This window comes from Lissotriton vulgaris, chromosome 11, assembly GCF_964263255.1.
Source record: "Lissotriton vulgaris chromosome 11, aLisVul1.2, whole genome shotgun sequence".
Taxonomy (NCBI): domain Eukaryota; kingdom Metazoa; phylum Chordata; class Amphibia; order Caudata; family Salamandridae; genus Lissotriton; species Lissotriton vulgaris.
This window is the reverse complement of record NC_141699.1, coordinates 1,015,111,345-1,015,255,523: the sequence shown is the minus strand read 5'-3', so window position 1 is coordinate 1,015,255,523 and position 144,179 is coordinate 1,015,111,345.

Here is a 144,179-nt window from a genome sequence, read left to right as displayed (position 1 = left end):
AAAATAATATTATTTACCAACTAATGATTCATTAATTTAAAATAAATTACTTCCCACCCTTTACCCCTATAAACCTTAGAACCCACGCCTACAAATAATTACACAATTTCCATATTTAATTTTCAATTAAATAATTAATATTATTTAACAACTAATGATTAATTAATATAAAATAAAATACTTCCTACCCTTTACCACTATAAACCCCACAACGCACACCTAAACATTACTTACACAATTTCCATATTTAATTTTCAATTAATGAATTAATAATAATTAACAACAAATTATTAATTAATTAAAAATAAATAACTTCCCACAATTAACACTATAAAATCTCAATTAAATAAATATTATTAAATACAATAATCTTTAATTTAGTATCATTAAATTACTTCCCACCCTATTCCCCTATAAACCCACAATCCACCACGGGACTAAAAAATGCGAATTGTAATTAAAGCAAAATTAATAATACAGTAAGCATAACCCACTTGATTTGAAGTACTATCCGAAATGTCCTTATGTTACCATGACAAAGGGCCTCAATTATACTTTGGTGGACAAGATTTACTCCATGAGAGTAATGCACTTCATCACAATGAGGGAGCACTTACCTGTCAAATCTAGAGGTGTCCATTGGCCCAGCGGGCATCTCTTGCATTGGCAGGGACTGCCTGCATGGTGATTCCAGTCAATGCATTGAAAATTTGACATGAAAGCAATTATGATTTAAGAATACGAATTGCGCTGAGATACCCCTCCGGGGGTGATTCAAACGCATTATAAAACTATAAATAAATGAAACAAATTGTTTTACCTTTATTGTGTGAGGCTCACTAACTGACTCACTTACTATAAGCTCTGTTATAATGAATGTAATTGCTTACTGCCAGTACTCGCCTTTTAAGGACCGCTACTGCACAAATCAGATAAGTGGCACCATGCTGGTTATACATGATCATGTTCACACGTACATGTGCACTCATGTGCATTTTGAGTGAGTGGAACTAGTACTTAACTCATTCCCATATCTGCAAACAGACAGCCTGTTGCAGATGAGACATTATTAAGTTGGGTATGGCCTTTACAGGCCTTTACATTTAATTGGGGATCCATAAAGAAATAACCAAATTGCTTTTTACTATAGCGTGAGCCGGTAGTGCTGTACTGGAAGTCTATAGTGCTTCACCGGAATATTAACTTCACATTTGCTCAACCTAGAGAAAAAAAATATCTCTCTTTCTAAAGGTTGTAAAAGTTCTTGAGGGGAAATATTAAGTTTGCTGTATATGCCATCTTTGTGCTCAGTCATGTACTTTGGTTATTGCAGTCCCCTCCTGGGATTTGGGATTTGAATTACCCCGTTTTGCCTATTTACACAATGAGAGAAGAAATATGCATGACCCATTTAACCCACAATAGTTGAAACGATTGGACATTCCCATATCCCGAGAAACAAAGGGAGGCAGACAGAGCTCTTACAGTGCTCAAATAAGGGATTCCCCTTGGTAAATTTGGAGGGGAGAGACCAGCTTACTGTGTCTGTTAGGTGTTCAGCTAAAACCTCACAATGGACTGTGTGTGCCATTTTGAAAATTTCATCATGCTATAAGGGGGGGGGGGGGTTCAGGGGTGGATGGGTGATGTGGCACAAGGGAACATCTATGAGAAACCATCAAACCTGCAGAAGACAAAGACAGAAGGACCTCAGTATGATGAAATCCTGAATGGAGTAAAGGGACACTGTGGATTTGTACTTACTTGGTCTGACTTGGTCTCTTTTCAACCTGTGTCTCCATCTCTAGTGGCACTGACCCCCTCACTCCCTCTTGAGGACAGCAGTGGGTGGGCTCGCAGGGAACGTTGAAGGACAGCATTCCCTTATAATATCTGTGGACTGTCCTTGTGAAAGGTGCCTCTTGACTGGGGCTTTCAAACTCCTCATAGACTTCTGGGTATTCTGCAAGTAGCCAGCCAGGCGGGGCTGAGCTGTACAGGCAGTCAGTATATCCTACACAAAAAAAGCCCCTATTGTGCACTATACATCACATCAATATTTCTGGGGTCGACTTCTTTTAGTGGGAAAGGGTCTAGTCTCTACTTATAAGCCCTCCCATATGTATATGTAAAAACAGAAACAGGTCCTATTCTCAAGGGGGCTTCCCACATGTGTTCAAAAAGTGTGTGTTTAGTAAGTGCCTCGCATAAGCAACCACCAAGGAGCGATTGGCAGGTTCTTGTACTACTTGACCAATCTCTCCTCATCAGCATGTTCCTAAAAAGTAACAAACACCAACGCCCATAACTTGAGTGAAAAAGAAATCTTCACTTCAATGTTTTCATTCATGACCTCCATTTGCATTGAGTTCTGCTACCAGTGATCTGACATGGGGTTTCAAGCTTTTCCTATAGTGCATGTGGTATTCTTTACATCTCTCTTTACAACTCATCCTTTTATTGATCTGTAGAGCAGGATACTATTCTGGAGAAAGAAGCACTGCAACTTGATGAGCTAAACTACGTAAACAGTAACCTGGGGGATAAAGACTCAGAGTGGAACCCTATTCTCAGGTTCCTTACTCTCAGTACAATGGGTGGATCCTTGCCATAAAAAATGTTCTCTTTTACAATTTTCTTTACTCCCCATGAATGCTATCTAAACCATTTATTAGGTGAGATCCCACTCGTGTGGACAGGTGGATCCTGATATAGTATGTCTCTTCTTTAATAATAATTTTTCAAAAAAGTTTGTATGTGTTGAATATTACAAAATGTATTGACATATGGAACTCTATATCATACAAGTTCTGCCAGTTGGAGGGGTGCTGATTCTAATGCCTCAAGATTCACAAAGGCTATCACACTCAAGTTAATATCCTAGTGTGTTTTTAGGTATGAAATGGATGTATAACCAATAGCTATGCAGTTCCGTGATTTGTAAGGTTTTATAACTCCTATAGTCATTCAGACAAATTCTGAATGTCTCTGTTTTTTCCAAGGTGGGGGACAATTCAGAACTAAGTGGGAGAAAACTGAAAAATTCTAACTCTATTGTTACCTATGATGGCCTGTGTTACATTTTCAGAAGTTGTTTACAAGAGAAAATGTTTGTTTCTAGTTGTGTGTCCTTTCTCGTGTGCAGGTTCAGTGCCCTTGGAGCTCTTACTCTTTTCTTTGTCACGCACATATGAAGAAAAAGCTAAGGCTCGTAGCCTATTGCTAGTAAAACAGAGAAACTTGAGAAATTAGGGAGTTGAATTATTTGCATAAAGTATTATTATTATTATTGATACCAGTTTTTATTATAGGCACTATTTATTTTGAAATGTTTTAAGCACTCACATGCAAACATGAGAGAAGAAACTTAAAATATAAATGTGTGGGTAATTGATGTGGAGCAGATATTTAGGTACTTAGAAGAAGTAAATGACACAAGATGAAGTATACATTGACTAAGAGAAAGATGTTAATGGATCTATCTATTTAGCACTTCCATAGCAAGAACATAGCCAAAAGGCAGCAGACAAGCAGCAGATCAAATAATGATGGAAGAGGAGTATTGGCAGTGGATAGTAATGTATTGTGATGTTGTCTTTAACTGTTTCATAAATTGTACAGGGATGTTGATCCAGATGTGTAGTAATGCATTCTTAGCATGTTTATATGACTGCTGGTTCACAGAAAGAACTCTGAGGTGTATGGTCTATCAGACGTTGTGGAACTCCATATCAAGGAAGTGTGTTTTAAGAGTGGTTTTGAAAATGGATAGGAAAGGTATGGTGTGCCAGTTGGATAACATAATAAAAATGTGTGTAATGTTTCTCTCCTCAAATTTCTGTAATTCAATTGTAAGTCAGTGGACACGTGAATTTTAAGTGCTAACTGAACACAGACACATTAACGTTAAGCCAACATCAAATAAGCTGCTACAGTGAAGCATACCAATACTAATATGTGCATGTCAGGGTGAGTTTCAGTGTTCAGACAGATACATTTGGACTTTTTACATCATAGGATACTGATTAGTAAACTATTTTGGAGCCAGTCTTGTGTATGGATACAAGCCTTGCAAGCAATGTTGATGCTTCTTATGGTTTGATAAGCATTGTTGCTAACAAGGTGGGCTCATTCTGTGTGTTTGACTCAATATTTAACCATGAACAATAGACAACTTCAAGAATGCACAATAAGGATATGTTTTATGATTTGTATGATTTCATTAAAATCAGCTCCATATCCTAGTACATAACATGTGTATCTATGTAACTATAAAAATGAATAAAACAGTTGCAATAAAAACACTTAATAAACAGTATAATAAAATTGATTTCAGCATTTTAACACAGTTTAAAATTCTGAATTCTCTTACAGAAAAATATTCAGTCTATCTCTGCAAACCACACTCTCTCTTTTTGCTGTAACTAAGTTGTCTTATCACCAGAAGGGCCTGCACATTTTTCTAACATGGCCTCTCATCTGCATACTTTAGTTGAACAATAGACATGTTATTCTATGAGACGGAGTTAATTGTCTATCCCTGCTTGGTAGCTATGGCCTTCTAGTGAGTTGATAAGGAAGCTTTAATACATCTTGTCATTCTGAAATGGTCAGGCCGCTAATTGAATGAGATCAAAAGCAGGAACTAACACCTGCACCTTCACTTAAATCACTAAACAAATATCTATCATGTGAATACATTTATGAATTATTTCTGAAATATCAAACTATAATACAGCAAATGTTAATGCTATGCACATGTAAACAATACTAAAATCACATGTATTTACAAATAGGAAATTTGCACTCAAATAAATTCATATATGAAATACAATGGGAGAACCATAGAATAAAATAAGAAGATTACATTACTGGCTCTGATATTGGCCGAACACGGATTAGCCATGGTTTCGAAAGCCAAGTACACATCTCTCATTAATACATGGCTTGAAAGCCAATGGCACATCTCTCATTAATTCATGGGTACTTGATTTTAAAAAATGGGCCATAACAGATAATGAAACCATCATGATTTAAAATGTAAATGTAAATGTATAGGCATTTATATAGCGCACTACTTACCCAGAGGGTCCCAAGGCGCTTCGACCGCTGCGAAACCCTTCCTGGCTTCCCTGAGAGATGGTCCCTTAATGGGTATCTCCAGGGTGAGACCAGGCATCCCCAGCGGTCTGGTGGGGCCGTTAGTGAAGATGAGGCAAGCTAATGCCCAGAGTTGCCGAGTGTGAACGCTGATCAGAGTGGGCACCGAGGCGAGAGAATTATCGAGTCCGCTGACCCTGGTCCAGAAACCTGCCGCGCCGGGAATCGAACCCTGGTCCCGGGCCGTCCTCTGCTCTCGGGTCTGCCGCCTCTAACCAGTGAGCCACACTACTTCACTGAAGAAACTGAAAGACAGAGGGGTCAGACACAATGATTGATTGGCACAGCATCATAGCAGCTCTAGAAGCAAACACGAAACCACATGAGGACCTAAATAAATGGAGCAAAAATTGGGACTAGAATATTACGGCAAATCACTAAAAAGCAGACTATGTACGCATATAATACCAAGGAAAATTAGGCGGCGAAAACTGTCATGCTTGCTAGAGAATCAGAGGCGAAAGCATAGGATAAAAAACTCCACCACCTGTCTCCTAAGTATAAATTATTAAAAGGATTGTCACCACACCAGCGACAAAACATAGGCAAAAAAAGAAGCACACATTCTGACAGTTGCCTCTCCCCACCCGTCCTTAGCGCTACGAGGCCTCAGGGCAGAAGTGCGCTTTATAAAACCCCATTACATTACAAGCACAGTTTAAAAAATAATATTGTTAGAAGTGTTTTCCAACAAAATGACTCATGAATAAGTTTATGCAATGATGTTAAGAAAAAACGAACAGCAGATAAAGATTATTAAAAAGCCAATGACTGACAGCAATTGTGATGGACCAGGTACATTTTAAGCAATCACAATAACACGATGGACGTAGCAATAAACCTTTTCAGATCACTCACTCCCAGTCACTATTAGACCTGGGTTGAATCCATCATCGTTCTTACCTCAGTTCTTTTGCTTACTTCGCTCCCCCTAGTTCAGAGCCAGCCATATCCATATGCAAATCCGTCTTAACCCTGTTCCTCATGGGAACAGTCAAGCCCGAACAGCCAAGCCAGGTCTTCCCTGAACCGGACTCAAGCATCCTGGAACCGGTTTGGAAGTAACACCCCTAATCAGCCAGGCTTGCCTGAATCCAGTTGCAAAGTGAGCAAGGGACCCACGTCTAGGCTTACCCTGCCAAATTAGGGCAAACAAGCAAACACAATAAGACGTAGGATGGAGTGCTGAAACTTTTCAGACACTCACCCCCAGTCACTATTACATCTGGGTTGAATCCATCATCGTTATTTTGCTCAATTCTTTTGCTCACTTCATTAGCCCATTTTAGACCCAGCCAAGGCAAATCAGTCTTGAGAACAGTTCAGCCCAACTGTCATGCCAGATCTTCCCTGCATCCTGACTGGTTTCTTCCGGAACTTTGAGGTCAGTAACAGATTTTCAGGGCAGAAAGAAATGATAAACTATTAAAACACTTGAATAATATTAAAGATGTTCCTATGAAGTGTGCAGACATTTGTGTTTGTGACCCTCGTAACTAAAGGGCGTCTTCAAAATACATGTTCAGCACACATTTGCATATAATTTACGCATTCCACATTTTTCATATAGTGGAAATTCGAAATTCCATAACAGTCTGAAATCTATGCAATTATTAGACTAAACCCAGGGGATTAGATTGCACACTTTTTAAACTATTGCTTAAAAATTAGGCATTTTATCATTTGTCCAAGCACAAAACAGGAATTATGATTACAAATCACTGTTCTATGTGTTCAAATCCATATGATACCTTTTTTAGAATTTAAATATTTTCCAAGAATTTAAAAGAATAATAGAGGTACTTTTGAAAGCTATACCATCCGGGGCCCGTCACTATCCTCCCTTATGTTTGGCTTTGGACTTCCTCTTTAACCTCTTCGATGCTCATGACGGCTCCGGGCCGTCATGAGTCACGGTGGGCGTGACCACGCCCCCCGATTGGAATGTTCAACACCGTGGCGGAATTTGCGCCGCAGGGTTGAGGTTAAGAGGCAAAAAATAACACAGGATCACAGCATCCTCCGTGGCTTACTTCATTACCTGCAGATTCCTTCACCAGCAAGCATACATTTAGCAGGGATTATGGACAATCTCCTTAATCGAGATGCAGGATACAAACACTGTATTTTTCAATGTACAGCTGTTTTAGAAGTGACTATTTACACATACAGATTCATACTTTTACAAAAGGCCAAAGGTAATTGTAAAATATGCAATTTTGAAGTAGATGAAACCAAAACATTGCAACTTGGCTTATCGCTATTGAGTATTTCTTTCATAAACCCTGTTGAATAAATAACATTAAAAAAAAACTAGAATACTATATCACACATTTTCAAAGCATATACATTTGCTCCAGATGGAGAAAACTATGGGGCAGATGTATCATCTGTTTTTTTTGTCGAAAACGCTGCGATTCGGAAAAAAGCAGCGTTTGCGAAAAAAAACGGGATTTGGAATGTATCATGCAAAAAGCCTCGCAATATTAAGGAATCGCAAATTTAGCGATTCCTTAATATTGCGAGGCTCTTAAGAAATGGCAAATTGCGATTTCTTATTTGAAATGTATTAAGCATTTCAGTGTTGCGATTTTTGACTAAGAATTCGCAAATTACCATCAACTTGTAGTTGGTGGTAATTGGCGAATTCTTTTCAAAAAGCACTTTTTTAAAATTCTAAAGGTGCCATATGACGCTCATGTATGTGCGCCATATGCATACACATGTCAAATTCAGGGGTGCAGCAGGGTGTCCTTAAGACACCCTTGCACCCTTGAAATTATTCTCATTTTGCGATTAGCAAATTGCTAATCGCAAATTGAGAATAATTTCACATTCATTCCTATGGGCCTCCTGGCCCATAGAAATGAATGGGAAATTATTCCTTAATTGCGATTAGCAATCTGCTAATCGCAATTAAGGAATTTTAAGAAATCGCTAATAAATAGCGAAATTCTACATACATACCATTTTGCACTTCTCAAATAGCGATTCCTTAACAATCGCTATTTGAGAAGTGCAAAATGGTATCTTGATACATCTGCCCCTTAATTTCTCAGCATAGCGATTCTTCTCACTTGATACATTCCTTTTCTGCTCTCTGTGTTCAATTAATCATTGAATGTCCTACTCATTTTGTTCTTAAAGAGACGTACTCAATAAATACGTATCTGTTGTAGTTGTGTTGTATTTAACCTCCCCAGGATACTTCTTTCACTAACTCCTAAGGTGATGTTTTTCAGATAAAGTCGACAAACCTCTCCTTTTGCTTTCCTTTAATCTGGGCACACATTATTCCATCTTTTCTGAGTGATCTAGAATTCAATCACCTGGAATATGCAATAAGTTAGTTTGTAATTTAAATTGCAATCAAATATACATGTACACTGTGTTTTGTTTTTATTGATGAATAATAAATACATCCTAGACGTGTGCTGTTTTTTGATCATTACATTGTTTTGCTTAGGTAACTGAAGCACTTTGGATAACTACTGCCTTTTCTTCGACTATTTTTGAATTGTACACTTTTGTACATTTGTTGACGATTCTGTGGCCATGTATATTATGTATTTTTATATATACTATGTATTTGTATATCTTTTATGGTGCAATTGCAACTAAATAAAGATTATTGAACTTGAACTTGACTATTGAATTCTGGCTTTGTGCCCAATATTTATTCATAGTTTTTATACAAGAAAAAGTGGATTTTTCGCTGACCTTTGGAATTTTATGAACTTGTACAAGTTCGAAGTTTCCTTGTCAGTTTGAAAGCCGAGGGGGCTGTCACCCCCTCTAGTCAGCCACAGTAAGTAACAATCCTTTGTAGTTTCACATGTTGACATTTTCTCTCCTACAAATATTGACTCCTTCAGTCCCATGACAGACCAACAAAAATCCCTTTTATGAAATATATTGGCAGCTTAAATAGGTTTCTTGCTTTTGCAGATGAATAGATATTTTAGAACTGTTAACACATTCACAGGATGTCAGAGAGCTTTCCCCGAGTTGCAACTGTATCTGCAGGATTGAACAAAAGCATATAGTGAACTGTGTTAAAAGGAAATGTAATCGATGCAATTGTGGTGTGACAGTAATAAAGTAGCACCACCAAAACGTGCTTTGATAGAACCAGATAAACAGAAATGAAGGTGTATGAATGAACAGATGGGAAGATGGAAGGACAGGTCTATGGAACAATGAAATGGTGAATGACTTAGGGCCATATGTATCAACATTCTGTTTTGCGATTCCTAAATAGCGATTTTTAAGGAATCGCTATTTAGAAATCGCAAAATGGAATGTATGTAGAAAATCGCTTCTTTTTAGCGATTCCTTAAAATTCCGTAATTGCGATTAGCAAATTGCTAATCGCAATTAAGGAATAATTTCCCATTCATTTCTATGGGCCATAGGAATGAAGGGGAAATTGCGAATCGCAATTTGCTAATCGCAAATTGTGAACATTTTCAAGGGTGCAGTGGTGTCTCAAGAACACCCTGCTGCACCCCTGAAAATTACATGTGTGCGCATATGGCGCACATACATGCCCTAAGGGCATGTATGAGCATCACATGGCACCTTTTGATTTTTTAAATAATGCTTTTTTGAAAGAATTCGCAACTTACCACCAACTAAAAGTTGGTGGTAATTTGCGATTCCTTAATGGCATTTCGGAATGTTTTTTTCCTTGATACATTGCATTTAAGGAATCGCAAAATTTGCAATTCCTTAAATGCAATCGCAAAATAAGGAATGGATAATTTAGCGATTCCTTATTTTGCAACAAAAATGTTTCATACATACCATTTAGCGAAAATGGGTTCGCAAAACCCATGTTGCCTTGATACATATGGCCCTTAATGAATAGAAAGCATTTTTGTTGGTAATTATTAGCAACTCTAAAATGTTAGTGGTATATTTATGAAGTTTTCACGCAGCGCAGTTCAGCATGTCACCTTGCTGTGCTGCCTGAAAGGGCAGGAATGTGCCATATTTAACATAATACTACGCATTCCTGTCCTTTTCTTGCGCTGGCACCATTTTGCTGCCTAGTGCCAATGCATGCTCCCTAGTGCCGTGGTGCAAGGGTGCTTGCTTTGCAGACAGGAATGTTTGTGCACAAAAACAGACCTCTGAAGCTGTTTTTTCTTTCTATGTGTACTGCAGTACACATAGTAAGAGGGAATATAGAGGGGAAATAAACATATCTCTCCTCTTTATGCCTTCCCTGAGCAGGCACAGCATTTTGCCACATTTCCAGGTTTGCCAGTGTTAGTACATCAGGGATTGCACCAAAATCAATGGGTTAGTGCTAAGCAACACCCTCGATCCACCCCTGGGACTCCTCCCTAGGGCAGGGTAACACAACGCAGTACTTTGCGCTGTGTTATTCTAGATTTATGAAGCCATGAAGGGCCAGGCAAGGTGGTCAAGGAAGGCTTGATAAATCCAACTTAGGTTTCGCATCACAATTGGGGCTCCTTGCGTGGCGCAAGGACAACACAAAACCTTTATAAATATACCACTTATTGAGCAAGGGCTATACACAAAAATAGAAAATTAAGTTGCTATGGCTTGAATTTACTGTTGATGATATTCATAACATCATGTCCTCCAATGTTTCACCATCCTTACTTGCGGGTAGACAAAAAAAAGGAACAGAATGTCCTGATTCTCAAAGATACCTTGTACTTTTGAGTAACTTTACTACTTTTGCTATTCACAAAGAGCCTGATTCACAATGGTAACTTAAACTTTTGAGCAATTTACACTTTTGGGTATCTACTTTTACTACTTTTTGCTTTTTCAGAGTGTTAAAGCAGTAGTGAATCCAGCACCACACATGGCCAGCGACTGATACTTCAACATTCTCCTATACAAAGTAATGGAGTTATGAAATTAAAATAAACCCCATTGGAAATAATGCTAATTAAATTAAATAAAGCCATCTTAGCTGAAGGACTCTGTGTTCTGGGAAAGTCTTTGCAAATCCAAAGTATGCTTACATCACTTCCACAACAACACAGGAACAGCCTCATCTGTCACTGCATAGTGGGAGACTTACAAAGTGATTATCAGGAATATCACCCACCATGGATGTCAATTCGCCAAAGTGCATTGGGTAGCGGAAACGACATCACATGCCCTTTGACCTTCACTTTCTATTACACACAGATGCTTACACCTACATACACTTGCTGAATGATAACACTCACTCTTTCTCTCACACAAACATACTCTCACTCGCAAGAATGCAAACAACACATATAAAAAAGCATTTTCCTCTTTACCTCAGCTGCTAGGGAAGGTCATGCTCCAGCTATTTTTACTCCATTTACATAATCATAACAGAGATTAATGTAGTATTGTTCACTGTTAGTATAATAACACCAAACAAGCAGTATGGAGCCCCAACCGACATCCATAAGGATGAGCTGTCCCTGTGTTCTTGCCACTGCTTATGTCACTTCTAAGGCCAGGCCAAATTAACCACCAATGTATGTGCTCTTCAACATCTCAGAAGCAGGCAGTTGCAGGTGCTTAGCTCTCTGATACAGTGCTTGAAGCTAGAGATAAGCATGCAAGCTTGAAAGAACATAGATGATGGCCTCATAAACTGAAACAATGTACACAGATGCTGACCTGGAAGACTGCTGTTAGACAGACCGGAAAGACTGACAGACCAGATAGACTATTGGCACAGTTAATATGCCAAAAGAACAATCAATGGACGGATTTCTGAAACAATGTCAAATATTCACCCCTAGTGCAGATTTCTGAGGCTAAATCTATCGTACTTTTTGCACACCATGCCATTCCAGTTTAGAGCCAGCCGTGGGTCCCTTGCATACCATGCAACTGGAGTCAAGTTAGCCTGCCTAATAAGTGGTGATACTCTGATACCAGTCCCAGGATGCTTGATTCTGGTCCAGGGAAGTCCTGGTTGGACAGATCAGGCTGGACTGTTCCCCTGGGCACAGGGTCAAGACTGATTTGGTTATGACTGGGTGCAGACTGAGGTGATGTGATGAGCAAAATAACGATGGATTAAACCCATATCTGTGCATGAGGGTGAGTGTCTGAAAAGTTTCAACACCCTGTCCATCATTTTATTTTGTGATGTTACAGTTAATATGCCAGCAAGCTCCCCACACTACCATCCAACCAGTAAGGAATGGTGCGGGAATGTTAATGCTCATGTTCGACACCCTAAGTTGAGAGTACCTTTTTGCTGCCCTCGTGAAGTTTGGCCTAGGCCCTCACATGCTGATGTGGATAATGCTATGATATGCTGCACCCTCAGCCCGGGTGAAAATGGTTGGCATATGTCCTATACCTACCCTATTGGCAGGGACACACTACAGGGATGCTCCTTTTCCCCAGACCTGTTTCTCCTGGCGTTAGAACCTCTGGTGATCAAGATATGTGGACTGGGTAGGGCATGGTGTAAATCCCTAAAAAAGTGGTCTCCTTATGAGCTGAAGACATGCTGCTCTATTTTTGATATTTAAGCCTCAAATTATCACCAATAGCCATTATTTTAGACAACTTCTCTGCAAACTCCTGTGTCCATAGAGTAAATCTCAAGAAAAACTTTCTTTTCTCACTATGCCAAGAAGCGATCCGTTGAGAGCTCCTGCTCAGTTCAAACCAATTACAATGAGCACCACATTCCTTTAAAACCCAGGTATCTAAATTCACCACTTTTCCAAGGATTTGCTTGATAGCAACCTTGGGGTTGCTATACGAGACCTTCGTGGCCATATAGCCTTTTGGTTCACCCTGCCCCTCTGAGTTGCATTACCTCTAGCCCTCTGTAAAATGGGAATGCTTCCATGGTTGCCTTATCAGTTTGTTAACCGCCCGGTCATAATCCCTGTCCAAACATTTAGGGAACTAGAGACTAGAATTGCTACTGACTGAATTGATAAGGGGCACTGAACCACAGTAAATAGTTTTAACTAAGCTAAGGCTGAAACTTTCCATTGATCATGGCGGAGTTGGGGCACTGGACTTTCGTGGGTACTACTATATGGCGCAAATCCAGTGGCCAGCATTTTGGCTAGCCAGCTATCATCATCCTGTAACAGGCATCATGCCTGCCAAATTAGAACGGTTGTATTAAAAAACGTCCTCCTCCCCTCTTGTCAAGAGTCCCACCATGGCAATTTGCGGCTTGGCATAACACACATATGCTTATGTAACAGCTTAAGCTGTGTCCACTATGTTCTGTCCTATGTTCCTACAATCCTGCATTTGGGTCTGCCCTCCAAGGGAGTATAGCCACAACATGCAAATTCACTTGGAGATAAGCTGGGATAGCCACTGTTGCTAATTGTGTGAGAGCGGACCCTAATGGCGTTTCAGGCATATGCAGACCAAACTGGCTCTTGGGCAGGGAATTCCTCAACTCTGGTCGAATTTGACATATCCTTCAAGCGACTTGACATGAACAGCAGAACAGCAACAGGAGCGTACCATGCATGCAGTACTTCAGAATCTTTTTGTTGTTTGGTTTAGAGGCTACCGATTCATGAAGCACAATGTGCACTCACCTTTACTTCAAATTCCTGTTGAGTGCAGATGTATTACATCAAGGTGTAAATTGTGTGTTCACATGTTTATGCTGTGATGTTATCATTCAAATTTCCTATGTCCTTTTTTGTTTAATTCCTCGTCTAAAAAAACTATGAAAATAGGTTTGAAAAACACATTATTTAAAATAGCTAAATATATAAATAAATATGATTTAATGTTAAAAAATATAGAACAAGTACATATTTACTATTTAATTATAAAATATTTCAATACCCTATTTTGGATTACACAAATAGAACACTTTTCATTAGGACATAATTAAAATTATTTAAATTAATTCTATACATGACGTATAATAATTAAGTTTGCCTTAAGTGTTCTTTCTTTAGATGGGAATTTATTTTGTAATATGAACTTCACTTTCCCTACTTTTCCATGTGGAGTGCTCAGCTCCGACTGTGGAGACTCACTATAGTAAAGTTATTAAATCGTAAATCATGAATATTTTATCATACAATTGGAATCAAAGCTCTGAAATACAGATATAAAGGTCACATTAGATTACAATGCTTTTAACACACTCAGTGTATGACAAAATATCTTCTAGGGAAAAAGTTTTTTAGACTAATAATCTCAAATCATTGTCATCAACTGTGCTTAATATGGGTGAAAAGATGTCCCTTGACGCACTACTATACTCTCATCAAAAAGGTTTAAATAGTGTTTGTTACTCAGCAGAACAATTAACAACCACATCCTTCGTGACAGTGTGATAGCCACAAAATATAAATACTTAGTTGATTGAATTTTCCTCCAAGCTCTTCATGGAGAAAAATGTATAGCAAAAGAGACTATTGGCTAATTCTAGGAAGATAAATGGCATTACTTGTCCATCATATATTAATATCAACATTAAGGGCCTGATTACAATAATGGAAAGGTCCGTCACCGACTGCCTGTCGGTGATGGGCCCTCTGCCATCCGACTGTGGTTTTCCGTCTGCCATATTACTATGGCAGGTGAAAACATGGTGGTTGGAAAGACAGACCGACATGGTTCCAACAGGCTGTCATTTTCTAACCGCCTGTTGGAGCAGCCGCATTGCACAGCATTGTGGCAGTGCCTGTCAGGCACCACCATCGGGTGGTGGGTCCTCTGCCATCCGACTGTGGTTTTCCGCCTGCCATATTACTATGGCAGGTGAAAACATGGTGGTTGGAAAGACAGACCGACATGGTTCCAACAGGCGGTCATTTTCTTACCGCCTGTTGGAGCAGCCGCATTGCATAGCATTGCGGCAGTGCCTGTCAGGCACCACCATTGTCATTATGGGATCCCTTTTCTGCCGGATGATTCGCTGCAAACAAACCGCCACAAAATGGCAGGCTGAAGCGGATTGAGGGCAATGGTGGGCCCCCCTTAATCTCTGGGCCCTGGGGATAGAGCAATGTTTTCTTTTTGAAGCACAAAGACAGTTTTTAAATGGAAGCAAACCAAGAATAATTGAGTAAATGTTCTTAAATATAATGACACCAAAACACATCAAATGCAAACCGAATGCCTATAAGATCAAAATGCCAACCATAGGTATCTGGTCACGTGAGACCAGGGCACTCTGGAGCACAGTTTGGCTACACGAGAGGGGTTGGTCCCAACTATCGGCTAAACTAAAGACTTAAAAGAATTATCAAAGAAAAGTTCCTGAGAAGGTAAAGTTTAGCAGGGCAAGGCAGCTGGCGAAATCCAAGAAAGAGGTGTTTCATCAGGGAGCTGCATGAATGAGTCGACTGAAGATTTCTTTGTTTGGACTTTGTCACATTTTTGGAAGTATAACATTTCAGCCGGATGGGGCTGCAGGCTTTAGCTGACATGGGATCCACAAGCTTGTATACCATTGCACTATGGTCCTGCTTGACAGTATTTCCTACTGCAGGGAAGTACATAGGGGAGTTAGCGTAAAGTCAGGCTGACTGGCAGTGCACCTTAGGTGGATCGCTGGCAGGTAGGTCCCGGACTTCTCTCGGTTCTCAGGCTACTTTTTAGTGAAACATTTTCTTAGTCTTAACTTTTAGTGTTAATATGGGAGAGCACCTTCACACCACAACCAAAGGTCAAAGACTGGATTGGCAGCACTTGGAGGGTCAGGACTCTATGTAACCCAGGACATAGGCTCATGGGCTACAGGCACTAAATGGGAGGGACAAGAAAATGGCAACTTTCTGAAGTGTCATTTTTAGAATTGTGACTTAAAATGTGACTTTAACATTGAAGAGGATTTCAAATCACAATTCATTTGAGACAAACATTACTTTTATACCTGTTCCCAATCAAACGTTAACACTTATTTAATGCAATAAGGTAACCCAATGTTATCCTATGTGACAGGTAGGCCTCCCAGTAGTGAAAAATGAATGTGGGAGTTTTTCACTACCAGGACATGTAAAACTCAAAGACACATGTCCTACTTATTAAATACAAAACAAAATAATTAGGGCCTACCTTAGGGGTGATTTACATGCATAAAAACAGGGGATTTAGGCCTGACTAAAGATTTATTTTGCCAAGTCGAATTGGCCATTTTATAACAACAATACAGACAGTAATGGCAGGCCTGAGATATGTTTCAAAGTGTTATTTCAGTGGGTGGCACATTGACTGTTACAGGACCACTAATAGCATTTGTTTGACAGACCGTGGGTACATGAAGTACTATATACTATGGATGTACAAGTAAATATGTGCCAACAGGTATAGACCCATTTTACCATGTTTTAGGAAGAGACCAGAAGCACTTTGGCACTGTTTAGAGGTAAAGAGAATAGAGTCCTAATGCCAACAATATCAAAATTCAGAAAACAGGATTAAGGCAAAACGTTTGGGGAAAGACCACAGCTAGGATGTCAGGTCTAACATGTTTTTATAAAAATAAAGCACAATCAACTAAAACAGCACTCAATGATTCACAACTCCTGGAAGAAAAACCTGCATATTATTAAAATTCGAATGTCACTTGCAATAATACAGGTATGTGATAACTTATGGAGGGTAATTGCAAGACAGATCTCTCTGGCACAGATATACTAATGCCGTGTGCAGCACTCATATTACACAAACTGACTATAAAGAGTAGCATCAATGTCCTTTGTTGTTGAAACTTGCTTTTTATGGAAAAAAACTGGAAGCACAGTACCAAACCACATTTCACCGCATAGCACATACTACCAGGGGCGGTATGTAAAGTATGCATGATGGGGAGAAATGGCACAAATACCACTAGGCTTCAACTATAAGCCATACCTACTAAAATCACACACAGCACCTTGATTTACCATTGAGACTCATTGCATAATAGACCTATCAGAAAGCAGGATCAGATTAATGGGCAAGGTAGAGGTGTCAGACAGCATACATTTTTCTACACAAAATACATGTAACTCCTAGGCAGCTATCTGTATGAAGATTGTACTTACTGATATGCCTCTTTGCAAGAGTCACATAAAATACTGCACCAAGGATTTTTTGCAATTGCACAAGGCTATTCAGCTTGCCTTTAGCATGTGCAATGTGGGCCTAATGCACCAATAATTAGAGGGGCGTAAGAGCTACCTGCAACAATCTTCTTTCAGCATGGTTGTATAGGAAAGTGCATCCCCTACTCTTTCCATTTTTTCAACACACAAACTGTGAAAGAGGGCGAATGAAAAGTGGTGCCACATTTGGTTTTGCTTTTGGTACCCTCCATTCAAAGGCCAGCTCTGCTGTGGGTTTAAGCATCACACAATTGCAGCATTATTTGCGTGTGCATGCCAGATGGCATGGGGCTTGGGGCATTTAGGGCCATATTTATCAAGTAATTGTGTGTCACTTGCACCATGCAATAGGGTGCATGTGTGGCGCAACTACTGAGTGTGATTTATCAAGTCAGGCAAGGCCACCTTGAGTGGCCATGATTGGCTTGATAAATCTGGAGTAACGTAGCGCAAATTTCTGCATTGTGTTACTATGCCACAGCGCGGCGTTCCATGGGTGATATGTGGGTGTTCCCAAGCAACACCCATGGATTTTGGCACATTGTCAGATTTGCTATCAATGGTATACCTGGGAATTCATCAAAATGCTACGCCTCTCCAGGTAAGGCATAATGTGGAGAAATATCTTTATTTCTCTTTGTTTTTTCCTCTACTTTCGTACAAGCATAATGTTATGCTGTTACCTGGGAACAAAATAATTGGTGCAAGTCAACCTTAGAGAGCCGAAATGAATTTGAAGCATCACTATTACACTGATGACCTCACTGTCAAGCACCTCCCACAATCAGAAGTAATGCCATTCTATTGAATCTTGCATGTAAATACAAGAGCAGATACTTTCTCTTCAGGACTGACTGGGACTACTTCAAACTCAAACAAAAGGAACGAGCTGCGTACTGTATGCAGAACATGTGATTGTCTATTGAATATAAATTGAGAGGCAGGGATTAATGTGCTTATTTTTCAACAGGCTGGATTGGTCTCAGTTCAATACATTTTCAAATATTGTTTTGAACTTAAGCAGCGTGTTGAATTTCATGTCACCATTTGAGTGCTTATGTAAATTGTGTGTGGCAGCTGTCATAGCAATAAAGTCGTCATCTATCCACTAACCAAAATAAAATATGCAAAGAAGATTATTCTTGGTTTCACTCTTCCTTTGCTATGCGCCTTACTTAATATTGTGTTTCAAAAAAGGAAGAAACAAGGGGCAAATGTAACAATTAACCCCTCCCCTGCTGGTGACGGAACTACTCCGTCATCAGCCGAAGTCGCGCTGTGCTGATGACGGAGCGGTTCCGTCACGGCCCGCTCGGACGCCTGCGCGGCGCGGATTCCACGCCTGCGCTGAACGTTCTATTGAGCGGGGTGGGCCGTGATGGAACCGCTCCGTCATCAGCACAGCGCAACCGCGGCTGGTGACGGAGCGGTTCCGTCACCAGCATGCGCCCGCCGCTCTTCCGCCCTGCCCCCTTAGCACTGTGGCGGAATAGCCGCCGCAGTGAAGGGGTTAATCACCCAGCGAAGCAAGTCACCTTGCTGTGTGGCGCTGCATGATAGGTAAAGAGCAGGAGTGCGCTGAACTTAACTATATACGCCGTATTCCGGTAATTTCTCAGCGCTGGTGCACATTATGCTGCCTAGCGCCAATGCAGGCACCTTTGCACCATGGTGCTAGTGTGCCAGCATTGTAAGCAGTATTGTTTTTGTGCAGGAAGGTGCACCATCCTGCACAAAACCATCCCCTGATTCATTTTCCATTACTATGAATGCAGCACACATAGAAAGAGGAAAAAAAGAAAAGTAAAGATAATTCTCTTCGCTATGTCTCCTCTCCAGGTGTAGCATTTTGATGGATTCCCAGGTTTACCATTGCTGGTAATTCTGGGAATGCTCCCAAATCCATGAGTGTATGCTTGGGAAAACCCATGCTCCACCCATGGAATGCCTCCCTTGGGCACAGTAAAGCAATGCAGCAATTTGCACTGCTTTGCATTCCTCTGGATTTATAAACCCATGTTGGGCCTCACAGAATTGCCGTGCATGGCTTGATAAATCTGGCTTAGGTTTTGTGTCGCCCTTACACCCCCTTGTAAGTGTGATGCAAAACCTTCATAAATATGCCCCCAAGTGTTTATAGAAAATGGAAATCACTACTTTGTAAATTATGGCATGGAATGTTCAGTTCACTACTATAGAGAGCTGATGTATGCACAAACCAGAAGCGTGACCTCATTCAACATGTGCAAAACTCCCGAGATTAAGGGCCAGATTGACTAACTCTTTGCATCACTGTTGAGTAGTACAGGGTGACGTAAGGCAGCACAAGGACTTAAATAATTTTTGCTAAGCCATGCAATGCTACCTTATGTGGCTCTGTGTTGCTTAGTAAATTCAAGAGTAACGCAAGGTAGAGCAAATCACTCTCTTGCACTACACTGCATTTGAAAATCACTTCATGGGTAGAGTATGGGCGTTCCCATGCATCCACTGATGGATTTTGACACAATCCCTGATTTATGGGTGGTAAACCTACAAGTGTGTCAAAATGGTACACCTTTCCAACAGAGGTGTAACAAGGAGACATTTCTTCAAGTCTCCCCGTTATTTATTCTTTATATGTGTGCTGCAATCCGGAACACACAAAGAAAGAGAAAATGCCTCAGGGGATTGTTTTTGTGCAGGATGGTGTCCCTTCCTGCACAAATACAATCCTGCTTACAATGCACGCCCCCTTGCACCATTGTGCAAGGGGGCCTGCATTGATGCTCTGCAGCACTCAGTGCATCAGCGCAGGGAGAGAGTGGGAATGCATCATATTTTAATAGATATGGCGCATCCCTGCTCTCTACCTGTGACGCCACATGACACAACAAGTTGTCTTGCTGTATTTCGTGACATTTTAATAAATCTGGCACCTAGGGCCAGATGTAGGTGGCCCAATACCGCTCGGTTATGGCCGAAAATACTGATTCTTGGCCGTTACCGACCGGTATTGAGCCATCGGGATGTAGGAGTCTGAAATCCGTCCGAATCGGTAAAATACTGAATCGGAAAAAATACAGAATCGGTAAATTTACCGATTTGGTAATATACCGAATCGGTAAATATACCGAATCGGTATATTTACCGAATCGGAAGAGTTACCAAATTGGTAAAATAGCGATTCAGAAAATAAGAAGTTGTAAAAACGATGATTGAGATGTAGGTAAGCACAGAAATACCGAATTAGCCTCAAAATCGGTATTTAAGAGTCGGTATTTACCATGGATTCGAATCAGGTGGTAACCAACTGCAACCCATAAAAAAGGACCCAAAATGCAATTCAACTTGCAGTATGGCGGCATTTTATGTCATTGCAAGACGGCTACGGCTACAGCAGGAAGGAGAGAGGGAATGGCAGAGAGAGGAGCAGGTCTACAGACAGACGATCATCCTGTTCATGCTCACAGAGGCAGAGATCCTCCAGAGGTACAGGCTGGACTCAGACACCATTTTGGACCTCATCAGGGACCTCCAACCACTGTTGAAGCACACCACCCCAAGGGTACACGCTATCCCACCGCACGTGCAGGTGCTATGCAGCCTACACCTGCTTGCGTCTGGCAGCTATCAGAGTGTGGTTGCTGCGGTAGGTGGGGTGACCCAGAGCAGCCTGTCTAGGTTTTTCCACAAATTCCTTGATGCCATGTTGCAGAGGATGGACCAATACATTTCTTTTCCTGCAACCCATGAGGAACTGGTACAAACAAAAGCAGACTTCTACCAGATGGCACGATTCCCCCATATCATTGGCTGCATTGATGGCACGCACATTCCCATTTGCCCCCCTGCTTACACAGAATACATATACCGGAATCGGAAGTCAACGCACACCATCAATGTGCAGGTGATTTGCAATGCAAAGTGCGCCATCACTGACCTGGTGGCAAAATTCCCTGGGAGTACCCACGACTCCTACATATTTCAAAACAGCGGCATCTATGCAAGGCTGACTGCAGGGGAATTTGGTGAAGGATACCTCCTAGGTGAGACACATTGTCAGACCCCCATAATAACAATAGCAATGTGAAGTACATGTATGCATGTGAGTAATGTTACCCCTTATCCTTCTAGGAGACAGTGCATATGCCCTACGCTCATTCATACTGACCCCCTACCTCAACCCCCCAACACCCAGCCAGAGGAGGTATAACCGGGCCCACAAAAGCACAAGGAATGTAGTAGAATGGACCTTTGGCATATGGAAAAGCCGATTCAGATGCTTGCACAAGAGTGGAGGTGCAAGGCAGTATACCCCCATCACCTGCTGTAAGATCATTGCTGCCTGTGCCATGTTGCATAACCTTGTGGTGAAGAAGGGCACTGAGGTGGAGTTGTCAGACTACGGGGATCATGACGACGACATTGCTGTGCCAGAAACCCAACCTGCTGGAGTGTCAACACCAAGTGATGGCAGATACAGACGTGAGGAGATTACAGACAACTATTTCTGAGTGAGTAAAGATACACAGGCAGGTTGTGAATGTGAAAAACGAAATTTAATGTTGCCACAACGTTCATGCACTGATGTGCAACAAAAAAAAAATATTTAAAGGTGGGGATTGGTAATGTCCCGGGTTGCCTGACCCACACTGTCAATGTCATTTTCGGCCGCGCTTCCCAGAGCCACTGGGATGTTGCTCACTCCCTTCAGCATGGCCTGCAGGCTCTGCTTAATGCCTGGTGTCCAGGGCAGGATTGACAGCAGTATGAGAGATGATCATGGCCTCCAGGGCACTGGTGATCCTGGCCATTCCCCTGGTTACCTCCGCGGTGTTTTGCGTGAGGCTCTCCTGCATGTTCACGCCTCTGCGGCATAGCTGGGAAGTTGCCGTGGCCAGCCAGTTCATAGCCCTGTTGTGGACACGTGCATTTCTGCGCCTTGTGTGCTCGATGGTTTCCATTTTTGCACACAGCTGGTTGATGGCGGTGGTCATGTGTAGCATTCCAGATGCAATGTCACTGTTGTTCTTTGCAACCTCCCTGGTGCTCTCCACTAACTCACTTATGCCCTTGCCCATGTCTCCCATTTGCAGATTTAGGGTGCGGAATTGGAAGTGGCAGGCCTGAATAGATTTATGTTATGTTATGTTATGTTATGTTATGTTATGTTATGTTATGTTATGTTATGTTATGTTATGTTATATTTATTTTTGTATAGCGCGTGGCTACTCAAAAAGAGTGTCCCGGCACTTTAAATAATGAGACCTACAGCAAAATAACACAACACAGTGATAAAAACAAGGTGAAAAGCAGAAAAAACAGAGAGAACAGAGAACAGCCTAGAGGGCAAACAGCCAGGTTTTGAGGCCTTTCCTAAATGCAAGTAAACTGGTGGCTCCCCGGAGTGTCAACGGCAAGGTGTTCCACAGCTGTGGCGCCGGCAGTCCAAAGGAGCGGCCTCCAATGCGAGCTCTCTTCACACACGGCACAGACGCCAGAAACAGAGATTCTGACCTGAGAGAGTGAGCCGGATGGTAAAAGGCAAGTCTCCTTTGGAGGTACTTAGCTCCCACAGCATGAAGAGCTTTGTAGGCCAAAGTTAATGCCTTGAAAGCAATCCGTTTACGGATAGGCAGCCAGTGTAAGGTCTGCAACAGGCCAGCAGCACCGGCTCGCCTGTTAAGGCCAAATATGGCCCTCGCGGCCGCGTTCTGCACAACTTGGAGCTGCTGCAGCAGGAACTCTGCCAGGCCCAGGTGGAGAACGTTGGAATAATCCAACCTAGAGCCGATCAGAGCCTGCACAGTCAGCTTCCTGTGTTCCACAGACAGAAGAGGCAGAAACCTCTGCAGCATCTTGAGGAGGCCGAAACATGTGCCCGTCACACCAAGGATCTGGGATCTCAACGTCAGACCCTTGTCCATCTTGACCCCCAGGTTCTTAGCAACTTGGGATGAGCAGGACGGAGGGAACATGTTAATGGGCTACCAAGCTTGCCAGTCTGGCTCCGTAACGCACCCGAAGAAGAGTACCTCGGACTTATTAGATGTGCACTTGAGGCTGTTCAGCTGGAACCATTTAAAAACAGCCCCAAGGCAATCCCGGATACTCTCTCCATCAAAGTCTCCTCCTTTCTTACAAGAAAAGAGGAGCTGGGTGTCGTCGGCGTAGGATAAGATCTGGGCCCCGAACGACTCCGCCAGCGCCGCCAAAGGGGTCATGAAGATGTTAAAAAGGGTCGGGCTCAGTATGGAGCCCTGCGGAACCCCGACTCCCAATGGCGGCATCACGGCGGAATCTGGGGAGGCCCAGACCGTTTGCCGGCGGCCAGCTAGGAAGGATGAAAACCAGCTGAGCACCGTCCCCCGTAGGCCAATCTCAAAGAGTCTTGCGAGAAGGCCCTCATGGGGGACGGTGTCGAAAGCCACCGACAAATCCAACATCACCAGCATGGCTTTGCCCCCAGTGTCCAGAACCCCTTTAATGGTTTCTGAGACCTCTAGGAGCGCGGTCTCTGTACTGAGATTTGGGCGGAAGCCGGATTTGGTGGTGTGCAGAATCTCGTGTGTTTCCAGAAAATTGGAGAGTACCGTGTGTACATGCTTCTCCAAGATTTTCGTGAGAGCAGGCAACAGGGAGATAGGCCTATAATTGACCGGAGCCTTAGGGTCGAGGCCAGGCTTCTTTAGCAAAGGGATGACCATTTACCCTGTATGCGCTGGATGCTTTTTATTCAGTGTGTACTTTATTTTAAAAAAAACATAGGTTTAGGTATTGCAGACTGGAAGCTTCTTCTTTGTGGTTTGTATGCTTCTAAAAGATTCCTGATATTTCAATTTCAGGAGGTTCTGAGCCTTTTCTGCTCTGCGTCCAAACCGTCCTGTGGCTCTGCAGCAACTGGGGCTTCCAGTCTGCAATACCTATACCTATGGTTTTTTTAAAATAAAGTACACACTGAATAAAAAGCCAACCCAAGGATGATCAACCTTGAGGATATTTACAGATAAGCCCTACAAAACAAAGGCCCTTAGAACGACAAAATTGTTTTTAACCGTACAAAAAGCATTGTCCTGAAGAAGGTGTTAAAGCCAGTTCACTGAAACACTGCGTCGACATTTATTGTGCTTTTCCTTTTTTAACTATAATTTGTACCATGTTTTTATTAATTGAATGTAATGATTTATTTTCATGAAATGTCTATGAATGTAAACAATTGTTTTTAATACAATCATAATAAATGAAATAATTTTAACTTTAGAATCATTCTAGTACAGTATATATTTTTTTGACCTCTCACTCCTTTACCTTTGATCTTGTGTGTTTAAACATTTTTTGTTGGTAATCCATTGAAATATTGTGATATCTTCCAGTATAAATTGTAAATTTGTTGCCATATGGGGTGCCTCATACTAAATCAGACCTCGAATTAGGCTACATGATAGTAGGACTGTCTCCACAGTCTGATCTGTCCTCTACAACCAAGAAAAGCGAAAATTGTCTTTTTTCAACTAACCTTAAACCCATTCCCTTTTCGACAAGAAGGGTGTCTCCTTTATTTTTTACACTGCTTGCCATTATCACAGTCTTTCAATACAAAAAAAACTCTCCCTGCTGCTCTGTCTCTCTGCTCAGCTCTGACTGCCTCTCCAGAACCTTCTAATGAGTTGCAGCTGCCTGGGTAGCCACTCCCTGATAGGGTGGGGGAGGGTGGTGCCACCTGATTGGCTGGTTTCATTAGTTTCACTTTTACTTGCTTGCCGATTCGGTATTTACCGATTCGGGATTTACCGATTCGATATTTGCCGATTCGGTATTTCCAATGCATTCCTATGGCCCTTTTGGCCCATAGGGTTGTATGGCTTTTACCGATTCGGTAATTACCGATCCGGTAAATACCGAAAGTCCGATACCAAATTTTTCCAAATCGGTATTTTTTACCGATTTTTTTCCTACATCTCATTTACCGATTCTTGAATACCGATTCGGTAAAATTCGGTATTTAAGAATCGGTAAATGACTTTTACCTACATCTGGCACCTAATCTCTAAATTTTTAATCAATTGTCAGACTTATGTTTTCTGGTTTATGAAAGTTGTGTTATACATCCACATTAAGCTTTAAAAAGATGATGATAATTTATGTGTTTATTGTATTGTGTTGAATGCCCTGGCTTTTGATGGCAGCCACTTCGCATCATGGCTGAGGACTGGTGAGTAGTTCTGAGTGACCCTGCACCATACCTCAGTAATGAAGGTTCACTGTCTATTATAGGTGAGGGATCACCCTAATATTCCATTGTTGTGAACTTCATCAATGTTCAGTAGTGGCTGCTACCGGATTCGAGTGGTGGGGCACTAGAGGGGGAGAGACGGGGACAACGACAACGACAAATATCATTAAAAAAAAACACTTACCTGAAATAGGTGGCCGTCACCTCAGCTCTGTTCTCCAACTTCTTCCTTCTTCTTGCAGTCCCAGGTGGCAGCAGACAGCACCCAGCTCCCAGGTTCTCCAGAGCCAATCACAATGGTGCAATTCAGTGTTGTGACTGGTCTGAGTGCTGTGGATCAGCGATCAGATAGGGAATGGAAGGCTTTGCATATTCTTTACCAGGCTGCGTAACGCAGCCTGGTGGGGAAGATGCAAATTGCGCATGAACGTTTGGTTGGCCAGAGAGGGCTGGTCAAGCCGTCATGCCCACTTAAGGAGTGCAAAGCACTCCTTTCCCCTGGTGTGCCCCGCACTGCCATGCTCGAGAGTCACTGACTGCAAAGGAAAACGAAACTTATAATAACAATACTTATTATAGTTATTTTAGTTTTCCTTTTGTTCAGTGGGGCAACGCTCCTCCGCCATAGTAGGAGGAGCCACCACAGTTAATGTTTGTCTTGCGCGCTTCTGGACCCTGTCCTTTGAGGAGGTGGGGGAGTCTTGCATGCTGGACAGTAATTAACAACCTTCAATTCTGGGACCTCCTCAAAACTGAACATCTCAATGCAGTCTTCTGATTTGTGTTCAAGGTGACGAGTATTGCTATATAAAATGGATAAATAAATTAGAAACATTTAAATATTTATGAGATAGATGATAGATAGATAGATAGATAGATAGATAGATAGATAGATAGATAGATAGATAGATAGATAGATAGATAGATAGATAGATAGATAGATAGATAGATAAAAATATAGATAGATAGATTGCCAAATGAACACAAAGATAAAAAGACACCTTTCAAACTCATAAATAAAATTATAAAATTATGTTTGAGTATATATATTTATTCCAATATTTTTGATTCGTTTTTCAAAATGTGCAGTTGACTCAATTCATAAATACATTACATATTACAAAAATGGTTTATTGGTGCCCTTCTCATTTTACAAGAGGGGAGAACACGCTGTGAATATCTTTTATCTGGCAGTAAATACTTCAACAAATCACTGTACAGATCATCAATCATCGCCTTTAGTTTAAAAAGGTAATCATGCTTCAGTTGACCCCTGTCAGAGACTGAGCATTGTCATTAGAGAGCTGACACTGCATCTCAGGATGGAAATGGTTTTTGTTTATTATGACAGGGAGTGGGACAGCATACACTGAGTTGGGGACAGATATTAAACATTACCTACAATCTCTATTCCACCCTTTTCCCTATAGAGCTACACTTTTAATGAAACACGCCTGTTGCTTTTCTTTGCTCTGCTTTGTTTTAGCACATTTTTTATGATTTGGACATCAACAGAGGTTTCAGGGATCTGTTTTTAATTCCAATCTTAGAGGCACAACCAATACTTGTAGGTTTTTCTGAAGAATAAGAAATGGGGTAGTACAAGTACTTAACATACATTTGTCTTTTTTTAGGTTAGGCCTTCAAATGGTCTGATTCCAAGGGACATATGTACAGGGATTTAACACAGCATTAGTGGCACTTTCCTACGGTTTTGCAGTGAGGTTTTTTTCCCCTCATGTACACGCTGCCGCTAACCTCTGTTAGCTGCAGTTTTCTGGTGAAAACCTCCATTATAAATATTGCCACTTCTGTTAGCCATAATGACATGCAAGGGAGGTGTTCCTGTGCAAAAACGGCCGCTAACCCCACTTTGCGATATTTACAAGGGGATTCTTGAAGTTTGAAGGACCAAAAGAATGCAGCTAACTGACGTTAGCAATAGTTTTTGCCAGTCCTTGTACATATTGCTTTAAGAGTCCTATTAAATTGTGGTTACTGGACAAACAACTGTTTGTGGAGTGGTCCAATATAAGTTGGGCAAAGTTTATCTCATCCATTAGTTACTAGGCCTGGTCGAAATTTGAATTGCATCGGCATATTTTGCGTAGCATCGGAACTTTGGTGTTATGCTTGTCCTGCGAAATTTACAGCATTATGCAATTACCTCACTTTGCGTATCTATGCACCATTTCTGGGTCCATTTCTGAGTCCATCGGACATTGGATAGGAGCCGTAACAGACCGACCTGCTGTCATTGGTTACGGCCCTGGTAGTACGATGCGACCGAACAGGGTTCGGTCGCACTCGTATACCTCACAATGCAAGCATGCTTTCCGAGCGGAATGCATGCATGCATTGTGTAGAGCAGGAGTGCAGTTTATCCCTGCACCCTGTGGCTGGCACCCCAAGGTGCCTGCCACCGGGTGCAGGGATCAACAGAGGGGCACTATAGGCGCCCCCAGGCCGCCATTGGCAGCCTCGCACCCATGGGAGCCCTGCTGGGGGCCCCCAGAGACAGTTTCTGACTGCCAGACACACAGGCATGAAAAGGCAGTGAACAACTGCCATCGTACTCCCTCGGTCTTAAAGAGGCGACCGGGGGAGTTCTGAAGGATTTCCGGACGGCAGAGGGGCTCTCCAAGCACGTCGTAGGCCATCCGGAAATCTGAGCCGGATTCCATTTCAACCGAGCCCATCGGAATGGCTCGGTCGGAAAGGAATCTGGCCGGCACTAACCGATGCGGTCGGAAGGGCTCCGAAAATGGTTCGGAGCCCTTCCGACCGGAATCGGCCCCTAAGTTGTTACACTTAGTGCCATCGCAGGGGGAAACGCAAGGCTGGACTTTATTCTATATCCTTGTGAATATGGTGCAGACTTGCGTTTGTGAAGTGGTGGAGAGAGGCGTTAAGTCAAGAAGCCTAACGCCTCTCTCCGCCACTTCCTTGTAATTATCTCCATGAGTATTTTTTGTTTCTGTTTCAAGAATGTATGATTAAATGTGATGCTAGACATTTGGCTGTTGTAGACTACAACGAACCTGGATTAAAGACAGAGAGCACATTTCACATAGCCCATTTTGTCATAAATCGACTGATTGATGCCTCTTATTTATCACAAAACCTTTGAAGTAGATTTATATCAATTAATCTTGGGTATTTGTACACCACAGCAACATACAGTTATACATGAGTATCTCACATGCAAGGGTGGAAGTGCGTGTTATATGTTGTTAGCCTTTTGAGTTTGTGAAGACCCATAAATACTTCAGATTAAGTGTTTCTCCAAAATGTTTAGATTGATACCAGGAAAGATCTGGAGTAGATTGCTTTCCAGGATTGGAAAGTGATCAGAATACACCCAAACTGCATCAGAAGAAATGGGTTTTTGTATCAATACTGGCTTCCCCCAAAGGTTTATTGCACAGTGAGTACAATGCACATTTTGGGAATGGTAACTTGTAAGAAAGGCACTTTTTTCACAGGCGTATATCTGGAACCCTACAACCTGTGCACCCTTTTAGAGGTATGTAAAGAAGGACGAGTACTCTTGGCTTACACCGGAAATACACTTGGAGTTGAGGTGTAAAACCATGAGAGCAACAACAAGTCACAGCAAACATTTTTGTGAATCAGGCCAATATTGAGGATTCATGATAATGAGAATTCTTTGCAGTTATTTTTCTATTAAAAGTACTGTAAAACTGTAAAAATTGTAAATTGATACTTGTATAGCGCACTACTCACTTGCAAGGGTCTCAAGGCGCTTGTACGAATACCGCTGTGGAACCCATCCTGGCTTTCCCTGTGAGGCGTCCACTCCTGGGCACCCCCAAGGTGGAGGCCAGGCATCCTTAGCATTGTAGGGGCCGTTGTGGAGATTAAGAAAGCTATTTCCCCGAGTTGCAGAGTGGGACTCCATGATTGAAATAGGCACAGAGGCGAGAATTATTGAGTCCGAGGCAGGGAATTGAACCCTGGTCCCGGGCTAGACCTCTGCATCAGGGTTTGCCGCTCTAACCATTGAGCCACACTTTTACACTATAATCTGAAAAAAAGCACGAAAACTAAGACTGTGAAATGTGAGAATCAGTGAATTATTTTCATTCAACATGCATTATTAGTTTTTTAAACATGAAAACAAAGAATGTAAAGGAAATGTAATATACAAGCGAATTAATCTTATGTACAGCCCTGCAGCCCTGCAGCTCTGCAGCTCTGCAGCCCTGGGATAGAGGCTGCAGACAGCGCAGACTGAGACTAAGGTGCCCAGCCTGAGCTCTCTTCACCAGTGCTGGACTGAGCACTGCCGCCCTGCTGGTCTGAGCCCTGCAGCCTGCAGACAGTGCAGGTTGTGCAAGTAGTGAGTGGACAGTGAGTATGGCGCTCAGCCCGTACCCTCCTCTCCCTCCTCACCCCCCACCAGAGGTGAGGAAACCAAACTTCAGTGTTGGTGCTGAGAAACAGAGTAGAGTGGGCATGCGTTCCAAACAGCACCAAACAGTTGACTGAATCCCGGACTGCCTTACAGCAAAGTGGTAAGGCGCCCAGCCTGGCCCCAGGGGCGGCCTTAGGCATGTGCAAGCTGTGCACCTGCACAGGGCCACCAAATCCTAGGGGCCTCCACACCAATATATATCCTTAATATAATAATCCTCTGAGGATGGATACATATTTGCGTAGTGGTCACATGCTGGGATTTGGGGGCCTCCGGCTCTGTTCCACTTCCAAACACCCTGTCCCCCCCCCCTCTTCACTGTCATCTGCGCCTGCATTCCTCCTAGTTCCCGAGCTCTGGGGGGCTTCGCCCGGACCCCTCTTCCGGGGCCCCCTACCTACGCTCCCTGCCCAGGGCCGCCATGAGCCTAAAGCCGCCCCTGCTGGCCCCCCTTCACCAGAAGTGAGGTGATGAGTCGCTTTTTCACGGGGAGGGAGGCATCAGGAGCTGCAACAAACTGCAGTGCACTGCAGCGGGCAGAAGAGCTTGAGCGTAACAAGAGCTTAAGCACTACAGCAGGAGCCATGGAGGGTGCTGCTTGGCGGGGGGGGGGCACACAGCGGGAGCAGCGAAAAGTTCAAGGCAGGAGCTGCGTATTAGAAAGCTTGCGTAACTCGGACGGAGCTACAGACCAGAGGGTCTGTGCCAATGTAACTTTGCCAGGAGTGGTGAAATCCGCAAAAGTTGGTTCAAGTTAGTCCAAGACAAAAGGAAAAAGGAACAGGATCAGCATGTCGGAAAGGTTGTTCAAATTCAGCAGGAGCTGCAGGCCAATACAAAACCAGGCAGACCAATAAGGGTACCTCGAGGTGGTATTGCTCAATGACAAAATCTGTAAAAACCTTATAGGGTTGACTTGGGTAGATCAGGCAGCAGCTCTAGCGATGCAGCCTTACACCAATATTAACTCCACCACATATTGCAATTGAGTAAGTTTACCAGTGGTGTTCTCAAGGAGACACAAGCCAATACTATAATATTGCTTCAGCAAAATATAAGATCTGGGAAAGTTTAGCAGGTGAATTTAGGCAAAACCAAAAAAAATAAAAAAAGTCACAGAGGAAGGGCCAGAAACAAGTCAAAAAAAGAAAGGCTCCCAGACAGAGAGAGAGGCTAGTCTCAGCCCCAATGCTGGACATAACATATTTTAGTCCTGGTAAAAATACCGGGGTTCAAATATTTTTCTTTTTAAAGGACCCAATGGCAGCCATTTACGCTCCAACTGTAGAAACATTCCAGTTGCTGAGTCCCATAGTACCAGCAACAAGGGCAAACAAAAATCAAGATAAACCAGAAATGACAGAGCAACCGCTAAAGCGTGTATCCACCTCCAGTACAATCAGTCCCCCTTCTGTACAGCTACTGCCAAATACCTGCAATGCCCAAAAAATAAAGTCAGAATCACAAAAAACAATCATGGAAACGCAAGCAAGTAGATTGGTAAGAACAACAGCTCAGATACAACAGAGCACACCTCCAATAAACCAAGCATTGGGAAGAGGCATAAAAGATGTTAATAAAAACTAGCTCTTGGGGAAAATGAAAATTAATTTTAACAGGAGGGGGGAGAGAGAGAGTCAGTGGATTCAGTCTCCCGAGTCATACGAATAAACAAAGTGGAATCCACTCAAAGTGATAGTGATCCCTAGAGTGATGGGGAACACACAGTGTTGTTTAAATGCCCCTCACACACCAACAGGCCCCTTGGTGTCATGCTTCATCATCGGGGCCTTCGCACCCCTCTACGGGATGCGGCGTGCTACGACTCGCGAATACGCAGGAGCACTTGACGTGAACTATGTGTGGGGGTGTGTGTTTTTTTACAAAAGTGTGAGTGAGGTGAGGTGAAAAAGGTGAGTAGTTAAAAAATACCTGGCACGTGGGAGAAAAACTTTATTAAATCCCCGGCTGGTATTATTAAAATAAAAGTGCAGGGCGTGGTTTTAGAAAGATGATGAAGCATGACACCAAGGGGCCTGTTGGTGTGTGAGGGGCATTTAAACAACACTGTGTGTTCCCCATCACTCTAGGGATCACTATCACTTTGAGTGGATTCCACTTTGTTTATTCGAAAATGAAAATTAAACAGGATGATCAGGAAAGGCATTTGGAAAATGCTTGGTCAAGCTCATTTTCACTACCAAACGATGCCAACATGTTGCAAATACTAGATACCAGTACCCAAATGCAGAAATTATGAACGAAGTAAGAGAAAGGAATATCGCGTCACTGACTACAGGGAAGGGATTAACGGGAAAAGCAGGAATGATGGTATCTACTCCATCAAACCAGGGTCAAAGAATAGACCTACAGACAAATGTACAGGAGATAGGAAGCCTGTCATTGATAAAAGAACGATTAAATTTGTTGTCCCCATTAACAATTTCATCAGTCAGCAGAATAGACAAACAGCCAAACGCACAGGAAGAAGGAAGCTTCTCGACAAAAATAAATCAACTAAACTTGTCATCACCGATAACAATTTAATCTATAAGTAGGACTAACCACGAGTCAAAGGATACTGGAAAATCCCTTGATGAATTGCACATGATACCATGGAGTAACACTCTATTAAGTACATTGGATCAAGCAATCAGGGTATTGAACTTTCAATCGAATAAAACGGAAGTCCAGATCCACCTTATAAACCTGATAGCTGGTCACATTGCCGGCATAAATACCAAATTGGACACAATTGCCTCCTTTGTAATGCATAGAGGAACCCCCAAACCTCAGATAAACAACCCCCACCCCTGCATCTTACTTGTGGATGTGGCAAAATAATAGATACATTGGCAAATCTGCCCAAAATATTAAGTGATATCCTAGGGGCATTGCAACTAACAACAAGACCCAAATATAAAAGGGAAACCCAAAAGGCCACAGAGGAAAAGGATCCAGTCAAAGATAAAAATACACGTGAAGAGACACGTATCATTCATAAGGAAGAAGCCAATTAAGAGGACACAGAGCACTATTGATACTTCAAAAATGGCAAAACCTACAAAAAGACAAAGAAAACATGCCAGAAAGGGTAGGGCAAAATATAATAGTCAACAAATTACAAAATTAGAGAAAATGTTCCCCATTTTTACAAATCAAAACATACAAAGGAAAGAAAACAAAGTATCATCAGTAGGTACAGTGGAGGATTCAATAATGGGCCCACAACAATCAAATCATACTATGAATTCTAACAGTCTTAGCACAAAGCAAAATGTACCAAGTACTTTGGCCATTGCCAACAAAGAGAATTTGAACAAGATGCTTCCCACAACCGGAGATTACGTGCTAACTCCCGGAATTTCAAAATGGCAAACTGATAAGGGACAAAGGGCAGAAAAAACATTGCAGGCCCAAACAAGAGCTACACCCAAAGAGGAGGGTGGTTCCAGCCCAGATTATGGAGTTCAAGTACCCATCAGCGATAAGGAGGGCAAGCTAAGGCAATCTAAACAAATCCATTATATTAAAAAGTCAGATGGGTTCGGAAAAATATTGCAGGCTCATTTAAGGATCACACCCGAAGAGGAGAGAGGTATCAGTCCAGACATTGGATGGCAGATGGCTAGGAGGGGAAAGGAAGATATAAATTGAGCAAAAACAGAAAGAAGGGAAAGAACACTGGGTAACAAGATGTACGAGAAATCACACTACAACGAGCACAGTACCCAAAATTCAATAAAAGTTAGAATAAATAGAAAAGGCAGATCATCTAGATTGAACAGTTAAGCAAGCCAAAAGGGCTAGTAACATATGTAGAAGCAGGAAAATTGAAGCAAGAGTTAAAGGAGGTAGAAGCAGGACAACTGAAGCAAGAGTTAAAGGAAATAAATAAGCCGGGTGCCGTACAGGAAAAGATCACCAAAGAACAAAGGAGTCAAGATAGACATATTGATAATGAAATCACGAACAACAAAGACACAAAGGTAGAAAAATAGGAAAGTTTAGGAAGCACCATTTGCTCACAAAAAAAACCCCTGGGAAAACACACCAAAATTAACATTCATGCCAGAATACCGCACAAAAGGAAGACAAGACAGACTAAATAGAGGGAAACTCTTTAGTCTATTTAAAGAAATTCCAGAACTAAAAGGAATATCGTCGCATGACTTGCTAGCTGTGGAATTTAAGTGCTCCCCGGAAACCCAGGACATTGAAGAGACTTTGACATCCTGGTCCTCAAAGGAACTAGTGGACAGGATACACACAACAAGATCAACATTCAAATTCTGGGGAATTACACCCACGGTACCCTTACCCCCTCCTAACAAATCAGAAACTGGAGTGCGCTTCTGCGAAAAAGAAAAAAACCTGCGTACATGGAGCTCGATCCACTATGCCACCAGGGTCAACAAATTTTAAAGAGGGCAACGAAGTAGCCTTGCAATCCAACCCTGTACAGTTCACAGACGACAGTACAGACTGGTCTTGGGTGCCAAAAGTACTCAGCTGTACGCGTACCTAATGAACAGTTTAATTCATTTACGATTGACAAAAGGCGAGGGCAGAGAGTCCAGGTTAAAGAGCAGGATCCAATAGAATCCCAGAGGGAGGGACACATGCTGAAGGATGTAAGGCAGAACATGATAAAGATCTGTACATGGAACGACCACAGATTTAAAAACATAGGCCATGACCATGAGACTCTGTCATACCTTGAAGAACAAGACATAATATTACTTCAAGAAACTTGGAATATGAACCCAATAGCAACACCAGGTTACATAGAACATCACATTCTTGCTGAAATATTTGCAAGATTTGGTCACCTGAGGGGCGTCTTATCAACATACATATTACAAAAATATGGTTGGAAAACCAAAGAATTAGAAGCCGGGGTAAATTGGCTGCAAGTTACAAAATTCACCAGATATCGAAACTCGAACAAACAAGACTGACATCTAATATTAGTCAACGTATATGTTCATCTGGAAAATAAAAATCAGGAGGAAAAATCTACAATACTAATAAACCTTATCAGTGCACTGCAAAAATCACACGAATTCCGCCCTTTCATCATTTGAGGAGACTTTAATAGTAATCTTATAAAACAGACAAAAAGAAAGGGGAAGGAGGACTGGGGATATCAAATAATTACGCGAAAGTTAGAAAAGTTTGGCCTGTTAATCCTGAACGGTAAGACTATAGGGGATAGGCCAGCCGCAACAACGTACTCAAATGGAAAATGTAGATCAACAATAGATTTTACCATCATTAGCAGTTATCTAGTCCCAATGATAGACTCATTTCAAGTCTGCCCACGCATAGAAAGTGACCACCTCCCGCAAAATTACAAACCTTATTATAAATCTGGCCCGGGCGCAAAAAATAAACACGCTGGGACAATATGTAGAAAAGTTTAACCTGAGGAAATTAAGATAGCAAGGCCCAAACATGGCGACCATAATGGACACTCTTAAAGAACAAATGAGTCAAACAGGGCCCCCGACATAAGGAGATCAAATAAAAATTTGGGAAGATCTGTGGCTCTTCCTTACCCGGAATTTCACAGCCTCAAATAGATACACAAAAAAAAATTCAGAAAGGATCCATGGTTTAACATCGCTTTACCAGCAGAAAAGAGAAGGATGCCAAAAGAGGCACCAACTAAAGCCATGGCAAACAAAATGGGTACAAAAAAAGACAATGATAAACTGAAGGACCTACAGAAGAAATATAAGAAGATGCTGGGGGAAGCAAAGTCAGATTATAAAGAAAAAATCTGGACAAAACTACTATGGGCAAGTACACTACTAAACAGTAGGGAATTCTGGGGCATCATAAATAACATGACAAAGGGAAGGAAATTACAACAAGAAGCAGGAATAGGAGAAAAAATCTGGATACAGCATGTTCACAATAGGTGCAGCAGTACAAGGAACAATAAGCATGCAACGGCAATAGACCCCTCAATGTCCCCAATAGATACAAGACCGGAAGTAAAGGAGCATATTAGTCATGCAGTGAGCTGCTATGATTCAAACTACCTGATCGGCACAAAGCAATTGAGTGGAATAATAAAAAGACTAAAAATGGCGGAGGCGGCAGGCCCGAATGGACTCACAACTGCACTATTTAAACACGATCCGGACTTTTGGGTTGACTACCTGATGACTTTTTTCAATCAGGTCTACAGACAGAACAACGCTCCCAAATCTTGGAAAGGGAATATTATTCACCCAATATTCAAACAGGGGGACCACAATAATCCTGAAAACTACAGATTGATATCATTGATGGATGTTGAGGCCAAACTGTATGGATCATGTCTACTACTCCACCTGTAAAATTGGATGGATGAGACAAATATAATTCCCATGTAACAAACCTGGCCACGTTGGCACTCTTAACTGAAAAAGTAAGAAAAAAGAAAACACGGTTGTTTGCATGTTTTGTCGATTTGAAAGCAGCATTTGACAAAGTAAGCAGAAATCGCCTTTGGGAAAAATTTAGAGCACAGGGGCTACTGAGCAAACTACTGGACGCAATAATAGCCCTGCACAGTGACACCTGGGCAAGAGTGAAACTAGACGACGGTCTTACTACCATCACCAGTATTCACACAGAGCAAGGCCTAAAACAGGGCTGTGTCTTAGCCCCGAGCTTAAACACATGCAAGCAGCTGACTGCCATCCGCCAAACCTAGCAAACGAGCCAATACCCTTCTTACAGTACGCAGACGATATAGTAGTGCTGAGCCAAAGACCCTTCGGGCTACAAAGAGCGATAAACAACCTAGTCACCTGTCTGGACAGAGATAGCTTGGAATTAAAAAAGGACAAATCCAAGGTGGTACGTATTGTGGATCCTAAAAAAAACAAGTTCAAATGGTTCATAAAAGGGACTATCATCGAAGAACAAGCGGCGACAAATATCTAGGCTTAAAAGTGGGGAGAGGTTCAACACATAAAGAACATAAAATAGACCTAAAAGCTAAATCGTAATATATAATCTTTGGGTACAGCCTATTAAACAAAAAACTGGGTAGCCCCAACCATGCACACCTCCTAAAAGTGATGGCAGCACAAGTTGTACCATCATTGTCATACGCCCTAGTAGTGTGGTGTGGCAAAGAGGTGGATCTGCTAATAGAACTTCAGACAAAGATTTATAAAGCTGTTTTTAGTTTACCAAGGTCCGCTGCACCAGCTCAGGTTTGGCTGGAAAAACCAGAAATTCCCGAGCATGAGAGGCTTCATGAAACTACGCCATAAATTCCGTGCATCTGAACTGGGGTCAAAATCCAGATGGAACAAGATATCCCACACTCATGGGGAGCCTATCTGAATAAAGCATTGGTGAAACTTGACATTAAAACGATGTGGGATAGCCAGATAGATCGGGCAGTTTTTGGCAAATTGACAAACAAGACAGCAAAGAAGAAGTCTTTCTTAGAAGATAAAATAACTACCTCGAAACGCAGGCATGGGTGGACCGTGATTAACTCCTACATATCAACAAAGCCACAGGCCTACTTAGTAGCTCATTTTAGTGCGGAGTTAAAAAAGAGTTTCACCAACTACCTGCTGGGCATGCATGTTTCGAAAGATCTACAACCATCCTGGAAAACCAACAAACCAGCAGCACACCGTCGCCTCTGTGTTTTTTGTAATGAAACATTAACTCACCTGCTGTGTGCATGCCCCATAGTTAAGGAAATAAGAAGGGGGCTTCTAAAACCAATTTTTAACGAATTGAACATTCGTACAATGCAGGCAAGCTTTGATACATTGGTTGGAAGGTTCCTCCATAATCTTGGCTTGTCGAGGGGTAAAATACCTGGCAAAAGTAAGGGAACTTTTAAAGTAAGCATATTTAGAGGTCACCAACAAAGTAGGAATAAGGGCGGTTTCAGTAGCCTAAATTGCAAGTGGTCTGAAGCCCTAGGCCACAGGATAACGGGAGCAATGAAGAAAAACGGTAGAAGACCAAACCTTATTGTAAAGTTTGGCATTTTACGGGCATTTATTTCAAATAATCTAACCTTTGGACAATTTCGATCACTGGAGCACTTTGGAAAGTCGTGAATATATTGAACTGTTGCAGATCATTTAACTGGTTAACTAGCATTTTACGTGCTTTTTTAATGTCATTCAGATTTTAAATATTGCAAAGTTCATTGCTTATATGCAGTATTTAATGGAAAATTAAGTTTAATATACATATTCTTAAAGTGTAAATTGTAACGATTTTAAGTAATCATATGCAATAAACTATGTTTGATTTGATTATGTATGTTTTTATTAATGGGATAAAATGTAAATTTATTTAAGTTGTCTTAAGAAAGATACGACAAAACTCAATCATTTATTTATTTATTGTCAGTTTTCCGTCGCACTGAATTAATTCAGTGAGTGACAGAGTACTTTTCACTAAGACATGTTACAGGTTGCATAAAGGTGGTTAAAATTTATAAAAAGTAAAGTAAAAATATATCTAAAACCGGTAGGCAATGATATCACACAATAATGCAAAATACCTAAGACAGTATTGGATGCTACTCAAAACATGAATACAAAATCAGAGTAAAAGATACTTTATAAGCAATTCAAACACCTAATACAATCAGTAGGAGAACGCCAGTCATACTTTTAGAATTTAAATATTCCAGAATCAATAGCATTGTTTTACTTCTACGTTACCCTCAGGGAATGAGGTTGCATTGAAAAAACTTATATTCTCAATTTTTTTTACATGTCTTAGCAACATGGTGTCCTGAAGTCCAGAGGGATTGATTACTAGAACTGCTGACACCCCTGGAGAAGGATTGCTTTAGTGTCTTTGTGGACATTGAGGGATTGGCATAGGAAGAAATCCATCATAAAGATCTGTTGCTCCCACTATGTCAACTCATATTACCCATGCCCTATTTAGAGGTGAGGGAGCTGCTTGAGTCTAATGGTGGGGCTCATTTGCTGCTAGTAACCCTTGAACAGGTTGTCTTTAGGCAGTTGATTTAAAGTGGCCTATGCCCTATTCTGTGGGACAACCATCTCTTATTGTCCTGCACTGAACAGTCACACAAATTATGCCAGTCTTGAGTAGTAAAGTAGAAAATATCCCACATGAATGTTTATTTTTTATTTTTTCAGAAGCCAACTCCTTCTTCTGAAAATTTCTTAAAGAGAAAAAATATTGCTGAGAAGACACAGAAATTAGTGTTATGTTCTGTATATTTGTATAGCTTGAAATCATCCATGGAGAAATGCATGAGCTGCACAGCTGGGTAGGTGGCTGTTTTCAAGGTGACATTATTCAAACAGCCAGGTCTTCCCTTTCTAGTTGTTATAATAGGGGCAGTCACAGTGCTGTATCGAGTCTGAACTTGATGTAAATTGATATTTGTATAGAGCACTACTCACCCGCAAGGGTCTCAAGGCGCTTGTACGAATACCACTGTGGAACCCATCCTGGCTTTCCCTGTCAGTCGTCCACTCCTGGGCAACCCCAAGGTGGAGGCCAGGCATCCTTAGCGTTGTGGGGGCCGTTGTGGAGATTAAGCAAGCTATTGCCCAGAGTTGGACTCCACGATTGGAATAGGCACGGAGGCGAGAATTATCAGGTCCGTGGAATTTTTGAGCCCAAGACCCACCGAGGCGGGGAATTGAACCCTGGTCCCGGGCTAGACCTCTGCATCAGGGTCTGCCACTCTAATCATTGAGCCACACTTCTCCACTGATTGCATGGTGTTTAGGAGTTGATGTGTACTAAGGTAGAGGTTGAGCTGCATCGTTATTGCTTTCTCCATGTCCGTGGCTGGGTAGGACAGTAGGGAGATTAAACTGTAGTTTTCTAGCTTGGAGGGGTCTGCTGAAGGGTTCTTTGTAATTGTAGACTGCTGTGTGTTTCCAGAGATCTGGGGACATTGTGGTGGTGATGGAGGTGTTCAGGATGCTTGAGAGTACTTTGTTGATTGGGGAGACACCCATGTTGTAGTTGTAGTGGAGCAGGTGTCTGCTGGTGCACCTGAGTGGATGGCTCCCATGATGTTGGCTGTTTCTTCTGTGGTTATTGCTTCACAAGTCATCAGGGTTTTTCTGGCTGTTTAGGGCTTGGCTCACAGCAGGCGTGGGCAATAATGTTTAAATGATCTGCATACTTGGACCCACATGTTTAAGCAATCTTCTCTGCACATAGAGTGTTGTATAATGTTGTTGCTCTCTACAGTTTGACATCTTCAGATAGCATACAATCTCACAAACCTACTTCTCTTTGTATTCCTAAAACTCTACATGGAACATTGAGCTTTAATTATAAATCTTGATTGGTTCATCTTCTTTCTTTGCACAGAGTGGCCCTTTTCTTACATTCCATACATTAGAGTATGGCCTTCTCACAGCCACATGTCTGTCTACCTGAAATTCACTAGTAGGTCCAGCCAAGTCTCAGTAAATTAATCCTTGCTCAACATTTGGTAGCTTAGCCAAGGAGCAGCCAGGTTTAACTTAGGAGACTGGTATGTGTAAAGCAAGTTAATGACACCAAAACAATAAATAAGTGAAAGACAGCTCACAATAAAAATCAAACACCAATGTATACAAATAGAAACTATTACTACCTTCAAAACAACGCCAAAATAACAAACATCCAATGTAGGGAACCAAAGATATGAATTTTTAAGGATCAGAAATTGTGCATTCTAGCTTCAAGAGGTTCAAACCGCCACTCTCAGCTATCGAATCATGCTGCACTGGGAAAAATTTAAAGTTTTAGGGCATCCGCAATGGAGCGTGGGTCATTTAGGCTGAGGGCAAGGTCCTAGTCAAATATTTACCTTCTGACTTAGTCTTTTGCTTTGACATTTTCTATTGACAGCGAGTCCTTGGATCCAGAGTACGATTCAATAACGGCAGGCTGCTGCAGCATGATCCCCCGATAAGCCTCTGGAAGTCTTTGTTATCAACTGCAAGGAGCTGTGGAGCTTTGAGCAGGACACACCAGCATGTCCAGGCTGATATGCAAGTCAATGATGGTGGCTCGACTCTTGACATCAAGATGGTCTCCTACTGAAGCTTTTCTGCAAAACTTTGCAGAAAGTTTCCAAACTTTTAAATCTTGTTGGTTCTGGGCTCCTTTGGGAAAATATAAGTGTCCAGTAGCACCAGCCAAGGATTCAGAGACTCTGAATTGCCTCTTGAGGGCTAGGACTACATTTTCCACAATGCACCTGTGCAGGCCTGGAACATCCAATTGCAACTGGTCAGCTGGGTAATCATTGCTTTGCTTTTTGCAGGTGACTTCTGCAGCACTTCAGTACCTTTTGCTGATCAAGGAGTCCACTCCTTTACCTTTGAGTCAGACAAACTACACTGTTTGTTGTACTTTTCTTTGATCAAGAAAGGAATGAAGAATGAATATTGAATGTGATCAAGAATGAATATTTGAAACGCATTAAGCCTGTCACTTGAAGGGCAGTGGCAGGAGAAAGATGTTTGTTCTTCTCATCTGTGTGGAGTATGTTCCAGGAGGGCGCTCCCATGCATGGCAAACTCGTGTGATGGATTAAATAGCATCTGTTGTCAGGCCGCGGGAGCTGCCCGCCTCGCACAGGCCGATCCTAGTGCTTTGAAACTGTTGATGCATTCATGGAAAGGAACTATCCTTATGTGAGGGATGTGTATGAACAGCACTTTCGGCAGGTCAAATGACGTCAAACCACTGAGGATCTTATTTGCATCCATTTCGGGAAGTAACAAACAACCACTGGGTATTTCATTTTGTGTCGAGACTCCAAATACCAGAAGCTTTGCCACACACGCCCATCAGGGTGGGAGAACACGCCCAGGAGGGCGTCACTCTTTAATAAAGCACAGGTGTGCTCTACACTGTTTGTTGTACTTTCCTTTGCTGTGGGCTTGTGATCAAGAATGAATAATCGAAATGTGTTAAGCCCGTCACATCGGAGTGGCTGTGTGACTCTGAGTATCAGTGTGTGAGTGGATGTCTGAGTGGCTGTTTGGGTGTGTGAGTGGCTCTGTGAGTGGCTATGTGTATTTGTTTGTTGGTATGTGAGTAGCTGTATGGGTAAGTGATTGGCTGTGTGGGTGTTAGTGATTGCTTAGGTGTGTGAGTGGCTGTATGGATGACTGAGAAGCTATATGAGTGGCTGTATGGGTGAGGGAGTGGGTGTGTGAATGGTGGTATGGGTGAATGTATTTTAGTGTGTGTATATGTAAGTAAGTGGGTGTAAGCAGCTGTATTGGAGAGTGAATATCTGTGCAAGTTGCTTTAAGGGGATGTTAGTGGGTGTGGGATGGGTTATATGGATGTGTGAGTGGATATGCAAGTCATTCTATGGATGTGTGAGTGCTTGTATGGGTAAGTGAGCAGGGACGGGTAGCTGTTTTGGTGAGTGAGTTGCAGTGTGAGTGGCTGTAAGGCTATATGAGTGGGTGTGTAGGTAAATGTATGTCTATATAGCTGGATGAGTGAGTGCCTGTTTTGGTGATTGAGTGAATGCATGAGTGGCTGTATGGATGAGTTACTGGATGTATGATTGGCTCTATGGATGAGTGATTGGATATGTAAATACTGGTATGGGTGTGTGAATTGGCCTGTGAGGTATTGTGTGGGAGTAGGAATGGGTGTATGAGAAGTTGTATGGGGTGTATGGGTGTATGAGTGGTTCTATGGATGAGTGATGTCATGAGCAATATCATTTGAGATGTCATGAGTGATGTAACTGACCATGTCAAGAGTGATGTAATGTGGGAGATCCTAAGCAGTGCATTGCGGGCATAAGTTATAGTTAGCTCAGGTAACTATAACTAATGTATTCTGAGCCTGACTATAATGTCCCTACAAACTTTGTTGTTTTCAGTGAATTTCTAAGATGTTTTTAATTCTACTTCCTAACTTTAACATCCCTGCAACATTTTGGTTTTTCAGTGAATTTTTCAGTTTTTTTATATGTTATTTTCTAACTGCAGTCACTAACCTTTGCCACTGAGTGTGTGAATGAGTGCATGAGTGTCTGAGTGGGGGTCTGAGGAGGGTTATTAAGTGGGTTTGAGGGAGTATGAGAAGGGCAGCAAGTAGGTATATGAGTGTCTGATTGGGTCTGTGAGTGCATGTGTGAGTCTCCAAGCGGTTCTGCGAGTCAGTGTGTGAGTCCCTGAGTAGATCTGTGAGTGGTTAAGAGAGAGTATGACAGATTTTGTAGGAGGGTGCATGAGTGTCCTACTGTCACTGTGAGTGGGTATACATGTCTGAATTCATCTGTGAGTGTGTGTATGAGTGAACAGATCAGTGATTGGCTTTGAGAGTGTCTGAGCTGTTCTATGAGTGGGTGCATTAGGGCCTGGGAAGGTTCTGATCATTTTCATATTTTCCACTTTCTGCTAGTTTCTGAGATTTATATTGTCTCTCTCTGCTCATTTGGGACCTTTAGTTTGTATCTTTCTGCTTGTTTCTGACCTTCACTTTGGCTCTTTCTGCTTGTATCTGATCTCTATGTTGCCTCTTTCTCCCCATGTCTGAACTTTATGTTGCCTCTATCTGCTAGTGTGTGATCTTTATTTTGCCTCTTTGTCCTTTTCTGACCTTTATTTTGCCTCTTTCTGTTTGTTTCTGATCTCTATTTTTTCTCTTTCTGACTACTAATTTCTGACCTTTATTTTGGCCTTTATTCTTGTTTTTGATCTCTATGTTGCCTCTTTATGCTGGTTGCTTACCTTTATTTTGCTTCTAATTTTTGATCTCTACTTTGCATCTTTCATTTTGTTTCTTACCTTTATTTTGCTTCTTTCTGCTCTTTTCCGAACTCTATTTTACTCTTTCTGCCCGTTACCAACTTTTATTTTGTCTCTTGCTCCTTGATTTGGATTTCTATTTCCACTTTCTGCTTGTTTCGAACCTTTCATTTGCATCTTTCTGCTTGTTTTTGACCTTTCCTTTGGCTCTTTCGGTTTGTATCTGATCTCTATTTTACCTCTTTCTGTTCGTTGCTGGACTTTATATTTCCACTTTCTGCTAGTTTCTGATATTTATTTTGGCTCCTTCTGCTTCTTTCAGACTTTTAGTTTGCATTTTTCTGCTTGTTTTTGACCTTTACTTTGTCTCGTTTTGCTTGTATCGGATCTCTATTTTGCCTATTTCTCCTCGTTTCTAAGCTTTATTTTGACTCTCTCTGCTAGTTTCTGATCTCTTTTTTGCTTCTTTCTCCTAGTTTCTGACCTTTATTTTGCCTCTTTCTGCTTGTGTCTGATCGCTATTTTGCATCTTTATGCTCGTTGCTTCCCTTTATTTTGCTTCTTTCTGCTATTTTCTGATCTCTGTTTTGCCTCTTTCTCCTCATTACTTTGATTTATTTTGCCTTTTTCTTCTTGTTTATGATCTCTATTTTTCCTCTTTCTGACTGCTCGTTCCTGACCTTTATTTTGCCTCTTTCCACTCATTTCTGATCTCTCTGCTGCCTCTTGCTGCGTGTTTCTGTCCTTTCTTTTGCCTCTTTCTGCAAATTTCTGACATTTAGTTTTCGTCTTTCTGCTTGTTTCGGACCTTTAGTATGCATCTTTCTGCTTGTTTCTGTCCGTTACTTTGGCTCTTTCTGCTTGTATCTGTATTTTGCCTCTTTCTGTTCATTGCTGAACTTTATATTTCCACTTTCTGCTAGTTTCTGACCTGTATTTTGCCTTTTTCTGCCAGTTTCTGAGATTTATTTTGCCTCCTTCTGCTTGTTTTTGACCTTTAGTTTACATCTTTCTACTTGTTTCTGAACCTTACTTTCGCTTTTTTCTTCCTGTATCTGATCTTTATTTTGCCTCTTTCGCCTCATTACTGACCTTTATTTTGCCTCTTTCTCACTGCTCATTTCTAACCTTTATTTTGCCACTTTCTACTTGTTTCTGATCTTAACTTTGCCTCTTTCGGCGTGTTGCTGACCTTTATTTTGCCTCCTTCTGCTCATTTCTGATTGCTATTTTGCTCTTTCTGCCCATTTCTGAAATTTATTTTGCCTCTTGTTCCTCATTTCTGACGTTTTTTTTGCCTCTTTCTACTCATTTCTGAACTATTGCTGCTTGTTTCTCTCCTTTATTTTGCCTCTTTCTCCTAGTTTCTTACATTAATTTTGCCTCCTTCTGCTCATTTCGGCCCTTTAGTATGCATCTTTCATATTTTTTCTGTCCTTTACTTCGGCTCTTTCTGCTTGTATCTGATCTCTATTTTACCTCTTTCTGCTCATTGCTGAACTTCATATTTCCACTTTCTGATAGTTTCTGACCTGTATTTTGCCTCTTTCTGCTAGTTTCTGTCATTTATATTACCTCTTTCTGCTCGTTTCAGACCTTTAGTTTGCATATTTCTGCTTGCTTCTGACCTTTAATTTGGTCTTTCTGCTTGTATCTGATCTCTAGGTTGCCTCATTCTCTTCGTTTCTGAGCTTTATTTTGCCTCTTTCCGCTAGTTTTTGATCACTATTTTGCCTCTTTCTGCTTGTTTCTGACCTTTATATTGCTTCTTTCTGCTTGTTTCCGATGCTACTTTGTGCTTTCTGCTTGTTACTGACCTTTACCATGCCTCTTGCTCTTCGTTTCGGACCTTTATTTTGCCTCTTTCTACTCATTTCTAAACCCTCTGTTATCTCTTGCTACTTGTTTCTTACTTTTATATTACCTCTTTCTGCTCGTTTCTGACCTTTATTCTACCTTTTGGTGCTCTATATGACCTCTACTCTGGTTCTTTCTGCTAATTTCTGTTCTCTATTCTGCTTCTTTCTTCTAGTTTCTCGCCATTATCATGCCTCTTTCTGCTCTTTGCTTGCCTTTATTTTGCCTCTTTCTGCTCTTTTACCAACATTATTTACCTCTTTCTGCACATTTCTCACCTTTTTTTGCCTCTTTCTGATCTCTGTTTTGCCTCTCCTGCTCATTTCCAACTTAATTTGCCTCTTTCTGCTCGTTTCTCACTGTTTTTGCCTCGCTCTGCTCATTTCTGATCTCTATTTTCCCTCTTTTTGCTTGTTTCTGACCTTTAATTTGGTCTTTCTGCTTGTATCTGATCTCTAGTTTGCCTCTTTCTCTCCGTTTCTGAGCTTTATTTTGCCTCTTTCCGCTAGTTTTTGATCACTATTTTGCCTCTTTCTGCTTGTTTCTGACCTTTATATTGCTTCTTTCTGCTTGTTTCCGATGCTACTTTGTGCTTTCTGCTTGTTACTGACCTTTACCATGCGTCTTGCTCTTCGTTTCGGACCTTTATTTTGCCTCTTTCTACTCATTTCTAAACCCTCTGTTATCTCTTGCTACTTGTTTCTTACTTTTATATTACCTCTTTCTGCTCGTTTCTGACCTTTATTTTGCCTTTTCTGTTTTTTTCTGATCTCTATTTTTCCTCTTTCTTCTCGTTTCTGACCTTTATTCTACCTTTTGGTGCTCTATATGACCTCTACTCTGGTTCTTTCTGCTAATTTCTGTTCTCTATTCTGCTTCTTTCTTCTAGTTTCTCGCCATTATCATGCCTCTTTCTGCTCTTTGCTTGCCTTTATTTTGCCTCTTTCTGCTCTTTTACCAACATTATTTACCTCTTTTTGCACGTTTCTCACCTTTTTTTGCCTCTTTCTGATCTCTGTTTTGCCTCTCCTGCTCATTTCCCAACTTAATTTGCCTCTTTCTGCTCGTTTCTCACTGTTTTTGCCTCGCTCTGCTCATTTCTGATCTCTATTTTCCCTCTTTTTGCTTGTTTCTGACCTTTATTTTGCCTCTTTCTGCTCATTGATGACCTTTTTTTGTGCCTCTTTCTGCTCATTTCTGACCTTTATTCTGCCTCTTTCTGCTCTTTTCGGACCTTTATTCTGGCTCTTTGTGCTCATTTCGGACCTTTATTTTGCCTCCTTGTCCTGTTTTACCCCAGGACCATGGGGGTAGCCTCTTGGCACCCACTGCCCCAGCGTTTTCCTCACCTCCTGGAGAGCTAGCATTGCTCTCACACACAGGGAACTGCTAAATATGCAGCTCTCTGTCTGTAAGAACAATCATTTTTTTCTGTTTCATTGCCCGCCGAACAGTGGCCAGGAAAACAGATGAAAACTCAGCACTCAGCAAGCGAGAGCAGTTTCACAGCTCTCGCTTGTTGAGAGCGGAGTTTGTATTTGCTCTGACTTTGAAAGAGCTTTCAACGCTCCTGCCAAGTCAAAGCAAATAGCTATATCCCTGGGGGCGGGGCACCAAGGATGTGGCTGGAGCCAGCCATGGGGGTTTATCAGTGTTAAAAATATATTTTAAGGTACTACAGTATCGGTGAGTGAGTGCTTGTGTGAGTGGTTGTATGAGTGTCTGAATGGGAGTATAAAGGGTTCTCTGGATGAGTTAGTGGGTAAGTGAGTAATTTATTGGGTCTGTGAATGGGTATGTGAGTGGTTGTGTGGGTATCTGAGTGGGTGCATTAGAGGTTGCATCAAGTGTGGGTGAGTGTGTGAGTGTTTCTGTGGGTGATACAATTGGAGATGTCATTAGTGATGTCATGAGTGATGTCACTGACCATGTCATGAGTGATGTAATACATGAGGTCATAAGCAGTGCACTACAGGGAAGGTAGTTATAATTAACTCAGGTGACTATATATAAGTATGAAATCTAAGCCTAAATATAACATCCCTTTAACATATGTTTTTTCAGTGAATTTCTAAGGTTATTTTAATTCTATTTCCTAGCTATAATATCCCTGTAACTTTAGTTTTTTTCAGTGAATTTCTGTTTTTTAATGTTGTGTCCTAACTATAACTGCCCTGTAAGCTTAGTTTTTTTAGTGAATTTCAGTGCTTTTTTTAAACTAAAAATCCTAACTGTACCTATAAACTTTGAGAGATGGTATGTGAGTGGCTGTATAGGTGGGTGAGGGAGTGTGTGAGTAGCTGGATGGGTTGGTGACCGGGTGTGTGAGTGGTTGTATGGGTCTGTCAGTAGGTATGTATAAGAGTAAATGTGTGGATCTGTGAGTGGGTACGTGAGTGGCTGTGTGGGTCTGCCAGTAGGTGTGTGAGTGCCTGATTGGCTCTTTTAACAGGTGTTTGAGTTCCTGCATGGGTCTGTGAGTGGGTCTGTGCATGCCTGCATGCATGTGAGTGGCTGTGTGACTGCCTATGTGGGGCTCTGAGTTGGTTTATGGGTGCTGTTTGGGCCCGTAGGTGGGTGTGAGACTGCTTATGTGGGTGTATGAGTGGCTCTGTGAGTGGCTATGTGGGTCTGTGAGTAGGTAGTTAAAGAGTGCAAGTGTGGATCTGTGAGTGGGCATGTGAGTGCTGTGTTGGTCTGTCATTAAGTGTGTGAGTGCCTGCCTGGCTCTTTGTACAGGTGTTATAGTTCCTGCATGGGTATGTGAGTGGGTCTATACATGCCTGCATGGGTGTGTGAGTGGCTGTGTCATTGCCTATGTGGGGCTCTGAGTGGTTGTAAAAGTGCTAGCATAAAACTATGAGTGGGTGTGTGAGTGCCTTTGTGGTTCTATGAGTGGATGCGTGACCCTACATGGGTCTGTGAGTAAGTAAGTAATGTTTATTTTGTACATGATTAATTAAAATCTTTACAAAAATATAAAACTCCAATAGGAACATTAAAAACAATTTTTTATTAAACTTAAAAAGTACGAGATTTACTGGGATCAGTTCAAAGTTGTCCTCAGGGCCTAATAAAGGTCTTCAAACACTATTAAGTCTTTTTCCTATTAAATCAAAGATCTTCACAACCTGGCAGTTCAGTTTGATGTTACTGGTGGTAAAGCATAAGTTGACTGCCTGCCTGCAGGTCCAAACAGCATGTGATTTAAAAGATGGTAGCAAAAGGTTATACCTCAAATCCCTTAGTCTAGGGCATATACAAATCACATGAACAATGTCCTCCTTACCGGACTTACACAGGCGACACTGTTGCGAAGAGTGTGTTCTCTCCGAAGGGGGGAGGTGTGGCAGTATCGGGATTACCCCAAGGCGTAATTTTAAAAGCTTTACCGGTATTGAGGTATGCTTGTGGCTGTATTTTACCATAATCACCCAGGGTTGTCCTTCAATTCACTCTGTTTGCTAAGTCCTTCTTGTCTTCAATCGCTGAGATAATACGTGCTGATTTTTTTGTTCGTTTTTTGAAGGACTGGAGGTCTATAGCCGTTTCCCAAGTGTCAGTCAAACCTAGAACTTCAATTGATTCGAATAAGTAGTCTCTAGGCAACGAATTACGATGCCGGAGTAACTCTTCCCATACGTTGGCATTTAGGGAGTCGGCTTCTGCATTGCGAATCTTGCGCCAACTGGCTATGTACGCACTTCGCCTTTCTAATGTTTGTTTGAGGAGGCCGAATTCTAAACGAATCTGAGCAGGAGAGACATATTTAGGAAGATTAAAAATAGCCCTATAGGAGTTGGCTATGACTGTGTCCAGCAGTGCGGCATCCTTCCCGTGAAGAGATTCACTCCGGTATGTGAGCGTTGGTTGTAATTTTGCACGCAGGACTTCAAGGAAGGGTTTCAGAGTGAGATCGGGGTCTGTGAGTGGGTGTGTCACTGCCTGCATAGATCTGTGAGGGGCTGTATACGTTTCTGTGTGGGACTGTGAGTGGGTGTGTGCCTGTGTGAGTCTGAGAGTGGTTTTGTGAGGGCCTGTGTGTATCTGTGAGTGGATGTTTGTGTTTGGGTCTGTTAGTGGGTCTGTGAGTATGCAAGAGGGTCTTCGAGAGTGTATGATTGTATGTGTGGTCATGTAGGTGGGTGAGTGAGTGTCTGTGTGGGTCTGTGAGTAGGTATATGAGTGCCAACGTGGGTCTGTGAGTAACTACATGGGTATGTGAGTGGGTATGTTAGTGCCTGCATGATTCTGTGACTGGGTGTGTTAATGTCTGCATAGGTCTGTGAGTGGGTGTTTGAGTACCTCTGTGTTGGTCTATGAGTGGACCTGAGAGTGCCTGAATAGCTCTATGAGTGGGGGTGAATGCCTACATAGGTCTGTGAGTGGATGTGTGGCTGCCTGTGCGGGTCTGTAAATGGGTGTGAAAGTATATATGTGGATGTCTTAACGTTCTTTTTTTAAAGTATGTAAAGATGTGCAGATCCATGGTAGATATACATGGGGGGCACCCTGAGCCTTGCAGGAGATTCAGGGATTCCTCAATCGGAAAAAAACATATTAAAACTCACTTTCATACCCAACATTGGTTCCTCTGACTCTCCTCTAACCCATGGGGTCAGGGTACATCAGCCCTGACCCCTTAAATCATTTTTAGATTCGTTTTAAGACCCTGGGTCAGTGCCCCTATATCTAACATGTCAGCCACAACCTTTCAGACGGGTTGTGGTCAGCCAATCACAGCTTTTTTGGTGGTACGTGACTTCGCGGATCCACCACAGGGGATGCATGGAGGGTTTGTGTCCCAAGATATACAATTTTGTTTTTACATTAATAACTCCACAACTACTGATTAGATTGTCTCCAAATCACCAAACTGGCTCATTTACTGGTAATGGATGGGTGCCCTGGAGTCCACCCAGTGCACCCGCTTTCTTTTTGATGGAGGCCGCGGGTACCAGCTGGCTCAACACCTTCAGCAGGAGCCTGCATTACTCCCACTGGCAGGGAGCAGCAGGAAGCAGCTAAACATGCTGCTCCCTGCGGGCGGTAGCAATTTTTCTGTTTTGCTACCCTCCTTACAGCCAGCAGGGAAAAAGATGGAAAGTCCGCTCCCAGCCTGCAAGATTATTTTTGCATAGTCCTGCCCACTTCTAACAGACTTAGGGCCTGATTTAGACCTCAGCAGATAGCTCACTTCAACACAACAGTGACGGATATCCTGCTCCCCGAAATATAAATCTTATAGGACATAATGGAATTTATAGTTTGACAAAAAGGATATCTGTCACCATTGTAATGGAGTAACTTGTCTGCAGAGATATCCCTCACACGCTTAGTGTTTGCTCTCGCTTAAAAGGAGCTTTAAAATTGCTCTCGCTTTAGGTCCTGAGGTTTGGCACCACAGGGCCGCCCAGCCCTCCTCCTTGTTTATGAAGTCCACCGGGTCCTGGGGGATGGGGAGACCCATATATGAGAACATATTTTTACTATTTTAAATATTTTAATTAAATTTAACATTATTTCCTTTCTGGTTTTTTATATAGGCCCCTTGGCCCTATTATCTTTTATGGGAGGGCGTTATAGTCAGTTGGTCATGCGTAGTGCTGGACCTACTACTGTTTATTTTTCAACTTGCAACTTACATTCGAAGTTTGTGAATACTGTAAAGTAGTAAACTTACTCAAAAGTTTAAACTTAGTAAAAGTGAAAATCACCTTTATGAAATATACACATCGGTTTACTCATGTGCAAATTTAGCTTTGTGAATAGACCCCAGAATGTCCTTTTAGCCCCCTTCAAAATAGGGGTTTCAAGGACAGAAAGTATGCCTGCAGTTGATGACCGATTTTAGTAAGGACTTGAAGTCACCTCAGCAACTGATTTCATATTTTCAGTCTGTGAAAAGCTATTCAAACCTGATGGTTGAAAAATACATTTTGTAAACTTTACATGTTTCTGGGAAAGGCTTCCACACAAACAGTTTCATTGGGTTACTGAAGATCACTTAGATCCAGGTAGCAATAAAGGTAATTTAATTTCAAATACACTATGTCTTGCTTCATGAATGTCTTTGGTGAACATATGCACAAACCACCGTATTTGATAAGTAATTTGACCTATTCAATCAAATCCCGACATGTCTGTTGCCAACGCGCAATTATCCTGTACGTCTTAAACTATTCTTGCAAAGGAATAATTTTGCCACGTTGCTGATTGTGACAGCAAAACCACTGTAGTTAATTTAAGGCAAGACATAATTGGAAAACTTGTGATTACTTAAACAGCTTTCAAAATCCCAAGGACAACATAACAATCAATTAGTTTCACTTGTAGTTTAATTTAGAGAAGCTACCTAAATGGTTCCTGGTTTCCACATCAAAAGGTTATTTGAAACGCAATAAATGGGGTCTCTGACATAAATTCACCTAACTCACTTACATGTTTTACAAATAAAAACAATTAATGCAATTTGACTGTTTAACCCCACACGTACATGCACATGTCTGCATGTGTCCGTATGGTCTCAACATACTTTTCACGTTGGGTGTACTGTATCAGATTAGTGAACAGCACTTCTTTCCTAACCAATAAATTAGATTTTGCAAAACTCTTATGCATCAACACATTTTCCCATAGACACAGAATGGGCAAAACCCTTTGATGCATCTGGCCCTGTAATGCTGGGGCCTCAGGCCCGAATGGACAGGAGTAAAAGACACTGACACATGGTATTAGGGTGCAGTAACTGTCCTCAGGGCACGTGCGCCGGGCCACATTTATTGACAGGGTCACCTGACTGGTTAGCCCTCTGGGTGTAGAGTGTCTTACATCACAGGCTAGGGGCCTTATTTATAAAAAGTGACGCATCGCTGCGTGAAAACAGCGATGCATCACTTTTCACTGCGCACTCCTTGCGACACCAATGATGCGTCATATTTAATGTATGACGCATCATGTCGCAAGGAGTTACAGATACGTCAGTATTTCTGACGTATCTGTAAGCGCAAAAGTGACGCATTGCTGGAGTGTGTCACAAAAGTGACGCAACTCCAGCAATGCGTCCTTTCACATGGGGAAAGCCCCATGTGAAAGGGCTTGCGTCAGTCTTACGCCTGCTGTGAGGCAGGCTCAAGATTTTGACGCAACAGCGTCCTAAAAGTGACGCAGTGAAATCTCATAGATTTCACTGCGTCACTATTACGAGGCTTTTTGCGGGGGAACGCCCCCTCTGCATACATTATACCTGACGCAGGTATAATGTTGCGCAGGGGTTTAAAAAGTGACGCATCTACCTAGGCGGATGTTTTACGCCGCCGATGCGTCACAAAAAGAGACGCATCAGCAGCGCAAAACTGACGCAAGGCCTCATAAATGAGGCCCTAGAATGTATCCAGCCGGATACTACATCCCTCCCAAACTTTAATGAAACAAACAAACGAGAGTCCAACCTGTAATGAAACCAGATAAATAAAACATAGCACCAAATGAGTCTATACAGGCCATCAGTCAGGCAGCGCTGGGGCCTCTGACCGCCTAGTCGGGACGCCTTCAGTCGCTTTGGCGATGTTCTTTCGACCAGCGTGGTCTCGCGGTGTTGAAGTCTATGTATATAAAAGTTCAGTGTCGATGCATCTGGAGCTGTGGTGGAATCCACTTCGGATTTGTAGATGATCTCTGTGAGTGAGGCCTTACTTTGGGGGTGACGTGCCCGGTGACCCTCCTCACTCCTGACTGCTGAGCGACATTTGACTTCCCTCTCTTGTCTGGACTCCTCTGCCACTGGAGCCGCTTGGATGTCTTTCCCTGCTGACTGTCATGGGACCGTGCGGACCGTGCGGGGTGTCAGCTGAGCCGCGCAAAGGCGTCGCTGAGGAACAGCCAATGGATTCACAACCAAGTCGCTCATGTAGTCTCCAAGGGTGGTGTCGTTGTCTGGACGTCCTCGCCATCTGGATTCGGGTTCTGCACCTTTCTCTGGACGATCTTGTGGGTCAACTTTGTGTTTCCCCGCGCCCGATGTGGAGCTGCGGCCGACGCATCTCTCCTACTCGGACTCCCTTCACCCGGGAACTCCGTTGAGGCCCTTGTCCCCTGGACTGCCATGTGAATGCATGGGCTGTGTGGGCCATTGCGTAGGCCACACTTAGGGGTCGCTGCCGAACTTCCATTAGGGCCACGGCCAAGTCTTATGCAGTTCTCAAGGGCAGATCTTCCAGTGGCCGGGTGTGCTTGACTTCGGCAGGCTGTAGGTTGACGGGGGTGCACAGAAGGTTCCTAGGTGATTCACCTCATTGACTTCCAGATGTTTGGGGCGTGTGTGGATTCACTCAGGTGGTGCGATGCTCCTTGGCGATGATGCACCTGGATGGTGATATCAGAATAGTGGTCTTCTTCAGTGGGCAAATTGGCGGCTATCTTCTGTCGGGGTGACCTTAGGGAGTGAGTAAGACTTGAGGGACTTCTTGGCACCGCTCTGTTGTCTTCAGGCAGGTGTACTGCGAGGTGTGGTGCTATCGATACCAAGCAGCCGGTGACAGGTGAGAGGACGTTCGAACTGCAAAGCGTGGGACCATGACGCAGGTCGCGCTTGCTAGCGGCTTACAGTAGGTCATCCCATGGAGCTGTCTCCAGTGAGGTCTCTTCACCCCGGTGGCTGGCTTGTGCGGATTAACACCTTCCTCAGCGCTGGTGCGAGTCCTTGGTCCTGTCGCTCCTCTCTGTTCCATCTTGCATGCCTGTGGTGGTTGTCTGCCCTGAGGTGTTGTGCCACAGTTCTTTCCTCATTTGCTGAGTGGCATCGTGCCACGCTCTTCTTCTTCTTCCGACTAGGTTTTTACGTGGATGTGGCGTCCCACCACCTGTCTCATGTTTGCTTTACATGGAGATCTCATGGGTCACGTCGCTCGTATGATGATCTTTCCTTCTCTTTTGCGGGCCTGTTGCTGGCCTGTCCTGTCAGTAGGACTTGCATGTACATCTTGGGGACCTCCAGTGGCACCATCTGTGGCATTATGCTTGCACCTCGAGGCTGCGCCATCGTGGCGGCTACATCTACCCTTCTTCCGGTGCGCTTATCCGGACTGGTCACTTTGCATGACAGGCTTTTCGGTCGCTGTGCGTTGGGATGTCTGGTAATCACTTTTAAATAATTGCCACTGTGCCCCAGGATGAAGACAAGGTGCTCGGGTGGCCAGCCCGCACCCGATGTGCCTGCATGAATGCAACCCCCTCCGCGAGCCAGCGCCGGACGCATCCAGTGGCCTGCTGGCATGACGAGGGCCCTGAGGAAAGAAGAAGGTGATCAGGAGCCCAGCCTGCACCTGGTGTGCCCGTTACCGCACAGCGCCACACGACGGAAGAGAGCCCAAGCGGCGAGTCCTGGAGCCAGTGGCATTCCCATGTCACCTGCCTACTGGAGCCCGATTTAAGAGCCAGCCAAGCGGAGCCCACCTGCATCGGTCACGAAGCCACGCAGGCAAGTGGTGAGCCCATAGACGTGAAGGGGTTTTAGGGTCCACAGAGCAATGAAGAGTGACTGCCAATGGAGGTGTGACGGTCACGGGAGGATGGGGAGTGGAGCAGCTAACCACTCCCCCACCCTGTAAGGAAGACAGGCGGTGCCTTTTCCCCCACCCCAGCGAGGAAGAGAGCGTTTGGCCCGCAGCTGATCAGAGTGTCCGGTGAGCAATGAAGTCAGCAGTGAGGCACCCCACAGGTGTCAAATCAGGTGACAAATCAGCCTGAGCGCCACGAGCGAGGTAGCGTGGAGCAGGCAAGAGAAATAACAGGACACTTGCTGGAATGAAGATGGTGTCCTCCGGTGCTGCTGTGTAGGTATGAAATCACAGCGGAGCGTGGCTCGCAGCTAAAGTAGAGCTGCTAAAACTTAAGGAGGGCTGCAAGAACGATTTCACCTGTGCCCTCCACCCGCAGGAGTAAAACCCTCACATCGATGCGCATACAAGGAGACATTGTCATCCAGTGGCCAGTTGCAGGATCACGCGCAGCAGAAAAGGAACAGGGGCACAGCCGACAGAGGCAAGGAAAGCGGCAGCAGCGCCACATACTGGCTGCTCGAGGCACAGCGGCCAGAAGAGCAACAGGCATGAAACAAACACAACTTTCCACTAGAAGAGGAAGTGTTGCTGAGGACTGCCACACCGACTCCTTACCTGCAAATGCTCTCGCCAGTTCAGACAGTTTGGGAACAGCAACAATAGCATAACCTGGTGGTCCCTCCCAGAGTGCATCCCATGAGCTGCAACAAGAGCATTAAAAAGGAGATCCTACACTTAGGAGACATTGCGTCCGCAAGCATACATACAATGACATTGAAAGAGGCACTATTCATTCCGCAGAGGGACTGCATGAAGCCCACACATGCACCGCCAGGCAAAGTCCAGGCAGAATCTGGGTGACCAAAGGCCCAAAGCAGCACAGCCTGAGCAGGCAGTGCCCAGGAAGAAGAAAGGAAGTGAAGAGCACCGTTTGCCATCTCTGCAAAACACAGGGAGAGACTGACACCCCAGAAGAAGCTTCAAGCACCTCTACTGTATAATGGCGGCAAAGCCCCCCCAGAAGCGAATAAAGGAGTAGGAGCAGAGCATACAACTAGTAGCGGCGGACCAATGCCATGGCCAGCAAGTGCCATGCCACCCCGCCCCCATTGATTGTCTGATGCCACTGCCAGTAAAGACACTGCATCACACGCCCCAGGCAGCGAACAGCCCCTCCAAGGCATAGACAAACTCACGCAGCAACACCAACGATCGCTACCACCAGCAAGGATAGAAGATCAGCAAGACAGCAACGTCTCAAGGTAGCTATCCCTGCCATAGGGAAGAGAAAGACTGGTGCAGTGCACGCACCACACGTGGCTGCCCAACGTCACCGCCCGGGAAGAGATCGCGTCATTCGATTCCCCGGTCTACATGCGCTACCGCAAGCCACACCCCAGGCACACCTAGTACCAGAAGAAAGCGTCCTAGAAGAAGATTGAGCGCACTAAGCCAGATGTACACAGAAGGCAGAACCAATTCATCTGCCAGCACAGGCTGGTGCCCAGGAGATAGAGACATCTCCACCGAGAGACGTACTGTGAAAAGCAGTACTGTGAGAGACCACATCTCTACTGCACCGAGATTGAAGAGGAGAAAACAACAGCAAGCAAGTGCACAGCAGCACAGGGACAACTGCCACAGTGCCAGGAGTAACAGACCAAAGGGAATGCGCTGCCAGCGCATCCAGTAAAGCAAATGAAGGGGGCAATCGGATGCGCGCTGAAAGTGAAGCCAACCTGCCAGAAGGTTGCAACGAAGAAACACTGCTGGAAGGAGATGCCCTACATCTCCACCGTGTCAGCGAAGCCCCACAGTGGGCCAAAGGCAACACAGAGTGTCCTCCCTCACACTGCCTCAAGAAGGAGTCAGCAGGGACCCAAGAAAGGCAGGAGAGGAGTCACACACTCCATGTGACAGGACGCCACAGTGATAGGTGCTCCAACAGCATGGAGACACATTAATATCTGTAAGCAATTGGTCGACATGTTTCAGCATTAGGATGGAATAGTTCCGATGCTTTCTTCAGGACCTGATGGTAACTACTGCTTATAAAGTGAAAATTCAAATCAATATCACCTGCAATGTTCAGGTTTCATACTATACCACATACTATTACCGTATCATGTTGTAGACACGACACCCACAGGAGAAACATGGAAAAAAGACAAGAACAAATTGACAGTATTATGTCACAATCCAGACACATTCATGTAGTCAGTGTATCATGATAAATATCACTGTATGTCATAGTCAAAACATTTTATATTGATCTATTAGTTTTAGCCACTCACCCAGGTGATATTGATTTTAATTGTCACTTTATAAGCACCCGCAATCCTCCAGCCCACCGGGGAAACGCCTGATGCCGGCTATGGCCGGTCCGGCCCTGGATATGGATTGGTGTTTGCTTGCCAAAAAAATAGTTTACATAAGATGGGGTGCACTCTGTGATGGCACCATGGATGGTAATGAATCACCAGAATCACAAAGAAATTTTTGTGTGTCCACTGGAACTGGACCTAGGTGAGGACCAGTGCGATGGGCATATCGAAGGACTGAAAAAGCATTTGTTATGCGACACAGTGAATAGTTGTATACATTGTTGCATGTCTTTTATCAATAAATATATTCTGAAAATATTCAAAAAACAGAAAACAAGAACACACAACTGGTAAAATGCAGAGAACAAACTGTCTCTGCCAAGACAAGCTATTTCATTTTCAATTAGTATCTCTACATCTATTATGTCTTTCTTTTTCTTTATACTGTTTCCTTATCAGTATATATTCTATGCCATATAGTCTTGCTCACAAACTAAAAAAGTGTAAACATTGCATACAAAAATTGTGATATACTTCATTATCACTGACCCCTTCAATATTCGCCTGCGTATGGTTGGGTAAGATTTAAGGATTATTAACACCGGCGTCATCTGTCCTTTCATTAATATGCTGCCAATTTTTGATTTTGCAATTGGAAGTCTGCATTTTATAAACTGACTTCAGAATAATTGTGGCCAACTGATGCATTGTGTATGTCTCAGAGAGATCAATAGTACCGTAGGTTAGGCATGTTCCTGGACTACCTGTCTGAGATAACAGTGAATTCAAATGTAGACCGCTAATTATGGCCTTGGTGACAAAGATAATCCCAAAGGACTCCGGTTTGAACAGGAAAATGTCAATACTGGATTTGGAGAGAATTGATTTGATGCAGGACCTAATAGTCTTCAAATCTGCCAGCTTCTTGGAGCATGCTTTGAATTTAAAGGCGTTTAAACACTGCTGCGGATGTAGTGAGATCGGCTAATGAGAGTTTGTGCACAAAACAAGAAAAGGTTTTGTCTGCAAACATTTTTTTTCCAGAGACATACTTAAAAAAGAAATGTTGTCAAAAGGTATGAGTACTTTTTAAAAGCATATATAACAGTGTATAGATTTTTTTAACATGTAATATAGAGGGCCTCAGAAGAAGTGAAGCATTTCTGCTCTGCATCAGTGATGCGTCAAAATCACTTTTGAAATGCTATATCATTTTTAAACATCTTGGATGCACCATATTTACGGTATGGTACACCACGGTGTATGTTGTGGGCTACAATAAATAAATTATGCTGGTGCAGGGCATTATGGCCCAGGAAAACTGATTTAACGCCCAGAAAAGTGTCATAAGGCAGATTTGCATCATATAATGTGTCCCAAACCACATTAGGGTACATTTTCACTGCAAGAAAGTGAAAAAAATTATAAAAGATTATGCAAAATATATAGAAAAATGCCACACTTCTCAGAAGGCAGCCATGGAGCATGGAGAAGAGACCAGCAGCCAGGACAACACCGCCCACAACCCCAAACCAGACAGGATGTCCAGGCAGATTCCCAGTGGAAGAGGAAGTGCAACTTCAGTGAGAAAGAGAATGAGATCCTGATCACTGAGGTGACAGACTCACAACATCACCTGTTTGTCACCTCAAAATTGTCATTAGGATAGAAAGAGGCCATTTGCCAGTCCATATTGGCCATGGTCAACAGCGTGGGACAAGCGAAGAGGACAGTAACCAACTTGAAGAAACACTGGCATGACATAAAGCACAGGACGAAGAAGAAACTAGCCAACAACCTGAAAGCAGCAATGCAGACTGGAGGAGGAAGTCCAGTGCAACAGGAGGAGCTCGGTGTCTCGGAGGAGCTTGTGACAGCTGTTATCCCAGAGGAGTTGGTGGCAGGAGTTCCAGGACAAGACAGTGAAGCACATGAGGAAGAATAAGACCTACAGAATAAGTCGCAACAAGGGGCAATGTGGGCAAAAAGGTCATGTTGTGCAGTGCAGCTAGCTAAGTACCAGCGCTCCACTGCATCATGTGCAGGGCAAAGGGCAGGTATGTGGGTCATGTACCCTTAAGCATCACATAAATGTAAGTCACACTGCCCAGTTACATGTTGCACAGCTCACTTTTCAGCTCTCTCATATTTCTCTCTTTCATGTTTGAAGTGCTGAACCAGTCCACAGTCACCTCTGTAAACTGTCACTTGTAGTTGTATGTACAACATGAGTTACTAGAACTAAAAATCCCACAGTACCCTGCAGAAACATGGGGTCTCAGTTACAAGAGGCCTGTGCTGCTGGACACTGGCTTTCATTTACACTTTGGTGGTTCAGGCCTCTTAGTCATATCCATGATGCGATGCTAAGGCACTCTTCATGGCTTATAATGACCTCATAGGTTTATATAAAAGCAAAGTAGTGCAAAGCGCTGCCTTGCCTTACTCTACATCCACGTGGCTTAGTCTGGCCTCTTAGAGATGGGTCTGCAATGTGAGCTTCTGGAACATGAAGAAAAGAGACATTCTAGTGGCGCAATGTGCTAAATCACAAGGGTGTGGGGTGAATGCAAGTGGTGCACACCAGAAGACCATGTGTGTTAAAACTAAAGATGGTATGTGGCCCTGGTTGGCCTCTAGCAGTGAATTGTAGGCGCTGGCTGAGCACTTACAACTGCCAGTGTGTGTGGATGCGGTAACATTGCCTAGGAAGGAGATGAGAAGACATACATGTACAGCAAGGTAGTCTGACAAATACACATACACTGCTGTGTCTGAAAGTGCCACACTTGTGTTGTAGTTGGGAAGGAATGGCAGAGATGAGCCAATTGGAGCACTACATCCTACATGTGACGTGGCCCTGGCTAAAGATTTAGCACATGGCAAGATGGAGTCTAGCGGCAAAGTGTCTCACCATGCCACAAATGCCAAAGCTGGAGGATGTGAAACAGGGATCAGTCAAGGTATAGGAAGATCTAGTTTGTCACCACAAAGCCCTTGAGTCAGGGATGATATGAGGCTGAGGTGTTAGGGCCCAGTTGTGTGACAATCCTGGTTAGATACATGTCACCAATTTCAGCACTACTACCCTGTGGGGTCAGGTTGACCCAGAGCCCTCAAAAACAGGCTGCCATGTCAGTCTATTGGATATGGTCACACATATCTTTGGTGTTGTAAGCACATGAGAGTCAACGTAGGATATGGGTTCCATCAGTGTGTGGCAGTACGTTATGTCCCTGGTCCAAAATAAGAATTGTCAGAGCAGACATGTACATGTACAAGTGAGGGGGCCTGAGTGAAACAATGTGTGATCCTCTGAAGATGAACTACTCTTGCAATGATCCAATGGGGTGAGCGTCCATGCCAGCAATCTGCATAGTTTCACTGGGCCCATCCCCTCAGAGTTGCTACACTATGGCCGCTGACCATTATTACAGAGTTCACTGTATGTGTAAATAATTCATGTCAGTATCCACCACTAGGAAAACCATCATAAATACTTGCCCTCACACATTCCTGCAGTGTATCAAGGTTGGAGCTTTGAGGAGAGGTTTGCAGGATATATGTGAAATACAGAACACCTGGCCACATGAATGCACAATGTGCAGGCAAGACAGCAGAACAATTCAGAGCACTGCGGTATAGTGTGTGAAAGGCAGACTTCAAGTACAAAACTAATAAATTCCCTAAGCACTAACAACTGGTCACAGGAAATGAAAGTTTCCTGGGGTTTAGGTGCAATGTGCAAGAATCAAAAAACCCCTCTACCCTTGTGAACGAACGGACATGGGAGAGTGTACAAGAAGGGGAATACATAATTAAGGCATTTAAATACAGTAGCCACTCGGCAGGAAATTAAAGTAAACCCTCAGGTTGGCTAAAAGGAAGTTAGAACGTATAAATACACCGAGTGCACTGAACAGAGTATATGCATTGAACTGAAGAGAAATCGAATAGAAAACAGTTTTAAACAATAGAAGAAGTGAACACACTTATAAAGTTTGACTCAAGAGGGAATGTAAACCAAGCTATACAATAAGGAATACAGAGAAAAACAAACTAACTATTGTCTTGATAAAGATGGAATAATAATCATACCCATCGAAACGTGTTGACGCATCATTGTACATAATCCAAGGGAAAATTTCGACCCACAGATATGAAAATGAGTGTATCTAGGCCAGGTTTCTAAACTGTCCCGTAGGATATGTTCTTCTGAAAGACAAAGTATACTGTCTAATCGTTGTTCTCTTTTTATGTCATAGTATATTGTGTAAACTGAGGGATTTTACATTTATTGCTTTTATGAATTTTTTTATCAATTGTTTTGTATAAAACTGTGATAGATAGGAAGTGTATTGAAATTTTAACATTGTAACCATATTTTTGTAAAACAGTGCTATTTAGCATTTGTTTCAAATATTAGGTGGGATTTTCCTTGACAAATTGTATTATTGTGGGCCTTGTGAGGTACGACCTAGTTAGGAGTTGAACCTTGTATACTGTTCCATCCATACCCAAGGGAATATTTGTTTCACATGACTTTCTTTAATAAGGCCATTTGATCTGCGTCCTCACTGGAACACTCCTCCTTCTCGATATGTCCCATGACATGTATCCCAGCTGGACTCTGGACATCCAATGGCTCCCTAACCATGTAAGGGTTGTTGTCCCAAGAACTGCCACTTGCTCCATGCTTCTTGGTTGATGTGTGAATAAAACTACTTTCCAGAATTAGCATGTTGTATTCCTGGTGCTGATCGCAGTAAGTAGACCATGTTGAATGTGCAGACTCTTAGGACACCCCATAACATCTAAAGTGAAATGTGTTTGTGTCACCCATGGGTAAATATGCACTGTGCATGCAACATAAGTGATGTGATCCCTATCTGCTACTAAACTAGCAAGTCCCACCCAAGGTGACATGCATAAAGTGCAACAATTGCCAAGCAGTCAATGGTAAGAATGACGGTTGTTTCTGCACAGGTGGGTTACACTTTTATGCATACTAGCCTGAAACTAACAGTGATTCAACTACTAAATGGTTAGGGAGAGTGTGTAAGTGGTTGGCATCAGTGTGGCTCCAAACACATTCTATATTAGTCACAATGGGTTGACTGTATCATATATACAATATATGTAGCTTCATGTACACAAAAGGTGCTACTTTCAATTAGTAACAGTCTTGGGCTGTGTGTCTATTCACAGCAGGAGTGTCACTGACAATGAGCAATCAGGTTAGAAGATCCCCTGAGTGACTTCATTGCTAACTTGAAATGCTCTTTTTCTTAGGGGCTCCACCTAGTAACACATGTATACACACATTGGCAGAAACTCCTACAGCATGTGATTAACCCAACCCAAGCAGACTTAACAACTGGCAAGCTGGAAATAAGTAAGCAGTTGTGAAAGTTTGAAACAGATTTTATTTTACACACACTACCAATCTTAACGTCTAAAAACCAAAACCTACTCTAATTATACCTATCTAAACTATTCCTAAACTAATCTATGCTAGCCTAATTAAAACTAACCTAACCTTAATTTAGCCCACTCTATACATATAACACAACAGACAGGTTAAACATCGAACCCCCTGCCTTTAACACATGTGTGCACAAGACTAACATAATCTACTGCCATACACAAACTAGCTAAACATTTTTTTTTCATAAAACATACTAAATATTTACCCCCACCCACTTAACAACCTACCCACCCATATCCCCACCTAAAAACAGATAAATAGTAAAATAAAGAAAAACACTAAAACTACCTGGGGACGATTCACAGAACTAACGTAAGACAAAATCCTAAACATACTACTTTTGGTATTCACTGAAGTTAGGATTTTGTCTTCAGTTTGTCTCAAGACAGGCTTAAGACAGACTTAAGACAGACTTAAGTTAGGATTTTGTCTTAAGTCTGTCTTAAGACAAACTTAAGACAAAATCCTAACTTCTGTGAATACCAAAAGTAGTAAGTTTAGGATTTTGTCTTAAATTAGTTCTGTGAATCGGGCCCCCTGACCCTACCTTTATGCTAACACCTATCCTAACCTATGCTAAAAATCTAAACTGTTAAAACTATGAAGAAGGACATGGGAGGGCCAGAAAGTTGGAGAAAGGGCCTACTTCTTGCACTCAATCCGGTCCATAGTCTTCTGTAAGGTCTCCCCCATTTTCATAAGGGTTGCCACCTGCAACTGCAGTTCTGCCAACCTCAAGGCATTCTCTTGCTGGCCCTTCAGCAACTGTCTCTCGATTTATGCTGGCTGCTGTGACGTGGCAACTGTTTATGGTGCCACTGCTGGTAGTGCTGTGGAGGGTCAAGAAACTGGGATTGTGGAGGGTGCTGGACCTGGGGTTGTGGAGTTTCATAGATTTGGGGCTGAGGAGGGTCCTGCAACTGTGGCTGTAGCGGGTGCAACTGGTCCGGGAACCCAATGTTGGAAATGCTGCACTTGACAGCTGCTGCTTGCCCTGCTGGTATCTTCCTGTTCACGAGGACAGTTTGCATGTAGTAATTCGTACGTGACACGGGTGGTTCTGATGCAGGTTCCTTTTGACGCAGGACTCCGAAAAGTGAAACATCCTCTAAGACACGTCACCTTGTAAATATTGAGTAGTAACAGCACCACCAATGTGTCAAAAGGTTTGACACAATGGCTGGGGAAGCTCCTTGTAAATAAGCCCCAGTGCTTACAAATGAGTGCTTCTCAAAGATATTGAACTATTGACATAGCTAAACATGTCTTAAGATGTTCAAAGTACTTTTATGCAGTGCATGCTTTTATTTTTTTTAATTACGCAAGTGTTTTCAAATGCAAAAGTTTAATCCAAATAAAACAGAAATGTTTTTTGGACTGCAGCTTATTTTAGCAACAAGTAATATTTATGGTTTCCAAATACAAAATGAATTTACTTTTTAGTGCTCTGTCTAACCGGTTCCTTCTGATCATGGGTTCTTGGGGAAGAAAACTTATAAAAAATGGTTCAATTTACTGCAGAGGCACAATATGCTCCCAATTACTTGACTGCCCATTGGTCTGCCAGTCAAACAATGAATGATCCTGTGAAGGAGCAGGACAACAAGAAATAATGTTACTATCCTTGACATAATAGGTGAGAAGTAACTCCAGAAGGATCTAGACCAGGGGTCTCTAAACCGGTCCTGTAGGGCCGGATCCATGCCAGATTTTTTATATTATTACATGTATCTAAATGGGATATCCCAAAAATCTGGAATGGTTCCGGCCCTCCAGGACCGGTTTGGAGACCCCTGATCTAGACAATATTGAGTGAGTACATTTCGATGTTAGTTGCTGTTAGAAGTGACAAAAACTGGTATGGTATGCAATGCTTGTCATTTCCTGCAGTCCACAGCTCCCTCCACAGATTTTGCAGGTGAATGCCTCCTGCAATGTTTGGTGGGAAAAAGCACACAATTCTCAGATTTTTGCAGCTTGGAGCAACTTAACTTGTAAAAGAATAAGTGCATGTGCCCAAAACTATGTTCAGAAACCCGTATCCACTGCAATTAAATGGTTTTGTGCCCAACACCAAAGTTGCATTCTCTCTCTTCTACATGGGTCCTCTTTAATCTGCTTTAGAAACTCCCGGGCCATTTTTCTAATTCTTGCAGGATTTTGCTTTCTCCTTTTATGACAGTTTTCTGTCTTTCTCCTCCTTTGTCTTACCGCTTTGTTTTTATTTCTCTCTCTTTCTCTCTGCCAATACCCGAGCAGAAATATAAATGCTTGGACCCGGAAAACCAGTGCTGGTGGCCCGGCTCTAATTAAACATTGAATTGGGGCCCAATTACAAATTGCATGTGTTATGGGACAGTGTCTGAGTTATTCCATCCAATAGGGGCTAACATAAAGTCCTGATATGCTGGGTCAATTTGTGCATACAATTTACCTTTCTAGGCCGAATAATGGACCCTTTTCCACTGTCATTTATTACCTGCTTTGAGCAGGTGCTTAAAAGTGGTGACAAGATTTCTGCAGGTTGGTGGCTGGGGTGGGGAAAGGAGGAATGACATGACAAGGCCTGACAATATTGAGGATGCAGCTGTCTGGTCTCCTGAGGTGCTGGAGGGTCATAGAAGGGGTCAGACTGACCAGAGCAACTTCCCTCGATTTCACCAGGTGGGAATCCACACAGAGGGAAGGCAATACCAGTATTATTGGACCAGCATTACCAGGTCTACCATTCACAGACACAGTATTCCTAGGGTCAGAAATAGTGGGGTGTAAGAAATGGTGATCTCTAGTTGGCAATAGTTTGCACCTTTGTTCAAATAGGGACCCTTGCTTCTAGTCAGGGTAAGGGGAAGACACTCCTAAAATAACCGCTGCTGGCGCCCTTGGTAGCTTGGCACAAGCAGAAAGGCTTATCTCAGAGGCAGTGTGTAAAGCATTTGTGAACACATACAGTAATAAATATAGTGAAAACACTAGAAATGGACACCACACCTAAATAACCTTTATCTAAACCAAAACAAGACCAAGCAACGAAAATCCACTATAAGGTTATCAAGATATCCTTACAAATAGGTTATTCACTCAAAATAAAGCTTGTAGCAACAAATAACTCCACCTGGAGTTATAACGATGTAGTGACAGAAAAAAATCCCAAGTTCCGGTGCTGACCGCGAGGTGCGGAGCTTCAGGCCCATAAAGAACAGTATCTTGGAAAAGATGAAGGCAAAGACGGAGCACAGCGTCGGGGAGGTGATGCTCCATTGGCACCAAGCGGCGGCAGTTCTTTATGACCCCAGGAGAGGTGAAGCCTCTGTTCCTTGCTGCAGTGCAGGGGAGGTGAGGCGTCTGTTCGTTACTGTGTCGGGTAGGTGACGTCACGAAGGCGGAAAGGCGTCTGTTCCTTATGACAGTGAGACATCGATGGATTCTGGAGTCACCCACGTCGAGGAATGGCTCCGCGTTGATTAAGCACTGGCATCAGTGAGGTCGGGGATATTGTGTGGATTGAGACGTCACAAGCGGCGTCCTCGACTCCGGTGTAGGTAGCGGCCTCGATGTCGGCTTCAGAGACGATGCGGCACGGCGTCCGCAGGCGTCGGTCCTACGGTGCAAGTGGGAGCGATGCGTTGCGCTCTTCATGAGTGGTGCCCACGGCTTCAGTGCAGGTTACGGCATCACTCGCCGGCATCAGTGTCGCATTTTCCTTCTGTGGCAGCTGAAACAGCAGTTCCAGATGCCGAGAGACAGAAGGGGTGTGCCCCTCAGACTTCAGAACAGGAGGCAAGTTCAGTTTCAAGCCCTTGGAGATATTTTCCTCAAGTAGCTGACAAAGCAAACAGCAAAGTCTTTTTTCTCCTTTCCTTGGCAGCTAACAGCCACTTTAGGCCAATCCCAGACTGCAAAAAGCACAAGGGGCAGTATTCCTCCTCAGCTTTTCCGGCTCTTCTCCTTGGCAAAGTCTGGGTCCTGGTCCCTCTTTTCATACACCAAAATCCTTTCTTCTCTGTAGGCAGAGAGTGTCTGTACCTGGACAAAACCAGTTCTGTCCTAAATGGTGTTGCTTCCTGGCAGGAGGTAGAGACAGCATTATTGAAGGCAGACCAGGCACATTCAGGTGAAAAGGAAATCTCCTCCCCTACTCTAAATGTAGCCCAGCTCCATTCAGCCCAGCCTTGACTAATCAGACTTCTTGAGCGACAGCCCCTCTCTAGCCCCTGTCATCCAAAAGCCAGACATGCAATACACAAACCTAGCATAGGCACACTGGATGGTTAGGTAAGAAAATACCGACTTTCGAAAGAGGTATTGTCAAACACAGAATGTAAAAATCACCCTTACTAAACTATGCATTTTGACATTCTGAGTTCAGGCATACTAAACTTTATTTTTCTACCTTGTTCCTTGGGACAGTTACGTTTATAAGATGTTATAAACAAACTCCCCATTAAGTCCTTTGGGAACAGGCAGCCTGGCAATAGTGAAAAACGAAATTGGCAGTAATTCACTATCAGGACATGCCACACACATCTGGGCATGTTCTTCCTTTCACATACAATGCACCCTGCCCACAGGGATACCCTGGGCCTACCTTAGGGAGTGACTAACATGTAGGAAAGGGAAGGTTTAGGGACTGGCAAGTGTGTGCACTTGCCAAGTCAACATGGCAGTCCCAGACTGCACACAGTCTCTGCAATGACAGGTCAGAGTTAGATTTTACAGGCTGCTTCTGTGGGTGGCACAATCAGTGCTGCAGCCCCCTAGCAGCATATGCTTTACAGGGCCTGGGCACACACAGTGCACTATATTAGGGTCTAACAAGTAAATCAAATACGCCAATCATGGAATCACTAATTCATAACAACAATTTACAAAGAGGGTACTTGTACCTTGGCACTGAACAGCAGTGGCAAAGTGCCCAAAGCATATACCAGCAAAACAGGGTCCAACATACAGCAAAAATACAGGAGGCAACAGAAAAACAAATGGAAGGGAGACCCATGCCAATGGTGCCAGGTCTAACATGGGCCATACAGAAGTGCATGCAGTGCTATCCCCCAATGAGGTGTTTGTTCCGAATGATTTGTATTAAGGTGCCAAGTATTCCTGTGTTCCCCTCCATTCGATCTGCATGATCCTTCTCAATTTTTAAAAGATGATTCAGAGCAATAGGTAATGATATACAACTTATCAGCAATGATTAACACAGTCACTAAATATTCAATATTACACAAATCATATAGATTTGAAGTGATTAATAAATAGCTCAAGAACGAAAATTGTTCTATCACAAATTCACAAAATATATGGGATAAGTGTTTTGCACCCAAGAAATTCTCAGAATAGTGGCCTTTTTTGTGTTTTTGTGTGATTTGAATCAATCTCTAAAGGGCACAAATATAAAACCTGAGACCACCATTCATACATACTGGGTGGATTGGTATTGAACCATGATCTAGCAATACAGAGTCTATTAGATTCTATTGCTGCAAATAAAAATGGAAGGGACAGAAGTTATACCAATTTTTATTAATTTATTAGGCATCTTTATTCGATTCACAGAATCATCAAAGAAAAATAGAAACAAAACATTACTTGAAAAAATGTAAAAGCAGACACATATCTTCGTTCCAACTAAAAGCAATTTCTAAAATCTCACTTTTTTTTAGCAGCAAAGACAGACATTTTTTAAAGTGCACAGTGCCTAGCAATGGAATACCTCAAGTGCAATTTTATAATTTTAGCAGCATAAGGTAGATGTTTACAATACAAGGAGCCAGCAATCTCAACTTAATTACAATAGTTAATTCCAATATTTGGTGTTATGATTACGGTTTCCATATCAAAGGTAGATAGAATTAACAAATCATCTACAGAATCTTAGATACATAAAGTGCAAGTGCCTAATACAAATTAATCATTAATTGTGGATTTTAGCAATCAGCTAAAAAATGTATTTGCTACCATTACATGCATATTCAAATTTATAGAATTACGTTCCTTGTAAAAAACCAAAGCATCATAATTTGGCAAATACATTGCTTGTCAAAACCTTAAGCCTCGCTTTGTTCTAATAAAATTGGCTGCCAATAAAAAGCTACTCATTCCAAATACAACCAATCTAGAGGTATCTGTCTTAAGAATACACAACATTTCAATATATTTCCTAATACAGAGGTTCTTATCCAAGGGCTTAATCATTTTTTTCCTGGGAATTTCATATAGTTTACAAAGGAATAAGACATGGGCAATATCCTCATCTCTTCCCAGGGAACATTCTGTGCATATATGATCTTCTACCTCACCATTCTTTTTTCCCCAACTGTATGTAAATGTCTTGATTTGCAGTGTACCGTATCTAAATTTTAGATACAGCATTTTAGCAAGAAGAGGCTCGACCTCATCTAGAGAGGGTTCAAAGGAGGGGCTAATTTTAAGGCTCAGGAACTGTGTAGTAAGTGACCCATAACTAGAATTTGATGTAACACTCTAATCTATAAAAGTCCAGAAGATGGTTATACATTCCTGTTTGGAATCAGGGGTGAGCAAGTCCGGATGTTTCCAGTACCTGCTCAAGCCCAAGTCCAGCAACCATCTACGCATGTGGACCAACCAAGGGAACGTAACGGAGGCATCCAGACTAATCAATTCGCTTAGCGCATGTCTATAGACGGACAATTCCTCCGTGGTCCATATTTTGATCCAGTATGAAAGGGTCATCCAAATAGCCCTATGCTCAATCCGTTTAATACCTAGGTCCAGCATAAGGGGGATCACCGGTGTATTTTGTGGGAGCGCAGTGAACCTTCTCATGATTTTATTTTCTCCTATGGTTATTGTTGAGAGCCCCCCCCCCCCCATAATTTTGAGCCATATAGGACAGCTGCTTGGGCCCTAGATTTGTATACTCGCAGTGCAGGTGTAATCGCCTTCGACGTGGTAGAAAAGAATTTCTTTGTGATTGGGGTTGCGTTTTGGGTAAGGATCAATTAAGATGTCATAATCTGGGGATTCCATTAAAGTTTGGAGTCAACGGTAACCAGGAGATAAACAAAATTTGGGACACGCTCCAAGGTTACGTCATTTAACTGCAATTTATTTTTAAAGGATTTGTGGGGTCTAATGGTCATATACTTTGTTTTTACTGGGTTGATTTCAAGGCCCTTTTGCCTACAATACTCATCCAAGGCATTTAGGAGGTTTTGGAGACCCCTGGGTGTTTGCGAAAGTTAACGCACAAATATGCTCACCTCCCATTTTCAGGGAGTCATGGTTGTTTTTTTTAGTGCCTATTGCTGACCAAAATTCAAGATTGTATTACTGACAATAACAAACTGTCACCCTTTCAAGCTAACTTTTGTAATAAAACCAGCACAATTTGACCAGGGCTTCTGATTTTTGCTAATATATTGGAAAACTGTAGTTATCTGCAGGGGCAGCTTATACATTGCTTTTGTCGATCTCAAATCAACATTTGACACAATCCCATGATGCAAAATCTGGCAGGTCATCTGTGACATGGGTATGCCTCCTGAAATCCTCACCCTAGTTTTTCATTTTTACGAGCACAATTACACAAGAATCTGTTGGGGGAACCAGAACCAGCTTACTGGCAGAATTCATATAAATAAAGGGCTCCATCAGGGTCGAGTGCTAGCTCCCACGTTGTTCTCTTTATACACCAATGATATTGTCCACACCCTCTCCCAATATTCTGACACCCCCACATTGGTGACAACAAAAAACCCCTTGCTGCTCATTGCAGACAACACCTTATTAATTTCCAAAACCCCTAGAAGGCTTCAACATCTGCTACTCCGCTTTGAGGAAATTAATGCTGATAAGACCAAGTTCATTTCATTCAATAAGCATAAATCTTTACAAGGGACTATAGCTTTAGGGGGGACAATGTGGACAACAGGATCTTAAAACATAGGCAGATCACTGGTGTAATTTACAAAGAGAATTGTGTGTCTTTTAATAAACCGATACCCCCAGCTCTTAAAATATATGAGGTGAAAGGTGTGGGATCTGCACTGTATAGCTTTGAACGCTGGCTCCCTTTAAGAATTATGTTGTGGAATCTACAGGGGTCGTGAGATGCACATCGGGTCGAGTTGAGTTACTTATGACAGCTACGTATGTAGGGTCCATCTATGGTTTGAAACATATATGCATTTTACTTCATTACAGTTTGCCCGACTGAAGCATTTCACAACTTCACTTGCTCTGTGGTGTGGCGGGCAGCTGCTTATCATTGTGATTAGCTCTATTGAAACTACTTCTATTCCAGGTGGGATTTTGTCATGGTATTGGCACTGTTTGGAGTTTTTATTGTTCGATGTTCCATACAAATATACAGATTATCAATGTTTATGGTGTAATGCACTTTTTACAGAAGACAGCTGTCGGGTGGTATTTGTCAATAACCACATTAATCCTGTGTGTGAGGACATTTAAACGCAGTTACAAGTAAGCGTTATCCCTACGTGCAAATCTATTTGACCTTTTTCCTAGATTTCGTCTGATAATTTAACTTTATATTTTTAAGCTTTTTGGCTCTATTACCTGAAACTGCCCTTGTGTCACACATTGATATCCATTTAGATTGGTCCGGTTTGGACCCCTCCTTCTCTGATAATTTTAATCATGCAGAATTCCTGTTAGATATCTTTGCCGGAACTACCCCAGTCAATCGATTTCAATGTTAATACGGCACTGACATTATTTAGGTTAGATTAAAACTACAGTGGATTGAATGTTAAATGGGGCCCTCCTTGCTCAGACTGACTTATATTATAAAGGTGGTCTCCCCTGTGAACCGATTCGAGACCTAAGGAGTTCTGTCATTTAATCTGATCTAGGGTTACTTACACGCTCTGGTCAGAATCAGATTCTACACTGTTCACATTGATGGGTTGACTATCGCCTTGACACTCAAAGTGGGACGTGATCCATACAAGATTCTCTCTGGTGAGAGTATTTATGTATACATGTATTTATATATTTCCCTGTCTCTGTGAAACTTAATTGTTCTTCCCCCTTTCTTTTGTTTTCTTGCTCCTCATCTTTTAATGTCCTTGATATAGTGGACAGGGTATAATTACGCCATCATAGTGGCATAGTGGCATAAGAAATGTGTCAGTCTATCCTGGTTGACACCTGTGTGTTTTCTTCTTTAGATCACTTATACTTTTCTCCCTTTTTTGTCTTTCTTCTGTTCCTTCTCCACTTGGAGGTGTTTGATTTGAAGCTTATATATATAAGCCCATTGCACAGTGATGAAATTATGGGTTTCAACCAAAGAATCATTAGCGCGGGCCCCTCTTTTATTTTCTCTCTATGGTTAGAGATACTTTTCCGATTTGGTGTATATATGGAGGTTCAAAATTAGGTATCTGTGTATATAGGGCTCTGCTACTGTTTGTGGATGGACTAACATATCCAATAACATTCGATATGTTCTGGTGTTTGTGATGGTGTGTTTTATGTAACAGGGTTTCAGACAAATGTCTGTGGTAAGAGACTGTGGGGTTTTTCTTGATACTTTTTTATATGTGTATAAACATATACATTTATATGTCATGTGGATGTTTAATTGTATGTTATTGGTTTTATGTACTTTGTATATGTTATTTAAGTAGTTGGTTTCAGCCCTGATGAAGTTCCCATATATGGAACGAAACGCGTTGGCTGGTGTCCTGTTGATTTGACCCAAAGAAGAATAAAAGAGATTTGAAAATATCCTGGTGCTGTCTCCATTCATCTACAACTCGTGTCTCTGGATTCCCAGTGGGACCCAACAGCAGCAGGTTTCGGAGGCTATTGGCACAGGACATTAATATTTTGTGGACACTATGATTGAGGTGCTAAATATATAGTCAGCTGCAGTTTCGATACAATTCAGTCTTGACCCTGTGCCTAATGGGAACAGTCCAGCCCGAACTGCCGTGCCCGGTCCTCCTTTGATCAGAAACAAGCATCCTGGGACCGGTTTTGGGGAATCACCCCTCATCAGCCAGGCTAGCTTGAATCCAGTGACACAGTGAGCCCGGGCTCCTTGTCGGGGCATACCCTGCGCACTTAGGGCAAAAAAGCAAAAGACACACGTTATATTCTTTATGTAACAAACTATGATCATGTTTTTTGTATTGATTTTTCATTTTATTCTGATGATGTTCAACAATGGAGTACAGTTTTACATTGCACTATCTTAATGATTTTAATGGTTCTCCCACAATGTCAATGTACCATTTCATCAATTTATTTAAATACATTATTCTAAACTGTTATGGCAGTGTTGCCGAAATAAAGGTATTACAACAGCTAAATGTAAATTGCATAATACGCCTCCAAACATTCAATCGGTTAGTAAACTGACTTTTGTAGTAACATTTTAGTCATGTGAATATAATTTATTTTAATTATTTGAAGCACAGAGTTAGGTTAAACCTTTAATCAGTGTGCCTGGGATGAATTGTGTGGCTGCGCACTCTTAACCTTCAGTTAGGAATACGGTAACAACTTCTACCATGGTCTGCCAAGGACACCCACTAATCATACAGCGCCGTTTCATAATTCAGCAGTCAGAAATCTGCAGTCCTTTCAGCATTAGGAAGCAAGAAACGTTCCTCACAGAGTGCATATAGATTCTTCACTTATGCAGCTTTAATGGTATCAGAAGAGATTGATTTTCAAAAATACTAATGTGATCTAAGGAGAAGAATCATTGTACATGTCAAAAATATTTAAAAGAACAACATTAGCATTCACCTCCTTGCAGCCCTAACGATGTGAACTATATTTACAAATGTATGAAATTAAGATCTACGATTTAGCAAGCCTACACGCGCTCATGCATGTTGCTTTTAAAACATCCATGTTAATGTTGTTTTAGAAACACGCCATCCATGCACTAGATCACAAATCAAGAATTTACTGCTAAACTTGGAAAGCTTACCCGACTACACCTGACATTGAAGCAAAGGAAATTGTTGTGATCAATTGCAGATTTCGGGGAACAATATTACACTAATGGAGCAGAACACTAAACACACACATTATTCATGTTTTAGCCTCTGACCCAGTGGCGTAGCGAAAATGTAGGGCCCCCCTGCATAGTACATGGAGGAGCCCCCGCTCTTGATTTAATAAGGAGCTCTTAGGCCAAAGTACTGCGCTGAAGGGGGCCCCTGCAGTTCGGGGGCTGCGGGGCTTGTGTTACGCCGCTGCTCCTTCCTCAGTTTGTACTCAAAAGTCTACAAGTGTGCACCTGACCACTTGCTGTTACGCAAAACATTATGGGGCAGATTTACAAGCCCTTTGCGCCTCTTTTACGCCGCCGTTGCGTCACTTATGTGACGCAGCGGCGGCGCAAAAGATGCGCCATGGTGCGGGATATTTACAACGTGACACATCTGGGAGATGCGTCACGTTGTAAAGCCCTGCGCCATAAGTAGGTGTTGCGGCACAGGGGGGGCGTACCGGCGCAGGAACGCCTCCTAAAAGTGGTTGAGTGAAATCTACAAGATTTCACTCAGTCACTTTTAGGCCAATGCTGCGTCAAAACTCTGCGCCTGCTTGAAGCAGGCGTAAGGCTTGACGGAGCATTGGAAGAATAGGCTCCCCCAGAGCCTTGCCGGAGCTGCGTCGCGCTTGCGACGCAACTCCAGCAATGCTCCGCCTTTACGGCACAGATGCGTCACGCATCTGTGCCGTTTTTGCCCCATGGTGCACCGCATTGTAAATCCAACGCATCATGGGTGGCGGAGCTACGGGGCACAATTACTGGCACATCCTGCTAATTTGCAGGGATGCGCCAGTAATTGTAAATCTGCGCCTGAAGGTCAGGGTCAGATTTACCAAAAGTTTTGCTTTGCCCTTGTGCCACGGAAGGGGACACAAAATCGAAAAATTAATTTGCTGTGCCACACTTGATTTGGTAACTCTGGAGTAACACAAAGTCGTCCAAGTCGCTGTCTTGCATTACTTTGCCCCAGGGAGGCATTCTATCGGTGGAGCCTCTGTGTTCCCATGCATCCACCCATCGCTTTTGACAAATTCACAGATTTAACATGAGAATGGAAACAAAATGCTAGGTTTCCTAGGTGAGGTGTAACGAGGAGAAATATATTTCTTTCTCATCGTTTTTCACTTTTTCAATGTGTGCTGCATTCTGCAGCCCACACAGAGAGGAACAAGCCTCAGGGGATTGCTATTGTGCAGAAAGGAGTACCTTCCTGCACTAAAACAATCCTGTCTGTAACGCAGGCCCCCTTGCACTATACTGCAAGGGTGCCTGAGTTGGCGTGAGGCGGCACATAGTGCAGCAGCCCAAGGAGTGGACAGGAATACACCATAAAATATTAAATATGGCACATACCTGCCCTCTCCCCGTCAAGCAATGTAACACAGCAAGGTGTCTTGCTGCACTGCATTGAGTGACATTTTTATAAATCTGACCCTTAGTGTGTCTGCTATTCATTTGTTTGCGATGACCCTATGAACATTCGGCAACATTGTATTTCTATCAACAAGTTAGGATTGGTACAACCAATTCACAGTGTCAGAAGGTATCTTGCGGCATCCTACAAGGTTCAGATTTATTACAACTTCCTCTTAATTCTACACACATTCATGTCAGAAATTGATGTGGGTCTGGGACCTTCAAGTTGAAGCAGGGCCCTTAACCACATGCGCGCTGCTCTTATTCTGCTTCTATGCTGACTTTTAAAAAAACGCACTTTACATGACGAGCTGGGCTCGTCATCAGTGTTTGAGGAGGCTACACCATGACGAGCCCAGCTCGTCATCAGCCTCGAAGGGGTTAATAGGACGAGGACCTTTTCAATGTTTGAACATATGTTCGCTACGGAAAGAGAAAAGTTAGCCAGTATCTGGTGGTATCTAATGGTATTAGCCATGTTAACTTCCTCATCATAAGTTAAAGATTAATTAAAATGAATTAAATGAAAGATAGAGCAGCTTTGCTGTAAAATGAACACATAAACATGTTGTAGAACAATTGCAGGACCCTCAAAATGGGCAGAACTAGGGAAATAATGCCCTTCTGTCCCGCCCCCTTTGTGATGGACTGTTTACAAGCACCTACCAACTTAGGCGATGGAATCATAAACTCAAATTCCAAACAAATGGAGATGCCCCTCACTTGAATGATGAATCAGTTGACTAAACCAGAAGCATGAAGATCTAAGACTATGCATCCTTCTGGATGACAGCACACTTTCTAAAAAATGATAAGTGAAAAAGTCTTATGCTAAATCAATTCATTTTCATTTGGACAATGCCAATGAGATGATCTCCAAACCTCATGAACAAAGTATAAACAATGTGCAGAGTTGTTTAATCCTTCTTTTCCTTTGAACCAATAATAAATGAAATGCTAAATAGTATCATGTACATTTAAATCCCCATGTTCAGACAGGCCCTACTGTTATTCCAGACTCCCTCTAAAATATAAAGCTGACTACCTTGTTGGTTATGGCATAAATGGATAATTTCAAAATTGTTTAAACCTGATTTTCAAAAAGCCTTATCACTAAACTACATTGAGTTCAAAATTAAGCAAGTAGGTTTTGTCTAAATCTAATAGGCTGCAAACACTTCACACCACTGCTGAAATAACTTCATTGGTTCTGGATGGAGGCTTGGATGGAAGTCAAGAGTCTATGCACAATGCTCAAAGTGGGCTGGATAAAAGATCCAAATAAGCAGCTTACTACAATTCAGTAATTGCCTCAAAATCTTCAAAGTAATGCAAGATGAACTAACCTAGATTACATTTCAGCAACAAGGAGCACACAACTTAGAGTCAGGGGGCTGGAGCTTTAAAATGGCCTAGGTATGTCCTTAAGAAACAAAATCATCCTCATTAGATCCAGAAAAAATCCATAAAACAAATGTGCAACCCATCTTTTGACCAAGATGAGTGCAAGCACTGCAGAATGCTAGCTTTATTTATGGACCACTGCATGCGTTCCTCTGATGACTCAATGATTATCCATTTCCAACTCACGACGGATAATTTAAGATTCAATGCATTGACCTTAGTCAGCTAGTCTACATCAATGTTTATCAAAGAACAGACCCTATGAAAGATCCTCCACTGTCAGGGATCTTAGAGTTGAAAGAAGGCAGAAGAACAGACCATGTTACATCTAGAAAAAGTACTAGCGTACAGAATCCTCCAAGAGATACCCTCTATCTTTCCTCATTCACATCTTACTGACTCCCAATCACAAAGGAACTAAATCAACAGTGCAGTTTGAACTAACCCCAGTCAATTACCCTCATAAGCACCTAATTACCTTTTACATTATTTATTTGGGGCACTGTGTTCAAAAGGTGGCACAACAGTGCTTTAAAAGGCAATTCAAATTAAAGAAGGATCAATAGGCCAGTATTTTTGTGACCAGGGTGGTCTTTTACAAACCTCCCTAAGCATTAATAGGTTTCTTTGCAAAATACTGAATCATAGTAGGTGTCTATTTGACCTAGCTCATGAATATTAATGAGGTAGGTTGCTAATTGTGACCCACTCTGATTTGCTGCTATCAAATGGAAAGCCAGCCATGGCCCACTACTGGGGGCCTATTGGGAATCCTGCAATTGAGCAGGCAGGATTGCAATCTGTTCCTTGAGGGCTCTGTTGGGCCTTCTTCTGATGAGAAAGTTGTGTTCTGTTTATGGTGTCAGCAGTGTGCATTTAGGCCTTCTGGTTTCTCAGGGAGCTAGTTTTTTAACTGCTCTCCCTCAGATGAATGCTCATACAGGGGCTGCCTTCCTATCCTACCCTTTAGGTCCTCACAGCCAGGGTCTGCTCCTCTGGGCTCATGGTACCTCCCCTTGGACTGGGCCTTTCTCAGCAGCACCTGTTCCCCTCAACTCTGATTAATTCAACAGCCTGCACTCCTGGGCTCCACAAATTACTAGCAGTGAACCAGTGTGCCCAGCAGAAGCCAGGGGATGCCCTTAAATGGCCCTCCATAGGTCAGTTCATGAAACTTTTGAAGAGATCCATCTCCTCCAGAGTCCAGAAAGTCCATCCCTCTATGGCTTCCCAGAGGGAGTGGGGCTGCCACTGGCCCTGAAAAAACATCTAGCCCATGGTTGCCAGCAGGAGTCTGCAGTGCTAGAGTTCTCATTTCCTTCAGAATTCAGAAGTCCTTGAGTCCTTCTCTCTAAGGAATTAGGAGACTTCTTTCTTCTATATGAGCATTCCTCGCCATCTCTAGTTTACCTTGTGCCCCAAAATGTTCTCAAAAGTCTCTCTCTTATGCAGGTATTTTTAAGTGGGGATGGAAGTTCTAGAAAGCATGCACATCAGCTCAATTTAAAAATAGTTGCACAACATCTCAACCCTACTGAACAACATCTTGGGAATTTTCAAGTTCATTGGTCATAGCTCCCTGATTTATCCCTTGCCCAACTGCCACTGTCAAACTTTTTCTTTCTTACCATAATTCAAATGAGCCTCCCAGAGTGAGTAGAGATAAACATCTGTCTGTTGGACAATAGGTTCTCTGCAAAGGGCATGCCCAGACTTGGCAGGCAGTGTGAACACAAATATGAATTTTGCCTCACCTTCTTTCTCTAACTGGAACAGGTGTATTACCCTTTACATTGTTGGCCAGGAAAGTAGTTAGCTTATTCCATCAAGATAATTCAAAGCCCAAACCTAATTAAGGACTGATTTAGAGAAACATGACCAAATTCAACGTACATGAAGATGTGCAAATATGGCTAAACTAATATTATATTGGCATATGGACTTTTGTTTACCTTGGGAACACCCATAAAACATCTCTCTAGGTCCAGCCAAAAGCAAAGTTGTTACTTTTGTGCAGCTCACACCTACAGTGTAAATAAAGTAAACCATTGCAGACTTACACTTTAGCACAAATGCATGTAAATATTTCTATTTGAACGCCCAATGAAATTATTAGGGCTACACAGTCCATAAACTATTTATGAAAGTTCTCCTCTCTGGCAGACTACCTGTGCAGAGATACCAGACTGAATGAGAGAACAGCCTTATTCACTCAAGCCACACCCAAATGTACTCACAAGATTATGTGCAATCAGATCAGAGCTTCAGATCTTGGCTGCGCAGCAGCAGTCCTTATTGTAAAAGGTGGACACCAGTGCTAAGCATCCAAATGTATTTTCCCAGATCTTAGAGTGAATTAGTATTTATAGATATCCACCCAGTCCCCAGCACCAATGATCCATAAAATAAAAAGAAATTTGATATATAAGCTCAAAATAGAGAAATCCCCACATTTATTAAGATATCACATACATAAAATGTAATATAAAATAACTTAATCTTTTAAAGGGTATTAATTGATTTACTTATTTAACAACTTCAAAGTTATACACCACTCACAAAACCCCCAAAATAGCCGGGAATCCGAAAAAAAATATTATAAGATCCCAACAAAAGAAAACATTGTTAATAAAATAAATGTAATATTTAAGCAAACCATGTTTTAACAACTTTATTTTAACAAACCCAAAAACCTGTTATTTTTACCTGCTTTGAGATTACTTCCCATGAAATTAAGTTCATGATATTTTTACCACAATACTGTAATTTAATACTTGAAATTAAGATACCATACCAGTTTTCCATCTTTTCCCTTATTTTTAAAATAATGTCTACCTGGTGAGTCAATATCATTTGCATGAAGCAGCAACCAAATACATTGTTTCGATTTAAATTATACATCCATTTCATATTAAGATAGAATGTATAAAGCAAATGTTATCAACCTTTCAGAATTTTCTACTCAGATCAATTAATCTCTATACTGCATTGGAGGACTACTCACTTTTTCTGTGCATGATATCAATCTTTTCATTGACAATGTAGAATTTATCTAGCAACCATCTTTTCACGCATTATGGGAAAAATAACCTGACTACAAATTCTGCAGCCTGTTTGCTACATAAAATAGTCCAGTATCATTAGAGATTATATAATAGCCAAAATTCCTTAAAAAAGAAGACATGGGGCCGGATTCCGATCTGGTAAAATTACCGTCCATAAGACTCGCATCCGGAGCCGTCTCCGTACGACTCGTACACACACCGTACGACACGATGAGTATGATCCAGACCGGGGAATCAGGACGTGAGTCGTACGGTCCACGTCAGGCAAGGGCGATTCATACTGAAAAGCGCACAAACACATACACACCGTATGGCGCGTACCCCCATGATCGAAGGGGTACGGCGCGTACCCCTGCGATCATGGGGTGTACGCGCCGTATTCCCAGCGTACATGGGGTACGCGCCATACACCCAACGTACATGGGGTACGGTGCATACCCCATGTACGCTGGGTATACGACGTGTACCCCCCATGATCGCAGGGGTACGCGCCGTACACCTGCGATCATGGGGGTATGCGCCATGCCCGGGGTGGGGGGCGTTCCTTACCTGTTTCGGGGCGAACTCTGCTTTTACGGCTGTTTTCAGCTCCAGTAGAAAAAGGGTTGTACGGTGCGTACCCGACACGAATCGTACTTGCCGGGTCGGAAAAAGCAGCCGCGAACCGTACAGATGTCGCATACAGCGGGTTCCGAGTGAGACTCATACGGAGATTAGAGTCGTACGGTCTCTGTACGATTCGTACGGAGTCCAGCTCCTGGTACGAATTGTACTTCGTCGTACGTACGGGGGACATTGCAGGGTACGATTCGTATGGGAAAAATGCTCTGAACAGCTATTGGGAGCGCTTTTTACCGGATCAGAATCGGCCCCATGGTATATCTCACCAGATTGTGTATTGATTTTCACTAGATCCTTCCATCATCAAATGTGTTCATGAATCTATTTGCAGAACAGGGTCCTGCTGAACATCATTGCATATAATTATATTAATCAATCATCTTTAATTGATTCAGTCATTAGGTACCTTCTTGTAAATATTTAGTTGCAAGAAAATCCCTTTTTTTCATTGTCACCAAATCATTTTGCTGAGTGGTATTTCTGGTGTTTGAAGTTTACACTTGGGATATTTCTGCTTAGTCCCCGGTGAATGTACTTTGACCCTTAAAACATGCTAAAATTGTCAAATCCTTAATTGGCATATTTTACTTTCCAGAAAGGCCATAGCATATGGTGCTGAAATATATCAATGACATTAAGGTTAAATGCCACTTGTGGACAGAATTACCTACTTTACCTTCCATTAGGGTCACAAGGAAAACATGGCTTCAGGCCCACATGCGTATCTTGACTGCAACACCTGTTAGACCTGCAGGCAGGACAGTCAAAATAATTGTTTTTGACAGATAGGAAACCTTCTTTTTAATTTTAACTATGCCATCCCTAAATAGGCTGCCTAGCCCACCGGATAGGGTGCCGAGTATTTAAAAGTGTAACATGTAAGAAATTAGAGTTAGCATGTATCAACAGGGACTAGAACCTAAAAGCTATTTTTACTGTATAATGGTGTAGCTATATGTATAAGAAAAAATCTTAAGCACCATTAAAATTTTATTTTTGGTAACTTTCATTTGAAATAAATTACAGTGCCCATTCAACCCTTGATTTTATATTTATTAAAAAAACATAAACGTATGCAGGAAAAGACATTATTAAATGTTTTTGATTTGTCTGCCTGATGCTCCAGTACGCTAATTAGCATTAGCCTTCCAGCAGCTGCCCCTGTCAGTGCATTCTCTTGATGATGTGTGCAAACTGCTGACAGGGGAGAAAGAATGGCATTTACATTTTAGCAGGAAGGTCTAGGTGTGCGTAGTGCATCTCATTTTCTCTCAGAAAATGCAATTTGAGTTGGAGAGGGCTCAGGAACTTCTCTAAATTGAAAGGTGCTACAGTGAATCATGTATATTAATATTTGTGTGTGTAAGTGAGACCTGGGAATGTGTCTTCCTTTTTACTCATAGACAACTGTAGCCTGCCTAGTTCCATCCCAGTGAGAGGGACAGCAAGTCCCAGAGCCAGTCTGGGGTGGTTGAAGAGAGGGAACAGATAATTTCCCCATACACACCCGTAACTGGGCCACAAGTCTCCTCCAGGGGCAGAAGTATCATGTTATGAAGGTTTTCACTTAGAATCATGCTCTGTGGGACACCTTACAGTAAGGCAGGATGTGCTGCGAGAGGTGGAAGGTTTCCCCTTGATAAGCATTTACTGATTGGTTTGATACTAGTCAGGAGACACCTTCACCCACTGAATAGTGAATTGGACAAATGTGGCTACTCACCCCAAAATTCTCATCAAAACACACACATCTATGGAAGAACAGAAGTAAAACAAACCTACGGGTGTTGAACTGTGTGGAGATCTGAATGGTTGGGCCTATTTCCACTTGTACGCCTTACTAAGAAGTAGACTCAAAGGTTCATTTGGCAGACCTTATGTGTGGCCACATGGATGTAAAAAGTTGCAAGAGGTCCTTATCTGGATTGAAAAGTTGACCATTGGCAAGTGGACCTGGCTGGACTGTGATGGTGGCCTCTGCTGGAGTAATCCTGGGTTCTGAGCACTGTCCCTGAGGTCCTGGGAGCCTTACTAAAGACCTAGATGAGCTACTTCCAAAAGTTTAAAAGTTGGGACCTGGGTTAACCACCTAAGGGTATCGGCCCAAGAAGTGACCCCAGTGGGGAAGAAAATCAAGTTGATCCTGGTCGGAGCTTTTTGTCAACCGAAAGAAGACTTCAGGTGAGGCTCATGACTAAGGTTTCTAGCTTCATTGTGACCAGCCTTGCTGCAGCTTCCAAGCTTATCTCACTGGAGGTTTTTGAGGTCCAAAAAAAATCTTGAATGGCCGAAGGTTTAAAAAGGACTTGGCCCTCTAGTGTACTTTGGCACATCTCAAAAATTACATTTTCCCAATCAGATATGTTCCAGCCAAAAGCAACAATTTCAGTGGGACTCAAGTAAAAGGCTAGGACATTTTGAGAGAAATTCACCACATACAGCCTTCAACCATGCCCTATTGGAGGATTTACCTACCAGTTTCAAAATGCTTTATTCGAGTTTTTTACTCATAAAAGCAGACAAACATACATGCAATTAAAAAAAACCATTAAATTTACATGAACAATCGAACAAGCACATACATATTTTTACAAGTTAAAAAACAGTGGTACATCATATAAACAGGTGCAGAGGAACGTAACCGTCGGTAAATATAGACCAGAGGGTAGTGGTTAAAATAACAATGTTAGTCATCCCAGGTAATTATTCGTTAAAAAAGCAATTCATTTCATTAAAAAAAGACAGTTTTAAGCCGACGACATATTTCATAAACAAAGAATAGACGAAAATGTCTAGCAGTCTTTGGTCAGATAAAATTTACAGAGAATAAACATTCGTTTAGCAGTCTCTGACTCGTAAATAATTACAGAGAGTAGACAAATGTCTAGCAATCTCTGAGTGACTACTGGCAATATTTAGCATGCCAGCAGTCTCATCCTTAAAACCCACGCCCATCCCAGGTACTTTGCAATTGCAATATTGATCCATTCATCCGTGGTAGATTTTGCTATACGCAATGCCACCATGCTACTTTTTGTGCCTAAATTCCTGCACATGGGCGCCAACCAGGCTTGTCTTGGGGCGGCATATACTGGGCAACAGAACAGGAAATGACCTAATGTTTCTTTACCAACCTACCATAAAAAAGGTAATTGCCCCTTTTTAGAGATTACAAAACAGTGATGGAAGGAATGCTTGAATTAATCTCAGTCACTGGTAATCACTCGGGCAGCATCCAATCCATCGTTATTTTGCACACCATGCTACCTCTATTTTGGACCCACCTATATGCAAATCAGTCTTGACCTTGCTCCAATATTAACAGTTCAGTTCTAACTTCCCAGTCAAGTCCTCGCAGAACCAGAACATAAGAAACCCAGGACAGGTTTTGCCCTAATTATGGGCTCATCATCAGCTTGGTTCCAGTGACACAGAGTGTATGGGACCGACGTCTAAGCATACCCATGCCACATATGTGCCCTGCTCCCCGATCTTTATTAGGCCCTGGGGACCCAATCCCCCAGGTCCTTTTTTTTATAGGGGAGGCAAGCAATATAGCAATGGAGACCTCCCCTCTAAAGCTTTGGAAGGGGACAGATGTGAGTTTAATTCCATGAGGAATTTTAGTTGTTCTTGTGATATGTAGGTGTATTAGGAAAGTATTTCTCCACTTTGCAGGGCGCTTAGAGTTAAAGATGAGGTCAGTTTTCAGGTTACTGTTGTTGGCTCCGTAGTAGGTATCAGCTATTAGTCATTCAGGGATTTTTTTGAAAAGGGTTGTGTTTGAATCTTTTCTTTTGAATTTATAGAGGGATGTATTGGATGCGTTATGCTCCAAGAGTTCAGACCAAATCTTTCAATAGCAGAGTTGGGGGCTTTGTGGAGGGGGCAGGACATTGTGGCAATCACCTGCAGTCTGGTCCCAGCAAGGATGAGGCGGAAGTTGTGTACTGCAAGCACTGCCTAGGTATGGGTCAGTGATCTGGTGGCCCAAGTGATGGCATGGTTGGAAGGAGACTAGAAACACTTCAAAGAAATGGTATTACCTTGGTGTTCTGTGGAGGACATAATTACAGGCAATAGGTGTTTGGGAGGCCAGTAGATGGTGCTGAGAGCAGATTTGTTTCCATCAGAGTTTTTATGTATATCGCGAGGCTCACATGCTCAAGTCATTTGAAAACAAGACATTATGAAATAATCACTGTTTTGCACACTGTTCTGTGGTCAGTGAAACAAATCAAATTGTTTGCATCAGGCAATATACAAACAAGTGGAGTATATACAGTTTGATGGAAGGTAAGTCTATTTCTAATGTTCCTTGTCTTTTTATTCTTAGTACGAGTCAGCGCGAACAGGATAGTCAGAGGAAAAGTAAACAGCATCAAAGTCCCATTGAAATGCTACAAGGTGAGGGAGAAAGGAGAAACCAAAAATGGAGCCCAGGGTTGGGGATTCTCTGGTCTCGCTGTCAGTGAAAGGGCTTAGCAAAGGTAAACGACCAAAATATAGAATCCAAAATATTGAATGGACAGAATATCGACTCGAAAATATAGATAGGACAGAATATCGAATTACCAAAACATAGTCAGTCAGGATATCGAATTTGGGGTAGGAAATATTGATTTCCATAATATTGAATTTAAAATATTGATTTCCATAATATCGATTTTTTTAATGTTATGTATGGTAGTATATGTTTTATAATTATGTATTAATTTTGTAATGGATGTTTATTTTTTTTAAGTAATGAATGTTAAGTAATTTAATTTTTGCGTAATTTAATTCCGTAGCGGGTTGTAGGGGAATAGGGTGGGAAGTAATTTAATCATAGTAAATTAAATATTAATTTTTATTTATATGTATTGATAATTAATTGATTGATAATTAATTTTAATGAATTGGTAATTAATTGCTATTAATTGATTCATTGATAATTATGTTAATTGTAATATTTATTTGGAGCGGGTTGTGGGTTTATAGGGGAATAGGGGTGGAAGTAATTTAATTGTAATAAAGTTAATATTTATTTGTATTTATATGTATTCATAATTAAATGATAATTAATTATTAATTGGAAATGCATTTATATTAATTGGTAATTATTTTTTTTATTAAGTAATTAATTTGTTTAATTGGTAATTAATTTGTGTTGATTGGTAATTATTTTTAATTAATGTATTATTGGTATTGCTAATTAATGTAATAAAATTTTAATATCAAATCATTACTTTCCCTTCTGTTGCACTCTCTGGAGTGGGAATAGTAATTTGTACCCCTACGCTCTCCAATGTTTTCCCTAATGTTGCACTCTCTGGAGTGGAAATAATAATTTGTACCCCTAAGCTATCCAACGCTTTCCCTACTGTTGCACTCTCTGGAGTGGGAATAGTCATTTTTACCCCCCCCCCCCCCCGCTATCCAGTGCTTTCCCTACTGTTGCACTCTCTGGAGGGGGAATAGTAATTTTTACCCCTACGCTATCCAACGGTTTTTCTATTGTTGCACTCACTGTCACTATCCAACAAATTCTCGACTTTTTTTTTACATTACATTTATAATTTTTAGATTTTAAGCTTTTTTACATTATTTTAAGTGTTTTATTTAAGTGCTTTTAATATTTCATTAATTTTATATTATTTTCAATACAGTTAAAAAAATTGATATTTTAGCATTCTATATTTTAGCATTCTATATTTTGGATTCAATATTTTAGTGCTTACCTGTTTGTAGATAGGGATTCTATATTCTGTACTTCAATATTTTGGAGTCGATATTTTGGGCATTCTATATTATGTCCCTCAATATTAAGTCACTGAACCCTTAGCAAAGGGTACACTGTGAGCTCAGGACAGCACCAATGGCCTACGACGCATATTCAAAGTCTTCACTGTGTGAAGCAAACTCATACTTATGGAAAACCTCCAGCCAGCACCAGGCGAGTGGATACAATACAATGTCAGAGCTGACTTTAGAAGGCTGTAGGCTGCTAAATACAGTGAAAGAGACAGTGAAACAAGGCAGCAGGAAAAAGATGGACTAAGTGAGGAGCCAACAGAGTGTGGCAGGAGAGAGCAAGATAAAGGAAAAATTGGGTGGGCAGAAAGAGAGACAGATGTAGTAATAGGAAGGACTAAAGTTTGAAAGCAAGAGGATAAAAGAAAGGGTGATACGATGTAACAGAGGGTGAAAGGAAAGATTTATGACTAGAATGCTAGGCTAAATGTACCTCATCTAGAGAAGGTCAATCTTTATGCTTACCTTGGAGGTATGGTTGAAAGTGCGAGTCAGGGGTGTAATTCTCTGGTTATACCCTTGATCCAAAGTTCAAAATATTCCTCAGTTCAAACAAAACTTCTTGACCTTAGTGTGCTTTTCCAAGTAGGTACTGATGGACCCTTGGCTAGGAACAGTATCAAATGTTTGCAGCCAAAAGAGGATCCCACATATCAGTACACTGGTGGAATGAAAAGCACAATTTAAATGTAATGCCGTAACAGAGCTTAAGAAAAAGAGTTAAATAATGTTTGCAAGCAGTAGGTAATCTTGACCACAAGCATTTCATATTCGTACATTTGCATAATGCCCAGATAAAATCAATGCTAATAATTACCAATCTTCGAGAGCTCATAAACTGCAGTAGCACAGTGCAACCAAATGTCTAATGATTGACAATCTACCTGGTAACTATCAAAGGAAGTTAACAGCTGATTTAAGTTCAGCTTAGTGGTTTGAGGAATGTAAGAACTCCTCCTGGGAATGGAGTTAGTGACATCGGAGGAATGCACCATATTTGTCCAATAAGGAGCATTCCTGTCCTTTCCTCCTGCACTGGGCCAATTTTGGCAGCCTATCACAGAGCAGGCACCCTTTCACCATGGTTGCCTGTGTTGTTGATAGGATTGTTTTGTGCAGGAACCAGCAACTCCATGCAAAAAAAAAAATCCTGGGATGCTTTTTCCTCTTTCTATGTGTGCTACAGAATGCAGCACACATTGAAAGATTTAAAAAGCAGCGGTGGTCGGTGCTGGAAAATGCGATGGGGTGGGGAATGTCGACAGATGGCAGAATAGTGAAACATAAAAAATTAAAAAAATCCTATTCGGTCATCTGTCCATATCCCCTCGCCCCTCACACCTCACCACCACGTTTACCTGCACCGACCGCCGCTGTTAAAAATGTGTAGAAACAAAGTTACTTCTTATTGCTGCACCTCTCTTGGGAAGGGGTCAGGTTTTGATGCATCTCCAGGTTTACATGGTTTTGTAAATCTGGGGAATCATCAAAATCCATGGGTGTTGCATGGGAACGCCCATGGAGTGCCTCCCTTGCAGAGAGTAAGGCAATGCAGCAATTTGCACTGCCTTGGCATACTCCATATCTATGAGGCTATTCAAAGCCATGGAAAGTGGCTTTATGTGACCTCAAAAATATGATTTTGTGGTTTGCGCCACCGGAGCTTCACAAAAATTGATGCAGCAGCAGCACTCAGGGGTTCAGAAATATTCCCGCTGGTTTGAAGGAGGAAGCACTAAAGTGAAGTGTTTCTACTTAGGGCCAATTACGATGTTCGGCAAACTTGCGGCCGACTGACACTGTTGCAGATTGGGACCGCCCAACTATAGGTCGGTGGTTCTGACTGCACTGCGGTCGAAAACATTCATTTTTCAATGGCAGCTTGGGTGGTGGACAAAAAATGCCAGCAGCACAAACTGCCATTGAAAAATATATGTTTTTGAATATCCCTGCACTGTGTGGCCACATGGTGTAGGGATGTTTAGGGGGGCACCAATGGTGACCCACAGGCCCCATATCGGAGGGCCGGGGGGAAGGGGTTCCTGCTAGGTGCCCCAAAGTCACTTCCCGACAGCCTTTCCAAGTCAGTAGGGAGCCCGTTGGAACAGCAGCAGATGTTCCATTCGCCTGATGCCTCCACCGCCGCCGCAATATAATGTGGTGGGCGGACCACAGGGGCAGATGTCCGGTGGATCCCAACCGACGGTCGCTCAGTCCCTCGACATAGTAATCATGCCTATAGTCACTTACATATTTCTGATTACAAAAGTGTTTCATCTTTGCTTGTTAGTCCCCTATGCACACTAACTTCTATAGATCACAGAGTTTTACAAGTTTTTTTGCAGTTGCTATCTGTTTATAACTTTTCTTTTGTTTCCTGACTGCTGGCACAATATTCATATTTCTCGTTCAATCCTAAGAAAAATGTGTTATTATAAGTGATTCTTAGGATTTGGTTGATGATGGCATTTTAAAGTCTGAAACGGAGTAACTGCCATATGAAAACATGAATACCAGTAGCATTTTAGTGTATTTCAACTCATAATTGAGTATTTTGCTCTTTTTCTTTTGAAGTAGAACACTAAAACTGCGTTTGTTCCTGGAAATGGAAATTTAAACTTGTAGTATTATTAGCAAATCATAATAAGATAATTATATAGAAGCACCTAGGAAAAAGTCATTAGAGGAAGCAAATGTTCTTGTCATGATAATATGGCAGCTTTAAACTTTAGTACAATATTTCAAGTTTACTGAGCTTCTGTTGGGTGTTTTTTTGTCAGAACCAACAGTGTAACCCAATATGGAAATAATAAATCTTAATAATAACATTAAAAAAGGTTTACATCTGTAAATTTGCATTATTAATGGAGAATGCATTGCTGATATTTCTTCTCCCACAGAAATATAAAGATTATGAATTATCCAATTAACTTTAATGGTACTTCTGAAATGTGCCTGCTTGATTATGTTTCATATTATATAGATAACTCATGTCCCAAAAATAGGAAACACAGTGCTGTGCTTTAATCACAGTTTAGCAGTGCCTTCTTCTCTCCTCTTAAGAACCCTTTACATGCAATTATTATTATTATTATTATTATTATTATTATTATTATTATTATCATTATTACATTATCATTATTACTATTAATAGTGATATTATTACTACTCTTATTATTATTAATATTACTGGACCCTATCCATTTGTTGTATCTCACCGGCAATCCATCACGGTTGGCCATATTTTTCTACTTTGACCGGGTCTTGCATAGCAAGATTTCCCGCTATAGGTGCTCTGAACTTTTAGTCGCTAGTTTTTACCTAAAACTTTAAACATCCAAAACAATAGTTCTACTGAATTGCTGTCATTTTGGTGTCAAATAATGATTTTGTCCTCTATTTTCTAAATTGAGATGGGATTGTTCTTGTGTTGTGTATTTACTTTATTACTGTTTGTGTGCTGCATAAATACTTTATACCTTGCCTCAAAGCTAAGCCTTACTGCTTTTTGTGACAAGCTACCCAGGGTCGAGCACAGGTGAATTTAGTTACTTTTTGTCAGGGCCGGACTGGCTTTAGCAGGCATGAGGCATTTCCCCAAGAGGCTGGAAGCATGGGGGTTGATTTCCCCGCAGTGGGGGCCGGTTTAGCAGTGGAGCTGCTATATCGACTCCCGGTAACAAATCAGCAGCGGGGCTGGTCCATCAACTTTGCCAGGGCTGCTTTGCGTTCCCATCCCGGCCCTGATTTTTGTGGTTCATCCTGGCATGGATTGTGGCTGTTGCTTGACCAGGGCTTACAGCCAAGTCAACCATCAACCCAATTTCTCAAGAAAGCATCAAAAAGGAAGCTTTTTCCACCTAAGGGCGTTGTGTAATGAGTTGTCAAATCAGCTGTAAACATCCCTTTCCATATTGCCCACTTAGGTGATAACTAACTTGATGTGTCTATCAACAGGAAACATGTTAGATGGTAGCAAGGGGCGTTGCTTTGGCTCAGGATGTTCCTTCCATTGGTGCCTCAGTTACAGTGACACCAGGAAGCAGATGCTGAAGGAGCCCATTGACCCCTAATTATTGCTGTATTTTTTTATTCAAGCAAGAGCCAGGGGCCCATTCTTTCCTTGCACTATGGTCCAGCACATATTGGCTATGCTACTGTTCTAGCTGGTCTTGTTTGCACCCTCGTATAAACAAAAGTCGTGACACACTCTTACGTGCTAACAGAAATGATATAGAATATTATCAACTGACAGAATTATAATATAGATCAACAAAAAAAGACAAAGCAAACTTAATTACAAGTCAACCTCTATATTAATATAATAGCTTGGCAGGAATAAATCTACAAATAGCCAAACTTCCCGTTTGAAAACAAAAGATGAATCACAAGAAGAAAAGCTATATCATATTGTAGCTCTTTAGTTTTTTTAGGAGTATTGCACACTCACAAATTTATTTAGGTCAAAAATGGATTTGGGAGGAGTCAAATTTATAGTGTAATAGTGACAATCATGCATTGCTGAAAGTGATTCTAGGATACACAGGGCTAAAATGACCTCCTCGTGTTTCCCAGCCCTGCCGTCAGCAGTACGTGCACTAACCCGAAGATTTTTAGAGTTAATATCCCATATAATCCCATGTTGGGTGCAAACGAGAGTTTGCTCCCGAAACTAGAATAATTGACAGATTGGAATCTGCGACCAAGATAAACAATGCACAGAAAAAGAATACTGCTAAACAATGCCAATGTTTAATATTTTTTACCGAAAAAATAAATTGCACCAAACATAATCCGCGCATGGCGCATAAAGCTCTACATTAAAACCATGTTGAATTTTCTGTTTAAGGTATTACATTCTTATTTTTGATTCAAATCATTGTAATCCGTTATTGAAAATGTTTCTGAAATAGTGTTATAGTTTGAAACAAAAGGCAACTAATAATCTGTATTATAAAGGTATTTACTTTATTTAATTCGCTGCTTGGTAAAACTCGGTGTTGCGTTCCTGCTTCTCATTCTATAAAGAGACTTCTATTGGGTCCAGGTTGACTGAATCATAACAAGTAATAATGTTTAGTGGCACCTAACTCGTATTAAAGCCATCTTTCTACTGGCTGATAGTGAAATGTCTGATGGATTTTAAAGTTTCTTTTTTCTGAAGGAAGTTTCCCATAATTTACTTCTTGCATTTTACTGAGTTTATGATTGTCTCCCGCCTGTGGCAAGCATTGTGCTCCACAAATGTTCAATTTTAGTCGGAACAGGGACTATTATTATATTGTAAATCATTAAGTGACACAAATTGCATATTTTATGATCTCCAGCTAGAAGTATTTGCCCGTGGATATTCAGAATGCTGACGCTGTTATTGCTTCCACATCGAGATTAAAGGCCCATTTCTAAACCCTGCCATTTTGTTTTATTTTACAAAAGACTGTTGTTTTTTATGTATTTGTTTATACTTCTGCAAAATCGTGAGTGTAAAATATTTTATTTTTGGCGCTTCCTCAGTGAAGTTTGTGGTAATGCTGACCACTCTTTATTGTTTATCAGATTTATTTGAGTTTAATTAGGGTGTTGCTGGTTAACCTATTTATTTATGTATTCATCCACTCCACCACGGAGATCAAACAATCATATTAAAATATTTCTGGTTTCATAAATGTGTGTACTAAATTTAAGAAGTATAACAAAGACAGCAGTGTGTGGTAATAAATGAAATTATGTAAAGCACAGTGTTCTAAGGTACAGGACCCTCTAAAAACAATACACTCCATTTTAAATGAGAGTCAAAAATCCATAAATGCAATATCAGTATCGAATCTATTGAATTTGCTAATGAAATACGTTAGAAAAAGTAAAACAACCTCTATGAACCACTTTGATTTGCTTAGGAAGTTGGTAAAGCAAGTTTGGATTAATAATAACTAAACTCCAAAGTGAATTAATACATCCAGCTAAGGTTCATTTGAGGTTCAAGGTTCAAGCTCCATTTTTGTAGCTTTTTGCTCATTAGATGAAGATTTGTATCCAGAAGAGTCCATGCCCTTCGAAAATGGATTTGTTTTGGATCTGCACATTGCTCCTGGGCATTGCTTTCCTTGTTTCCAGTGACTGCAGTGAGTAGATCTTTCACTTCTAAGGATTTAGCTTCCAGGATGCTAGCCACATGTTTCACAGCTGTGCACATTTATAAAGCTCCACATGTGCAGCCAAACGAATCAGATGCTGTAAAACAGTACATGAATGTATTCTCTTGTTCATACTCCTCATTCACGAGCTGAAACTCTATATCTTTCTGTTACTCTGTTCAGCAATGCTCACCAGGGATTGACCTGGGTATTGAAACTTACATAAATTCAGAAGGATGCATGAGCGTGCAAAACAAGATGGCTGCCTGCCACTGAGATCCAACAAGCCCGCTCTTAGACAATGATTTAACTGAAAGTAGAAGGCTAGAAAACGTTTCTAGAATGTACATATCTTACCTTGGCCCTTGTGGGAATCCTGTGGGGGTTTATCTGACCTTAATTGCTGCTCATGTGGATACTGTGCACCTGTAACCAGCACCAGCTTCTTTGCTGCTCTGTCACCAAGGACCCAGTCAGAGAAGACAGAACCCTTCAAAGAAAAGGCACAACTTCTTTTAATTACATTTTTACTTTTTTTTAACTTTTATCATTTTATTTATTAGTTTTATCATACATAAATGCACTTTGTGCCATAGCGTTGACACGGTAACAGTAGCATTCAATACTACAAGGCATATTTATAACTGCAGTAAACCATTACCTAGAGGATCATATTGATGAGAAGGAGCACATGGTACATCAAATCACAATGTACACGCTGTTTATGCAACAGTGAAAAGGGCATTACGCAGGTGGACACGTAGTTAATGTCTAATACATTGAATATATACTTAAGAAGTGCACTGCTCTGATTAATTTGTGATATATCTTTGCATCTCAGTTTTGAGTTACCCCATTCTATGTTTTCCTAGGTCGTCCAGAAATAGAAGTCTGGTGACTCGTCGCATATTAGGTTGTGCTTCTCTCAGCTGCAGTGCTTGTGCTGGCCCACAATATGAATGGGCCCCAACTATCTTTTGGCCTAGACCCTTGAGGCATTGGGTCGCAGTAGGGCGGGAGCTGTTCTCGGTAATCGGTGATATCATGCATCCAGGTGTTAATTTGAGAGACTGTAGGTGATCCCCAGTGCATTGCAATTCTTCGATTGGCCAGCAACAGCATCATAGTGGATAGACAGCTTATGTTAGGAGGGACTGCTCTAACATATCCCAATGGAGATAGTGGTGTGGTTTCCAAGAGGACGCCCATGGCCTCGTGTATTAACTCGTATACTCTGTCCCAGTATCGAGTTATAGGTAGGCAGAGCTACGCTAAGTTGAAGAATGACGTGTGTGCATGTTTTCATCTCTACCAATCTGCATCTGACCTCAGTCCCATTTTTTGCATTTGAAGGGTGGTGAAGTACAATCAATGGTGAACTTTAAAGTGTATGGGCCCGATTCACAGAACTAACTTAAGACAAAATCCCAAACTTTACTACTTTTGGTATTCACAGAAGTTAGGATTTTTTCTTATGTTAGTCTTAAGACAGACTTAAGACTGACTTAAGACAAAATACTAACTTAAGTCTGTCTTAAGACAAACTTAAGACAAAATCCTAACTTCTGTGAATACCAAAAGTAGTAGGTTTAGGATTTTGCCTTAAGTTAGTTCTGGAATCAGGCCCTATGAGTCTCAGTCTGTAATTAGGGGAGAGTTGCATAAACTGAGAACAGCAGTAGGCCCACTGTTCATCTGTGGGTGGTGGGTCAAGCTCGGTGCGCCATTGCGCTAATGCTCTGGCCGTCGTGACCGGTGAGGTAGCTTGTGTAATGGTGTAGAGACACATGATTAGTTTCCGAGGCGATGGGTCGGTCAATACATTTTCTAGTGCTGTCAGAACAGGTGGTGCAGTCAAGAAGGAAGTGTGCAGTTGTCTACATGTGACTCTGCATTGATAATACAAGAGTAGTTCCGAAATGGATGCCTGGGAGTCACCAGAGATAGTTGGGTGAGCTAAGAAAGAGCTGCCTGGATAGAGATTGTCAAAAGGGAATAGGCCCATTTGATGGGCATGTTGTATGACTCCTCTGTCATGTAAAGGGAGATTGAGTGGGTGGTATGCAAGAGGTATTGATGGTGCATAAAGCGTCTGCATGTTTACAAGTCACCTTAGTCCCTCCAACAACAGGGATTCTACCGTGTTGATCTCTTCACATGTTCTCCTATATGTGCAGCCACGTCCCTTTCCACAGCTACATGAGGTTGAAACAGGGTTGGGTGCACCCAGTAATGTAAGTATTGAGCTTCCGCACACAGCACATATAGTTCGAAATCCAGCTCCCCCATGCCTCCCTGCGAGAGTTGCAGTGTCGAGAGTTCCCAGGTTATGCGTGGTTGTTTACCTTCCCATGTGTGGGTCACCATTGGGGAAAGAAAAAGGCACGACTTTGACCATGGATCCTCCAAGTGTTGGTTTTAGCTGCTGCGCCAGAGGGACCATACTGGTTTGGCTAGTTTCCTCAGATTTTATTCCAATAGTATTTTCAAACAGGACTCAAGCAATATATATTGTCTCTTTCTCATTATTGTAAGCAAAAGCTTTGTTGGCTTTTGCAATACTTTAAATATTTCTCTTTCCTTGCACAGTCAATTATCTGCACATATAAAGAATATGGATGGCAAAAACGTATTTGCTCAAACTAATAAGCTTATGTCTGTGCTAATAAGTGTAAACAAACAGTGTCTTCTCACCTATTAACCCCTTCAATGCTAGAACTTTTTCCCGAATGTACTAAGCCTTTTGTTTTGCTATTTGGGGTACTCTTTTTCCCCAATGTACATAAGGTATCCATGCCAAATTTGTGTCCTTTTCTTCCAACATCCTTTGAATTTTAAAAGTACCCAGAGTTTGTGGATTCCCCTGAAGGGGACTGAGAAAGTAGCCAAAATACAGCAACATTTAGATTTTATTGGGAAGAAAGTGCTGCCGGGGGAAAGCGTCTTTTTTTTCCCGAGCAAATGGCGTCAATGAAGGGTTTTCAGTGCTAAAATTACCATCTTCCCAGCTTTCAGGAACAGCAGACTTTTATTAGAAAACCAAAATTTGCTACATAGTTTTAGCATTTTACTGGGTCCTAGAATATTTTTTCAATTTTTTGTGCTTTTAACCTCTTTCCAGTTAGTGTTTTGCTATTTGGGGTACTCTTTTTCCCCAATGTACATAAGGTATCCATGCCAAATTTGTGTCCTTTTCTTCCAACATCCTTTGAATTTTAAAAGTACCCAGAGTTTGTGGATTCCCCTGAAGGGGACTGAGAAAGTAGCCAAAATACAGCAACATTTAGATTTTATTGGGAATAAAGTGCTGCTGGGGGAAAGCGTCTGTTTTTTCCCGAGCAAATGGCGTCAATGAAGGGTTTTCAGTGCTAAAATTACCATCTTCCCAGCTTTCAGGAACAGGCAGACTTTTATTAGAAAACGAAAATTTGCTACATAGTTTTAGCATTTTACTGGGTCCTAGAATATTTTTTCAATTTGTTGTGCTTTTAACCTCTTTCCAGTTAGTGGTAGACATGGATGTGAAACCTATAATGGCTCCTGGGAAGCTATACATTTCTGAAAAGTAGACGATATTCTGAATTTAGCTAGGGGTAACTTCTGTAGATCCTTCAAGGTTTTCCCATAGGAACTAACAGTTGAAATAAAAAATATTGAAAATCTGTTGAAAAAAACCCAGACATTTTTACATTCATTTTCACATGTAACTTCTTCTAAGTTATGCAGATTTTTTTATAGCAATAATGAATGAATGAATGAATTTAAAATGTATATTGATCTCGAATGCCCAAGGGCGTCTAGGCACTACAGCGGAGGAATATATCAGAAATGAGAAATGAATGAGGATTTATAATGAGAAAAAAACTAGTTTTCAAAGCTTTCCTTAACAATGGTAGTGTTGGGCAATTTTGTATCGGTAAAGGAAGTGAATTCCACAATTTGACAGTGTAGAGAATAAAACTACTACCCCCCTCAGCAAACTCTCCTGAATTTAGGCATCTGCAGAAGTTTGCTCTGAGCTGCAGACAGTGTTCTGCCTGTAAGATACCACAGCAGGTGCTGTTTCAAATATTCGGGTCCTGTACCCTGTGGTGCCTTAAACGCTAAACACAAGGGGCCTCATTTATGAGGCCCCTTGTGCCATCGGAACTTCACTTTTCATGAAGTTCCGTGGCGCAGAAGCCTGCGTGATATTTATCAGGCAGCAGTACGTCAGTTTTTGTGGCGTACTGCTACCTGATAAATATCAGTCCCTTTAACGCAGTGTTCTGCGTTAAAGGAGCGTGCAATGGGTGTTGCTTGTGGCGTTCCCAGCAACATCCATGGCCTTTTGACACTGCCCCAGATTTACGAGAAATCGTAACTCTGAAGCAGTGCCAAAAGCTTACGCCTCCCCAGGGGAGGCGTAAGGGAGGCGCAACAGAGAGAAAGGTCTTTATTTCTCCTCGTATTTCCTTTTTCTATGTGTGCCGCATTCTACAGCACACATAGAAAGAGGAAAAGCCTCTTGTGATTATTTTTGTACAGAAAGGTTTCCCTTCCTGTACAAAAATAATCTTCCCCGCAACGCAGGCACCCTTGCACCATTGTGCAAGGGTACCTGAGCTGGCGCAGGCAGCCCATTGTGCGCCTGCGCAGGGGAAAAGGACAGGAATGCGCCGTATCTTATAGATACGGCGCATTTCTGCCCTTTTCTTTTGCCGTAGGGAAGCGCAGCAGGAAGGCCTGCTGCGCTTCCCTACGGCAAAAAGTCATAAATGAGGCCCAAGGTTTTAAATTCAGATCTTTTCTTCACCGGTAACAGTGTAGTTGTCTTAATACTTGGCACACCGACTGGAATTTAGGAATATTCAGCAACATCCTGGCAGCTGAGTTTTGAACCCGCTGCAGTTTGAGAAGGTGCTGTTTCTGGAGGCCTAAATAAAGGGCGTTTCCATAGTCCAGTCTGGCCAATGCCAAAGTTGTCACCAGTGTTTTTACTGCAGCTGGGGGAATATAAGGTTTCACCTTCCAAATTAACTTTAGAGTCCGATGTACCTGGGAGGCAACCTTGTTAGTTTGATGTTGGAAGGTGAGACTGCCATCAAAGATGACGCCCAGATTTTTAACTTTTTGCACTGGGGTGGGAAGTGTTCCCATAGCTGGAGGCCACCAGTTCTGGGACCAAAAGGAGGTGTCTGAACAGGAGAGCCTCTGTTTTCCTACCATTAAGCTTTAGGCAGTTTGCACTCATCCAGCGATCCACGCGGGCTATGTACTGGTTAAAGCCGGCCGCTGTTTCTTTCAGATTGCCTGAGATGGATACTACAATCTGGGTATCATCAGCGTAGGACACCAGAGAGAAACCGAACTGCCTGATGACATCAGCTAGGGGGGTGACATACAGATTGAACAGTGTCGGGCTCAGAGATGAGCCCTGTGGCACCCCACAAGGAAGGGAAGATTGTTTCGAACTAGAGTCTCCGATCTGCACACATTGTATTGTGTTGCTAAGATGGATTCAATCAAACTTAGTGCTAGATTTGAGACTCCCAACTTCTGGAGCCTCTGAATGAGAATGTCATGGTTCACTGTGTCTATGGCAACTGAGATTCTCAAAAGGATCACAACGGTCTTTGCACCTGAGTCCAGCGTGGAGCGGAGCTCCTCTGCTGCCATAACCAAGGCCGTCTCCGTTCCATGCCCTTGCCGGAAGCTGTATTGTGAAGAGTCCAGCAGATTTTCCGAGGACACAAAGGCAGTAATTTGGACATTTAAAACATTTTCCAGAACTTTAGCTTGCAACAGGATCCTTGCTATAGGTCTATAATTGTTATAATTGCCGGCAACCGCAGTCGGTAGTGGGAGTACCTGCCAGGCAGTGACGTAAGGAGGGGGAGGGGCAGGGTGGGGAGTAGTAATGTATGGATTACGTACCTTAACAGGTAAGTAAACATATAAATAAATAAAATGAATTTTTTTGTGCGCACTGCATCTCATTTGGTGATGCAGTGCACGCAACGAAATCATTACTACCCCTCACCCTGCCCCCCCCTCCCCACATTATTGCCCGGCAGGTACTCCCACTACCAGCCGCGGCTGATTGCCGGTGTCCAAAGTAGGTTTTCTTAGCAGAGGGAGAATAGAAACCTTCTTCCAGGCCTCTGGAAAGACACCGGAATTAAGGATCTCGTTATAAAGCAGGCAGAGTTGCTCACTAATCTCATCAGCTGCCAGATGGATTATTTTAGGGGGGCAGGGGTCTGATGGAGCCCCTGCTTCCACTGATCTAACTATCTGCCAGACCTGGTCTGCGTTAGGAGGGATGAAAGCGTTCAAACCATCACCAGGCTGGCCAGGAGGTGTAGAGGGTTGATTCACTTGAGGCTCAATATCATTTCCTGTAAAGGAATCATAGATAGAAAGCACCTTGTCACTAAAGGAATTTGCGAGCTGATTACAGAATGACACACTGCTATTCAGTACTGATGGGGTAAGTAGTGTCACTAATTCCTTTAAATTTGAAACAAGTATTTTACTTGAATTGCCTGCCTGCTTAATTTTCTCTAAAATTTAGTTGCTTTTTTTCTCAAAGATCATCTTTATATATATGCTCAGTGATTGTGAATAAACCGTTTTCTCAGCTTCCATATAAGTTTTTCTCCAGCTCTTCTCTTCTCGTCTGCAGAGTTGCTTCTGGGTACGCAGTGAGTCACAAAACCAGGCTTCTGATTTCTTTAACCGTTTGCTAGTGAATGTTTCTTCTGGGGCTAATATATTTACTGCAGTTTGTAGCCAATTAGTGAAACTGAGTGGCTGTGTTAACTTCGAGCATTAGGATCGGTTTAGAAGCAGCTAGTGTTAATTGCAGCTGTTGTGAACAGATTTCCTTCCAGTTCCTCTCTTTCAAATTCCTGTGGGCAGAATGAGGGTGACTAAGATCGTGGGAAGAGTTAAGTACAAACCGAATGGCCATGTGATCAGACCAAGGGATTGGCAAAATCTCCTGCACTTTCAATTGCGGATTCGATGTGAATATACCATCTAGAGCAGGGGTCCCCAAACCGGTCCAGGAGGGCCGGATCCATGCCAGATTTTTTGGATATCCCCATTGAGATACATGTAGTAATTTGAAAAATCTGGCATGGATCCGGCCCTCCAGGACCGGTTTGGAGACCCCTGATCTAGAGTGTAACCGGCCTCATGAGTTGGATGCTTAACCAGTTGTTCCATCAAGACACTGGCCATCAACTCTAGAAGAGAGATTGTATGTTAGTCATTTATATTTTCTAGGTGATAGTTGAAGTCACCTAGGATAGAAAATTCCTGAAAGTTAACACTAGAGTCAATAATATGACCTATAGTCTCTACAAACTTGTTTTTTGCCCCTGGAGGTCCATACAGCAATGTGCCGTTGAATATATAATTTTCGCTCATATTGATATTAAATGAAAGCATTTCAGTCAGGGCCATGTCCTAACGTGGAACTTTTTATCAACCAGTTATCTTTTAAAATAATCGCTAGTCCCCCTCCCCGTTTAACCTGTCTGTCCTTCCTGATCAAAAAATATTCTTGGGGAATAGCTAAGGAGAGCTCAGGATCAGACGTACTATCTGCCCACGTCCCCATGACAAATGCCATATCTATATTATGGGCTGCCAGCAGCTCGGCAAGTTCGATATTATGTTTAATTAAAGAGCGCGCGTTAAGAAGCAGTCCTTGGAGGGACTTAAACAAAGCTTTTTGCGGATATAAGTCCTATTGTGTACTTGAACCGCATTTTGTTTTAGTGAAAAGAAAATTCATATCACATAAAGGGCATTTCTTAGGCACTTTCAAAGGATCAAATTGCGGGCAGTAGTCTTTCAACTGGGCATTAGGATTAAGCAAAGTATCTCTTGTGTGCTTTAGATTAGGTCCCGATAACAGTGGAAAATGAACAGGGGGAATGACCCTGGGCCAGGTCCAGGCGCAGACGGCCTTACCTTTGGTGCGCCTTTGGCGCACCTGCTGCATGTCTGTTCCAGCATGCTGCTTAACCCCTTCGAGGCTATTGACGAGCTGGGCTCGTCATCGCGCTTACCTGTCCTGCGCGGATGACAAGGCCAGCTCGTCACGTAACGCGGTAATTTTGAATTTGCCGCGCACAGCGGGAAAAGCCGCCGCAGCGATGCGGTTAAATAGCAGTAAGTTGGACGTCTCTGGCACACATCAGCTGTTCCCGACCCAGAAGTGCTGGCAAGTATGTCTGGTCCCTTAGCCCTCCGCAACAAACGGCACAAGCTGTGGTGGATCGGGGCGGGGACGGGAGATCAAAACAAATGCTACAATCACCCAGGCTAACAAAACGGTAGCGAGGCGCAAGTGAGTTATGACACAATAAATCTAAAAGTCTGTTGAAATCCTAACAGGATAGGTAGAGGTAAAAATATAATGCCAATCTCTGTAAGGTTTCTTTTAAAAAATAGCAGCAGAGAAAAGATAAGATGTCTTTTAAAGATAGCAGCAAGGAAAGCTAGGTAACACAGACCTGCCACTGATGACCGCACGTCTGCTCCGGCATGCTGCTTAAATAGCAGTAAGTCGGGTGTCTCTGGCACGCATCATCTGTTCCCGACCCGGAAGTGCTGGCAAGTATGCCCGGTGCCTTAGCCCTCCGCAACAAACGGCACAAGCCGCGGTGGAACGGGTGGGGACAGATGATCAAAACAACTGCTACAATCAACCAGGCTAATGAACGGAACTAACGCACCAGTGAATAATGACATAATAAATCTAAAAGTCTGTTGAAATCCTAACAGGATAGGTAGAGGTAAAAATATAATGCCAATCTCTGTAAGGTTTCTTTTTAAAAATAGCAGCAGAGAAAAGATAAGATGTCTTTTAAAGATACCAGCAAGGAAAGCTAGGTAACACAGACCTACCACAATACACCGTTATGTCTCCTGGACCCTTCTGGTTGAGGGGATATATAGGACGTGTAGGTTCATCAAGAACCCAAGGTACCCAGAGCCAATCCCTTGACTGCGCCATGTAATGGTTTGTCATTGGGTACAGGGTATACAGCAATTCATTTGGTAAAATATAGAGTGCTAAATATGTATCAAGGAAACCTATGTATTTCTGAATTGGGAACATAATATGGAGTTTAGAAGCAGTCGTTATTTGCACATCTCCAAATTTGTAGGTTCCCATACTGGCATCTGAACTAAGGGTCATTTATCATAATGACTTCATTTTTACACATTGTCTTACATTTGGAAGACAGAAACGCATAGAGAGTCATTTGGTAATAACACGTGTTCTACTATTCAGTGTTCCCTTAAGGATCCCGATAAAAATGGTACCTCACTTGTGTGGGTAGGCCTAGTGCCTTCCCATACACAGCCCAAAACGCAAAGTGGACACATTACATTTTTCCAGTGAAAACTTTTTTTGCAATGTGCCTACCTGTGGATTTTGGACACTAGATCAGCTGGAACCTAGGGAAACCTAGTAAACCTGTGCATTTTTTAAAACAAGATACCAAGCGGAATACGGGATTGGGTGACTTGTGTGGCTCTCACCAAATTTTGTTACCCAGAACCCATTGTAAACCTCAAACTTTGCAAAAAAGCCACATTTTCTAGTATTGGAAAGTTCCGGGATCTGCGAAAGGCACAAACCTCCACCCACCTGGCATCCCCCTAAGTTTCCCAATGAAACTGGTACCTCACTTGTGTGGGTAGGCCTAGTGCCCATAGCAGGAAACAGCACAAAATTCAAGGTGGACACATGACATTTTTCCAGTGAAAACTAACCCTATTTTTGCAATATGCCTAGATGTGAATTATGGGCCGTATCCCAGCCGGCTCCTAGGGAATCATAGCAAACCTGTAAATTTATAACAAAGAAGACAACCAGGAGAATTCAGGATGGGGTGACTTGTGTGGCTCTAACCGGGTTGTGTTACCCAGATTCCCTTGCAAACCTCAAACTTTGTCAAAAAAACAAATTTTCCTCACAAGTCTGTGATGGAAATTCTGGAATTTGCAGGGAGCTAAAAACTTCCAAGCCCCAGCATTTCCCTACGACTCCTGAGAAAAATGGTACCTCACTTGTATGGGTAGACCTAGTTCCCACGATGAGAAATGGCCCAAACAGTACTGTGGAGACTTCAAAATAATTGATCACAAAAAAAACTTGGTTTTGCAAGAGAGTCACCTGCGTTTTTGGTCCAGGGCTGGGTGGGGAGCTAGGAAAGCCTACCAAACCCAGACATTCCTGAAAACTACACACCCGGGAGAATCCAGGGAGGTGTAGCTTGTGTGGATTTCCCAAAGCTTTCCTACCTGGAATACCCTGAAAACCTCAAATTTAGCTTAAAAAAATCCCCTTTTCCTTTCATTTCTGACTAACATCACTGCACCAGCACAAACTTCCTACCACCTACCGTTCCTCTTGGTGTCCAATGCAGAGTGAGTCTAAAAACATGTATGAGAAAAATATATAGTGTTTAGAGCTTGCTGTGCTATTCCCTCAATCTCTACATTTTTGGCCCTTCCCAGTCGCAGGCCCTTGGTCCACCCACACAAGTGAGGTATTATTTTGCTCAGGTGACCGAGGAGAACCCTGGGTGGTAAGAGATTCATGCGGCATGGTCATCACACACAGAAATGTGGGAACACTTTTATTTTTTTACCTAAATTTAAGGTCTGCAGGGGATTATGGGTGAGAAAACTTTGCGGCATCAAAGAAAGCTACACATCCTTGGACTCCTCAGGGTGTTTACTTTTTAGAAATGTGTGGGTTTGGTAGGTTTATCTAGATGGCTATCAAGATCAAAAATGCAGGTGCATGATAATTTTGATGTCTCCACAATATGATTTGGGTCCTTCTCTGTTGCAGCCACGTGGCCCACCCACACAAGTGCGGTACCATTTTTATCAGGAACCCAGGGGACCCTGGTGATAGGACATTTGTGTCAACCCAGTGATCCAACAACTTTCTTACACAGAAATTTGAGGAAAACTCAATGGGTTTAGCTAAATTTGATGTTTACAGGGGATTCTGGATAAGAAAATGTCAGGGGATACACGCATGCCACACCTCCCTGGACTCCCCAGGTGTCTAGTTTATATAAATGTTTGGGTCTGATAGGTTTTCCTAGATGGCTGCCGAGCCAGGGACTAAATTGCAGGAGCCTCCTTTGCAAAAGCAGGTTGTAGTGTGATAATTAGTGGGTCACCTGGGTTTTTCTTCCCAGGCTTGGTGGCCATCAAGCTAAACCTACCAAAACCAGACATTTTTTAAAACTAGACACCTGGGAGAGACCTGGGAGGTGTGGCTTGCGTGGATTTAAGTTTCTTGCCCAGAATCCCCTTAAAACAACAAATTAAGCTACAAAATCAAATTTGCCCCACATTTCTGTGTGGGATCAGCACCCCAGCACAAATGTCCTACCACCTAGCATTCCTTTCTGGTTCCCAATAAAAATGATACCTCACTTGTGTGTGTGCCCAAAGCAGAGGCAGCCTAAAAACGTATAAAATCAAAAACTGAAAGGGAACCAAAGCCTGTCCATGAGGGCAGTCTTCTGTATATGTTTTAGGCTGACTCTGATTTGGGCACCCACACAAATGAGGTATTATTTTAATCAAGAGGCCAAAGGGAACACAACATTTGAGGTATGCAGTGGATTCTAGGTGAGAAAATTCTGGGGGATCCATAGAAGCCATACCACCAGCCAAGTGGCAGTCCACGCACACCACCAGCAATATACCATCTAACACAATCCAGTAGCCAAGCCCCAGTGCACACACACTACCAGGAGAGCATTAGTCCACACGCAATGCTACCAAGCACTAGTACACGCACACCATCAGCCAAGTGCATGTCCGCAGACATGGCCAGCAATATGCCAGTACATGCAGACCATCAGTCGAACTCCAGTTCATACACACACATAAACCTTCCCTGTTATCTAGTGGCTTTCTGTCCTCTTTGGGGGCAGATGAGTCTAAACATAATGGTGAACTGCTAGAATGTGTGCTTAAAAAAAGAGGAACTAACCTTGACTATGGGGTTGCACGCTGATATGCCCATAAACATATTCCTGGTGCCTAATGGGCTTTCTGCCCCTACCTGAGGGGGGCAGATTGGGTGAAACATCCACTATTTGGCCCCCCAATGGGGCAGAAAGACTGTGCCTATTATTTTGGGGGTACGGGCATCGGTATGCCTCTTCAGGGCATCCCTTATCCCTGCACAAGGCAAACGTTAGTCCCCGGTGCCTAGTGGGCTTTCTGCCCCCAGAGGCAGCAGATATGGGGCTATTACTGTGAAATGCTTTGATTCCTATAGAATCAAACCGGATTTCGCAAGGGGTTCGGTAAAACAACTAACATACCTGCTTTGACCATGATTGCAGAAAGGTGTAATCATTTGAATGTAAAATTACAGCTCTACTTTATTGACTTTAAAGCAGCTTTTGACAGCATAGAGCGTGGACTATTGTGGTGTAAATTGAAGAAAATGGGTCTCCCAGAGATCCTATTGCATGTCATTTTTCAATTGTATAGGGGAACATGGATACGCATAAAAATTGCAAAAGGTACGAGAATTTCAAGGAAAACCTACACTGCAATAGGGCTAAAACAAGGCTGTGTATTAGCCCCCCCACTTATTTAATCTTTTTATGGCGGATCTTTGAATAAAACTAAATGAGACAAATGCTCATCCCCCTCGTCTAGGTCCATTGCCGATAACACAGCTTTGTTACGAAGATGATATAGCCCTACTCAGCCAGACACGAGTTGGCTTACAAAGATCACTAAATGAGCAGCGTTATTTGCGAAGGTCAACGCCTTGGAAATCATCATAAAGAAAACAAAGACAATGACTTTTGCAAAGCGGGCAGGACGCAAATTCCCTGTCAGGCTGGGAGAAATAACACTAGGGGTAGTTAATAACTACAAATATCTAGGTCTGTACATTGATGATCGCTTAAATTTAAAAAATAAATAAAAAATATTTGGAAGCAAAGGAGAATGGTCTAATATACGCATTTTGTGCCCTCTCATAAAAGTTAAAGGGTCCATCTTTAAAACCCTTACTAGATGTAATGGCCGCCAAATTGATGCCGACAGTGGAGTATGCAAGCGTTGTTTTACACGGAACAGATGCTGAACTGTTGGATAAGATTCAAGTAGGAGCACACAAAAGGGTTTTTAAGATACCGCAGAATGCGTCGCCAGCACAGGTGAGGTTGGAATTAGGCCTTATCCATCAACGGATTGGAAGAAATTATGCATATGTAAAGAGTTGGTATAAAATCTGGTTGAGTCAAGCAAACATTTTACAGGATGCCTTGTGCCGAGCCCAGGAAGAAGATCAGCACTCTATTTATGGCAAGTTTTTGAAATCGGCCATGGAAGAAGCAAAGTTTAAATAACTTTGGGCACAGTCCCCCTCCTTTCCTGTTTTTCGTAAAGTAGTAAATAAAATGGTGAAAATACATGCATTAATAGAGGATAAAAATAAATTTGCAAAGAGGTCGCATGCTTGTATGGTAATACAGTCTTATACAAAATTACATCCGGCAGAATATTTGAGTACAGCATACTCATACTATTTAAAAAGTTAATTCATGGCCACCAGGTTTGGGTTATTACCAAGTTTAGCGGATCAGCCCAAATGGAGATACAATGGGCCTTCTTCATGTACACTATGTGGCACCGAGAAGCAAGACCTTATTCATCTTATTTGTATATGCCCTGGTTTAAGGCAGATCCGGGTGTGGCTTTTGAAAAAGATATTTATTGAGAGGGGCATTAGGTCTTGTAGAACCGCAATAATCAAGGGCTTGGACGCAACGGATCCCCGTCTAAATTGTAAGATTATGACATTTTTTATACCATATGACAAGATAATAATGAAAAAGGATATCAAAATCACCATACCATTGATGGGGTAGTGTTTGGCAAATATTAATATGAACTGTTAGTAGAGACAGCTTCATTGACTACAATAGTACTACAAACAAGTAGCAATGGAAGCCCTGCTTTTTAGTAAATATATATTGGGTTAGATACATCGCTTTTTTAGATTAGATAGGTTTTAAAAATAATTGTTTTCGTTTTTAGCCAAAAAGTCAGTAACATTGTATATTTTTGTATGAAATCACTTTTATATAATCTGTTGAAAACTTTTGCAAAATTTTAAGGAAAAGAGAATATAAATTATTTCGATATTGTATGGCTTTTATTAACTGAAACAATAAGGATTTCATTCTATTTAAATTTCTGTGAAATGCCCCTGGGGGGGGCAGAAAGACTGTGCCCATATTTTAAGGAGGGGCGGGGACATTGGTTTGCCCATTCTTGATGGACCCCACCCCTAAACTAAGAGAAGAAAATAGTTCCTGGTGCCAAGTAGTCTTTCTTCCTCCATGGGAACAGATTGGGGGCCGTTGCTCCCCTATGCCCCTGGGGGACAGAAAGACTGTGCCTCTCTTTTATTTAAAAAAATCAACATTGTCTAGAGGACATTCTGCAGATCAGTATGAATACCCCAACAACCCCCTGGGGGGCGGGGCAGAAATACTGTCCCTTTTGTGTTTGGGTGGTGGGGGCATTGGCATGCCCAATTGTTGCATTCCAACCACTTCTCATTCAAAAAATAATGTGCCCGATTCGCAGAACTAACTTAAGACAAAAGCCTAAACTTACTACCATTTTGTTTTTCACAGAAGGCACTTACTCATTTTGGTATTCACAGAAGGCACTTACTCATTTCGGTATTCACAGAAGTTAGGAGTCTTAACTTTAGGACTCCTAAATGCCTTCTGTGAATACCAAAAGTCTTAAAATTAGGATTTTTCTCAATTTAGTAGTAGTAAAGTTAGGACTCCTAACTTTAGCACTCCTACACTGGGAAAAATCCTAATTTTAAGACTTTCGGTATTCACAGTAGGCATTTAGGAGTCCTAAAGTTAGGAGTCATAACTTCTGTGAATACCGAAATGAGTAAGTGTCTTCTGTGAATACCAAAATGAGTAAGTGCTTTCTGTGAATACGAAAATGGTAGTAAGTTAGGATTTTGTCTTAATTTAGTTCTGTGAATCGGGCCCATTAATTCCTGGTTCATTATGGGCTTTATGACCCCATGGGGACAGTTTCAGGATAATAATCCCCATTTGCCCTCCAAGGTGTGGAAGAAAGACTGTTATTATTAGGGTCTGGGGATGGTGGGGGAATTGGCAGGCCCATTTTGGGCAGCTCCCACTCCTCTTTTAGAATGAAAAAAAATCTCTAGTGTCTACTGGGCTTTCAGCCTCGGGGGCAGATTGGGAGTAATAACCCCATCTGCCTCCTAGGTTGACAGTAAGTCTGTCCCTTTTGTGTTGGGGTATGGGGGTATGGGAGTATTGCCATGCCCATTGTGTGCAGCTTCACCCCTCTTTTAGGAAAAACAATACTCCCTGGTGCCTAGTTGTCTTTCTGGCCTCTTGGGGACCGATCAGTGGCAATTGCACCATCTGAGGCTCGGGGGCAGAAAGACAGTGGCACTTTTTGGGAGGGGTGGAGGCATTAAAATGCCTATTTAGGGCAGCCCCCACCCCTAAGTACTCAAAAAATAATAATCCCTGGTATCTAATGCGCATTCTGCCCCCCAGGGGCAGATTGGAGGCTACTGCCCCAATCTGCCTCCGAGGGTCAGAAAGACTGAATATGGCCGAAATATACAGGGGATGCAAAGCCCTTGTTCAAGGTGCTGCTCCCCTCCCTGTTGCCTAGTGGGCAGACACCTGCTTGGGATGACCCTCCTTCGGCGATCCCCAAGTAGGGATCCATTAGGGAAGAGTAGATTCTCCCCTTTCCAAATATACCCCTCCCATCTTCCTACAAGCTTGGAGGGTTGAGATAGCCCCCCAGGCCGTAGGCAGTGAAAGTGAAACAAACCGATAAGCTCATTACACTTTCACTGTAATGACGTTGACACAATATGCGCGCAGATCATAACTACACAACAAAAAAATGCCTCAAAATGTTTGAGAAGCTTTTTCCCAGCTCCTGAGGGTGAAAAAAAATAGAAGGCAATCCCTCTGCCGTTTACAGCTGAGAGATTTGGTGCTCATGTGCAGAGGACTGAATGGATTCTGTCCTAAGCATCAGAAGTGGGTTCTACAGCTGTTTTTACATTAAAATCAATGCAGTGATGACTTTGCATATATCAGAACCGAAGCATTGCCCTTCGGCGTTGATGCAGGAGCTGATCTATGACATTGCTTCAAAAGACTGTATGGCTTGACGCTAAGGGACATCGCTGCTCAACATCAAAGTATTACCTGCATCTTACAGGTGTTCGATGACGGAGCCTTAATCAACTGTGCAAATGAGCACCAAAGCCTCGCCTCCTTGATGATGAGGCACCTCCTCGTCTCCTGTCATCAAGTCTTTGACGTTGACGCTTGCTCCATCCAAGGCACTTTGTCAGCAGGACCTCTCTGAGTCCTGTAATCATCCTGCCCTCCAGTTGACCTGACATTTGGATTTACCCCGGTCTAGTATGACCTCAAGTAACCCCTTAGTGCTATCTACTTCTAAACAGAGTTTTTGGTTTCTTCTTTATAAATTCATAACTCCTCTTCTACTTATTAGATTTGTGTTGTTTTTGTCTTGCTTTCTCATAAAAATGTTCTCTATTTTCTAAAGCTGTGTGGAATATTTTTAATGTGTTTTCATTGTGTTACTGTGTGTGTGTGTTGCACAATTACTTTACAAATTGGCGTTCTTTTGATAAACCTAACTGCTTTGTGCCAGGCTACCTGAGCGTGAGCACGGGTTATTATTTAATGTGTATCTAGGTTACCCTGACTGGGATTTTGGTCCCTTCTTGGACATGGTGTATTTCTCTGCCAACTAGAGACACACTTTCTAACAATCACCTAATTTCAAACTTTACAGATAAAATCCATCACTACATTTGATCTGGAGGGGGAAAACACTTAATCTATTAAAACGTTCATTGTTCCTCATATGTTATATATTTTATTGATGCTTCGTTCCCAAGTATCTCGTGTATAGGCTAAGCTTAACTCAAAATTGATAAAAATGACTGGTGGACTTGGCTTACCTGATTTAAATACCATAAGGTCTTTACACTAAAACAAGGTTTCTAATGGTTTTTACAGATTTAACCTTTATTTTGTACTAAATGAATTTAAATTGAACCAAATGTAGGGCATCCTTTAACAATACCTGCATAACAGCATACATGTAACTCTAATACACCTGAATGAAACTTCAGCAATTACCAAATTGACTAAACTAATATTACAAGATTTTCATTTCTTGTTCCATTTGCCTATTTTTGTATCTAAAAATTCACTGTGGCAAAATCCCCTGAAAAATTTTAAGCATAATGTTAATTTTGGAAATCTTGGATTGATGGTGAAATAAATTATTTAGATGAAACTTGTAAAATTATTTTTATATTTTTTTAGAAAATACAGCATAAATGTTCATGACTCTCTTCGGAATAATAAATAAATTATCTTTTCTTTAATTCTAAACTTAACAGCTTTCCAAAGACTATACCTATTCTGAAAATGTCTGATTCAGAATTTAACATTATTAATATGCCCAGTCACACAGTTTCTAAAGTCTACAAAAAGCTGAATAATATAGAAAATGCTAATTTATCTTTCATTGGCAAATTTTGGAAGAAGGAAGTTACTTTGACCCTATCTTTAAAAACCTGGGGCCAGATGTACGATGCTTGCATTTGACTAGTCGCAAAGTGCGTCAAATTGCGACTCGCAAACACAGTGTCTCACATACTGTTTGCGATTCCCAATGGGGTTGCAAATTGCACGCCTCATCAATATTCATGAGGCAAGCGCAATTTGCGCCCCATTGGGAAAGGCCAGCACTCACAGGGATGGTGGCCTGCTGGGCTCAGCAGACCACCATGCCTGTGACTGCTTTTTCAATAAAGCTTTTTTTTTTTTAAATGCAGCCGGTTTTAAAGGAAAACAGATTGAATTAAAAAAAGATAAATGAAACTTTTCAGCTTCATTTTTTAAGGGCAGGCAGTGGTCCCAGGGACCACTACCTGCTCTTAAAAAATATTTTTGTACCCATTCACAGTCTTTGCGAGTGGTGTACCACCTACTTGAAGTAGGTGGTAAAATGCGAGTGCTTTGCAGCCACAAATGTGGTTGCAAAACAGTTGTACATGGCATTTTGACTCTCTATTAGGAAGGGATGCCCCTTCCTAATAGTGGGAGTCGCAAATGCTATTTTACAAGTCTGTGGTTTGTGATTTGTACATGCCATTACCCTTTTTTGCGGTCACAAACGGGTGGATCTCCTGTATGCGGGCACAAAAAAGGGCTTACATCTGGCCCTGGTGAAAAATCTGATTCTCTAAAATTTCAGATTGGCTTCCTATTGCCTTATAAAAAAACAAATATGTTTAACTTAATTAACTCTTTATGGACACCTTGTAAATTATTTAAAGCAAAACGTTTCGATAAACCATAATGCTGCCATTGCAATCAAGCTGATTTTCATAACAGGTTATTTTACTTTTTGTTATCTTTTACTACTAAAACAATAACATCAAACTAGAAAAATGAATCTATATTATCGGTTCACACCAGGTGGTCTTTGACAACATTTACTAGAGTAGGTGCCACTTAATCCATTGCAGGTTAATCTGGAAGTACTTCTTTTTTCCAATTGTTGTGGAAACCAGTAGATTAGTATATTTCAAAATATGTAAAAAATATATCATTGTTTTATGGTGATTATCCTCATCTGTATCTAGCTTACAATTAGAATTGCAGTAGCTGTTTGTTTAGTTCATTTTATATTTATGTTCTTTTTTCATATATGAACAATTATCTATTTTAAAGTACATTTATATGCCAATTTCGATTATATACTATTTTCTTCTGTACTTTTTGTACAGTCTTCTTTGACGTTGTAAGCAAACACAATGTGCCTAATTACGATGTAGGTTCGAAAGCCTCCTTTCCGACCGACATGGTATGTTTATAGTCTGACCGCTGTACTATGATGACAGCGGATGGAGTTTAAACTGGTGGGGGATTCTGGCATGGTTCTGATGGGCTCAAGGAGTCCGTCACATAATCCCTTAATGATGGAGTTTCTACCATCAGGATTATGATGTCAGTGTCCAACAGCCAATCCATATCAGTCTTTCTGACATGAATTAGCTGTCGGAAACTGATTTTGGGGGCCCTTAGCTCAGCCCCCTCAACCCCTGGCCCTCAAGGTGCCTGCCACACGGTGCAGGGATATTTACAAACTTCCATTTTTCAATGGGAGCTTGTGATGCGGGCTGCTTCGGCCAGCCGCGCAAGCTCCCATTGAGAAATAGAAGTTTGCGACTTGTCATGTGTGGTCGCATCCTAATGGGGATGCGGCCCCATTCCCAAAACAGTGTTGGCCGAATGCAACTCCTACCGACCTTGTAATGAGAGCCAATGTTTTGGAAAGCGAAAAGAAAGACATTTAAATGAATTAAGCCTGAGTAAATATTTCTTAATCTGAAAGTTGTTTGGAGATTAATGTGAGGTAGATCAGAACAAATCATTGTCCAAATTTATATGAAAACCTCTAACCCGTTGGTCCAAATATTTATTGTTTGTAAAGCTTCATTCAAAGCCGAATATATGTTCTCTGTTTGATATCCAATATCTTCTTGAGAGGTCTTTCCTGTCATCTTTATCAACACAGATCACTTGTGTTTCGCGGTATTAACACTGTTTCAAGCCTGGCATATGAGCTGTAATGTTCTTTGTGTAATCGTATATGTTTCTCTCATGAAATATGTTCAATATATGTGAAAAGCTTCCATGTGAATAAAATGGGTTATGCTTTATTTCCCCACTGTTTAGTGAAACAATGTGATTACCAAGATTACAATGAAGAACAGATAATAACTTTTTTTAAATTTCGATAATCAACTCTTCTGACTTGCCTTAGATCAATATACAGGATACTTTGAAGCCGAAACTGCACCAGCTGTGTAATTGGTTTTGTGAGGCGTACTGCCCCAACTCATGGACTCTGGTACCTGAAGTAACAATGCTATAAAAATAACTTAATCCTTTGCACACCATTCAGCTTTTGTAATATCCTTTACATGTGGGAAAGGTGGCACAGTTGCAAGTAGTAAGTGATATAGTTTAATTTTTCGACTCCATACTACTTTGTTTAACCGCTTCGATGCTCATGACGAGCTCAGCTCGTCATGAACAATGGGAGTAAATCAGAAGTAGCACAGAGGGGGAATTGCTGCAGCACTGATGGTGTTAAGGACACTTCCTTCACTGATTCCTTCTGCGTCAACCAAAAAAATAGATGCACTACTATTGGATATATTGTCCACCTGATGTTTTAAGCAGGGTGGCATTTGGAACACACTAGTCAGAAAACTATTCCAGCATACTCTGCATTTTGTGAGACATCTGAATCAGAGTTCCAGGACAGCCAAAAGGTTCTGGGACCCAAATGTAAAAAATAAGGGCCTCATTTACAAGCCCATTGCCCTGCCGGTGTGTCATTTTTAGACAGTGTCTGCCCCTATTTACCAAGCCATGTAAAGTCACCCTGAGTGACTTTGCATGGCCTTGTAAATATGAGCTCATTTCACGCAGTACTCTGCGCAAAAGGAGTGATCCATGCGTGTTTCTGTGGTTGTTCCCACGCAACATTATTGGAAACTGACAAATTCCCAGATTTACAAAGTGTTGTACACCTGAAAATGCATCGCAATCCTACAAATTCCCATGGGAGGATTAGAAGTGGCGCAACAGGGAGAAATACTCTTCATTTCTCCTATTTTTTGCTCTTTCTGTGTGTGCTGCAAGGAGCAACACACCCTTAATAATTGTTTGTTTGCATGAAGGTGTCTCTTTCTGTACACCAACAATCATCACTGCAATGCAGACACCCTTGCACCGTAGAGCAATGGTGTCCGCATCGGCGCACGGCTGCTGTTTTGTGCGCTGGCAAAGGGCAGAAGGACAGGAATGTGCCATATCTTGTAGATATGGCACATTCCTGCCATTTTATTTTGATGCACGGACCTGCAGTAGGAAGGCTTGCTGTGATGCTGTGTGTCAAAATGTAGTAAATGAGGCGCTAAGTCTATGGTTTCTGGTGTCCTGGGATCACTGTAATGAGGAAATCCCCAAATTGGGAACTTGAATTGCAGGGTAGTGAAACAGAGCAGCACCAAAAATACTCAGGGAAGGAGGTCAAGGCTCGACGCAGACGCAGGAATCAGCAATAAAAAACAACATACAATAAATTGCTGTGTTGTTAGTTCTCCTTCTTTAAAAGAGGAAAAATACTGCTTCAAACACAAAACTAAATACTATACACATGTTGAAAAAATTATGCAGTCTGGCAGATGCTCATTGGGACACCTTCTAAGGTGCCTCACAAACTACAAGGGAGCACCATTAGAAGGGTTAGTCAGGTTCAGCAACCCATTCAATGTACACTGAACGCCCTAGGTTTGTGATTCCTCTAATGGTTTGTGCCTGGTAAATCTAATCACTAGAAACAAAACTACCACAACTATGTAGTACATTAATGAAATATTACGCCAATAGAAATTATTGTGGCATTATATAAAATATGATGAGAAACTCTTCAATAATAATACATTCCATTCATGAACAATATTTTTGATGTTGCTAAAAATATGTACTTAATTGAACCTTTTATTATGTATGTATGTAAATGTAAATGTAAATGTGGCGTATTTGTATAGCGCGAACAGTGACCCGGAGGCATCCCGGCGCTTGTACTCCTACCACAAGGGAACCCCTCCTGGATTTTCCTTGTGGGGTGTCCACTCCTGGGCATCCCATGGTGAAACCAGGCATCCCTTGTGTATCAGGGGGCCTTTGTGGAGACTAAGCAAGCTATTGCCCAGAGTTGCAGCGTGGGACCCATGCTTAGAATCGGCACTGAGGCGAGAATATCCGGTCAGAGGAATTTAAGCCCGAAACCCGCCAAGGCGGGAATCGAACCCTGGTCCCTGGCCAGCGTTCTGCATCAAGGTCTGCCGCTCTAAGCATTGAGCCACACTTCTCCACTATGTATGTATAAACCGTTTTGTAACGCGCTCTGTTACTTGGGAGTATCCTGGCGCGGGTTTGGGAGAGACGAATACACTGAACAGCAAAAAGAAAAGACAGCTTAGATTACACTCTTGAATAGATGGGTTTTCAGATTTTTCTTGAATAACGTCACAGTTTGCATAGAGCGAAGCTGGAGAGGAAGAGCGTTCCAGGCCCGAGCCACGATCACGGAGATCGACTGACCGCCGAGTCTGGCTCGTTTAAAGCGGGGAAGAGACAGTTTAAACAGAGTAGATGATCTGAGGGTGCGGGCGGGGGCATAGCAAGTGAATCTCTTTCTTAGATACAGGGGGCCTTGATCATGAATAGCTCGAAACGCAAGCACCAGGGATTTGAACAGAATGCGCTGTGCAACGGGAAGCCAATGAAGAGTGTGAAGATCAGAGCGCACACTCTTCCATCTCGGAATGTTAAATAGAAGACGGACAGCAGCATTCTGAATAATTTGCAGACGTTTCACCAGGTAAGCCGGAATGCCACTGAACAGTGCATTCGCGTAATCCAGCCTTGCCAGTATGAGAGCTCGAGCAACCGTCTCCTTGGCATCCCTTGGGAGCAAAGGGAAGAATTTGCGAAGCATTCTCAGCGTGGCAAAGCAGGTACCCGTCAGCTTCTTAATATGGTCCTCAAATCTAAGGTCCTCTGCAAACTAGATGCCAAGGTTTTTCGCAGGTCTCCCCATCTCTTTCGGGCTGGGAATGTTTGGGGGCCACAGCGTCTTCCTGAACGAGGGGGGAAAGGAACCATAATTATTCACCATAAAATAATGAATGTTTTGTTTCAGAATCTTATATCTACATCAATAAACTAAAAATAGTCCTAGAACACATAACAACAAATGTCAATGAACACCAGTCTCTAACCATACTCTCCCACTTAAGGCTATCTGAATTGAACGAAGACATCTCCCTGGGTTGCATGTTCTTGACACCAGGAGGCTGCAGAACACAAAATCAATGGAGGCCCCTCTGTGCCTGGTTGGCTCCCAATACAATGTTACTCTTTTTGGAGAGACCCTGCCCTCCTGGGATACTGTTTGCAAAATATGGAAATTAAAGCAATTGCCTTACAGGGTGCTCCATAGCCCTGGGAAATACAATCATGTAGACCAAGGAACTATACTTTTTCCTTTTCAATGTTGTAATGTCCCAGAATACCTTTCTTAAGTTTTCAAACAAAAACACTCATCTGAATGTTTCTTTTTTTTTTCGTTTTTAAAGCTGATGTTCCTTTCCCACATGGGACATTTTCGCACCAACTCCAGCAATCAAGCAGGAGCTCAAGTCGCACATTCAGACCAGTTCACTTCTTACTTTGTATGTTTTGTGCCAGCAGAAGTGCAGACTTGCTCTATTCTGCTTCTCCCATTGCCCGTCACATCGATGTGGATGTGCGCAAGGTGGCAAGCAGGGAGCTCTCAAACATTCTGCTCTCTTTTCTTGCTTTTTGCATCTCAGCATGGGTAGAACAGGGCGATTTGTGTGCTTCAACTGTAAGGACCTGTAGATCTCTCTGTTCTCACATCCCATGTAGGGCTAGGGGCCGAGACCTGCAGCTCCCTGCACAGGAGTGAGAACTGTTTTGAAGCAAAGGCCCCCGCTTCCACTGATTGTACTCTATCAGAGAGGAAGGAGGTCAACCCTTCTAAGGGCCTGTCCTCTAATCCCCAGTTCTGAGAGTCTGTTGATTAAAATAGTGTGGTTCATGGTATCGAAGGCCACCAACAGATCTAATAATATCAATGCGGCCCTCCTCCATCATCCAACCTAGATCTCAGCTCCTCGGTGGCCATAATCAAGGCCGTTTCTATACTGTGTCCCTCCCGGAACCCATATTGCGATGGATCCAAGAGGTTCTCCGAGGAGATAAAGGATGAGCATTGCAAATTAAGTATTTTCTCCAATATTTTTGCGGGGAAGGGTAGTCTTGAAAGGGGTCCATAATTGCTCTCCTCAGCTGGGTCCAGCTCCACTTTCTTCAGAAGTGGTAAAATTGATGCATTTTTTCATGCAGCAGGAAAAACAGCTGACCAAATTATCCCTTTAAACAGGACCCACAGTTGCTCACTAACCACTTCCGGGACCAAATGCAATATTTTCTGGGGACAGGGATTTTGTGGAGCCCCAGATTTAGACATCTTAACCACTTGGATAATCTACTCCATGGGAGGTGGAGGAAAACAAGTCAGAAGATGGTCAGGGGAGGCTGGCAAGGCAACTGGGGGCATGTCAATCAATGTAATGCCATATCCACTAAGCTCTTTACACACTGCCTCCACTTTGTCCCTAAAGAATTCAGCCAATGTATTGCAGAGTTCCTTACTGCCCACCATCATGGTGGCTCTGGGAGTTTTGCTAGATTTTTCACTGTTTGAAACAACTCCTTAGTCGGGTTCTTTGCCTAGTGTTTTTTTGAGGTAAAATATCTTCTTTTCTCATCTTGTACTCATTTTTTGTACTCCATTAATAATTGATTATATAGTATTTTGTCAGCTTAATCCTACTTTAGTCTCCACCTCCTTTCTTTCCTTCTACAGATCTGTTTTTGATTTCTTAATTTCTCTAAAAACCAAGATTCAGATGGCTTGTTTAGCCTATTGGAGAAGATCTTGAAGGGAGCCAAAGGATTCACTGCGTTCTTAATCCCAGTAGAAAAGCTGTACTCTGCCGTAATCGTGTCTGTGGCCAGGTCTGGCTGGGAACTGACTAGAGAATCATGTATATAGGAAGTGTCAATACTATCCCAGTCCTGCCCCTTGGCCACAGCCCCTGAGCTGCATGGCATTGAGGTGTGATGATTGATTCCCATCAAGAACATTATGGCCTTATGATCTGACCTTGGGACAGGTAGTATTTCTGACACCATTAAGTTGTGGTTAGATGTATAGATACCATCTAATATGTGTACTGCCTTGTGCGTGGCTTGTTCAACAATCCGTTTAAGGGAAAAGCCAGCCAGGGCATCCACCATGAGGGCTGTATCCCTTTCCTCCTGTTTTTCTAAATGATAATTAAAATCTCCCAGCACTGCGAAATCTGCTGCAGCGTAGCTTGATTCGATGATCCCATGCCAATAAATATGGCTACTCTGACATAAATACAGACTCCCGTAGGACAATGGTGTACATGCATTTTGTGTAATGTAATTGAACTAGGGGATGGTCAAAAGTAAAATTCCTTCTCTTATGGAGGAGGGACTGCTTTGCAACAGTTAACATTAGCTTTTTCATTTCACATTCACTGCATCTATATTTCCAGTCTTAGGTTACCAGGGAAAGTAGATAAAGTGTTTATAATCCTAGTTTGAGCTTTTTGTGATGGTCAACAGTCCAATTCCTAATTTTATTGGAAGTGGCTGTGAAACAGTAATCCGTTTTTTTGTGTTTTAAGTCCACTGTCAAATCTCAGTGGGTACCAAGGCAAATGGACACAGTATTATAATCCTAATGACCTGGTTTTAACCAAAGGAGCCCGTTTACTTTTGCGAATGCATTACCACTCCAACTTGGATATCAGTAACTTTTCAATGTTTTGCAACTGGATTACAGTCACAAAACATTGATACATAGGGCACCAAATCAGTATTTGGAAAGGACTTCCAGAATGCCTCTCCACATACCAATATGATATTCATTTCTAAACACATTTAGTGATTCAGAATAGGTTTTCCAAATCGCTATATATGTTTAGAACATCAGCAAAAGGGTTTTACCGTTAGCACACCCCCTGATTTACCAACTAAAAACCTCCATATATCTGACCCTTGGTACATTCAATGGAGATGACAATATGGACCATGACCAAACTTTGGGCTAGCCTTAAGGTTACTGCCTTATGCATAAATACATATAAAAACAGTTGTTTTTGTTTTATAGATTCCTGTTTCAAAATTGTCCGAAACCAATAACAATTACAATTGCAACCAACCTGCGAGAAATCACGTGATTGTCTGTCAGACAATTTTTAAACAAAATAAACACATCATATAAGTTAAATTTACATTTAGCTAAGCATATTCCCGCTTCAAGAGTACTTGTCATTTTTCTTTATTCATAATTTACCTTTTCATTCGCAAAACTACTAAATTACTGTTCATATCATAACCAAGGGTCTGATTCACAAAAGAATTTTCAGAGCCAAAATCCTAACTTTACGACTTTCGGTATTCACAAAAGGCATTTAGGAGTAGTAAAGTTACTGTTAAATACCTTTTGTGAATAACGAAAGTCATAAAGTTAGGATTTTGTCTCAGTTTAGGAGTGGTCTCTTAAATGCCTTTTGTGCTTCCGAAAGTCGTAAAGTTAGGATTTTGTCTCAGTTTAGGAGTGGTCTCTGAAATGCCTTTTGTGCTTCCGAAAGTCGTAAAGTTAGGATTTTGTCTCAGTTTAGGAGTGGTCTCTTAAATGCCTTTTGTGCTTCCGAAAGTCGTAAAGTTAGGATTTTGTCTCAGTTTAGGAGTGGTCTCTTAAATGCCTTTTGTGCTTCGAAAGTCGTAAAGTTAGGATTTTGTCTCAGATTACCTGTGTGAATCGGAAAACGTTTCTAGGTGACTAAAGTGCTGTGGGTCCTACCTCAACAGACTTAATAAAAGATGACAAACAGTTGAAATTCCACCCCACAAACATATTAGCTTTACATTGGTATGAAATTCAGGTCACCAGGGCAGGGGTTTGGTCTACATAGTCAAAAAAATCCGAGAGCCTTGCGGCTTCTCATCACTCTGTTTGCATCGTTTACTTCAGGGATGTAAAAGAGGAAGAGGCTGCTGCTAAAAGGCTGCAAGAGGTGAAAAGGTTAGACATCCAAGCGCTAATGGTTGCAATTTAGCACAGATGACTAGATGCTTTAATGCCTCACATTTCTCACCAGCAAACATTACAGTGGCACATTCGCTCTGTGCTTCATCAATAGTTTTCATTTTTGACGTAATGCAGTCCGCGCCTTAAAGGTACACATGAACGTTCTAAGAAATACACGAGAAAGTGTATCTTGACTTTGCAAGGTTGACAAAGTGAAAGCTTCTTTCACTTGAACACCCTTACGGTATTAGGGTTTTAAGAAACCAGGAGAGGACGCATGGATTTAATTAGGATTATCTAGCTATTTATGGAAATATAATTTACGTTTTAAAAACCTTTTGGGAGAGATCTGATGACAAATTTTGACTTAGCGGGATTTGTATTTCCTGATGGCCAAATCAATTGAGGGCATTTACATTTTTTTGTTAAAAAAAAGTTATTTATTGAAATTCCACAGTAAACAATACAACATATATGACATGTTGCAGTATGCTGCTCACACTTTGTATCAAAGACAAAAGTATTTGTTTTCAGAAGGGTGGCATTAGGACATGGGACAAAAATTGGTAGGCGCCCAGTTTGCCTTCCTTTTGGTTCCCAACCTCATATATGACCCAATGTACTAATTACTATTTTGCTGCCAGTATTTATGCTACCAGTAAACAATTTATCAAACCGACCTCTGTACTTGTAGGTTGGTTACCTAAATTCAAATTTGGAGTCTGTCACAATCCAACCTACCTCATGAATAGCAATGAGGTAGGTCTCAAACCATGACTCACTCTGATTTATGCAAAAAGAAGAATTGATGGACAGAATGTATAACAATGTCATACATTCACCCTGGCTTGTCAGTTCAGGCTGGACTGTTCCAACAAGGAACAGGTTCAAGACTGATTTGCATATGGCTGGGTCCAAACTGGGGTGATGTGATGAGAAAAAGAATGATGGATTGAACCCAGATCCTTGTGATTGGGGTGAATGTTTGCAATGTCCAGCCTTCAGTCCATCAATTGTTTCTTTTCCATCACTCTGATTGATGGCCATTGCTGTGATGGGTGCGTGCTAGGGCAGGGTACCATTATGTCTGTCATCAACTTTGAATAAAGAAAGACCTTGACATTGGTCACAGGCCTGAACTCTCCCTGACAGCTCCTGCGATCAATTGCTGCTGATGTGCCCCCTGCCTGTGTGTTCGAGGCTGCTGCCATCAGAGTACTGTACATTTTTTGTTTGTAATTACGCTTGCCTGCATTTCTTCTGTATTCTGTGCCACTGTTGGTTAATTTTGCCTCAGTTTTTTAATTTTGGTCCACCGTGCCTGTTTCTTGCCCCTTCACGCCTTCCCCATCCCATGCTTCCTGTCACTGCTCAGCCGCCCCCCCCTCTACCCGCACCCGTTTTCCCACCTCCTAGCTGAGCATCCCTCCCGCCTCTACAAAATGCAGACTGCTGTGGGGGAGCACTCGTACAACCTTGACCTTGGTCACAGGCCTACACTCTCTCCGACAGCTCCTGCGATCCCTTGCTGCCGCTGAGCCCCCTACTGTGTGTCTTTGAGGCTACTGCCATCAGAGTACTGTTAATTTTTTATTTGTAATTACGCTTACCTGCATTTCTTCTGTATTCTGTGCCACTGTTGGTTAATTTTGACTCCGTTTTTTTTATTTTGTGCCACCGTACCTGCTTCTGGCCCCCTCGCACCATCCCCATTCCATACTTCCCACCACTGCTCACCTGCCCCCCTACCCACGCCCATTTTTCAGCCTCCTGGCTGAGCATCCCTCCCCTCCCCTACAAAATGCAGACCGTTTTGCGGTCACGCGCAGAGGGAGTGACACTGGCGCGCCGAATGCATGCCTAAGGCAAGCCCATCTGCACCCGTCTGCACCTGAACACGACCAGCGCCAGGATCCCCGGATTTCCCAGGACCCACCACTACGATTCAACCATCCTCAACGCACTCAACCCCGGAAGATACACTGACTGTATAAGAGCCTCACCGAACACCACCCATGGAACATTCTCTTGCAGAACTTGCCACAGATCCTTCACTATCGACAATGGCCCAACCACCACCGCAGGCTCACCCGAGGCACGCACCACCAACACTCTGACTTGCGTCCTCTTCAACGTGCGCCCCCTACACCAACACGCCGTAGAGATCTGGGACCTGAACGACACCCTCTCGCCCAACGTCGCCTTATTCATGGAAACCTGGACCAACGCCACCTCCGGCCCGACATTGCCACTGCCATCCCTGACAACTGAAAGTGCCAGAGAAAGGACCGCCCGCCCCCACCACCCAGGAGGAGGACTCGCCATTGCACACAAGACTCACCTCTGACTCTCCACATCCAGCACAAGTGACCTCCACTCTGACAAAGAACACCTCCACTTGCAGATCCAGACCAGCCCCAGGACCACGCTATGTGGCACCCTCATCTACAGACCACCGGGTCCTCGCACCCAGTCCGCAACCACCTTCCCTCATCTCACACCACCCCAGGCAATCACCTCCACGGACTACATTCTTCTCGGGGACTTCAATTTCCACTTCGAAAACTGCAACAACCCCCACTCCATCACTCTCCTTGACAGCCTCGCAACCTCAGACTGAAGCAGCCGGTCAACACACCCATGCACAGGGCTGGAAACACTCTAGACCCTATCTTCACAGGAGGAACAAATATCGGTTTCAGCCACACCACCCAGCCACCATGGTCGAACCACAACTGCATCCACTTCACTTTCAACACCACCACCGCGCCCAAGCCCGCCCCACGACCGCTACAAAGAAACTGAAGCAATGTTACAGAGGAACTTCTCATCACCACCCTCCACCAAGACCCTCCCTGCGCCATGACCAACACCAACTCCACAGCCACAGAACATCACTGGAGGACTGCCCGCTGCACCGACATACTCACACCCCTCCGGCACCCCGCCAAGCAACGCCCGCTAAAGGCCACCTGGTTCACCACTGAACTACAGGATGCCAGACACTCTTGCAGATGCCTAGAGAAAACCTGGTGAAACCAGAAAACCACAGAACAACCACAGGAGCGCCCTGAAGGAATACCACCAGCACATAAGGGACACCAAACAGACCTTCATAAGAGACAAAGTCCAAATCAACACCAAGGAACTGTTCAGCGTCATACAGCAGCTCACCAAACCTCCCAGCAAAGCCACTGATGTCACACCTTCCCAGACACTCTGCAACAAGCTCAGCTCTTACTTTCACCGGAAGATCAAGAATCTCTACGACAATTTCAAAAAACCTATGCTGGCTATCACCTCCCCTCATACTCCACAAGACCTTCAAATGTATCCCCCTGACAGCAGAAAGACAGTCACCCACATGCTAATAACCAGCAGACTGGACTACAGCAAACCCCTATATGCCGGAATCAACAGATCTCTCCTACAAAGTCTCCAGAATGCCGCTGCCAGACTCGTCCTCAGGACTCCACACCACGAAAAAACATTTTTGTTTCAAAAACCTTTATTGTACATAATAGCGTGTGATACAATGCAGCACATATTGTCAATCCTCCAATCGAATGAGTGCTATACATACAATAACAATGTTACACTTCACAAGTCTACCCCATCCCAGACCCTTCCCCACCCCCGCAACTACCCTTCGAGCCCCCCTAACCCCCCATCGACAGCAACCAAAACAGCCCATCTCGAACGAGCAAGCCATATAAAAATGTTCAAAACAACCATAAGAGTTTACACGCTAGGTAACTCAATGTCTCGTGCAAAACCACCGACGTACAGAGTCCGTTGGTAATATACCAGATCAGCAGCAATCTATGGGCATTCCGTGCCCCCCATGGCCTGTCAGATAGGAACATTTCTTGCACCATCCCTTGCAGACATCACATCCCCTCCTAGTCCACCACATCCGCCCCATCATCCTCACCCTCTGTTTGCTGACTCAGAAGATATGATGTCAGGGGCCCCCAGAGGTCCATGGGGCGGGACTTAATCGGCAATTGTTCCGCATATGCATGGAGGTACTCCTGCCATGTAGTTAGATCGTTGATCCAGGCCTTAAATTTAGGCGCCCTTCCCCTACCCCACCTACAGGCTGCCTGGCTTCTTGCCAAAAGCAATCCCAGCGCTAGGAAATTGTGGTATGGTGTTTTAATGTCTCCAACTAACCCCAATAGTGCTCTAAGAGGAGTGGACTCGATCTGAGTACCTATCATACAAGACAGCCCCCTAAATACCTCCTCCCAAAAATTAGCCACCCTGGAAAACCCCCACGCCAGATGCATAAAATCAGCTTCACTCTGACCACAGCGCAGGATATTGTCATCTTCCCAAAGGCGGAACCTATACATCCTCGCCGAGGTATGATAAAGCCGGTGTAGAAACTTGTAGTGCAGAAGGTGCAGCCTACTACTGCTAGAAACAGCATCTGTCTGGAGGCAGGCCGCCTCCCACTGGTCGTCCATCTGGGGGCTATCAAGATCCTCATCCCACTCCTGTCTGGCCCGAACTGAGCGAGGGGGAGGTACACTACGGACCCTCTTATATAACAGTGAAATGACATGTGCGGTAGCATCTGGTTGCAACAGAAGATGAAGCGACTCAAACAACTCAGGCTCTTTCGGGAAATCTGGGGTCTTAGCCCTAACGATCTGTCTAAGTCTAGTGTAAAGGAACACATCCATGAACGAGTGTTCGCCCTTCCTGAAGAACTGTTCCTTAGCGCGAAATTCCCCCTCAATATACAAATCTCCCCAGGTCTTATACTGTAGTCTATCTAACAGCTTTTGGCATAACTTTTCAGTCGTAACCGGCAGCAAAGGACAATTCCGTAATGGCACCCTAGGGGAGTACATCAGCTGCACCCCCTCAGCATGTGCCAACCAGTTCCATGCCTGCACCGTACAGTCCACGGTGGATGGATCCCGTTCCCTCTCTTTAAGTGGAGTGAACAGAAATCCCTCAGGAGGAACAGGGGCCATGTACCCATCCTCCATTGCGAGATGTGGCATGAACGGGGGTGGGTGAAACTAGTACACTGCAAAATGTGCTTGCGTGCTATAATAATACTGTTCAAAATTAGGAACATCAAATCCACCAAAGTGATACGGTAGCATGAGTGTAGCCAGTGACAAACATGCTTGCTGGCCCCCCCAGATAAGACGCACCAGTTGCGTTTTGAGTGTTTTGAAGAAAAATTTTCCGGGGTGGTAAGGGATATTCACGAATAAATATAGAAATTTGGGCAGAATATTCGTCTTGATCAAAGATATTCATCCTTCTCTTTCCTCCCTCCTTCGGGTGCGTTTCGGGGCCCGAGCCTGCCTGTCCTCAGCACCTTGTCCCGTCTCCCCCCCACCCCCACCCCTTGTCCCACAGTACTCCTATGCCTCCTCTTCATAGATGCTCCTCCTATACTCAATGCCCAGCTCCGCAGCCTGGCCTCTACCAATGTGGCGCCCTGGTACTCGCGACGCCACCATGTTATGCGTAGCATTACACACATGACCTTGGCAATCTACTGAACTCGCAGACTTAGAGATGTGATGTCCCCCCTCAACTCCCCATCCCCCCCTCCTCCTCTCTTCCCCTCCTTTCCCGTGTTAGCTAATAGCATTCCCAGGGTGAGGACCACACTTATTCTGGCGGAGACCACCCCTGTATTTCTTTTTCTGTGTTCTGTGGTGCCCCAACCCTCAATCCTCTGATCCACATACAAAATATGGTGGTACATAACGGGTGGGATTGTTCCCAGTTCTATGTTTTTTGGGGAAAAATGACAAAAGAAGCCTCATTTGCATTCTCCTTGTATACGGTCTGCCTTCTCCTATTGCTATGTTTTATGGTTTACCTGACTGTGCTTCATCTCTAACGCGGCCGGCCCCAAAGGGTTGTAAGTGACATGCTGTGTCTAACCATCCTGCCATGTTGTGTTCAGTATGTGCCTACCTTTACCCTCCCTCCTCCTATTTTTGTGTGGCTGCCGGCCTGAACTCTCAGGTTGTAGGCGATGGCTGTGTGTAGTGTATGCTGCTTTAACATCTAATAAAGGCTTCAAAAAAAAAAAAAAGATATTCATCCTTCCATTGAGAGGGGCAATTTAATCCTCTTGGAAACATTATCTGTCACACTGTCTATGGTCAGTCCGTAGTTGGTGCGCATTAGCACATCTCTATCCCTGGAAATATGAATGCCCAGATATTTTAATTCTCCCGTCTCCCATGCTAAGGGATAGTCCAGCTGGTGTGGCAATGTTTTGTCCATCAAGGGAAAAACTGCTGATTTACTCCAATTTATTTGCACCCCAGCTATGGCCCCAAACTTCGTGATCTCCCTCAATACTGGGTTGAGGTTAACCTGCAGTCTATGGCTGTATAGCATGATGTCATCCGTGTATAAAGACACTAGCAATTGTCTAGAGGGGTATATGAGAGCCCTGTGGTTATGGTGCTGTCTCAGCTCCGCAGCTAGGGGTTCTATGGCCAAGGCAAAGAGGACTGGGGAAGCGGGCACCCCTGCTTTGTACCTCTGGTAATAAGAAAAGCCTCGGAGCGCGCACCATTAGGGAGAAACCTGTTTTAGAGAACAGTGGTCCCTATTTTGGAAGGAAAAATGGACAACCACAATAATCATATGCTTAAATAGATCGTATGTCTTTCGTCCAGCCGGACAAGAATTTATTTTTATATAAGTTCAGTTGATTGTGATTCAAAACATTAAATGACAAGTGGGCACAGCCGTGACCCACAGAACACAAGACAAACCAACGAAAAACAGAATGGCCAAAAGCAGGGTTTAAGATGTGTCTGTTTGTTTGTAATCACTATGACAGACTTAAATATCCATTTTGACACCATTGATCATTACAATATTATAAAATCATATTGCATATGGTGCTTTTAGTGTCGACGACGTGTCGATGCTATTCACAACAATATAAAGCATCATCTTCAGGACAAGGGATAGTTCATTGTTGTCTTAAGCTTATTCACATATTTTGCCTATATCGCATTACTGTATCAACATTTACAAGGGAATAAAAGGGGTGAGAAAAATACAAAAAATAGAGATAAGTAAAACTAAACTGCTAGGCATCTGATTGGTGACTTTTGTGAGGGTGAATTGATGTGTGACACAAAGAAGAGGACATCCGTTTCAGGACTAGAGGTTGTTTGGATTTGGGTTCAAGGAGGGTTTCCCTGGGGCAGTACCATGTTATGTAGCAAATCAATATTAATATCATTAGGACTATTATGATTAATTGTACTATTAATATTGCTAATATTGTTAGTATGACAAAAAAAATGTTATCTTGCAAAAACAGAGCTTTTGAGCAGGCTCAAAAGATATATGACTGAAGATCAATTAGAAACAGAAGATGCTAGGAAATTTCTAAATGATTAGACATGGCAGAAGAAATCATATTGAGAGTGGACAAACTGGGTAAATTTTGACATAATCATTAATATTTAGGATGAATTTCATTTTTGATCTATTGCTTCTCATGTGAGCAGAGGTAAGTCCTCCAGTCCAGAGACCCATATATGTGGTCTGCACATTTTTCATCATTACCTGACTGACCAAGGGATTTGGCAGACAACTTAATGTCCATTATTGAGGAACATTGCGCCCACTGTGCCACCTGCAGGGTAAATTTCCATTTGTCTTTTTCCCTAGAAATACTTGTTTCAAAAGATTTGTAGGAAGCAAATTCATAAATAACATAAAATAGCATAAAATATTGCTCCCTGAGCCTTGGATTCGTTTGGGGAACTGATATAGGGCAGGAATGTGGGTGATTTATGGACTAGAGGGTAATACTTTGAGGTAGTGTGGGGAGCATCCAGAAGTTTTGACAGACGACGACAAGGGAAAATTCCTTATTTATTTAATTTTCCCTCATCTGTTGAATCCCCCACCTAACCTGGCCCCACCCCTCTTACCTGCACGGGTCACTCCTGCCGAAAGGGGAGAAGATCAGTTTAAAGTATTATCTCCTCTGTGATCAAGATTTCCTGATCAAGAGGGAAGATAAGAAGTGTGCCTGACCTATTATTTGTAATGATTCTACGGCCACAAGGCCAGCCCTGAAAGCATGCTGGTTTTACATCCCTGGGGCTTATTTTTCCTGCCTCATAAAATGATTCACCTCACTTATCAATCATTTTATTTATGTTATTTTTAATTTTTATTTTGACGGTTTTGTATGGCGCGAACAAGACCCTTGCGGGTATCAGAGCGCTTTACAGGCAAATATAGGATGATATACACATATAAAACACAGAATTGTGAGAGTACAGTACTGATAACAATTTAAAATTAGCATATATCTACAAGAATGTAAAAGTAACAGTTCGAGTAAATTTAGACATGAGTATGAATAGTGGCGACAAAGCAAAGTTTTCACAATTTTCCATTCAGATTTTGACTTGTGAGCCCATGGACAAGAAATGTCAGCTGTCTTCATTTTGGCAAATGCGGAAACTGTGCACGGGTAATTCCACACCTAAAATTAACAGTAATTTCTTAATTCTGTGCAATTACCAATTAACTACTAGATTTATCTTCAGGAATGAGGAATTATTCGAATAAATAATGAATACAGACTTTTCTTACACTCAGATGTATTCTGGCAAAATGTGTGGTATTAATGCACATCACAGAATCCAGTTTACTGTATTTCCTGTGTTTACTGAATTTTCTGAATTTGAGTTGCTGAAAATGAGGGCCTAAATATTATTTTTTTATTTCTAAATTTCTCAAAAGACACTGAATTTATTTTTACCTTACTATCCTGGAAATTCTTTGGCTGTAAAGTTTACACTAACAAAAAAGAATCGAACAATGGGGGTAATTACGATGGCGGGCGGACTTGAGTCCACCCGCCATCATTGCCGTGGTTTTGGTTGGGAACGGGGCTTTAACATTGCAGATGGTGCTGCTGGCTGCAGCACCGTTCGCTATGTTAAAATGACATGCAATGCATTTCCCTGCACTACGAGGCAGGCACCACGCGGTGCCTGCCACTTAGTGCAGGGTAATGCTGGGAGGTATCATGTGTCCCGGCCCCAGTGCACCCCCCAACACAGAGGTCACCCGAACCTGGCCCCCAAATCCAATCTCCCTCAGCCTTTCCATGGCGGTTTCCCTGCCATAGAAAGGCTGGCTGAAGCCAGCATTGTAATCTGGCGGGCGGTACATGCTAAACACCACCACCACCATTGTACAGTTCCAGTCCGCTCTGCCAGGCAATCGTAATGATTGCCTGTGGAAGAAGCATGGCGGGCGGTCTTTGCACCCGACACCATTGCGGAACAATTCCCCCCGCCATCATAATGTGGCGGGGGAAATTGGCAGTTAGAAGGTGGAGGGCCCACCACCACACGGCTGGTGGTGATGGGCCTTGGGCCATCGTAATCGGGCTGAAGGTTTTCAAGCTGCAAGTTCATATATTGAAAGGTGCATCAAATATATAAAGTGCCAATAATTGTGAGTGCTATACACAGGTGCCCAATGGTGCCCCTCAGCTAGCTTTCTGAATTTAATATTTTGCAGTTCCACATTAGCTCTGTTATCTCATGCCTGGGTACTATACATAACCTTGCTCTCAAGCCTGCATACGTCATCATAAGCCTGCAGCTCTGCAACGCATTAAATAAACATTAGAGAAAATAATGTGAATATACAATTGTTAAACGGAAGGGTGAAGTAGGGTCTTTAAACCTGTGTCACAAAATTCTCAACCATAAGAGTCTCCCTACTTTCCAAGCAAATAAAAAAGTAAGTCCCTATCAGACCGTCAAACTAAAATGCAGACTCTCACTCTAATAAATCCTTATCAGTGTTTTTTTTTATTCCTACTAAGTACATGAATTTGGTTGCAAGTTTGTGAACTATGGCTGTAGGGACAAGTTGTGTTCTAACTGTCTTGAGTGATGTTTCCAAGAGACTCCCTCATACCTGCATGAGGCAAGACATTGTGAAACAGCTGTCACATACATCTGTCCTAACGACCACTGTAAATAAGGGGTCCATTCCTAGGGCCTCATTTATGAGAAATGATGCATCGCTGCTTTAACACCTTGCGTGCGGGGCGTATTCCCCGCCTGTGCTGACTCCGCCTTGCGCGGGCGGAGTCATGACGGAACGGTTCCGTCATCAGCACAGCTCAACCGATGCTGATGACGGAACCGTTCTGTCATCAGCACGCAAGGGGTTAAAGCAGCGATGCGTCACTTCTCAGTGCGCACTCCTTGCGACATACCTAATGCGTCATATGTAATGCATGACACATCATGTCGCAAGGAGTTACAGATACGTCAGTATTTCTAACGAATCTGTAAGCGCAGAGGTGACGCATTGCTGGAGTGTGTCACAAAAGTGACGCAACTCCAGCAATGCGTCCTTTCACATGGGGAAGCCCCATGTGAAAGGGCCTGCATCAGTCTTACGCCTGCTGTGAGGCAGGCGCAAGATTTTGACGCAACGGCGTCCTAGAAGTGACACAGTGAAATCTCATAGATTTCAGTGCGTCACTTCTACGAGGCTTTTTGCGGGGAAATGCCCCCGTGCATACATTATACCTGACGCAGGTATAATGTAGCGCAGGGGTTTACAAAGTGGCGCATCTGCTTAGATGCATCACTTTGTAAATAGTGCGCAACACGAGGCATGTTTTATGCTGCCGATGCGTCACAAAAAGTGACGAATCGGAAGCGCAAAACTGACGCAAGGCCTCATAAGTGAGGCCCCTAGTACTCACGTAACATATGCCCATAAAGAGTTCCTCTTAATGCCTGAAATAGTTGAGAAATACATGCTGTGTGGACCCCCATGCTCTCAGTGGTGACCTGGGAAAGAATCCTGCAGAAACGTACGTGTCCGTTAGTCCATTCTTCATAGGCGTTTCTATCAGACGCCATTAGCTTCAGCCTCAGAGCATCCAAAATGGTGTCCCTGGTGACTGAGCAAGCAGCAGCTCCACCAGCAGGCGCACTACGCACCACTGCCCTCTCAATATGGCCCTGGTACAGAGAGGACGTCGAACAGGACTCCAACCTATCTTGGAAATAAGAGTTTTGCTGGTTAATAAACCACAAAACTCCATTAGTATTAGCCGTAAATGAGGCCTCTTGTTTCCAAGATACCGATTCCTGTATGTTCTTGGGTGTCTTGAAAGTTGTAAAGTTAAGCATTGGTTTATTGACAAAGCAATAACAACCTCAATCTTTCAGGAGCTCAACAGCTGACGTCACCAAGGAGCGACCTAGAATCTGAAGGAAGGTTGACCGGAAATGGGCTATTGTGTAAATCCCTTACAAACTTAATAGAAAACAGCGTGTTCTTGAAACTAGGTATGTTGTATTCAGCTATGATGAAAATTGCAATGAGTCAGGCCCTATAGAAAAGATAGGTTTTCTATGACCTTGTATTGTTATGTTCCCACGTTTCCAGTAAAAGAGTTGTCTTAATTGGTTATGAATGTACTTGACAGCATCTGAATTAGTGTCCTGGTGTAACATTCCCAGGTACCCAGAGAGTTTTTTTTTTATTTCACATGCATGGAGCGGAAATAGGGCGACACGTGAATAAATACATGGGGCCTCATTTATGAGAAATGACGCATCGCTGCGTGAAAGCAGCGATGCGTCACTTCTCAGTGCGCACTCCTTGCGACATTCCTGATGCGTCATATTTAATGTATGATGCATCATGTCGCAAGGAGTTACAGATACGTCAGTATTTCTGATGTATCTGTAAGCGCAAAAGTGACGCATTGCTGGAGTGTGTCACAAAAGTGACCCAACTCCAGCAATGTGTCCTTTCACATGGGGCAAGCCCCATGTGAAAGGGCTTGCGTCAGTCTTAAGCCTGCTGTGAGGCAGACGCAAGATTTTGACGCAATGGTGTCCTAAAAGTGACGCAGTAAAATCTCATAGATTTTACTGCATCACTTCTACGACCCTTCCTTGCGTCAATACGCCCCCCTTGCATACATTATACCTGGCGCAGGTATAATGTGGCGCAGGGGTTTACAAAGTGATGCATCTACCTAGATGCGTCACTTTGTAAATATGGAGCAACAAGGCGCATTTTTTAAGCCACTGATGCGTCACAAAAAGTGATGCACCGGCGGCGTAAAAGTGACGCACAGCCTCATAAATGAGGCCCATGATGCATAATTGAGATAAACGATTCTTGAGTGAACTTATTCTTGAGAGATTTTGCAGTATATTAGAGGTTTTTGCTCATATTTCCTTGCAGAACTGAGAAAATATTCCCCCAAAACTACAATCACAATTTAGAAGGAGCGTCTCTTTCAAACCCTTTCTAAATTTGCGATATAGCATGGGTGGCAGAACCCATTTTAAGATGTGGAAAACTTTTCTGACTTGCAAAATGGTTTTTGAACATTAGAAAGGACACAAACTCTGTGTTTTGTGAATCACAGGTTTTACGACTGCCAACGGACATTCTACGAGTGCCAAAAGGCTTCTAGTTTCATCCATTCAGTTTCTCTCTTCGGCCTATAGATTTATGCCTGGCATTCCAGGAGACATCTAATACTGCATGTAAAGGGTGAGACTATGAAACCGATGGCCCAACTCAGTCAAATTAGCTGAAAAAGGACACTGTTGGCCCTTTTGCCTCTGCGCTAAATTGCGCATTTGTTTTAGGCTGTAATTTAGCTGCTTGGCCGAAGGAGGTTAAAAATGAATATGTAGTTCATACGTGGTGTTTTAGATAATGTGCTATGAGGCTAGAATGGGTGATTGTTGAGTTTTCTGTGTTTCATTTGCATTAATGTTTCCATACACATTTTTAGATCTGGAATCCTTGGTGTGGTTTCTAGTAGCTTCTTACCTTCTGACCTCCTGCTTTTGCTTACTTTGGTTTTGCTGGTTTTAGGGCTCTGAGCACTCTACCCCTGATAACCAGTGCTCAAGTGCATGTGATCTTTATCTGAAATGTGGTGGCATTGATTGATCCTCAATTTGTATAGTTAGTTGACTTATAAACCCCCAGTAAACAGCACTATCTGTGCCCAGGGACTGTAAATTAAATTCTACTTGTGAGCATACTAGTGGGCCTGTGGCACTGTTTCTGGTACCCACTTAAGAAGCAACCTAGAATCTGTCGCACTTTAAACATGTCACAGGCCTGCCACTGCATATGGTGTGCGCAGTTTTAAACTACCATGTCGACCTAGCAAAGTAACCTACCTGCTAGACCCAACCCATTCTTTTTACTACATGTAAGTCATTCCTAAGGTCGGTTCGGGACAGCCCACAGGCAAGGTGCAGTGTATGTAAAACGTAGCACATGTACTTTTAAGTTTAACATCTTCTGGGAGTGAAATTCTCTTAAATTCGTTTCCACTACTGCAGGCTTATCTCTCCCATAGGATAACATTGCAACTGAATTATTACAGCTTATAAGGGCAGTTTCCAAATGGGAAAATATACAAAAACAAAATTTAGGGGTCGATTAGGATGGCGGACCGATTGCCTCCGCCGGGCTGGCGGGGGCAATCCGTCCGCCATTCTCCTTGAAACGACCCCCCGCCACATTAGGATGGCTGGGGGGTCCACGGCGGATGGTCTTGCCTTCGCGACCAGCGGAAAAAGTGCTTACATATGGTGGCGGTGTCTGCGAAACACTGCCAACCATATTACGATGCCAGCGGTTCTATGCCTTTGCGAGGAGAGGCATACGGTCTTTGCTTTGGGGGCCTGTTGCGGGCCCCCAGGGTGAAGGGGGTGGGGGGTGCACAAGGGGGGTATCATAGGTACCCCCCTTCGTTTCAAAGTACAACATGGCAGGCACCGCGTGGTGCCTGTCATGTTGTGCTTTGAAACGCACAACATGCATTTTTAGCATTGAGGCGGCCGGTGCTTTCAGCACCGCCCGCGGCAATGTTAAAAAATGCGGGATGCACCCGCCACTGTGGCGGATGCATCCGAATTTAACGCACGGGACCTCCGCCCCTGTGGCGGATGGTCCCTTCCTCCGACAGGATGGCAGACGGACAAAGTCCGTCCGCCATCCTTAGAACAACAATGCCCTTGCACTATACACTTGTATAGTGCAAGGGCATTGTTGTTCTATTGTTATTTGTGTGGATCTTCTTGGTCCAACCTTGAGCGGTTGTGTGAGATTACCGCTCGCCCTTTTGCCTGTACCAACCACTTCACCGTGCTCTCTACTTTGCGGATATACAGGTGTGCGCCCAACCTCCCTGGTAAATGTAAAAATCCGTCCGCCATCCTAATCGACCCCTAAATGTCTCTGTAACCACAATTTAAAAATACAACTTACGGTGTAGTTGTTTTTTAAATTGTAGTTCTGGCAATGAAAATTTTAGAAAGTTGCCATTTTCAAACTTAAACCATTTCTTCTTTTCAGCCTGTCTCTAGAATACACTTCTGGGGTGGATGACGGCTAGCTTCCTGCATTCCCTCTAGAGAGCCACACACAAAGGAAGGGCAGGTGTGACTGCCTAGTCATCTGCCTGCTGATGGATCATGCTGCGCAGGAAGGAAGGGAGGAGTTGACACTCTGCACCTGAAAGGGCTAGCTCCCTTCCCCACACAAAGGATTGCATACCATACTAGATTGAGTATTGAGCCAGGGCAGGAAATGTAGGGGCTTGTGCACTTCAAAACATCTCTTTAAAGTCTCCCTACAAAGGCCAAATAGGGTTTAGGAACTGGGCCTCTGTCCCCCACCAACTGAGAACACTGCTTGAACTGAGGACATTCTGCTTGGAAAAAGAGCAGCTGTGCTGTAGGAGGGCCTGTCACTCTGCGAAACTGCTTTGCTGTGTTGGCCTGCTTCTCAATTGATTGTTGTGCTAAAGGAGTGACTGACACTCTGCTAAACTGCTTTGCTGTGTTGGTCTGCTGCCTGCTGCCTCTGTCCTGCAAGTGAGAAGGACTGGACCTGCTCTGCACATTCATGAACCTAAGTTTATCCAAGGGCATGTTGGCTTAACTTATTAATTAATTTACTTATTCGATTTTTGTCAATCTGGTCATCTTGTGTTCAGAATATAATAATGTATGTGCCAGATGTACGACCATTGAATTTTGTGACTCGCAAATTGCAACAAATTGCAAATTGCAATATGCGAGTCATGAAATTCAATGACAACAGTGTCTCAGACACTGTTTGCAATTCCCAATAGGGTCACAAAATGAATGCCTCATGAATTTTATTGAGGTTGTCGCAATTTGCGATCTCATTGGGAATGTCTAGCACTCCCAGACATAGTGGCCTTCTGGGATCTGCAGACCACCATGTCTGGGACTGCTTTGTCAATAAAGCAATGTTTTTTAAAAGCAGCCAATTTTTCTTAAAGGAAAACAGGATGCATTAAAAAAATTAAAGATGAAACTTTTCATTTTTATTTTTATGGGGCAGACAGTTGTCCCTGGGAGCACTGCCTTCTCTTGAAATATATTTGCGCACCCATTCACAAAGGGAAAGGGGTCCCCTGGGGAAACACCTACTGGTTTACCATCTACTTGAAGTAGGTGGTAAGCTGCAAATTTTTTGCAAATGCGGTCGCAAAACACTCTACCTGCTATTAGGGAGGGAAGCCCTTGGCACGCCCCATCCTAATAGCGAGATGCTAACCTTATTTTGCGAGTCGCTAATAAATTAGCGACTCGAAAAATAGGGTATTATATTGTGCATCTGTTTTTTACGGTCGCAAAAAAACGGTCGTACAAATCTGGTCCTTTTGGTGTTTTTTTTACTGTGTTACTCTGTGTTATGTTCACAAATACTTTATAATTATCACGGTCGGAGTAGTTCCTCATTGTCCAGATGGTCACAAGAAGTTAAACCACATGGCTGATACTAATGTCGCAGGAAGAGCTGAAGGTCAGATCGTGTTGCCCTCACACACCTGTTAGGGTGTCATGCTTCATCATTGGGCACTCCTCGTATGACCGGCGCTGCAATGCCTGACGGGCCTGGGTGATCTTTGTCGGAGATCTTTTGAACCGAAGATCCCATTATGGTGAATGCATGTGAGAGGGCTAGATGAAAGCTTATAGAGTGAAAAAAGTGAGTGGTATCTAAAATAGGCTCTGGTATCCTCAAACAAACTATTCATAGGAGGGTATCAAGGCTGAGTAAAAACAGTGATGCAATTGTGTGGGCTCAAAGTGCCAGGATAGCTATTAACAAAGCGTTGTCAATATAAGAACCTGCACCTTGATGGTTGCAGGCCAACAGTTACACCTCTAGTAGAGGAGGACAAAAAAAGGTGGCAAAAGCATGTGTGACAAGTAGTCTAAAAGTTGGATCAGTATCCACCTCATTGGTATAATGGTGCATTCACGAATACACTTTTCAGAACAAAAGCTCAGCAGGCAATCATTAAAAATACAGTAGCATGTAGAGGCACCATATAGGTAATGATGAAAACTCATGCATTAGTAAAACTCACATAGTACGGGAGCCAACAGGCATGTACACATGATATAGCATGAAGTTCTGTCAGATTAGCAACGTACCCCAAGATGAGCAGATAAATTCTCCTAAGGCAAGAAGGAGGGTCTGGGGCAAGCTGTGGGACACCTTGATTAGGGAGAAAAGTAAAAACCAAGGTGATCTGTTAGAACAAGAATATGCACAGGACTCATACACATATGGAATAATTTGACAGGACGCCTCATGTGACTTAGCATGACAGTGCCGTGAATATCGCTGTATAGGTGTGCCTCAGCAAAGCTCCAGTTTCCGTCTCATCAACTAGGTATGTATGGTTGCAGATGAGTGCATCTAGACGATGCTTGTAGCCACTCTAGTGAGTGGCAATGCTACATTGTTATCAGATTTGTGTGCCAGCTGTCCTTCTTTGGTTATGCAATTGACAATAGTATGCACAGTGTCAAGTGCACGTATCAATGTGCACCCCCTGTTGTTACACATAGCAGTTAATGTGCACCAAATTAAAGGATCAATGTGCAACCCATGCTACTAACCATAGAAAACTATGCGTACCCCATATCACCATAATCAATAGACATATTTGGAATTGGTGGAAAAGTTGCTTGAGCCCCGGCCGGTATCTGAAGTGAAGCACAATGAGTGCTGTGCATTCTTTCTGACTTGCCACGTCTGTCAAAACTCACAGTTAAGATTCACTGCTGTGAAGTATGTTCAAACTGTGAAAGTAATGCTACTATACCTCGACATTAGATGCTGTAATTCAGCGACCTGTAAATGGAGTGTTGGTGGGGCCGTGTGAGTGAGGAATGATTCCATAGTTGTCAGAACCAGGTGCATGACCAAACTTTATTGGACAGGAGGTCTTAAGCTCCTGACAGGGGCACCTTTTTACTATTTTCTGGTCCTGATGAAGTGCCACCTCACCTTTCGGCTTTTCAGGCATGAAACATGTTGCCCTCGCTTTGTTAATAGCTATCCTGGTATTTTGAGCCCACACAAAAGCACCACAGTTTGAGGATACCAGAGCCTATTTTAGACACCACTCACTTTTTTCACTCTATGAACTCTTGGTAATCCCTCTCACATCCATTCACCATAACAGCATCTTCGGATCAAAAGATCTCCGACAAAGAGCCCCCAGGCCCATCAGGCATTGCAGTGCAGGCCAGACAAGGAGCGCACAGTGATGAAGCATGACACCCTAACAGGTTCAACTCCTTGCGACCACATGGCCAATAAGGAACTACTCCGACCTTGACAATTATTGAGTTTCTCTTGGGGAGGGGTAAAGGCGTAGGACCTTGTTAAACATTGAGCTATTCATTCGCTCCTTTGATCTATACACAAATACTTTACACATTGTCTCTTACGTTAAACCTGCCTTTTCTGTGCCATGCTACCAGAGGGTGAGCACAGGTTAATTTTTGCTATACATCTCACTTACTCTGAACAGGATTGTGGTCGCTGCTTGGACAGGATGTATACTGTGGCAACCAAAAAACTCAATTTCTAACACTCAATATGTTTTTACTTGCTGACTGACCCTGTTCCCTTGTGGTTAAGTAGGGGTGACTCTCTTTTTGTTTGATAACACTCAATATGTTACATTAAGGTATTTTATGTTATGTTGTGTTGCGTTATTTGTAAAGTGCCACATCGGCCTCCTGCATGGCTGGTCCTCATTACTGCCTGTATGAGAAATGCATTAACAAACTATGAGAAGGTTTGTGGAGACTCTTTGTGTCTGTGGATTTATTTTTGTAACAGTATTTGTGTAGCACAAATTCAGCTGAGAAATAACAGAGTGCTGAGCAGTGAGGAAACGTCAGGAATATGATTTGGGATTGTTTATGAGAAGCAGGTAAAGACTAAAGCCCAGATCTATGAATCAGGCCATTTTTGATCACTAAAGGCATTTTTTTTTATTGCAAACACCAAATTGTGATTTTACAGAATCGCAACTGGCATTTGCAATTCGGTATTTGAAAGGGGCTTGTTTAGGGAGTCTATTCCAAATACTGATCCTCAATGGTATGTATTTATTATTTGCGACTGAATTCCAGTCACAAAGCATTAGTATTTTACCACCAATTCAAGACTGGTAATGGGAAGGGGTCCCCTTTGAAAATGTTTAAAAAAATACTTATGTATTTTAGGAGCAGGCCGTGGTCCTATAAACACATATTGTTTTCCTTTAGGAAAAATGGGCTGAATAAAAAAGCTATCACAATCATGGTGGTCTGCTGACCCCAGCTGGCTTCCATCCCTGCAATGGCAAAGCGCCACCTACCACATTAATATTCATATGGTAGGTCTCTTTGCAACCCACTAGGAATCGACAATTTTAAAATAAAAGTTTCACACATTAGGAATAGTGATTTTCTTATTACAATTTGGATAAAATTAAAATCTTCACATCGCTATTCCCAATGTTAGTACATCTGGCTCCTTGTCCCAATCACAAAGGAGGCAAGCCTCTTTGAAGAAATACACGTTCAGTATCTTACTGAATTGATTGAGGGTCAGATCATTTCTGTTGATGAATCAAACTAACCATGTCATCCAGGGTATTGCTGTCATGCATATGTTTTTCTCTGGTACACTGAATGTTTCTTATCATGTCATAAGCTTAGGCACAACTAATTGCATCTCAGTGTGTGTGCTGTATTTGTAGCTTTAAATGTAATATGGTTTATTGGCAAGTGTTATGTAGGTATGTGAACAGCTCTGATGTTGAATGTATTAGCTTGCTGTGCCTTTCTATCTACACCAAATTGTGTATGGGTTTTGTGCCAGTAGATTTCACTTTGCAATGTGTGTTGCAGGTGCATACAGCATTACTTTAGGAAGATGGGAACTGTGGGTTTGCAGTATGTCCTATGTCAGTGTGCTTCATTTCCTCTTGATAATAGGTATTCTGCCAATGAGTTTAATATGAATTGGCTTAGATACATTTTTAGAGGATAATTCGACTCAATGTAACCTTTATTTTAAAGTCAACATTGAGCTTTATGATTGTACTGTGGTCACATATATTTTATTATGATAAAGTATTGCTTATTCAAAAACAGCATTGGATGCCAAATGAAAACCTTGGCAGGCAGGCACATTTATTAATTTTGTTTTAGAATGAATGTATTTCTAAAAGAGAACAGATCAAAAGATACTGCCATTTTTTTAAAATTAATATTTTGTCTCTAAAATATTGTAAATGTTCTAATTTCTCAGATATAATCGTGAAATATATGTCGAAAAAAACAATTGAAGCTGGAATTCTTTCACTAAGAAAATACATTTATGAAGATATCATATAATTAAAAAAACTCTGAAAAGAAAAGGAGCTAAGGGTTAGATTAATAATTTGCATTATAAACATTGTTAGGGACAGTTTTAGGGTCAGAGTTAATAAAGAAAAGGATGTTGACATACATTCCCTTCACAAGGGAATTTAATATAGAACATTTATTGTTAAATTATATCTAAATTCAATGATTAATGTTGCTTTTCTAGATTATTTGTAACATATACGTTATATTCTATGTCCTACCTGGAAATAATCTACATTCCAAGATAGAGCTATGAGACATACAAGGGGTTGCAGACTTAAAACCATTTCTCAATCCCTATAATGGCAGAAAACAAATTGCTTTGGCTGAAAAAGAGCACATGATACAAGAAATAAAACTGAAATAAACTGGTAAAATATTTACAATCTGGTAAAATCCACGGTGTGTGCTGGAATATAAAACTGTAAAGGTGATGATAATTTGCACAGAGGCATTATTCAGCAAAATATCACACAATGTAAGTTTATATCGATACCAGAGGCTCATAACATGCTTTAACAAGCATTCATTTTCCTAGTAGCAGCACATTTGTAATGTTGGACTCGGCCCTTTCTCCAGAATCATCCCCAAACCTTTTGCCTTCACCCTCCTGTTTTCTGAACCCCTTTTGTTGGCTTTTAAAATTCTGTGCACTTTATCACTGCTGACCAGTGCAAAATTGCTTGCACTCTCTACTTTCAACATTGTGAAATCGGATTAGATCCATTTGGCACATGTATTTCACTTGTAAGTCCCAAGTAAAGTGGCATTACGTGTGCCCAGGGTCAGTAAATTAATTTCTAAAAGTTGGCCTGTAGCACTGATTTTGCCACCTACTTAAGTAGTTTTTTAACATGCCTTAGGCTTGCCATTATAGCTTGTGTGTGGCATTTTAAACAGTCATTTCAAACTAGCAAATTAAATCTTTTGCTGGACCTAACATTGTTTCTAAAACAATAAGTCACCTTAAGGTAGAGCTGAAAGTAACAACCCAAAGGGCAGGGCACAGTATATTACAAATTGGACATGCACTTTTCACTTTTACATATCCTGGCAGTGACAAACTCTTAAATACATGTTTCACTACTGCAAGTCCTACCACACCCACTGGATTACATTGGGAATCCTCATATTTAACATGTGTTACCATTAATTGCTATCAGGTGTGAATATATAGTTTGGTGTCTAAAGATTTGTAATGTTAAAGCCTCTGTAATGGTAAAGTCAGATTTTAAGTCATAATTCAGAAAATGCGACTTTTAGAAAGTCAAACAGACAAAGAAGACGGACTGCACCACTAAGGCATTCAGAAGCGACGGGAGGACGTACCGGACAAGCAACTGCAATACCATCAACACTAAGCCTGGGCAGAGTTCGCAGAGTTCTACTACGTAAAACTCTGCAAACAAAATGCCACCACGCTAAGCAGAGAGGAATGCTTTATATAAAGGCCATTTGCTGTGATTTCCAGTGCCAGGTGCTTGTCTGCACTGAGCAATCAACGCGATCAGCACCATGTAAAGCTAAAGAGGGCGCAGCTTCCTTTCTGCTGCTCAAGTAGATTTTTTCTCATGTGGCAGCTTTCTCAATGCGAACGGACAGTTTTTCAATGTGTGTGGTTACAGCCACATAGGACCACTTGCAATGTGAAATCTTACCTCGCACGTTGAGAGATCTCGCCGGGATGTTGATTTTCCACGCTTGTGCTCACCAACTTGATGTTGAGGATCGTGAACGAGGAAACATCTCTCCGGGAGGTGGATATTCCTCGCTCGTGCTTGCCAAATTGATGTTGATGAACGTCAGCGAGGAAACAACTCACCTACTTGGAGCTGAGTTTTTCGGAAATCCGCGAGCTCCGCATAAAGCAGAGTGCGGAAAACTCCATGAGGGGAGCAGAGTTCACCACCCAGACTTAATCAGCACATCTGCCTAACATAACACACTATAACAAACCTGCTCCGCAACACTCACTTTCATACATGCTTCTCAACACACAATCTCTCAGCAAACACATGAAATCTGGAACCCATACAGGAACGATGCCCCTGACCTCCTCTTCTTGACAGAACCTGTCTAAATCGTTCATCAGCACCCAACATCGCAGCGACAATCGCAGTGATCTTCAAGATTGCAGAACTGCTTACACAACCCCGAAGGAGTTCTCACAGTCACATACAAAGGCTCTGTCAGGTGCTCTTCATCCACAGAGAGCCCACCCCATTCATACCCTATTCATGGAACATCTTCACTTTAAGCTGCAAATCTTTGAAAACTTTACCCTGAATGGAACCCTTACCTACTGGCCACCTGGACCGCGGGCTATCTTTATCAGCCTCATCACAGACTTCATCGTCCCTCTCACTATCATCTCCAAAGCCTTACATTCTCCACGGCGACCTCAACTTCCCCTTAGAAGACAGGACAGACTCCTGCCCAACAGCACTACTCAAAAGCCTAAACAATATAAGACTCATCCAGCTCATCTTAGAACCAACACACCTCACTGAAAACATACTGGACCCCATCTTCACCACCAGCAACAGCATCAAGTACAACTGCCCCTCACTGTTCACATGGACCGACCAATCCATCATCCACTTTCAAATCAACACACTGCAAGTCAACACACCCACCAACATCAGCTTTTTCAGCTGCAGTAAAGGCAAAATCTCTGAAGCAGACCTATTTCACACCCTCAGCACGGATTACGTTAATCACACAGACAACTTCAATGAGGACATCACCAACTTCAAATGAACCAAAAACTGTGCAGATGCCCTTGCACCCAACAAGAAAAGTAGAACCAACAAGCAGGCCAGCTGGTACTTAGAGGTCCTCCAGACTCACGAACGGCAAGTGTTGTGTAGTTCCTATAAAACCTATATAGGATCTGCACTTTTAGGCAACATACACTGTAGGATTGGTGTCAGACTGATTCTAGACAGCTGGGTATGTTGGCCTGTGTACTAGCTAGCTCACAGTGCCAGTAGAACTCCTCTTACCAGGGAGAGAATAGTTCTTGGTAACTATCGAACATGACAACCCTGATCCCTCAGGACGATGGAAACAGTGTACTATTTTTCGCTCAGTCACTCATGCTCATTTAGTCTCAGAGAGACACACAGAATAAACGGTATAGACGTTTTTCAATACGTATTTATTGAACAGTCCATATTCTAGTGTAAAATAGTTGTGCTGAAACAAACATTAGACAGTAACAGATATAAACGATCAGAAGCACTAAGAAAGTAAAAGGATGGCAGATTCCTACCATTTTGCTATAACCATGAATACATGCAAGTATATAAAATACATGACAATAAAATGCGTACTCCTATGATGCTACCCTCACTAGATGTGCCTAAGTGTACCTAGCATGTATGTAGGTGTTAAGCCAAGAATTCCTCTAGGATAGTTTCAACACCATTACCTGAAGTGAGAGACTGTGGGGCCCGTCTTGGTTTCAAGTTGGACACCCCACATGGGATGTTAGACCACTGCGAGCTGGAGTATCTGCATGCAGGAACCTCAGCTTCTCTTATTAGTGTGTTGGCAGGAAAATCCTGATCTCCTCTATCTGTCTCAGCAAGATCTGATGTTTATATACCCAAAGGTCTCCCCAGGGGTCTTCCTTGCTATGCCACTTGTCAGACTGAGGATGACATCGGGAATGAACTTTATTCATAGTTATTATACAGGAGATGGTAGTCCTGCTGAGTTTCCAAGAATCCTCATGCATATTGTATGAGGCTTTTACCAGGGGAAATCCCGCGTTCTGTGTGCAGTGTCGTATCTAGGTAAAAGGTCAGTCCCCAAGAACTGTTATGTGTGTAATGTAGGGGAGAGTATAGGTGAAAGGTTACGATGAAACCTGAGCTTATATCGGGGTACCTATATGGAATATACCACTAGACAGAAAATGGAGAGTCAGACACGTGACCACTGACAGAACAAACTAAACGGCTGCCCTCATACGCTACCACCAGCAACTAAGAGACACAAAAAAAGAGCACAAGCATCGAGGGGAGCTCCAACGTCTTCAAGGAGATTTTCTCAATTGTTAATAAATTCACCACATTCTTGGCCTCCATCAACATCAACCCCTCCCAAGAACTCTATGCCAATCTATCAAATTTCTTCCATAAAAAAAATCACAAACATCTACAGCAACTTTGCACATCAATCAGACTCCAGAGATCCTATCACAGACCTGAACATCACCAACCATGACCGCCAACTGACTAAAATGTAAACTTTTACCAGAGAAGATATAGTGACTATCATGCAGACCATCCACTCAGGAGCCCAAATAGACCCATGCCCCCACCACATCTATAACCTTGCAGAATCACCCATTATCACCACCCTCCTCCACATCGTCAATGCCTCCATCACAACTGCCACATTCCCGGAAGACTGGAAGTGACTTGTTATGTTATGTTATGTTATGTTATAACGTATTTATAAAGCGCACAGCTACTCGAAAAGAGTGTCCCGGCGCTAGCAAAACACAACGATTTAATGGAAACGAGAAAAGACAACTCATAAAGGGGGAGAAAGTTACTGCTGAAACAGCCACGTTTCAAGTTGTTTCCTAAAAAGCCAGATGTCAAATAATTCCCTCATTGTGGCAGGAAATTTGTTCCACAGGTGATCAACTTGAACCTGAAAAGAGCGACCACCTTTGTGAGAGGTTGCAAATTTAGGCACACTCATCATATACAGATGGGATGATCTTAGGACTCTGCTGGGCGAGTAGAAACGAACTCTTCTCCTGATGTAATGAGCACCGGAGCCTTGCAGAGCTATAAAAGCCAATGTCAGGGCCTTAAACTGAATTCTGCGGCGGATAGGAAGCCAATGTACAGTCTTAAGGTAGGAAGAAATGTGGGCACGAGGACCCAACATGAGGATGGCTCTAGCTGCAGCATTCTGCACCACCTGAAGTTTACTTAGTAGATATTCCGGAAGACCCAGATAGAGGACATTAGCGTAGTCCAGCCGTGAGGTAATAAGAGCTACCGTCCTTCTATGGGAGAGTGACAGAAGAGGTAAGAATTTACGGAGTGTTTTCAAAGTTCCATAGCAGGTTCCTGCCACTGATTAAA